The sequence below is a fragment of the Ahaetulla prasina genome, chromosome 4, assembly GCF_028640845.1.
Source record: "Ahaetulla prasina isolate Xishuangbanna chromosome 4, ASM2864084v1, whole genome shotgun sequence".
Lineage (NCBI taxonomy): Eukaryota > Metazoa > Chordata > Lepidosauria > Squamata > Colubridae > Ahaetulla > Ahaetulla prasina.
Window position 1 is genome coordinate 27,631,607 of NC_080542.1, and position 124,415 is coordinate 27,756,021.

At 39.2% G+C, this 124,415-nt stretch overlaps 5 protein-coding genes across 13 annotated transcripts; 2 read left to right on the top strand and 3 right to left on the bottom strand.

Moving 5' to 3' along the window:
- Positions 1-3,213: 3,213 nt before the first annotated feature.
- Positions 3,214-21,784, bottom strand: CLN3 (CLN3 lysosomal/endosomal transmembrane protein, battenin). The gene is made up of 16 exons (XM_058181559.1): positions 21,645-21,784; positions 21,420-21,504; positions 21,248-21,332; positions 19,883-19,985; positions 17,486-17,560; positions 16,750-16,829; positions 14,421-14,506; positions 13,303-13,375; positions 11,728-11,871; positions 9,333-9,463; positions 8,391-8,440; positions 6,698-6,766; positions 6,549-6,604; positions 5,783-5,876; positions 4,788-4,928; positions 3,214-3,912 (listed from the first exon to the last, which is right to left on the bottom strand). Exons 2-16 carry the CDS (start codon positions 21,466-21,468, stop codon positions 3,793-3,795), a joined length of 1,356 nt encoding a protein of 451 aa, XP_058037542.1. The 5' UTR covers positions 21,469-21,504; positions 21,645-21,784; the 3' UTR covers positions 3,214-3,792.
- Positions 21,785-21,810: 26 nt separating this feature from the next.
- Positions 21,811-34,513, top strand: APOBR (apolipoprotein B receptor). 8 transcript variants are annotated; one of them, XM_058181553.1, is made up of 9 exons: positions 21,811-22,061; positions 27,826-27,899; positions 28,351-28,569; positions 28,700-28,833; positions 28,973-29,027; positions 29,106-29,244; positions 31,002-32,629; positions 32,709-32,896; positions 32,989-34,513. In XM_058181553.1, exons 3-9 carry the CDS (start codon positions 28,525-28,527, stop codon positions 33,050-33,052), a joined length of 2,253 nt encoding a protein of 750 aa, XP_058037536.1. In that variant the 5' UTR covers positions 21,811-22,061; positions 27,826-27,899; positions 28,351-28,524; the 3' UTR covers positions 33,053-34,513. The 8 variants fall into 8 exon arrangements, with proteins under 8 accessions (XP_058037536.1, XP_058037534.1, XP_058037538.1 ...); XM_058181551.1 differs by having other exon boundaries at positions 28,380-28,569; XM_058181555.1 differs by having other exon boundaries at positions 21,811-22,046.
- A 1,319-nt stretch (positions 34,514-35,832) lies between these two features.
- On the bottom strand, positions 35,833-58,860 carry IL27 (interleukin 27). Of its 2 annotated transcripts, none has more exons than XM_058183537.1 (6): positions 57,351-58,860; positions 57,142-57,217; positions 44,646-44,848; positions 37,890-37,988; positions 36,637-36,801; positions 35,833-36,548 (listed from the first exon to the last, which is right to left on the bottom strand). In XM_058183537.1, the coding sequence occupies exons 2-6, from the start codon at positions 57,173-57,175 to the stop codon at positions 36,348-36,350; spliced, it is 702 nt and encodes a 233-aa protein (XP_058039520.1). In that variant the 5' UTR covers positions 57,176-57,217; positions 57,351-58,860; the 3' UTR covers positions 35,833-36,347. The 2 variants fall into 2 exon arrangements, with proteins under 2 accessions (XP_058039520.1, XP_058039521.1); XM_058183538.1 differs by lacking the exons at positions 57,142-57,217; positions 57,351-58,860 and adding exons at positions 47,207-47,313; positions 51,047-51,099.
- Positions 58,861-65,027: 6,167 nt separating this feature from the next.
- Positions 65,028-82,270, bottom strand: LOC131197672 (phosphatidylinositol transfer protein beta isoform-like). The gene is made up of 12 exons (XM_058182022.1): positions 82,160-82,270; positions 78,386-78,416; positions 78,008-78,153; positions 77,840-77,931; positions 76,384-76,391; positions 75,861-75,935; positions 73,353-73,436; positions 72,841-72,918; positions 70,969-71,079; positions 70,108-70,230; positions 69,023-69,104; positions 65,028-66,013 (listed from the first exon to the last, which is right to left on the bottom strand). Exons 1-11 carry the CDS (start codon positions 82,177-82,179, stop codon positions 69,057-69,059), a joined length of 816 nt encoding a protein of 271 aa, XP_058038005.1. The 5' UTR covers positions 82,180-82,270; the 3' UTR covers positions 65,028-66,013; positions 69,023-69,056.
- A 10,773-nt stretch (positions 82,271-93,043) lies between these two features.
- On the top strand, positions 93,044-115,735 carry LOC131197602 (sulfotransferase 1B1-like). Its single transcript, XM_058181861.1, has 7 exons — positions 93,044-93,387; positions 94,474-94,602; positions 94,701-94,798; positions 95,075-95,201; positions 101,458-101,552; positions 113,281-113,461; positions 115,524-115,735. The coding sequence occupies exons 1-7, from the start codon at positions 93,207-93,209 to the stop codon at positions 115,631-115,633; spliced, it is 921 nt and encodes a 306-aa protein (XP_058037844.1). The 5' UTR covers positions 93,044-93,206; the 3' UTR covers positions 115,634-115,735.
- The last annotated feature ends 8,680 nt before the right edge of the window (positions 115,736-124,415 follow it).

The window sequence follows — 124,415 nt, forward strand, 5'->3', positions numbered from 1 at the left end:
ATAGGACAATATGGAAAAGTGGCAGGATTGAAAATAAATAAAGACAAAACAAAGATACTAACAAAAAATACACTAACAAAACAAAAAGTTGAATTGGAATAACAATCAGAGATGCAGGTCACAAATAAGGTTAAATATTTGGGAATATATTTGACAGCAAGATGTAGTACACTTAAGAGAATAATTACAGTAAACTCAAACAACAGTTTGTGTCAGATTTGGCAAAATGGGAGAACCTACAATTATCCTTGATTGGAAGAATATTTATGATTAAAATGAATATATTGCCTAGAATTTTATATCTGTTCCAGACAATTCCAATTAGATTGGGGAAAGGGTATTTTGAAGAACTGAATAAAATAATGTTGAAATATATTTGGCAAGGTAAAAAAGCGAGAATAAAATTAAAATTACTGCAAGATGCGAGAATAAGAGGAGGCTTTGGTTTGCCCAATTGGGAACTATACTACCAAGCAGTAAGTTTGATGTGGATTAAGGAATGGATAACCTTAAAAAATAATAGAATATTGACTTTGGAAGGACATGATTCGTTATTAGGATGGCATGCTTTTTATGGTATGAGGAAGCTAAAACACAGGGGTATTTTAGAAGACATTTTATAAGAGAGGCCCTGTTATTAAACTGGGAAAGGATTAAGAAAAATCATTATTTAAAAATTCCAGTCTGGGTATCAGCTATTGAGGCATTCTCATATTCAATAAGATTTAGAAAGGAATGAATTGTTAGATACAGTGAATTGTTGAATGAAAAGGGTGAGCTAAAAACCATATAAGAACTAGAAACACAAGGTATAAAAATGAATTGGTTTTCATATTTGCAAATATACTCCAGATATGACAAAGACTCCATAACAGAAGGTTTTTACAACAATTTGATTAATTTAGATAAAATGTTAACAGGTACAGATGATAATCTAATTAGGAAACTATATGGATATTTATTAGAGGTTAAATTAGAAGAAGAACAAGTTAAAGAGACTATGATTGCTTGGGGGAAAAATTTTGGTCATGGGATTGACTTAGAAGCATGGCAAAAATTGTGGATGCAAAACTATATGATGACAATGTCAACTGCATATAAAGAGAATTTGTATAAGATGTTTTATAGATGGCACCTACCCCCGACAAGAATAACCAGAATGTTCAAGAATAAATCCGAAAAATGTTGGAAATGTCATCAGACATCTGGTTCATGTTATCATATGTGATGGACTTGTGTGGAAGTTAAAAGATACTGGACTAAAATCCACACATGGTTGGAAAAAATGATAAAAAGACATATATACTTTAAACCAGAAGTCTTTTTATTAGGGATAATACCAGAAACTTACAACAGAGAATTGAGATATTTGATTATGAATATAATAACAGCAGCTATTTAAGATTTGCTAAAAATTGGAAAAGTGAGAAAATACCATTGCAAGATGAAATTATTAAGAAAATAATGGAATGTGTAGAAATGAGTAAATTAACATTTGAAATTAGAGAACAGGAAGATAAACAATTCTATAAGGTATGGGATTTATTTTACCAATGGTTAGCAGGGAAAATATGCTAAAAAAGATTTGAGAGATTTTATAAGGAATGGATTTTTGAATAATACAATTGATTTAAGATGATGGAATAAATGATGTAATAAGATAAAATATTAATTTAGAAAGGAGAGAATGAACTACTATAGTCAATTAAAAGATGAATTGATTAAAATATTTGGATATAAACTAGATTGACAAAATGTAAGAATAGATAAATTAATGATATGTACATGTTGAAGTTGCACAAAAGATTTGTAATCAACCTACCGACACACTATATTGGATTGAAGATGTTTTTATGTTTGTTTGTATTAAAAAAATAAAAAAAATTCAAAAATAATAATAATAAATGGTTGAAGCTGGAACTCACTCTGTGCAATGTCTAATTTCCATCTTTGCACATTCAAATTAAAGACATTAAACGTAACAGTATAATTATATAGGCAAAATCAATAGCAAAATGGGGGTTGGGGGCAGGAATTCCAAACTTAGTGAACTATAGCATCAGTTAACAAATGATTCTAAATGTCAGGCACTTCTGCTCATTACAGGTAGCCCTTAATTATGACGACAATTAAATTCAAAATTTCTGTTGCTAAGCAAGATAGTTGTTAAATAAATTTTACCCCATTTTACAAGCTTCCTTGCTGTAGTTAAGTGAATCACTACAGTTGTTAAGTTAATAACATGGTTGTTATGTGAATCTGGCTTCCCCATTGACTTTGCTTGCCAGAAGGCTGCAAATGGCAATCTTATGACTCCAGGACACTGCAACAGTCTTGAGTCAATTTCCAAGCTTCCAAATTTTGATCACATGGCCATGGAGATGCTACAACAGTTGTATGTGTGAAAAATGGTCATAAATCACTTTTTTCAATGCTGTTGTAATTTTGAACAGTTGCTAAATGAATTGTTGTAATTCGAGGACTACCTGTAATGACATCAATCACCGCAATATTATTTCAAAATGTTCTGGGGAAACAGCCATGGGGAAATTTCATCAATCTCCATTGGTATAAGTCTTTTTGCTGTTGTTTTTAAATGATGGATGTTTGTCTATGTTTCCTATACGGTAGGGTCCCCAACCCCTGGGCTGCAGATCATCACCGGTCCATGGGCAGCCAGGAACCGGGCCACTCAAGCAAGCGAAGCCCCGTCCATGCACACACGGCATCCAAGCTGCGCACAAAACCACGCCTCCCGGGCCCAGAAAGAAACACCCCCCACAGAACTGTTCCCTGGCGCTCAAAAGGTTGGGGGGCACTACTGTAAAGTGACAACTACAAATCATAGCTAATTCTGAGAGTGGACAAAAGAACTGGGAAGCTGCTAACAAAGGAACCCTTACATTTTCTGGAAGCTAAATACTCTTTGGAGTGTATAAAGGGTGGTTATCTTAGAGAGAAACTTCAATGTCAGTTCTACCACAGTCTCTTGCAGAAAGGTGGACTGTATCTTTGAGAATTCAGTCATTCATGTTAGAAAAAATTAGCCCAATTCTATCCTTATTAATCATAAGAATCCAGCAACCAGTTGGAGAACAGTTTTATTTACTATTTAGCTGGCATTTTCTCTCTTGTAACTTCTGCCTATAATTCCAATCTCTATTTCCAATTTTTGTCTCAGTCATTCCAAATAATCACAAAAGTCCACAAATGTAAACTTACCAACTTTTATCGTACTCTGACATAGGATAATCATTTAGCAATACACACAGTTTTCCAAGGCCTGGCTTACTGATTAACTTCAGAAAGAAGCAGATCATACAATATTATCTTTTCCATGAGCATCTGATTTCTAACATATTCACTTATGAATAAAACATAGCATCTCTTTTCTCTCTCTCTTGAATCCAGTTATGTAGAGAGAAATCTTCTGAACTGTTTCCATTTCACTTTGTTCTCCATTAAAAGTATTATACCTTTGAGAACTCTTTAACATGATTCCATCCAACAGCTCTTTAACCCTGCTAAATCCTATACAATGTGAAGAGGAAAAAATACAATCTCAGCTGGTCTTATTAAAACCATCTAAGCTTCCAAATCAGAATGTTCAAAAAATTAAACCAAGCGGATAAATTCCTAGCAGCTTCTGATACTCCTTTTTTCTTGTGCTCGGAGGTCAGCCAATACTAATAACACCCAGGAGTTTCCCCTCCGTACAAATTGGTGCCAACCTACTGAAGAACAAAGGTATAGTATACCAAGACAACTGTTGATCCCTCTGGAAAACAGACTTCAAGGCAGGTGACAGAAATAGTTGTGGACAGGGATGGCAATGGCTCCCGAGAGTGAGATGCCCAAAGTATCAGCTATGCAAGCTACTCCCATGGCAAATTCTCGATGTTCCGGCTTGCTCTGCATTGAAGAAAAGAGGGGAGGATCATATTTCTTTGTCATGACACTAGATGTAGGTTTCTGATCTCTCTACAAAGTGTAATACACAGCTTTCTTCTGGCTCTTTTACATGTGGCACATTACTGTTCTTACATGGTATGATTGACTAGGGTTTAGCATAAGATGTGAACCAAGCCACTCTAGTTTATTTTTAACAAGCCGTGGTTTAGTCTATATGAAGCCAACCATAGATGCTAGTATTTTGTACAAGTGATTGCTGGAAGAATGAGATTCATTGAAAGTACTGAAACCGAAGTTGGATAACCAAATATCAAAGTCTTCAAAGAAATTAACTGTTCCTTCCAACTTGAGGATTGTCCCCTAGCTGAAATGCCTAGTTCTCCCCCATTTCCAAAATAAGTTACTTGTTTTATCCTATATGGGTCAAAGAGGACCATTGAGTTGTTTGCAGAGAAACCCTGCAAATTCTTATAATGATCCCATCTTTTATTCTAGGTGGGAGTAACCTTCTGGTCAAGAACAACAACTTATCATTCTTTGGCCAGCTGATGAAAAAGGCCCCTATCAAACAGACTAGATCTGGGAAGTTACTTTGATGGGTGGTTAATTGTAAAAGGCTGTATTTAGAGCCTGTGCTACAATTTTGATGTGTTTCCTACTTAAAATGGGGTGGAGTGATGTGGACACTCTCTGGCCAGTGTTAAGATATTATGGCCAGCAGGATGTCAAGGACTATGAAAAAAGGGCAATGCAATGTCATAGGATGTTTGTTTGTTCTACACATTTGAGCATGAGATGCTCTCCTCTATCCACCCAACCTATGATTGATCTTCCATCCTTCCAATTCCACCTCTTGCTTCTTCCCTCAAACTCACCTCTTCACTGACACAATGGAAAGTGTTCACATAGCCAGCTCCTCCCAGCAATCCCTCATACAGTATCAGCACGAAAACCACATAGATACTGGGTAAAAACATGTAGGTCACGGCAAACAGAAGAAACACCATATTCAGGCACTAGAGGAGAAAAGAAGAAAATTAGCCTAGTAAAACAGTAGCAATTTTCTGTAAACCAAATCATAGACAAGAAATAGATTACAGTGGCAGGTCAGAAATTATTTGAATAGAGCAGGGGTGTCAAACTCAAGGCCCATAGGGTGCTTAGACCTGGCTTGTGGGTCCACCCTGGAAACAGTGAGGGACCAGTCCATGGTGCCTCTGCCAGCGAAAATGGAGCTCGGAAGGGCAGTACCCGGCTCTCCTAAGCTCTGTTTTTCCTGGCAGAGGGTTGCAGGAGGCTGTCACAGCCGGAAATGAAGCTTGGGAGCCCATTTTCATTGACAGAATGCCCGGGCCGTCACAGGAGCCCTCAACAGGAGTGACATCGAATTGGCCACTCCTACCCTGGCCACACACATCCCAGCCTCCCCACCCACCCCCGGGTCAAACACAACCCTGATGCGGCCCTCAATGAAATTGAGTTCGACACCCCTGAAATAGAGGCTCGCTGGTTCTTTTTTGTTTTTAATCATTTTCCCAGATTTTTTTAAAATCAAATATCTTTCGCACATATTTGCAGTTTATGCCACTGATGAATCCCTCTTGGATGATTTTGACAGCTATTTAAGATGTTAATAGAATGTTGAATTGTTTACAGTGGTCAGATTTTGTTATTTTTATTTGTTTGTCTGAAGCAAACCACCTTGAGCCTATGAAAGTAGGCCGAATGTAAATAATTATAATACATAAATACAAAGCAAGTGGGAGGAGTGGAATAAACCTTATAATCAAGAGAGGACCTGTTTTAAGCAGAGGGGAAGAAATCATTACATGGAGAAGAAGGAGAAACATTGATGAGGGAATTTTTTTACCTGCAATATAGCCAGAAGCCATATCTTTCGGATCCGTATACAGCTGGCAGAGGAACGGGAAATAAAAACCCCTGCCTGATAGAGCATCTGATACCTGCAAAAAGGCAGTAAGAATTTAGCTCAAACCACAATATGGTTAAATTGTTACTGCTGTATATGAACATACTAATTGTAAATATTAAAAAATTATCTAGATGTAGCACAAGAGTTTTCACATCTATAGGTAGTCCTTGACTTGTGATCACAAGTGGGACCAGTTTCCGTTGCTAGGCAAAGCGATTGTTAAATGAGTTACACCAGATTTTACAAATGATTTTTGTCACAGCTGTTAAATGAAGAACTGCAGCTGTTAAGTGAATTACTCAGTTGTTAACCAAATCCAGCTTTCTTATTGACTTTGTCCGAAGCTGGCTGGGAAGGTTGTAATGGCAATCACGACTGATCATAAATATATGATGGTTGCCAAGTGCCGAAATTTTGATCCAGTGACCATAGTGATGCTACAATGGTTGTTAGGTGAAACGACTGTTTGTAACTTCCATAAGGTTGTCACTTCAAACAGTAACTAAATAAATGTTTATAAGTCTAGGATTACTGTATCTTTTTTCTAGCCTACCAACCTTCTCACTCAGCTAGTAATTCATTTTTTCTCTACGAAGTAACATCCAGATATGTTCATCAGTGTTGGATGAAGCTAATGGGGGTTACAGTCTAACATTTGGAAAGCACCAAGCAAGAGGTAGCCACTTATCACCTTCCCACTTACCAGCGATATTGTTCGGGATGATTTAAAGTTGTGTTTTGAAAATACAGCAATTCAAACTGGGAAAAAACAAGGCAGAGAGTCAATGTTAAAAAAGAGAAGCCAGAAAATGAACCAGCACACAGCACTAATAAAGGAATTAGTTTACTCACCAGACCCTGGTTGATGAAGTATTCAGCAAAATACACCACCGACAAGGGTATGAGGTATTTCAAAAGACCCTGAAAGAGACAAAGTGAACAAGTTCATTGTGTGAACAGCCAAATTGTTTAAGAAACTATCAGGCCCTTCTTCCTACAGGTAACACCATCATCTACCTAACCATAATTTGGAAATATCCTACTTTGTGAGAATATCTGCATATAAATAACATGCAGAACACAAGAACTGCTCCTGAAAATTCTTATAAATTAAAGCCAAAAAGTACAGGTAGTCCTCAACTTACAACCACAATTGAGCCTATAATTTCCATTGTTAAATTTGTCACTATGACCTTTCTTGCCACTGTTGTTAAGTGAATCACTGCAATTATTAAGCTAGTAACATAGTTGTTACGTGAACCTGGTCTTCTCACTGACGTTTCTTGTCAGAAGGTCACAAAAGGTGACCACCCCAAGGGCACTACAACTGTCATAAACATATATGCTAGTTGCAAACATTTGAATTCTGATCATATGACCAATGGGATGTTGCAACACTATGAAAATTGGGCATACCACTTTTTCAGTGCCATTGTAACTTTGGTCACTAAATGAATGGTTGTAAATCAAGGACTACCTATATCTTAAAATTACCAAATGATATGGATTATTTGAAGTTCCAGGGAGAATATACTCATATGTGATACAGACCATGGAGAAGGTTGGTGTGATGATGTATGAAATTGGTATAGCACCCAATTCTGGGTTAATAGAAACAGATGCAGTTCAGAGTTATAATCTGAGTAAAGAACATTATTTATTTTTGTCATAATCTAGGCCTTATGTGCATGAAGGTTACAATATACATGATGCACATGTAGAATGTTGCAGCCTATGTTATCACAGAAGGCAGCAACAATAAACTATAATAAAGCATCACAGCTTAAGTATTTTTGATGACAGAAATATGGGAAATTGTATAAATTAAAGGTATCATTGAAAAAACATGAGTTTGAAAGGCAAGAACTGTATTGATAGTTGATTTCCATTAGAAATTAATATACAATGATTTATATATTATCCACTTACTGTTCCCAAAATGTGTTTTGATCCAGTCTCTATTTATTATTAAACGTATACCTTTTTTTTTTTTGTTCAGGATTGAAAGGGGAATACATGGGGCTTTCTCTCCCCTTATTTTTCCTCACAGTAAGTTGAGCTGAGAGAAACAAGTGACCCAAATTCACTCAAGAAGTTTCCATGACAGAAAGTAAAATAAAGCTTGAGTCTTTCTACTCCTAGTCCAGCAGCAAGTAACATATCTGGGAAACATTTCTCTTTCAGGTTCACAGGCCTCCCTCTGTTTTTTTTTAATCCTCTTTTTTAAATTTAAGATACTTCTAGGCTTTTACTGCCAACTGCCCTACCTTATTCACTAATATTTACAAAATTTATTTAAGTAAAGTTGTTTCTTCTTGTCTTTTGCTGTCATGTTTTTAATCCATCTCTTTCCAGAGAAAATCTATTAAGAAAAAATTAAATAGCTACACAATATTCTTACAAGATATCCTCCTAAAACCACTACATGTATAAATTGTTCTCTAGGCACACTTAACATTGATCCCTATTTAGTCACCAACAGGAACATATTTATACTTGCACAGCTCAAAAAGTTCTTTCAATCTTCTCTGAGGAGAATTCTTACCTTGACCACCTGTTCTTTTTCCTGCAAGGTGAGCTGAGGTTTTTCTGTCACTGGAGGAGGGAGAGAGCAATTGAAATTATAAAGATGACATTGTGTTTTCCTCTGAGAAGTGTTCCAGAAACACACAAAGCTGTGTGGAAACACACAGCAGCCAAAGACCTGATGTTAACTGAGTTAGCATTGACTTACGATCGATAGCTTAGTGACTGAACTTCTGATAGATCTACTTGGGGCAGGGGAATTATGACCTGGATTTGAAGTTCTAATGTTCAAGGTCTTCAATGATGTGACCATATCTAGGGTGCTTGGCAACTAAGTTGTATTTACAGCTGCTTGAATCATCTTCAAAAACCATAATTTACTTCCAGTTTTCAGCAAAACTGCGCCCATCACAAACCAGTGATTTGCTTAATGACCATGTTTGCTTAACAACCAAACTGATTCACTTAATGACTGCTGCAAAAAAAGACCAGAAGATTGGGTTGGTCATGTGACCAACCCATTTTATGACCATCATAAGTTACAATTCTGATGGGCAGGCTCCATTATGGTCACAATTCGAGGAGTCCTTGTATTTAGTTTTATCTGGAACATTGGGAATTTAAGGAAAGTAATAGTTGCTCTAAACAACAAAGGTTTAGTACCTTCCCACCAATGTTGTGTCTTAAAACCTACAACTCCCCTTCCAAACATTGGGGGCACCGAGCAGGCTCTTCAAAAGAGGCTTCATAATGTAAATACATGCAGTCTGCCCATAATTAACAGAAAAGATGACAAGATTTGTGATCATTCCCATCTTTGGCCTGAGCAAACAGCATCACAGTGAAGGATACAGCAAAAGCATTTTTCAGAGAGAAAATTTTTAAAGAGAAAAACATACATTAATGGAACATGCTTTCCTCTTCTGAAGTCAGAGAAGTCATTCACACAAAAGTCACTTACTTTGAGGGAGTGTCAAACTGTTCCCGAGAAGAGGCTGTTGAATCACAGAAGAGGCACGTGGCGATTTTGGCTTGCAGACTCCCCAGCCACAGCGAGGGGCTTGAGGAGAGGGAGCCACCAGGAAGCAATAGCTATGGAGGTGGAGAAGCAGGGAGATGGTCATGAGCCATAGCAGGTTCCCGCCAGGTTGATGTTACAGTTATTATCTCCAAAATAAAGCATAGCTTGCTTCTGGCTAGCAAAAACACATTACTTTAAGATTTCATCAGATCTTATTGCTTATTGTTATTATTCTCACCAGCTCAAATAATGCGAAGGATCCTTTTTGTGACTAATTTCATATTTAAAAAACAAATGTTTAAAAACAAACTCTACCCAGTGCTTCTCCTCAAGGGCAATGGGAATTCCAGAAACATGAAATATAAATAAGAAAGAAAGAAAGAAAGAAAGAAAGAAAGAAAGAAAGAAAGAAAGAAAGAAAGAAAGAAAGAAAGAAAGAAAGAGGGAGGGAGGGATGGAAGGAGGGAGGAAGGAAAGAAGGAAAGAAGGAAGGAAGGAAGGAAGGAAGGAAGGAAGGAAGGAAAGAAAGAAAGAAAGAAAGAAAGAAAGAAAGGGGGAGGGAGGGAGGGAGGGAGAAAGGAAGGAAGGAAGGAAGGAAGGAAGGAAGGAAGGAAGGAAGGAAGGAAGGAAAGGAAAGCTTCAGTAGCAACAATAGAGAAGTTAAGGGAAGAATTTCTGGTTGATTCTTTGTTCCCTAAGTGCAGGTAAAATGCATTAATGTAATTATTTTACATTAATGTACATGTACCTTTGATGAAGGTATTTTTTTCTTTTTCTTTTATGTACACTGAGAGCACATGCACCAAAACAAATTCCTTGTGTGTCCAATCACACTTGGCCAATAAATTCTATTCTATTCTATTCTATTCTATTCTATTCTATTCTATTCTATTCTATTCTATTCTATTCTATTCTATTCTGCCCCTCTCCCCTTATTTTTCCTTGAAAATAGATGCCAGAGTAGAGGGCTGGCTGGGGAATTCTGAGAGTTGAAGTCCATGTATCTTCAAGTGGCCAAAATTGAGAAGCACTGATCTAAGAACTGCAACTCATACAAAATGTCCAATCCTCAATTATGGTGTGAAATATAAATTAGAAACTATCTAAAGTTCTACAATCTTAGGAACAGTGGGAACACACGTAGTTGAAAGGATGGAGAAGGACTGAAGAATATTCAAATGTAAAAAAAAAGAAAAGAAAATAGCATCTTCATAAATATAATGACTACTACCGGTATAAAGTGATGAAGCTTTTCTGTTTCTTCTTAAAATAACTTTCCTTTATAATAATTCAATTTTATGACAGATCCCAACCAATATATTCAACAATATAAAATTCAAATAGAATTAGATCACATAATCCAGAATAACACTGCAACTTTTGTTTCTATTTAATTACATCTCGCTCTTCCCTAAATTGTAGCATTGGATCTAATAAACATCCAAATAAAACTTTGCAACTTGCTGTGAGATTCTAGAACCTTGTTTGGCAAACAACAGCTAGCAAAAAGATAATTTCATTGACCAAGGATTTTGTAAGCTATAGAATATAACAAAGTGATATAAAAAGAAGCAAGATGAGCCAGTATTTTTATCACACTCTCCCCCATAAGGACACTAAGACTTGCAAGATTTTTGTCAGAGTTTCAAGGCAGTCTAGATCAAGAAATCCAAATTATGAACACTAAAACTAATTTTATTATAAGATTATAGTAACAGAATCTTGCAAGTCAGAATGTGCCTCTTCTACTCCTGCCTTTATGTTGTACAAAACTAGGGAGGATTAATTCTGAGACTATTCTCCAGTTACATTCCTGCTTGGGATTTAGATTTGATTTATCAGACGTTGTCTAGATAGTGACTCTTCCTCCTGTCTCTCAAGATTATTCTCACAGCCCATTACAGCTGCTGCCAAGTGTGACATGGGTGCCCATCCCTGTTTCAAAGGATTTTTTTGACTCTGGGTCCAAAGTACAGCACATTCATACATTTCATATGCAATCAATACCCTGCTTTATGCTCTCCAAGCCACCATCTTTCATTCCTTCCTTCATTCATTGCCTACCTTTATTATTTCCATAAATATTGTTTCCTATCCCTATTTTCCCCACAACAACAACCCTGTGAGGTGAATTGGGCTGAGAGAGAGTGGCTGGCCCAAAATCATGCAGTTGGGTTTTGGCTAAGATGAGACGAACTTAGTGTCTCCTGGCTTCTAGCCTGATGCCTTCACCACTAGACCAAACTAACTCTCAATTTGTCTTCTTTGTGTGTGTCGCCTCTCCTTTTTTGCATATTCATGAGGCTATTTTGCAGGCCCCATTTTTAGACCTCACCTGCCCACCATGATAACAGGAACAATGGTCATGAAGAGGAGAGTATCCTGCGGAGTCAGGCCTGCCTGTGTCAACCCGAGGTAGGAAAGGGCCCCGAACAAGCCAGCTCCACCTGTTCCAGATGACCAGGCAGACACCACAGCACTTGTGGGAAGACAAGCAAAGGAAACAACATGAGTGAGAGAGCTTTTGGTATACAACTTCCACATAATCACCTCCAATCTAACTGCAGTTCTTGTAAGCAAGAGAAATATGGGATTGTTTGGCATTAGACATCATTTTAAAATGATGCATATATGTACAGTACTTTTGAGATGCTCATGCTTTACTAAAGTAGTTTTTAAGTCAAAAATTGCTCAATATTTCTCATGAGCATATGTTGGTATTACCCAGGTGCTAGCCAATAAGAACTCTGTCTAATTCACATTTCTAAGCTCAACCTAACAAGGTTGGATACATACAGCTTATTTTTTCCAGAGAGAAATACACATCTTAAATCTGCTTTTCAACCAGATTACTGCTTAGTACAATTCATCTATCTTCTTTAAATCTTAACAGAGCCAGTATTAAGGCTAATAAAATGTCAGCTATTAACATGTATTTAATAGTCTCAGCAGTTCAGTTTAACATCGAAGCACATGTGAATCCAGTCACATTAATAATTACTGAGTTCTGGTGGCTGCAAAGCTTATTTAAAACTGTTCCTCCCACTTCCTTCCCACCAAATGTTTCTGGGCCCAATTAAACATAAAACTTTTTTCAAAAAGAAAAACTGAGATTGGGCAATGACCTCTGAACACAGCCTGCCCAGCCAGTTAGCAAGAATTACTTTGCTTGGTTCACTATATGTATTCTGGTCTGAATAATTATGTTTTTAAAAGGGGAAATAGTTTTGACTATATACAGTCTGTTCTGATGTTTTTATAAGCTATCCAAAAGGTACATATTTTGATGGCTGCTAGATATCTTTTCCTGCAATTTCTGAGTACCAAACCTGGATACTCATAAAGTTATATATAATCATATAAGCAAAGATCCATGAGATCAATTTTTAATAAAGGGTTTGAATCCCACAGAATAAAATCTAGTATCTGTGGAGTCTTAATACAGTAAAGCAAAATTAGTCAGATGGTACCACCTGATGGTCAGCATAACCAAAAACACCACACAGGATATACTGTGTTTATGTGTGTGAAGAGAGTTGTATCTATTTGCTAGGAGTGTGAAGTGAAGAGCTGCATTTTTGGGACCATTAACACTTTTCTTTTTCAGTTTTGTCAGTGCGAATATATGATTTGACTTTGGAATTCCAAATCCAGTTTCTGGCTTCACACTTGTTTGTTTTTTTTTTAGGAAGTTTCTTAATCATACAACAAGACTGGCTCTCATGACCATCATTTTATAGAGGTGGTACCCACGACAGTTTCTCAGATTTCAGTTGGATCTACGGGCCCAGAAAAGCTGGACATCCCAGCAACAAAGATTAATTTGTTAAGCAAGCAGGAGCCACACCTAACCCTTTTGTAAAGTGTCAGCCACCATCCAAATCCTGCAATTGCCCTTCTCGATGTTTACCTGTTGAAAAATGATGTGAGTGCCAGGAACGTTATTTCACCAAGACCAGATGATATACTGGCAAGCACAACACCTATAGCGGTGAGGAGAAGAAAGGAGACATCACATAGAAAGCAGATCAGGACTGGGCCTAGTTTCTTCTGTCAAAAATCTATCAGTTATATACTGTATGTTCATCTCTGTGCAAGTTTTACAACTTTAGAACTTTGGCAGAAATATTTAAAATATACATGCATTTTACTGAATATTTGTTTTGCCTTCCAGAAGGAATTCTTCTACTTGGAATTCCAGTCAGGTTTCCCTTTCTCTATTATACTCTGTTCTAGGGGTGAAATGCTCCCGGTTCGGAGTGGATTGCCCAATCTGGTAGCGATGGCGGCCGGTAGTTCGGAGAACTGGTAGCAAAAATCCCTGCCCCCCCCCCGCCCAACTGAGTCGCACAATCATCAGAGGGTTTTTTAAAAAACTTTTAAAAGCATTTTTTCTTCGGCCGAAAAAATGCTTTTAAAAGTAAAAAAGCCTCTGATAATTGCGTGGCTCAGCTGGGATCGTCAGAGCCTTTTAAAAGCATTTTTTAACAACCTCTGAAGCCTAAGAGGTTATAGAAAAAATGCTTTTAAAAGTTAAAAAAAAAAGTTGGCCACGCCCACCCAGTCACATTACCCACCAAGCCACGCCCACAGAACCGGTAGTAACAAATTTTACATTTCACCACTGCTCTGTTTCATATCCACATCCCTTTTTAAGAAATATTCAGCATTCTTTTGCCACTGATCATGCTTTAGTTTGATATTTTGGCTCCTTTAAAAATGTTATATAAATCTTATGATTTCTCCAACCATTTAATAACTTCTATTCTATTTTTTGCTTTGGATGGATAGCAAGTAATGACATGCTAAACCAGTCATGATAAACTACAATTCTGGCATATCAGGATAAGTAAATTAGGGTTATTGATGGATCAAAGCTAAGTCAGTTGCATTTGGTTATAAATATAGTCAAAAAGACTTCAGTGTTGAAAAAAAAATGGCTGAGCTGAATGGCAAACATACTTGTTTCCTCCAAAATTTGAATAATCATTCGTTTTAAGACTATACACATGTGAAAATGATACTCACCCAGGAGGCTTTGTGTTGTGCTGGTGGAGAAGGCCACTAATAAAAAGCTGCCCCAAGCTGAGGTGACACAAATGGCAACACGCAAGCTGTTGGAGGGAGGAGAGGAGAGTAGGAGAGAAGGAAGAAGGGAGGGAGGGTGGGAGGGAGAGAGTGAGAGAGAAAGAAAGAGAGAGAGAGAGAGAGAGAGAGAGAGAGAGAAAGAAAGAAAGAAAGAAAGAAAGAAAGAAAGAAAGAAAGAAAGAAAGAAAGAAAGAAAGAAAGAAAGAAAGATTAGAACAAACTACCAGGCAGTAAACAAAGGGACTGTTTCTTATGTGAAAGCATTTTCCTTTCTCCTTGGCTAAAATTTCCTAATTCCACTGATTTCTTATCTTGGTATGAACATACAGCTTTCTCCAATAGGAAAAAAGCACCTATAAGTGCATGTAAATGTAAAGACAAATGTAACCCCGGTACAAGCAAATCATACAATAGGTCAACATTTGTTGTGACCTAGGCCCAAATAGTTATTATCAAACACAATCAGTCCTAAACAAACATATTTTATTAGAACAGCTGAGAATTACTTCATTCTCAGCTTAGTCCAAATTAATTCCAAAACAAGTCCTTTGGAAAATCCTTAGGTCTTATCACAAACCTTTGTCTCCTTTGGCACCCTGCCAAAGGCTTTTCTTGGCAAAGCCCCACAAAGTTCAGAAACAAGAGACACCATTGCTTTCCTACAAAGAGTCCCAAAAGCCTTTGCTGCTCTTTTAAGCTTTATGGGAGGGGCCAATCATCTCCTGGTCTTATGCCTGAGTCGTCCTTTTTGTTTTAGCTGCTCTTGCCTTCTGGCAGCTCTTTGCATACATGCAAACAGGCTCCTCCTGTTCCTCTGCCTCTCTGTTGTCCACCTCTGGAGGCTCCGAAGTCCTCACATCGCTCCTAGATGGCCCTGGCGCCATCTCTGCCTCTAACACAGAGCCCCTGTCCGGGCCTTCCCCTGACTCCAGGACTGGCCCATTGTCCTCCCCAGCCTCCTAACTGTCCGACTCCGCTGCCAGCTCCGCAGGCTGCTGGTGGACCACAACATTATTCTCTAGAGCAGTGTTTCTCAAACTCAGTAAATTTAAGGTGCGTGGACTTCAGCTCCCAGAATTCCCAAGCTAATTTCTGATTGGAGAATTCCGGAAGTTGAAATCCAGACATCAAAAAGTTGCCAAGTTTGAGAAACACTGCAATAGATATTGACTTCCATGTATGCTGGGATATCTTTTTTCCTACTACCAGTAGATATGGCCAGGTCAGAAAACAGAGCCCAAGACATCGATGCTTTTTAATGCAAAATGTGACAAAATTGAACAGCTTTTCCCATACATCAAGAATATTTTTTTAATGTAAAGAAAGTTTCTGTTACCCTGTTTTCCCCAAACTAAGACATCCCCTGATAATAAGCCCAATCAGGCCTTTGAGCGCATGGCAATAAGGACAAGCGCTTATTTCAGGGTTCAAAAAAATCTAAGACAGGGTCTTATTTTTGGGGAAACATGGTAGGAGTTCAGGTATAATATTAAAACACTAGCTAGGAACCAGGAGATTGTGAGTTCTAGTCCCGCCTTAGGTATGAAAACCAGCTGGGTGACTTTGGGCCAGTCATTCTTTCTTAGCCCAACTCACTTCAGAGGGTTGTTGTTGTGTTGTGTGGAAAAAGAAAGGAAGAAGCCTTTGAGTTATTTATAAAAGTAATCACAGGATAAAAATAATCTAAGAAATAATAATATTTATTTATTTATTTATTTATTTTATTAATCAAACTTATATACCGCACCATCTCCCGTAGGACTCAGGGCGGTTCACAGGCATATTAAAACAATATAATAAATAAACATTAAGACCCAGTTAAAACTAAATATTATCATGGCCTGATCACTAAAACAATAGAAACCAATAAAAACCCCATTAAAATATGCTAAAACATTTTATCTTAGGCTAATCCCGCACGCTGAAATAATAGAGTCTTCAGTTCACGTCTGAAGGTCCGGAGGTCGGGTAGTTGTCGTAATCCTGGAGGAAGCTCATTCCACAGGGCTGGTGCCGCCACAGAGAAGGCCCTCCCCCTGGGGGCCGCCAACCTACATTGTTTGGTCGACAGCACCCTGAGGAGGCCCACTCTGTGGAGCGCACAGGTCTTTGGGAGGCAATCGGCGGCAGAAGGCGGTCTCGAAGGTATCCCGGTCCTAAGTCATGGAGCGCTTTAAAGGTGGTAACCAAGACCTTGAATTGCACCCGAAAGACTACCGGTAGCCATTTGCAATGATATGCTAATTATTTTAAACCAGTGCAAACTTACCCATATGGGAACAGGTGGATGCAAAAAGGAGCACTGAATTTGATGAAGAGAGTTGGCAAAATGTCTGCCAGCAGTACCGCCTATACAGGATGCAAAAAAAATAAATATTGTAGTTGGTATTGATGGGCTGTATGCTAAAATAGAGCCAGGTCATGATACACACTTGAAAGTAAATCAGGAAGACTATAATTGGAATGGAGTCTGTCTAGCAAGAACAAAGAATTCTTATCTACAGGAAATATGCATGTGTAAATCTTGTTACAATTCTGAGTAGTTAGAAAACTGATAAAAGTAACAACAGTTAGACAACTTGCAGGCCTCATCAAAAATTAGGAATACAGATGCCCTGCAGCCAATTATGTGTATTTGATAACTCCTGGAGCATTCATTAGCCAAGGTTTAGGAATAGGGACAGCTAGAGACCAATAGAACAAATTGTATAATTATTACTAAAATGTTTATTAGATGATATTTCTTATTATCTCGCCTTGTCTTGCCTTCTCTTTTTGTGAAAACGTATAAAGCTTTCTTAATCCTTTCTTAATCCTTGGTTCTTGGCATTTTGGCCAGGAGCCCTTTTCCTTGGAGTACCCCAATAAAAAGCAATCAGAAAACCTGCACCTCGTGTCTGGCGTCCATCATTGGCTTCGGCATCAGACCCGAATTGGGAACAACAATATCAAAACCTCAAAAGTACCTCGCTCCTTCCCCTGCCTGATCTGGCTTTTACACTTACCCCAGTTGAAATGATGTTGCAATCATACCGAGAAGTATTGGTGGTGGCATTTTCTGGAGGAGCACTCGGGGGAATCTGAGTGGAAAGCAAAAGATGGGAAGCGAAACTCAGGTGTGAGATCAGCAACCTGTATGGTGCTGCAGGCTGCGGTGACTGCGTGGTGTTTACTGAGCAAAGTTCCATGAAACCAGCAAATCTCTGATCAACACTCTAAAAACTCATTACATCTAACAGTCTCAAAAGGTCAACATGTGTTGTGGCCCGTCGGCTGCAAGCAGAGCTAGCTGCAGAGCAGAGGTGGGATTCACTTACCTTCCCTACTGGTTCGCAAATGTGAGTCCTCGTCTGCACGTGCATGGCCTTCCGTGCATGTGCAGTGCCCGCACACTATGTCCGGGCCTCCTGGAGTCGCCACTGTCGGTTTGCCCAAACCGGACAGAATCGGCTGAATCCCACCTCTGCTGCAGAGTCAGATGAGGAGGAGGTTGAGGGAGAGCCTGGGCCTGGAAGACTCTGATAAGAAAACATCATCAGAGGCAGAGCCAGGTGGAGAGGCAGCTTTTCTTGGCTTCGGGGCCTGAGCTGAGTGAGGGGGAGGAACAGATGGGACCCATCCCAGATGCGTGTATGGACAGAGAGGAAAGGAGAACAGAGGAAAGGAAAACAATAAGCCGGCTCTCAAGGAAAAGCAGACACAGACACTAGCCAGCCCCTCCCTGGCTAGGAAATAAAGAGTAGAGGTTTGGAAGTGGCCGGTTGTCACAGACAACTATTCATTTTTAGAATACAGCAAGCAATTTGGATTTCTAGGCCAGAACCAAGTTGTTGGGACTAATTAAGTTTGGGGTTTTTTTTGTTTATACACATGAATAAAAGACTATTCCTACCCTGTTTGAAAAAGTGGGTTGTGTTTACTCAAGAGTAAGAGGCCTATCATTACTTGCTGAGGCTGGGTCAGAACAACATGTTTAAATATGTGTATATAAATACAGGTAGTCCTTGACTTATAACAGTTCATTTAGTGACCATTCAAAGTTACAATGGCACTGAAAAAAGTGACTTATGACCATTTTTCATATTTACAAACTTTGCAGCATTCCCATGAGCATGTGATCAAAACTCTGATGCTTGGCAACTGGTCCATATTTATGACCACTGCAGTGTCCCAAGGTTATGCGACCACCTTTTATAACTTTCTGACAACTGGGTTACTAAATTAACCATCTGCAGTCATTAACTTAACAACTGTGGTAAGAAAAGTCATAAAATGGGACAAAACTCACTTAACAAATCTCACTTAACAACAGAAATTTTGGGTACAATTGTGGTCGTAAGTCGAGGACTATCTGTATGTACGGTACATGCATACATATACAGAGCAGGGGCCTCCAACCTTGGCAACTTTAAGCCTGGCGGACTTCAACACTCAGAAGCTTTGCTGACTGAGGAATTCTGGGAGTTGAAGTCTGCCAGGCTTAAAGTTGCCAAGATTGAAGGCCCCTGTACTAGAGTATCTAGGTACTGAAGTATGAAAAAAAAATGAGGGGGGGGGGGTTCCTCTGGATAATATCACTGGAAGCTCTGAATTATATCTTCCTGAATGTTGCATGAGCGAATTCTAAGAAGATACAGAATATAAAAAATGCCAATAGCCTCTCATCACCATCTTTCACATAGTGCCTCCACTCCGAGCTTGCTGTGATTATTACAGGTAATCCTCGACTTACCACTACAAGTAGGACCAGAATTTCTGTTGCTAAGCAAAGCAGTTATTAAGCATTTCATACCCAGTAAACCCCTGCAGTTGTTATGGAAATAGACTTTCCCCCAGTTTGTTTGTGGGAAGCCAGCTGGGAAGGTCAGAAACGACAATCATGTGACCCTGGCATGCTGCAACCCTCATAAATATATGCTGCATGCCTAAATTTTGATCATGTGAGTGTGGGAATATTGTGAAGATTGTAAGTGCAAGGACAGCTTTCACTTTTTTTTAGTGCCATTGTAACTTTCAATGGTCGCTAAACAAATGGTTGAAAGTCAAGGACTTATTGACTCAGATAATCAATGTCAAATGACTCTCTGCTAAAACATTCCTGCCAAATTCAACAAAAATATATTTTCTACCTCATAGATAGTTAATTTAATAAAATGAACTGCAGCTTCTCAATCTCTGGCTATTGGCTCAACTGGTTGAAACTAATGGGAGAAAAAGTGCACAGATAAGCAATCCTGCTTCATTTCACATTTGTATACTTCCTTGTTCTTTCATATGATTTTTTTCCCTTGTACTTATTTTCTACATATTTATTTCTTCCAGTAACTGACATTTTCTCTTAACGTGTTCCTTATTCTGCTTTTACACAAATATACACACAGTCTTCTTCCTTGCACACTCACCGGTCCTGTCCCATTATGCACTGGCACTTTCTGATGGCTGAGGATGTCATGAGCTGCACTCAGCATCACTACATAAGCAAAATTGTTGCAGAGACCAAGCAGCCTGTATAAGGAGACAATTTAGGAAACATGGAGGTTACCAAACATATTCATACATCAGTGTTTGGGTTCCTAAAATGTGTTAAACTATAGATACTTAGTTTTGGTTTACTGAATTGTACGATCTCAAATATTGTGGGTACTGCAGTATTTTTTAACTTCAGCAACTTTAAATTGTGTAGATTTCAGTTCCCAGAATTCCCCAGTCAGCATGGTTGGCTGGGGAATTCTGGGAGCTGAAGTCCACTTATCTTAAAGTTGCTGAGGTTGAGAAATGCTGCATTACTTTATAAGCTTGGTTGCAATAGATCCAATCAATAGTGGCTTTTTAAAGTACTAAATGAACTATGCTTTCCCATAGTGTGAACCATATCACTGTTATCAGTTTGTTCATTTTTTGTTTGTTCATTTTTTATTGTATTATAGATTTTTTAAATTGTAATTACTGGCCCCTCTTTCTTTCACAACAGAGCTCAGATGCCTGTAAGCAGGGTTCGAACACTGATTAGACCCAGATCAGTTTAGCTATGTTTGTTGCATCACTGGTTTTTTCAGACTATATAAAACACTATCACCACATTCAAAATTTCCCAAAGCTCTGATGAATGCAACGTAATGCATGTGACTAGTTGTACAATGTGCGCTGCAAACAAATAGGAGGATGACCCAGTCTGATTGGAAGAGGATGCATAAAAATATCAAGTTTGTAGAAAAGATACTCAGAAAATATAAATATATAATATAATATAATATAATATAATATAATATAATATAATATAATATAATATAATATAATATAATATAATATAATATAATATAATATAATATAATATAATATAATATAATATAAATATAAAATATAAGGGGCGTGCATAAGAGCACAAAAGTGCCTACTGTTCCTGTCCTATTGTTCCCTTCATTATATCAAATTAATATAGTTGATGCATATTTTTTTACATACATACATACATACATACATACATACATACATATATATATGTATATCTTCTTCAAGATATGTTGTTTTATCTGTGATAATTGTTTGTGTATACTGTTGTGACAAAAAGAAATAAAAAAAATAAAAAATAAAAAAATAAATGTGGACCCAAGGCAGAAGTGCATAAGCTGATGTGCTACAACATGAAAAAGAAGCTAGTTTTCACACAATAAAGATGAAAGAGGTACTATGGGTAGTAACAACTGAAGGGATGATACTGAACATCCTGAATCTCCTTGAACCAAAGAAGCAGGGGTAAAGAAATTCACCAGAAGCCTGTATAGTTTCTCAGCTGGCTGTAGACATCCAGGGTGGCTTCGGGCTCTTCGGAGGGAGCCACATTTTCATTTTCCTCTGTTATGGGGAGAGAACAAACACATCTGTCAGAACTGAGGAGACATGTTGGGGGGGGGGGAAATCTGAACATAAGAACAGACTCACCCTCAGAATCACCCGAGGCTTCCTGCCATCTAACCCCAGGGTGCCCCATGGCAGGAGGCAGAAATCAGGGCACCAGAGCGATCACCTACAATTAAAAAGAGGAAGGAAGAGGAGGAGCGTGAACACAACAACTAATTTTAGGACTTTCAGGGATGCACTGAGAGGCTCCTTCTGGCTTGGCCACCCAGACCCGTTTATCCCTCTGGCTAAAGCTGCGCCGGCTACCTTTAAGAAAAAGTTTCGGTTAGACTTCTCTGCAAATCTGGAGGGCAGAAGATAGGAAAAACTGAAACCGCAGTCACAGGCACGGCAACCCTCCTGCAGCTCCTACTTCCTGGTTTGCTACCACTTCCTCCTGCCACGCAACGTCCTCAGCTGGGCTTTGCAGTTAATGGAGAAGCCGAGAGCGCGCACGGGAGGGCCAGGCAAAGCCGGTTGCGCGCTCCGGTAGCCGTAGGATGGCTGCACTGGAGACACCCCGCGAAACTCCCGGTAGTGTTGTTTAAAAGTGGGGGTCTGCTATCCAGGAATTCCTGCAGATGTTGATGCTTTTAAACAAGTTTCCCCGAGCCTTACATGCCGCATGCCTGCTTATTCACCCTAAAAGATGCGTGGCGGTGAAAGGATGTGAGTTTCCTCAATGTAGGTTTTCGCTATAGTTGTTTTTTTTTGGGGGGGGAGGGGGCTTTCAAAGTGGTGAAGGGCGGGGGGAGGTGTAAAAGTATGGAAACCTGATTTGCAATACAAATCAATCTTTATGGAATTGCTATAAAACCTCAAATGCACACTGAAACAGTAGCTTCTCTCTGGTGTAGTGAGTATAATGTATTATATTATGGAAAGTCTGAGTTAAGTTCCACTCAGCCTGAAACTTACTGGCCAATTTGGGATTTTTAGATCAGAGTCATGCAAGCCACTAAGGTATTCCCTCTGACACTCTGGAAGTGAAAGTTGGTCTTACAGGAAGTAGGATAGGAAGAATATTGACACTTTTGAACTTGGCTGCTGGAGAAGACTCCTGAGAACAGAAAGCCAGAAAACAAATGCATCATCAAATAAATCAACTCAGAATTCTCACTCATGGCACAAATGATCGGGCTCAAGTTATCTTATTTTGGACACATCAAGCAAAGATCAAGCTCTCTGGAAAAGGCTCTAGTGCTGGGAAAGGTTGATGGAAAGAGAAAAAGAGGACAATCAGCAAGCTAGATGGATTCAATGATGGTGGTCTTTTGGAAGATTTGAAAGATTGTCATGGATAAAATCTATCTATGTGGTTGCTACGAGTTGAAAATGACTTGACGGCACATAATCCATCACATGCTTTTAGGAGAAACACAGGATAAAAATGCAGTCCATAAGATCCAATCTAGGTTGAAGTAACCTGTTCAAGAAAAAATCTTTGCGATGTTATTGTAAACAAGGTCTCACATCAGTTTAAGGTGAAACTGAGAGCCGCATCAGTTTTAATAAACAATGACTCAACTATAATATCCACAAACAATAGGATAATTAATAAACAGTGATGGCTGTATGTGCATAAATAGGAGTAACATTTTTTGTAAAAGAGGCTTACCAGCCTTCCCAATACTGAAGTGGAAATTGTACTCTAACCATTTCCAGTTGCCCAGTAGACATGCTTTTAAGTATCCTGGAATTAATTAGGAATATTCAAATTCCCAGGGTGTTCATGTAGGTATGTTTCTACCATGTGTTTTTCTAAATTGTTGTCATATTTAATGTTTTTAACCCTATCTTAGTTGCCCAGAGCCACATGGCAAGTAGGAAGCTATATAAACTGAAAAATATAGTACTTTCTCATTCTTTTCACAATATAATTGGTATTACTTGGTGGTTTTTGAACTGAGATCAGCCTTATAGTCTACCAACCACTCTTGGTACTTTTCCAGAGGTCAATTAAACAACACACGTATGCCAGAAAAAATCCACTGGCTTGCCAATGAACTCAGAATAATGCATTCCATAAAAGTTTAGCCATTCTTCTTGTAACTTACTCAACTTGGAAACCATTTCTTCTTCTTTCTCAATAATTGTGTACTATTCCACCCAATAATAAAACACTGTTTTGGGACCAGCTCTGGATCTGATCTTACAATGTCATTGTCTCGAACTGAGTCAATCTATTTCTGTCTCTTTTCATTTACAAGAAACCACAAGTACCTTGGAATTTTATTGTGAATCACTGCAGTTCTGCAAATCCAGTATGTTGGCAGGAATTTGTACTTCTCTCTCCCCACCCACCCCTCAGAAATTCATTCTGTTCCTGGAGTTTGTATCTTCTGTATTCAATGTTCAGAATTTTTCCACCACTATCCCCAATCTATATGAAGGTCCTAATCCAATGCCTAGAGGTGGTTGGGGTCTGAATGGGAAGGAACAACTCAACCCTTCTATGGATATAGAATTCTTTATTGGCTAAGTGTGATTAGACACACAAGGAATTTGTCTCTGGTGCATAAGCTCATAGTGATAGATCATTATCATAGTCATTGTAAAAATACATTCATCATAAAACATTAGATACAACACTTAGTGATAGTCATGGATACTAAATAAGCCATCGACATAAATCATACTAGGATACTAAGTTTTTGTTGTTGTTAGTTGCAGTTGTGTCCGACCCATTGTGACCCCATGGACAACGTTCCTTCAGGCCTTCCTTCCTGTATTATCTTCTGGAGTCCATTTAAGCTCACACCTACTGCTTCAGTGACTCTATCCAGCCACCTCATTCTCTGCCGTCCCCTTCTTCTTTTGCCCTCAATCTTTCCCAGCACTAGGCTCTTTTCCAGTGAGTCCTTCCTTCTCATTACGTGGCCAAAGTATTTGAGTTTCATCTTCAGGATCTGGCCTTCTAAAGAGCAGTCAGGGTTGATCTCCTCTAGGACTGACCTGTTTGATTGCCTTGCAGTCCAAGGGACTCACAGGAATCTTCTCCAGCACCATAGTTCTTACTTAGGATACTAAGTAAACAATATAAATCATAAGATACAAGCAACAAAGTTATAGTCATAAGAAGATAAGGAGATAGAGAATAGGGAAGATGAGACAAATGGTGGTAATACTGTCTTTCTAGATAGTTTGACAGTTTTGTGGGAATTAGTTGTTTAGCAGAGTGATGGCATGGGTGGGGGATGGAATTGTCCTTGTGTTTAGTTGTTCTGATGTGCAGTGCCCTTTAGCATCGTTTTGAGGGTAAAAGTTGAAACAGTTTATGTCCATAAACAGTTTATGTGAGGGGTCTGTAGATATTTTCACATCCCTCTTTCTGGCTCATGCAGTATACAGGTCCTCAATGGAAGGCAGATTGGTAGCAATTGTTTTTTCTGCAGTTCTAATTATCTGTTGAAGTCTGTGTTTGTCTCGGGGTGAAATCTAAAAATTTTCCCTATCGGTTCTGTGGGCATGGTTTAATTGGTGGGCGTGGCTTGGTTGTCAGATGACTGGGTGGGCATGGCCAATAATAATAAATAATAAAAATAATAAACAAAGTATATAAAACAATAAGAGGTACCAAAACCAACTTTCACATTTTACACACACACAACACAACTGACTCACACACAATGTAAAAGCAGCTACACTTCACCCAAAATGGCCCCTGCAACATTCAGAACCTCACACACCACAAAAAGCTCAGGACCCAGATTGTTGGGGGGGCAATAAGTTGACTTTGTAAAAATATACAAATAGAATGAGACTATTGCCTTATACACTGTAAGCCGCCCTGAGTCTTCGGAGAAGGGCGGGGTATAAATGTAAACAAAAACAAAACAAAAACAAAAAAACAAACCAACTTTCACACTTTATACACACACAATACAACACAACTGACTCAGACACACACACACACATACACACACAATGCCACATACAGCTTTGTGAGATTTTATGTGTTTGTGTAGTAAGAGTGAAACACTACACAAACACACCAAATCTCAGAAAGCTGCACAAATATTTTATTTTATTTATATGTTTTAGATCAGGGGTCTCCAACCTTAGTAACTTTAAGGTTTGTGGACTTCAATTCCCAGAGTTCCTCAGCCAGCAAAGCAAGCAAATTGAGTTGCTGACTGAAATGGATTTCAGGCAGGCAGATTCAGTTGCTAGCTGATGCAATTGATGTAAAGCTTGGCTTTCTCAGCGGAAAGGAACAGTATAAGGTAAGTGCTTCATCGCAGCCCAGAACCCCTTAAAAGGAGTTTTCTACAAGCTCTTCAGCTGAAGAGCTTGTAGAAAACATGTTTTTTAAGGTTCTGGTGACGAGGAACTCAGCTGGGATCACCAGAGGAGCCTTTTAAAACCTTTTTTTTACAACCTCTTCGGCTGAAGAGGTTGTTTAAAAAAAACACTTTTAAAGGGTTCTGACGATCTCAGCTGAGCCGCAGGATCCTCAAAGGCTTTTTTTTTTACTTTTAAAGGCATGTTTTCAGCTGAAGAAAAACTGCTTTTAAAAGTAAAACAAAAACAAAAACCTCTGATGATGGTGTGGCCCAGCAGAGGCAGTGGGCGGGGCCAGGGATTTTTGCTACCAGTTCTCTGAACCACCCGCCACCATTGCTACCGGATCAGGCGAGCCGGTCCTAACTGGGGGCATTTCGCCCCTGGTTTGTCTTGATTGGTTGCAATGCCAAACCAGATAGTTACAGAGGTACAGATGAAAGACTCAATAATTCCTCTGTAGAATTATATCAGAAGCTCCATGGGCAGTTTGAGCTTTCTGAGTTGGCGCAGAAAGAACATTCTTTGTTGTGCTTTTTTGATGATGTATTTGATGTTAGCTGTCCATTTTAAGTCTTGAGATATGATAGAACCTAGAAACTTGAAGGTCTCTACTGTTGCTACTGTGTTGTCTAGTATTGTGAGTGATGGCAGTGTAGGAGGGCTTCTTCTAAAATCTACTATCATTTCTACAGTTTTAATTGTGTACAGTTCAAGATAGTTCCGGTTGCATCACAAGGCTAGTTGTTCAATCTCCTGTCTGTATGCAGATTCATCGTTGTCTCGAATGAGACCAGTCACTGTTGTATCATCTACAAACTTCAGTACTTTAACAGAGGGATCTTTTAAGATGCAATCATTGGTATATAGAGAGAAGAGAAGTGGAGAGAACACACAGCCCTGGTGGGGGGCTGTGCTAATTATACAGGTATCTGATGTGATTCTGCCTAGTTTCACCTGCTTCTTCCTGTCTGTTAGAAAGCTTATGATCTACTTACAAGTGTGGTCATATATGGATTATCTGGATCTGGAGACTTTCTGGCTTTATACCAAATAAAGAAGTCGCATGTCCCATTTGGGATTGGTCTGGTGTGTAATTTGGGAATTGTTGTGAACTGCCCACTCTGCTCAAATAGCAGATGGCATCTGCTATTTGGCGTTTGCACAGATTCATTTTGTACACCGATTGTGCCTGTCATTGGACTGGGAGGCCATGCTTACAGTCACTCAGGTTTTAGTCACTTCTTATGTGGACCATTGCAACGGAGCCCACATGACCCTAACTTTGAAGATCACTTGGAAGTTGTAGCTTGTTTAGAGTGCACTAGCACAAACAGCTATGATCATTTCACATTATACCCAGGTAGCATCTCTGCTTTTTGACCTCTGCTGGTTGCCATTAGTTTCCAGATGCAATTCAAAATGCTGGTTCTTACCTATAAAATTGCTTGTGGCATATGGTCTGGTTATTTGAGAGTCCATCTGTGATATCTGGCAATCCTATAGAATTGGATAGAGTTGGCATACTTTAGGTATTATTGATTAAAACAGTAATACCTGATGGGACTGAGGAAAATGTCTTCTCTATCCTGGTGTCTGGAACATCTCCCCAAAAATTTGTGTGGCCCCTATCTTGATTTTGTTTAAGCAAGCTTTGAAGACCTGGCACTTCTCTCTGTCCCTGGAATAAGCAGGGTGATGGGTCCTTTTTAGGAGAATATGGGGAAAGGGGAGTTATGTATCTATTGCTCTCTGAGCTGTCAATCTTTTTGTTGTTGATGATGGTAGTGATAATAATGTTTCGTATTTAATAGTGTATTGACACTGACACCATTGTGGAATTGGGTGGCTTAACACATATGACAAATAAATCAAAAAAACTAGTGGCCATAGTAAGATGCAATGATAGAACTACTGGAAAAAGCAACAGGTTACACAATCGCTAATACAATAGCTTTACTTTCACAAGTTATTGGGGTAATATTATCTGTGGGGACAAGGCAAGGGGTAGAATGACGAAAGCAACATTGTGATGTCATATAATGCAAAGAGTCCCATTCCATTTCTAAGCATAGCATGATCACTCAATTGCCAATGCATACAAGTAAAAACTGTGTCTATGGGACACCGTTCATCAAATTTTACTTAATTTTCTTTTTGCAAGGAGATGTTTTGTTATTTCAAGATCAGTGACACCTGAGATGTATGATTGGAGATGTTCTTCCCATTCCCCACTATGTATGTATATGTTCTCATTGTTTTAAAGTCAAAAGTAAAGACAATTGTAAGGGCTTTGACTACTTCATATCAAACATATTTCATATATGTTAATAAAACTAAAAATTAATTAATCATCAGTTCAACTCTGATCACTGATAATTTGCTACTAGTCTTTTCTCTGGTTGAAAATAAAACATGGTGTATTTTGTTTTAGCCAGAGGTTTATTACCAGGTTTATCCCAGCCAGTATAAGGGAGAGTTGTCATTAAGTTTCAGAGGGGAGAAAAGGAAGAAATAAGTAAAATTGTTTCAATCATCTATTTGTGGGAGATTTTGAAGAAGGTTTGAATAATATAGTTACAACTTTATGGAAATTATTTATAGATATTATTTCATTTCCTCTAGTTTGAGGTTGATTTTGACAATGCTTGATAGTGAGTGATCGTTCACACGCTTCTTGTTTCTGTAGGATATGGTGTGCTTTTATTTCTTTCACAGTTATGCAAAGCCAGGACAAACTATGGCAAACTACAAGGCAAAGGAAGAAAAGGATGTGGTCAAATACTTTAGTGACGTTTACTTCCCTCTCTGAGGAGAAGGGGAAGCCACTCTGTATCTTCTCACCAGCTACCCCAGCAGCATAATGGAGTATCTTCGATCATTCTTTGGGAGTCTGCAGCAGGCTTTGGTTAGTGGAACCCTGTCATCTCTCAGGCTTCGGAGGGATCCAAAACCTCTGGCTTATCTTAAGGGGGTTTTCCGGCTTCCTGTACTAGAAGTTCATGTTCAGTGTTTCTTTCTCTTCACCCCATTTTCAGGATTTTGTTTCCTCGTTCACTACTTACCTTTTTGGAAATGAACCTCATCCAGGAGCAGAAGACGCTGGAAGTGAAAGGGAGATGAAGAACTGCAGAAGCCACCATGATTCTGAAGTGGAGACAACATACTCTGGGTAAAAAGAATCTGATGTGGAATAATTGTTTCTGTTGGAGTTTGTCTAGTAGCTCTGAGGTGCAGTGACCTCTGGAATAGAATGATCTCTGACCTGCAATTGGATTTATTTCCCCTTCCCCTCCTGTCTTCTTCTGCAGGGATGTTTCTCCAAGGGAGCAATTGAAGGTCACTGAAGGTCCTTTCCCAGCTGAGGTAGGTGTTGGTTAAGAGGAGGTGGAAAAAAATCCTTCTGTGCTCCACCTTTCCTTCAACAAAGTCCTTTCTTTTCAGATAACTCCACTCAGTCAGGAGATCCAAGGAACATCAGAAATTGCAGTTACTGGTGATCAGGCAATGGAATCCTTTCTCAGATCTTCTAAATTTCCCAACAGATGTGAGGGACAGGAAGAATCTGGACAAAAGTTCTCAGGTGACTGAAACTTCTGGAATGTTGATGATGCTATATTGTGAGGAATGGAAGATTCCCACAACAGGAAATCTTCTGCTGATTTTTTTTTCGCTAGTAGATTTTCATTATTCTTTCCCTATGGACTTTACAACAGCATAGATGGTAATATTAAATTAAACTAGCATCTGTCTTTCTCCATGGAAAAAACTATGTCAGACAAAAACATAATATTTCTGAAAGACACAAAGTGAAGTAATTACATTTAAAGAAATTGGAAGATTATACATTTTAAAATATTTGAAAAATTAACATAACTAAAAGATAATATAATGAAAAGTTGTATTAAAATACCTCTTAACACTTTTAAATTATGAGGCGACACGGGCAAAGACATGGTATTAACAGAAATGGCCAATGTTTTCCTACAGTTTTTCTTCAGTGTTTACAAATGTGTTCAAAAGGCTGTTGAACTTGAAAGATTGTCTTACTAATGTGGATTGTAAAACAAACTTGCACAATCCCCAGAGTTGTATACTCCTATTTCCTGTCCTTATGTGTGTGTGTGTGTATAGGAAGTTGTTTTTCAGTTGTGAGTTTTGCACATGAACCAAAATATATCTGCTTTTATTGGCAAATCCCTGTGACTTGAATAAAGGGCCAAATGCTTTTAGACTAGTTTGTTATTCTATTTTATCTTTGCATAATTTAATAGAAGTGGAGGATCTAGATTTCATAGTTTTTGCTTGTAATCAGTTTTTCATGTTGTTTTTCTGCCATCATTTTCTGAGCACTCTCACATACAATCCATTAAAGAGGAAAGGATTAAACAACATAATGGTGTTTCTTCACAGATAATAATAGGATCTGGGAGTATACTCTTTCTTAAGCATTACATTTATCTTAATTTATATTTTTCTCAGAGCTCAGGACACCAGAAATGAAGGTTCCCTCTCATCATTACACAAAAACTGGGAGATGGATTAGGTTAAGATTTTTAAAAAATCTGAGGGAGCCATAGGGCCAAGTAAGGGCTTGAATTTGAATTTCCATTCCTAGGTCCAAATTCTTCACCATTATGTCATTGATTCTCAGGCTATATGATTCAGTTTACACTGAAGAATGCTGAAAATTATATATGTATAATTATATTGGCCAATGTATATGTATGTGCATGTATGCCTGTTTACGTGATAACAGTTATGTTGTTACTGTACTGACAGAGATTTGTCTTTAAATGGTCCTCTGTAATTTCAGGTTATCTTGTGATTTGACAAAAAAATTGTCAATTGTTTTCTCTCTCAGCTGTGTATTTTTTTAAATGAATGTATTAGCTTGCTTGAAAGGAGTAAAACAGGGTTGTTGTTTTTTTGTTTATAGCAAGAAAAACACTGAGAGAGATTATTTCTACCCTTGGTTGTTATTCTCTGTGGTATGCTGTTCTTGAATTGGCTTTTGACTTTCATAATTTTCAGCTAACATGGCTTTTTATTATGCTAACTGTGAATAATGTTAAATGCTAACACATGGCTGCAAAAGGCTGGGAAAGGCTAATATGAAGCAACTGTCCTGTTTTTTTAAATGCCCAGAGATAGAAGTAAATTTATTCTATGCTCTGCTTAATTAGGACAGTATTTATTGATCATACTAAATCAAAATATTAAAACTATGGATAAAAGGAGCAGAGTCCCAGTCGCAGAAAGCTGCTTTAAATTCTTGGATGATCATTCTTGGGGAGAAACCCAACATCAATTATATTCTTTCTTATTTTTGCCTCACAGTATCTTCTGTATGCCTCAGTGATACCCCCGAACTAGAATCAACAACACCTATGATTGACATCATCCAACAGGCACCCTTGGAGGCACCAACCATGACTGGGAGATTCTATCAAAGAAAATCAGAAGAATCTGCTTTGGTGGAAGTTGCACAGGAAGACATGATAGAAGAGTTGGCAAATGCAGTTTGTAGTCAATATTGTAGTCAATTGAAGCCAGATGAAACTTTGCCAGAAAGAAGAGAACTTGGGCAAGTGGAAGAGGCAGGAGAGACAGAGATGAGTCAGGAAGTAGAACAAGACAGAAATCTATTAGCTGAAGGGATTGAGCAAGGAGAACCAAATTGGACAGCATCTGTAGAACAAGAAAGAGGGCCTGAAGTGGCAGGATGGACTGGTGAGATTGTCCAAGGTAGTATGGAAGAGAGGGCTAAGATTATGGATAATCAACAATTAGAGGTTGAGAAAGAGCAGGAAGAAGGAAAGATGGATGACAGAGTGCAGGGAGAGATAAATACAGCAGCACTAACCCAGGCAGAGGATAAGATGCTTGAAAAGGAAAGAACGGTTGGAAAAAGTCAGCTGTGGGATGAAGAAGCAGAAAAAATTGCAGAAGATCAGGAGAAAGAGTTGGAAAATATGTTGTGGAATGAGGGAAATCAGCAAAAGCTCCTAGACTTGACACAGGATAGAGAGGAAAAGCAGAGAGGACAAGAAGATACAACCTGGAGTAGGGGGACCCAGCAAGATAGATTGGAGGAGATGGCTAAGATGGCAAGAGATCAGCAGTTAAATGTTGAAAAGGAACAGGCAGAAGATACAAGACTGGATGGGAATGAACAGGTAAAAACAAGTGTGATAGCAGAAACTGAAGGAGACCAGGTGAAGATGCTAGAAGAGAAAGGGAAAGGTGAGAGAAGCTGGAATGTGGAAGAATGTTTAGGAGGAACTGAAGAGGGGGAGGAGAGAAAGCTGGATGAAAAGGAAAGAGGACTAGAGGGAGTCACTTGGACAGATAAATTTCAGTATGATGCACTAAATGTTACAATAGTGAAGACCCAGGGTTTAGAATCTGGGGAGGAACAGAGAGAAGGCACAGAGCTGGATACAGCTGGATACCAGATAATGAAAGAAATGGTAACAAAGAACAAAGAAATTCAGCAACCACTACTGGACAAAGTAGAGATGGAAACAAGCCAGAAGAAGGCACCAGAAGGGGAAGAAAAGGAGAGATATTTATACTGGGAGCCCAAAGAAACTGAGATTATGATAGAACAGAAAAGGGGGGCACCAGAATTGGAAAAGGGGGAAAATTTTAATCAGGGAGATTTACCTGAGAAAGGAAAGACAGAAGAAAATCTGAAGCAGGAAGTAGAGGAATCTGTGAAAAATGAGATACACTTTACAGGGGAAAATCAGGAACAGCCAATAAGAGAAGAATGGTATGAAAGTAACCAGGAAGAACAGCCTGAGATATTGGTAGGTACTTGTGGTCTTAGTGTAGAAATGATGGAAGTGGCTGAGACTACATCAGACCAGTCAAATCAACTGGGAGAGACCACAAAGAATCTGGTGTATCCGACCTCTCTTGATGCAGATCTCCTGGCTGGACCCAGAGCTTTCCCACATGATGTAAGCATAATTACAAAGGAAAGTGGAGCCTGAAAGTAATCAGGAGGGTGAAGTAATCATATCCATCTCTATTCTGTAGGTCGCAACACTGGATAGCAGTGTCCAGAAGGAGCGGGTGTTGCTACGTCGTAAGAGTTCCATTCGACGAGCACCCAGCTTGAAGAAACCAAAACCATCAGCAGAGGCTCCAACAGAAGAGACGAAGATGGCTGAAGATGCTCCATCTTTATTGGAAGTACCAAAGAGACAAAATCCAAGACTGTCTGGGTAAATCTCACCAATACATAAATTGAATAGTAGATATCAGTGTTGTTGCCTTGAATTTTGTCTTAATCTACCAATTTATTTTGCTTTCCCAGGTTTGGGCCTATGCACCCCAATATGATGGCTGAACTTCAGATGCGCCTGCAAAAGCCAAAGTGACTTGAGGTTCCAAGAGCTTTATCAAGCAATGAACTTGCATGTTTTTGGCTCTATCCTGGATCAAGGCATCCTAACCAATAATTTTGAAAGCAATGGAGGCACCATCTCTATCTTCTCTAAAACCTGAATAAATTAGATCTCCATTCTAAATTAAATGGTTAATGAGGAAACATTGTGTACCATATGAATGAAAATCTGAGAAGTATCGCTAAAATATCTCAGCAGATCTGATATTTTTATCTCTTCATCTGAAATGGGGAACTCCAGTATAGCTTTCATTCTATTCATATCATAATTTGGAAAAGCAAAGTAATTAGGTGGAAACTACCTAATAATTTTGGAAGGTTATCTTTAGATTCCATTATATGGTATGGAGTCTATCCTCACCATGCATCAATTTAAACTATATTTTACAAGAATTCAGTGAAACTGAAACATGTCTGAAAAGATTACTGTATACATTGAATCCAAGAAGTATGTGCTAATTAATGGTAAGAATTGAGCTATTACGATAGTATGTGGGAAAGAGCTTAAAAGATAGGCCAAGAGATACTGCCATGGTAACAGTCAGATAAGAGACAGCAGAGCTGGACAGTAGGCAGGGCAAGAGGCTCAAAAGGGACCATCCCTAGTTTCTTGGGCTATAAAGGAAACAGGAGAGGTGTATTTTCAAATTTATAAGATTCTGTCAATGTAGCTTTACAGTGACATACAATTAGCTCATCTGGTTGTGATTCATATCTGGTTTACCCCGCAAGGCCAACAGCAATAGGCCAACAGAGGAGAACTGGCAGCAGATGGTATATCCTGTATTTAATCTTTACCCCATCTGTCAGAGTTTTCCCATATTGCCCCTCCCATCACAGTCTTTTTCCCTACACAGATTAGGATTTAAGCAGAAGATTGAAAAGATAACAAATATTTCATTGATCTGTATTTTTACTTCCAGGAGAACATAGAGATGCTTGTAGGATTTTCTCCCAGCAAGTTTTCACCCAAATAACTTGGTCTTGGCCTAAGCTTGAATGTAATGCACTTTTGTCGAAAAGGCTTCAGTTGAGATAACTACTTTGGTTTGTCTTGCAATCATTTATTTCTCAAGTGTGAAAATGCTGTTCTCAGGCCAATGGCTACAGGACCACTTTCCTGCACCCAGTTGAAGATATTTTTACCTTTTCAGACTTGGGAATGATGGTTTTATTTTTACTGTAGTTATTTTATTCAACTTTAATTGCTACTTTTAATTTTTTTTCTTTTTTCCCCACCACAGTATTTTTACTTTTAATTGGTTTAATAATAAGATGAATTCTTAATATTTAAGTTTAGTCGTTTTATTATCTATTATATTATTGCAACACAGTAAATGTAAATACAATAATGTATTATTATTGCAATAAAATAAAGCTTTGGCAGTCAACTGCCTTTGAACTCTTAAATAAATCAGCAAAATGCAGTTGTCAAACCATTTGCATGAAATCTTATCAGTAATTCCTCACAAGGAAATAATTAATGAGTTGTTTGTCATTTGCATGAAATAAACCCTGGGGGGGGGAAAATTCTGCTGCATCACTATGACATCTTCAAATTTACAACTCATACTTGATGGAGCATAAAGCAATATTGTACTTAACTGTTCCAATGTTAGAGTTGGTTTTTTTCTTTTAAGTGAGCAATAGCCCATGGTAGTTTTCAGATGAGTGTCCAATTCATTCATCCATTCTTGTGTGGTGGTTATTTTGGAGGTGGGATCAGCTTGGCATTTACTGACCACTTCAGGATGGTGAAGGCAGTATCTGTATCCTATGACCAGTGGGTTGTCCCCGGTTCGGACCGGTTCTTGCAAACCAGTAGTAAACCCGGGGGAAGACTCCACCCACCAACCCTGATGTCATTGAAAACACGAGCGAAGAGAGTGCACATGTGTGATTCCACTGCAAACCAGTAGTAAAAATAAGTACAACCCACCCCTGCTTATGACCCTGTACAGTATCTTCCAGAAGTGTTCTGGTTTGGGCAATAGGAAAGTCCAGCTCTTTCAAACTGTACTATTCCTCTTTAGCATCCACCTCTTTAATCTAGAGATGGATGAATTTTCAGGTTGGAGGAGGTGTTGGCACCTTCCTGGGGATCTGGGAAGAAACTCAGGATGGTTTTGAAGGAATTGTCTTTTCCTTTTTATCTGAGAATTTATTGGAAATTTTTCAATTGAGGTTTACTAATTAGAGAGTTGCTATTTAATTTCCTATCCCAACATTGAATCTAGCATCTTATTTAAAGGCAAGGCTAATAATGAAATGCTTTTTGAACATTTCTATAAAGTCATAGGTAATAAACCTTATAAGTATCGATCTCAGCACTAGAAGGACAAAGTCTACTGATTATGGATAAGAACTTATCATATTTTCTTGTACCAGGGAGTTCTGAGATAGGAAAGATAAAACCTGAAAAAAAGGGGCCAAGATTGAGGCCTTGGGAAAAGGAGTAGAGTTTCACAATGGAATTGGGGCCAAACAGGAACCCACCAGGTGAATTCAGCAAGCAACAGGAAATTTCCTTTTGCTGGTGAATATGAGTTAAATAGATATAATACAATGTTGAATACTACTTAAATATATTGGTATTGGATTTTAGTTTGAATACAGACTAATTGAGTAATCGATTATATGAAATGACAAACTCTTTTGATCAGCTACCACCAGTACCACCAATAAATCAGGCAATCAAATTTAACTAAAATAATACTTTTATTAACAAAAATGTAAAAGTATGAAATGACCAGTTCAAGCTTAGAAAAGGCAGCATCACTTAAAACATATATTTTATACCAGATACATATTTACTCAATCTGTTTTAGAAAATTAAAGAATAGTTTCTCCATAATCCATTGGGTTTATATATTATATATCTTTCTGTAGATACCCTCAAGATTCTCTGGCCCATTTGAGTAAGTAGCCATTAAAAAAACTAGATAAAGTATAAAAATCCATATTTTTATGGATAAACACAATATTTAAAATTCACTGCAAACTAGCTGGCAATTCTTTCTGACCTTTGAAAAAAAAACTTTTACATTGTCATGAGAAAGTGCATTCACTAAACAATTGCTTATGTGAACTTGGCAAAACACTTAACAAATAAGTTAAAATAATAAAATATTTAGAAAAAAATAAATAGATATATAAATTAGATATTTTAGATAATTTACAGAACAGCATGAACATTGAGATACCAGGATTCCAGCATTACTTAGTTGTTTGGAATAAGGTGATGGAGTTTAAAACAAGAAATGTTAAGATTAAAATATCTTGGAAGGTGAAGCCACTTTGGGCACGCTCAACCTGAGCATCAAAAAATCTCGTGCGACCCGAACCAGGAAGCTTTCAAGAGAACGAAGGACAATATATACTTCTTGGCGGTTCCTCCACTGACTGCGGTACTGAAGGATCTGAGGAGTTGATATAGGCTGGATATCAGATGATAGCCCCCAAAGTGTAATCTATAAGAAAAATGAAAGCTGAATAACACAGCCAAAACCAAAGAACACCTTTCCCTCATCTGTGCTCCCCGAAAAAATGGTAAGCTACCTGGTAATCCACTTGATGACCAAGATCTCGGAGGTTAACATCGATATCTTCAAACTGAGAGGAGAATTTGGAATTTTCTTTGATTGCTTCAAAGTTCCTCAGCTGATGTACTAACTTGTGATAAAATGAAACGGTCTTGGCTATCTGCAACAGGCGTCTCGCATCCTGGAGAAATGTTAGAACGGACACAAAACAAAGTCAACCGCTGAGGTGTTCAAGCATTATTGTCAAAAATAGTCAGCTCTGAAAAATGTTAGGGAAATGATTCTGCTCCCTGCCATCCATCTCAACAAACGTATAAAGAATTGGAGACGGGAGTAACTTCACTCTAGGAAGAAAATGTTACTTGTGATAGTTTACCATATTTTGGCTGAAAACGGCTTGCGTAGTTCTATATCTATATTGCCTGGTGAAACTTATCAGACAATTTACTAAGTATTTTTGATCCAAAAAAAATTTCATTCCAAGCAAAACTAGTCAGAATAACAGAATACAGAATAACAAAGTTGGAAGGGACCTTGGCGGTCTTCTAGTCCAACCCCTTGTTCAAGCATTCCTATACCATTTCAAACAAATAGTTGCCCAATCCTTTCTTAAAAACCTTTTCGTTTTTAAAGTTCTCTGTAAGGGTTACTTCGCATTCTTTGCACCATAAGCAAATTACAATTGTTGTATCCTTTGTGGAGACTGGGTTTGATACAAAAACAGGTTAAATTATATACAGTATATTGGTGAATAGGTACTGCCTTCTTTCCAGCTGTTAAGTATCCTGTTTTCCTACCTAATTGAATCCATTATTTCCGGCTTTCAGCCATCAAGTTGCCTTATTAAAAGGTTCTGATATGAACTTGTTCCTTTTCCTGTAGATAGTGGTGGATAATCACCAATAAGAGAGGAACTTTGCAGTGATACTTCAGTTGCTTTCATTCAAATGCCTTGTACCAAATTTGGCACTTTGACAGCATGTTAAAAACTGATGTGCTCTGACTTTTGAAAGATGAGATCTATCATATCTACACTTCAAAAATCCACAGGGCTATTAGATGGTGACAGAGATATTGAAAATTAATTCATTGTTGGATAGCCATCATTTTTGTAGCCCAAATAGACAAGCTTAGTCTGGGCTCAACCTGGTGTATTTTGTGATTGGTGCTTGTAATAAATGCTACTCTTTCTTTTATTGGCTTTCTGGAGAACTTTGAGAATTTTACTGCATAGTACAAAATGCAGGTGTAATATATATAAATTCTTACCGAAAGAGAGATCCATGTGTGAAAATCAAGGCTGGTTGAGGGAAGGCGCCCCAAGTGAGAAATAAGAGGAACCTCAACTCCAGGTAAACGCTCCAAAAGCTGGAAAAAGAGAGTGAGTATTTTCAACCAACCTTGTAGTAGAACATTAAGAAGCATATATTACTTGAGTAGAGAATGGTATGATTATTGAGGAACTTAGAACTATCACTCCAAGAATGTTGAACCAGAATATCTCCTTTTTGCTGCTGGATTCCTGAGGGAAGTGGGATAAAATGCAGAGGGCCAAGATTCCAAGAGATCTCCAACAGTTAACCCAGAGGAGAGATTTTGAGTGATAAGGATATGTGATACTAAAGCTCTTTGTCTTTAGTCAAGTATATTTTCCAAGAGTATCGGTTTAAATACAGGTAGTCCTCTAACCATAATGAAGCCTTTATAGTTGCAAGTTATGAGGATCGTAAAAAGTGGTTGTAAAGCTAACACTGGGGTGGTAAAACCAGATACAGATTCTGGTTTTCAACAAAAACATCATACAATACAGGCACATGACTTCAGGATGTTGTAAATAGCTATAAATGCAGGCTGGTTGGTGAACACCCAAAATTTAGACATGTGGAGTCTGGATAATTAAATTTTTAATCTGGGTCATAAACAGCTTTTTTTCAGATCTGTCATAATCGCAAACGATTGCTTAGTGATCGGTCGTAATTCAAAAACTACCTGTAACAGTAGCGGCTACAGATATTTACAGTAAATCCTGGATAGAAGGAAAAGCACTGTTTTATGAACAGTAAACTTTTTTTGTAATTCAGTGCCAAAAAAACACCAAATTTGAGTTGTTGTTTCCCAGTCTCATTTATTGAGCCTCTCTGCATTATCCTACATTCCACATTACTAACTCCCAATTCCTAATTTCACACTACCAATCAGAAAAGTTCCAGATTTGGAAAAAGATTTGATGGAGGCAGCAACAAAAAAACAACTCAAAATGTAAGTTTCTCTACCATTCCTTTAAGATGCTGATACACATTATGGATTGGTTCTGTCTGATTTTAACAAAATCTTCTGTGGTAAGATTACCTGGGAGACACTTTGTGAAGATTTGACCCCAAAATGGAAAATACAGATAGTCCTTGACTTATGATCATAATTGAGCCCAAAATTTTTATTGCTGAGCAAGATAGTTGTTAAGTGAGTTTTGCCCCATTTTGCCACCTTTTTCCCCACAGTTGTTAAGTAAATCAGTGCAGTTTTTAAATTTTAAATTAGTAAATGAATCTGGCTTCTCCATTGACTTTATCACAAGGTCACAAAAGGTGATCACATGACCTGGAGACACTGCGCCCTCTTAAATGTATGCCAGTTGCAAAGTGTCCTAATTTTGATCACATGACCAGTGGGATTTTGCAACCATCAAGTGTAAAAAATGGTCATGTCACTTTTTTTTGCTGCTGTTGTAACTTCAAATGATTATTAAGTGAATGATTGTAAGTTGAGGACTATTGTTTTCTTTTCCCCCCATAGATGCTCATCCAAATTTTAAATTCTTCAGAAATTTTGCTTGCAAGCCCTTTGCCAAAGGAGGCAAGACAGAAAAGTATTAGTGAAAACACAGGTCGATTACTTTACATAAGTAAAGTAACCCATTATGTACATTATGGGTACATAATGTAACCCAAGTGCTCTTTCTCAGCAGAGTTAAAAGTACCAGCTGAATGAACTATAAAAATTTAGAAAGTCAAGGAATGCTGATGAGGAGAAAAGATATACAGATGAGGTAAGGAGATCCTCAAGAAAGTAACTCCTTGGGAATAATTATGTTCATGACATAACTGCTCCTTTGGTATTTCAAACCCTCATTATCTTTGTAGTTTTGCTCTAGTATAGCATTTCTCAGTGATAGTGTCTTTAAGTTGTGTGGACTTTGATTCCTAGAATTCCCCAATCATTCCCTGGGGACAAGCCCTGGAAATGATGAATGCCTTGAAAAACATAGTCTGACAGAGAAGGGATATGAATGCATAGATAGAAAATGAAGAAATCTTGTACAAGAAAAAGAAGCACACGTGTAATGTTCCTTCACAAAATTACATCAGCGGCCTCTAGGGGCCAAAGGATCAGTTGTTCAATTTTAGAATAGAATAGAATAGAATAGAATAGAATAGAATAGAATAGAATAGAATAGAATAGAATTCTTTATTGACCAAGTATGATTGGACACACAAGGAATTTGTCTTTGGTGCATATGTTCTCAGTGTACATAAAAAGATAAGATACACTTGTCAAGAATCACAGGGCACATTACCTAGTGACAGTCATACAGTACAATAAGCAATTAAATCATACTAGGAAACAATATCAATATAAATCGGAAGGATACAAGCAACAGTTACAGTCATGCAGTCACAAATGGGAGGAAATGGGTGACAAGAAGGATGAGAAGACCAATGCAGCCTAATGTGAATAGTTTGACAGTGTTGAGAAAATTATTTGTTTAGCAAAGTGATGGCATTCGGGGGGAAACTGTTCTTGTATCTAGTTTTCTTGGTGTACAGTGCTCTATAGCGTCATTGGTAGGAGTTGAAACAATTTATGTGGGATGTGAGCGATCTGTAAATATTTCACTTGTAGACTTTAGTTCAGCATTCAATACCATCATATCGGACATTCTTCTAACTAAACTAAATCAGCTAGCGGTACCTGAACACACTTGTAAGTTAACAGTAACAGAGTTGGAGTGGATTACAAGCTTCCTAACAGACAGGAAGCAACAGGTGAAGCTAAGCAAAATCACATCAGATATCTGTATAATTAGCACAGGGCTCCCCCAAGGATGTGTGCTTTCTCCACATCTTTTTATATATCAATGACTGCATCTCAAACAGCCCATCTGTTAAGCTACTGTAGTTTGGAGATGATACAACATCAATTGGTCTCATTCGAGACAATGATGAATCCTGATATATGAAGTAATATATTTAAAACGTCTGTTTAGTTCAGTGAGGGTGGAAATTTTGTTAAGTTTCTCCACTTATTCTCCACATGTCCACATATGCTTTATGTATGTACAGCCAGTTCTTTGGTCTCCCCTCAGCCATGGAAGATCTTTGAATGAGCCTGAGTCATTCTATCTCAGCCCACCTCACAAGGTTGTTATTGTGGGGAAAAGAGGAGGAGGGAGTGTGGAATATGACACTTCGAACCCCTTTACAAAGTGTGGAATATGAATCAAATAAGCCAAAAGCTGCACATTGTGCATGAGGATGAGCAACGAGAGAACTAAGACTGAGGCCTCTTTACATCACAGTGGCTTGTAAAAGGGAGCCACTAGGTCTGTGATGGCAAACGTATGGCACGGGTGCCACAGGTGGCATGCGGAGCCATATCTGTGGGCACGCGAGCGTTGTCGTAGCTCAGCCCCAGCGTGCATGTGCACAACAGCCAGCTGATTTTCGGACCTTCCAGGCCCACCAGAAGTCAGGAAATGGGCCGCTTGTGGCCTTCAGAGGGCCTCGGGGGGGTGGGGGGGTGGCCATTTGTGCCCTCCTAGAAAGCCTCTGGAGCCTGGGGAGAATGAAAAATGGGCCTACCAGGCCTACTGGGCCCACCGGGCCATTGCATGCCAAAAGTGGGGGGAGCTCAGGGGAGTCACGCACGCATGCTCTGGGGGCGGGGGGCATTGAATTATGGATGTGGGCTCGCGCATGCGTGACACACACACACCCCGTGCTCCCCCCACTTTTGACACGCAATAGCAAAAAGGTTAGCCATCACTGCACTAGGTCATCATCATCATCATCTTGGGGCCTTCTTGGAAACTAGCTTTCTTTCTTTCTTTCTTTCTTTCTTTCTTTCTTTCTTTCTTTCTTTCTTTTTCTCTCTCTCTCCTTCCTTCCTTCCTTCCTTCCTTCCTTCCTTCAAAATTTGTATTTTCCTATTTATATTTTTACTGTCCCTGTAATTTTTCTCTTGGCGGTTCATCTATCTCTGATTTAAATTGCCCTATATTTTTCTTTTTCCAACCACTGAATATTTCTTCATATAACTGTGACTTCCATTTTCCCTTATTTTTTAAAAATAAGGGAATCTCCCCATAGAGAAATATGGACTGATTTTCTTAGTAATGTATCTCAACCCTACTGAGCCAGGTGGTGGCATAAATTTTATTTGCTTTTTACAGGTAGTCCTCAACTTGCTATCAGTTCCTTAATGACCATTTGAAGTTACCATAGATTTGAAGTTCTGACCATCCCCCTCTCTTGCCCATAATCACAGGACTGCACTAGTGCTTCGCAACTGGCTGGCATTTACAACCATTTGCCATTTTACCACAGTTTTACCAAAGGGCAGCATTTACTTCTTGGCTTGCTTAATGACCATGACATTTGCCTAACAACCACCACAATTAAACTGGTAGTGTGTGCAGGATTGAATGCAATACTCCACATAAGGCCTGACCAAGGCAGAGTAAGCAGAATAATTATATATTGATGGCAAAAATTATTCCTGAATTGCATATTAAGGCATAAGGCAGAGTTAGAGCATTTAGTTTTGGCATGGGAGTGAGGTGGGGGAGGCAGGCTCTGAGAGAAGGGATTTGAGAGCACCGACCTCTTTCCTGGGCATGCCGCCTTCCTTCTGACCAAATCACCAACTTCTGCTTGCCATATAAAGGATGAAAACAACCATTATTCCATCCTTACTGACATGTATTGATTTATATATGTTTATTTATTTTTCACATTTATGTTTGGCTAGACAATAAAATCAAACTAAGTAAAATACTTTTGATACAACCCAGGAGTGAAATCTAAAAATTTTCCCAACCAGCTCTGTGGGCGTGGCTTAATTGGTGGACGTGGCTTGGTGGTCAGATGACTGGGTGGGTGTGACCAATAACAATAAATAATAAAAATAATAAACAAAGTATAAAAAACAATGAGGTACCAAAAACCAACTTTCACACTTTACACACATACAAAACAATACAACACAACTGACTCACACATAATGTAAAAGCAGCTGCACTTCACCCAAAATGGCTCCTGCAACAAACAGGAACCTCATACTTTATACACACACAACACAACACAACTGACTCACACACAATGTAAAAGCAGCTGCACTTCACCCAAAATGGCCCCTGAAACAAGCAGGAACCTCACACAGCCACAAAAAGCTCATAAATCAACTTTCACACTTTACAGACACATAACACAATACAACACAACTGATTCACACACACACACAAAATGCCACATACAGTTTTGTGAGATTTTGTGTGTTTGTGTAGTTAGAGTGAAACACTAATAAACACACCAAATCTCAGCTGCACAAATATTTTATTTTATTATTTTATTTTATTTATATGTTTTAGATCAGGGGTCTCCAACCTTAGTAACTTTAAGGTTTGTGGACTTCAATTCCCAGAGTTCCTCAGCCAACAAAGCAGGCAGATTCAGTTGCTCCCTGAGGAAATGGATTTCAGGCAGGCAGATTCAGTTGCTAGCTGACGCAACTGATGTAAATCATGGCTTTGCAAGCCCAAATGGAGCAGCAATAAGGCAAGTGGGGAGTGGGCGATTGGGTGGGCATGGGTGGAGACTGTTGTAAGAGGTTGTTAAAAATGATTTTAAAAGCCTGTGATCATGAGGCAACTCATCGCCAGAGGAAAAAAAGATTTTAAAAGCTCCTCTGATGATCCCAGCTGAAGTTCTCTCATAGCAGCCCAGAACGTCTTAAAATAATTGTTTTCGGCTGAAGAGCTTGTAGAAAACATGTTTTTTAAGGTTCTGGTGATGAGGAACTCAGCTGGGATCGCCAGAGGAGCCTTTTAAAACCTCGACTGAAGAGGTTGTTAAAAAAAAAAGAATTTAAAGGGTTCTGACGATCCCAGCTGAGCCGCGGGATCATCAAAGGCTTTTTTTTTTTTTTACTTTTAAAGGATGTTTTCGGCTGAAGAAAAACTGCTTTTAAAAGTTAAAAAAAAAAAAACACCTCTGATGATGGTGCGACTCAACAGGGGCAGGGGATGGGGCCAGGGATTTTTGCTACCGGTTCTCTGAACCACTAGCCGCCACCATTACCAGATTGGGCAAGCCAGTCTGAACCAGGAGTATTTCACCCTTGATACAACCTCTGTAAAATAGTAAAATACCAGCAAACCCAATATGTTACTATGAATTATCAAAAGAAAGTAAAGACAGCATGATAAAATCAGAGGAAGTCTCTTCAAAACAATTCCCTCTTTAAGAGGCTTCCAACATATATGACAAAGACAGGATATAATTTCTACTGGAAGCTTGTTCCATAGCATAGACGTTGTCACAGAAAAGCAAAAATGTCTTGCTTCCGTTTCCCAATGTGGCATTTTCTAATAAAATTCACGGGAGTAGGCATCCTACAAGATACACAAGTGTCAAACTATAAAATGGTTTATAGGTTAAAACAAATATCTTGAAGTATGCTCAGAAACTGATAACAACCAATGCAGGTCCACAAAATCAATGTTATATACTCCCAAGAACAGGAGTAAACACACAGGACCAATTGTAGTTTACAAATAGCTTTTAAGGGCAGCCCCAAATAGAGTATATTACTGTAGTCTTAGAAACAATGATGATTGGTTAATAAATTGGACATAAAAAAGAGAATGGAGGAACTAACTCGAAAGTAGGAGCTGCCTTCTCCTTGGAGTATCTTTTAATTCAACTCTGCTAACTTACGATCTTTCAGAAGACAGAGTAGTAGACTTACGTAGTATCTTGTAAGATCCTTTGTTTTGTGAAGAAGTTGTCGCGTGAGTTTTAAGCTCATGCTAAATTCTTTCTGCAGATCCAGCTTCTTTTCAGGGATGGTCTCAAGCCCAGATCCCTTCTCCTCTTGGAGTCCAATTGAAGGGGCAGCAAGAAGGATGTCAAACTTGAGAAGAACTTGGAGGAGGAGGAGGAGAACTGCACCTAGAAAGAAGATTGAGACAGAGAGAAAGTTAGAGACAAACATTTAATGGGAAAGTCAGAAAATTGGATGCTAGTGTATTTAAGCCAGAATGGTGTATTTATAAAACACAGGTGTTATTCTCGTTGTGAGAAAAATAGATACACATTCACATCCTATGTTTTGAACATCTATGTTTTTCTGCATAGATAAACCTGTTTACATGTTTACCATGCGTGTATATTGAAGCAATGGGGGACAAAAATATAAAAAATAGGAGGACCCCCATAAATCATTCAATCCACAATCTAAAATGAGCTGATTCATCTTCCATTGAGAAATGAGTTTTTCCCATAAAATTCCTGCTACAGCATCTCAGGAACAATATGTTTATCCCAGATCTGATTTGCAGATTTGTCACCTCATCATTCATACAGGGGAAATCCATTTGAGGGGAATTTTATTTTACATAGATGCTTCCGAGACCTTTTCAGTTATGTTGAAGTTTCAGTTAATTTCTTAAAAACCGTAACTGAGATATTAATAGGCTGTGTGCCTCAAAGCAAAGCTGAGAATCTGCTAGGAAAATCGATGGAACTATGAAAGGTGTAATCCAACGTTGAGATCGTAGCGACAATAGCCACAATGAAAACATTAGTTTAGCCTTTCCCAACGTGCTGATCAAAACATATGCCTGACTACATCTTTTTAGCCTCAGCTAGAATAAGCATGTTGGGAGTTTTAATCTGAGGCAGTTTAGGAAACTTTTGGATTACAGCAGTGGACACAAGTAGGTCCTTGATCAAGTGTTCAGTCCTCTCTGAATCTGATGCTCATGCTTTATTCTTTTCAGAAGGAAATGGGAAGCCTACACCTCAATCATTCAATCAGTTACAGCACTCAGATGATTATTTTGTAGAAGTCTCTCTAGCATATGATAGAAAATTCAAATGTTCTTTCCTTTTCTGAAGGTAAACAATATACAGTAATAAAGCTGACACCAGCCAAAGCATAGAAAAACTCAAAGAAATAGTGCAAGATTGAAGATATGGAGAGACGTGATCCATCGGCAAGAATGGGATTCGACTGAAGGGATATAATCATCATCACCAGTACAGTAAGAAAGTAAATATTCTTGAACAGGTATCTATTATTATGTAGATCCTCTTTTTGCTCCACCAAAACTCAATTGTGCACATATAGACTGCTGATAACCTCCAGTCCAGACTTGCAATATCATCAGAGCAGGTTTTGAATAAAGACATCTGTTTCACATTTTGAAGTAGGTGGAGTAGTACATGTTATCAACTAAACAGACATCTCCTGTAACACCATTATGTCCAAAGGCTGAGATTATCTACCTATTCAACTTTGGTATTGGAGAAGACTCCTGAGAATACTGTAGACTGCCAAGAAAATCAATGGATCATCAAACAAGTCAACCCAGAGTTCTCTTTCAGGACTCAAATGAAATCACAAACGAAATCACAGAATTATCTATTGCAATGTCCTTCCTGTTAAAGACTACTTCAGCTTCAATAGCAATAATACAAGAGCAAACAATAGATTCAAACTTAATGTTAGCTGCTTCAATCTTGATTGCAGAAAATATGACTTTTGTAACAGAGTTGTTAATGCTTGGAATAAACTATCTGACTCTGTGGTCTCTTCTCAAACTCCCAAAAGCTTCAACCAAAAACTGTCTGTTATTGACCTCATCCCATTCCTAAAAGGACTATAAAGGGCGTGCATAAGTGCACAAAAGTGCCTACCGTTCCTGTCCTATTTGTTTCCTTTCAATATGTGTGCTTGTATATAATGTTGTGACAAAAATAAATAAATAAAAAAAATGACAAAGCTCAATTTATCCTAGTTCAGATACATTATGGGGAGACTCAGCTCTCTGGAGAAGACTTTAAAACTGGAAATGGTAGAAGGAAAGAGATGACCAGATGACCAAGGATGACCAGCAGCAAGGTAGATGAATTCAGGCATTGAGGACACCATTGAAGGAGCAGGTTAGGGATAGATCATGATGAACAAAATCTATTTTTGTGGTTGTTAAGAGTCAAAAAACAATGTGATGGCACATAATTAATCAACCAAGTAATCCAGGATATTTCAGAGTTGAAATCTGTGTCTCATTAAGCTTGAAATGCATATTGGAAGTTATACGTCAGGTTATGCCAAGCTACGTCCTTTAAAATGTAACATAAAACTGCAATCTTAGGTGCTCTACACTCTTTTCAGCTAAGGTGATCCTGGTGATACCTCTTCTTGTCATTGACTCAGACAAACTGGCCTCCGTGGCAAGGAACACAAACAAATATCTTTTCACATAAGAACAACAGGCAAAAAGCAGTTTTTCTTTCTTATCTTACCGCTTGGACGCATCCTGAGGCTTTCCACTTCGTGGGGGGATCTCTCTTCGCCTGTTTGAGAAGTCTAATCCTGCAGCCCATTCTGGAGGCCTTTTGAAGGACACCGGCTTTCATTTTCGGGGACACAAAATGTCCAAGATTACACTGCGTTTTGGTTATTTGGTTTCTGGGGCTCCCCTCCTGTTATTCTTACTAGAGTTTCAGGCGGAAGAGTAACGTATTGGAAGAGCAATTTTTTTTTTTTAAGTTCCTCTTTTTTTTCTCCGAGGAAAAAGGAAATACGGCCTTGGTCACGTGAATAAGGGCCCCCTTATCCTTCAGATTCCTTTCTTTCTCTCTCTCAACATGGACTTTTCTAAAACCACCTATGTATTTCAGTTTTGCTCTCTGTTTGCTCCCTCCTTTCTAACAAAGTATTTTAGTAAAAAGTGCTATGATTCCTAGATCAAGTTTCCCCAAAGCAAGTTTTCCATGCCATGCTAAGCTTTCTGCCACAGATCCTTTATATTTCTGGCTAAAATTAACAAAGGCACCACACATCTTACTAAAATTAGAATAGAATTCTAATTCTTGAGTTGGAAGGGACCTTGGAGGTCTTCTAGTCCAGCCCCCTGTTTAGGCAGGAAACCCTATACCATTTCAGACAAATGGTTGTCCAATCTCTTTTTCAAAACTTCCAGTGTTGGAGTGATTAATTGTTCTAACTGTCAGGAAATTTCTCCTTAATTCTAGGTTGCTTCTCTCCTTCATTAGTTTCCATCTATTGCTTATTAGCAGACCTAAAATTATTAAGTAGCATGTTAACATTGAAAGAGATCTTGAACGTCATCTCCCTGGACTACAAACACCTACACCATCTTAATATATTGGCCTCTCATCTCAATTGATGTTTTTTAAACAAAGGAGGCAAAAAACAGGTAGTCCTTGACTTACAACAGTTCGTTTAGTGGCTTTTCGAAGTTACAACACTACTGAAAAAAGTGAGTTATGACCATTTTTCCCACTTACAACTGTTGCAGCCTTCCAATGGTTATGTGATCAAAAACAAGGCGCTTGACAACTGGCTCATGTTTAGGCTGGTTACAGTGTCCTGGGATCATGTGATCTCCTTTTGCGACCTTCTGACAAGCAAAGTCAATGGGGAAGCAAGATTCACTTAACAACCTTGTTACTAACTTTAACAATTGCAGTGATTCACTTACAACTGTGCCAAGGAAGGTCATAAAATGGAGCAAAATGTGTCATTTAGCAACAGAAATTCTAGGCTCAATGGTGATAGTAAGTCGAAGATTATCTATATTCTTTTAAATGCTTATTTGTACTACAAATAACTAATACAGTATTTCAACTGAATGGAATTGTTTGTTTTCGATAGGGTTGGTCTTTAATTCTTCATCCTTCGAAAATGTTATAAAAGACATAATTGGGATATTAGGAAAAATAGAATATTGCCTGTAGCAAAGCACCAAAGTCAGAATGATGACACACTGTGATTAAGTCATTGTGCAGTTGTCATCATTTACTCCTTTTTGCCGATGCCTCTTAGCTTTCATCTTAGCCAAAAAATTATGAAAACTTCCAGCTTGTTCTTTTCTGTTTGCAACTGATTCTAGCTAGTTGTAAAATTAATATTATTGTACAATAGTTTGCACATTCTTTTTTTTAAACAAATTTTTATTGATTTTTGAGTTTCCCACCCCCTACACACATACATGATTTATGAACAGAGTATTGGCCATATCATATCTTATACAATTCAATATATTCAAATATATTTTACTTAATTACAGTTTTTGCCAAAATGTTCTTTTTTCATAGTTTTTATTCATTTCCTAATATTTCCTTGCTCTTTAATTAAGCCACATCTTCTTTCGCCCTCAAGTTCTAATTTCTCCATTTTTATTGTTCATTCTATTTCATTCTTTTTTTTTAACTAGTTCAATTTTTATCCTAATATATTCAAATATATTTGGGGTTGCTTTTCTTCCATTTCATCTTTTGCTTTTCACAGCAATCCTTTCTTCTCCTCTCACTCCTTTCCCTCCCTCCTTTCTTCCTCCCTCCTTTTTTCTCTCCTCTCCTACTCCTTCTCTCCTTCCCCTTCCTTTCTTCCCTCCACCCTACTTCCTCCCTATCTAGCCTTCTCTCCTACTCTTATTTCCCCTACCTTTCCTCCTCTCCTCTTCCCTTTCTTCTTTCTCTTTGTCTCCTTCTCCCTTTCCATCTCTCTCCTCCTTCTTAGCTCTCTCCATTGCTGTATTTATTTTCATATCAATATTTCTGGTGTCCAGACAACCCCAATTTTCTCATTTATTATGCATTTTTCTCAAACCTCCCCCCTTATATTTTAATTATTAACATTGTCTTTATCATACAATCAATTAATACAACTTTCCACCTCTTATTTTCTTAAAGTTTTTGTTCACAATTCAATACTTATTATTTTCTTCCAATAGTGTACATCATTTACTAGCATTTCAATTTTATTCCCTTTTACATCTTAATTTCAATCATTTTCACTTATAAACCATACTATCTTTCACATTTCATCTGCTGAATTTTCCATTCTTTTATATATTTAAAATTTATTTCCTTACCATCCATTTTAATTCTCTCTCATTCCATGCATTCTCAGACACAAACAGAAAAAAAACATATATCCCATTATATCTTCCACATTTAATTTACTTTTCCTCCTACTCTCTCTTTTTTTATTTTCCTTCATTCATTTCAACCTTTTTTACTACCTTTTTAGAATAATCCATATATTTCATCTAATTTCCATTATTCCAGAAAAAAAGAAAAGAAAGTAAATTTCTACCACTATTTTAGTTTCTTTTCTACTATTCATTTTTCTCCTTCTTTTAACCATTTTCTTTTATTTTCTCCCAGATCTCATCTCTTAATATTTTTCTTTCTTTCTCTCATTCTTTTATCTTCTTCTTTCTCCCTTTCTTGCATCCTCTTTTCTACCTTTCTCTAACTTTTACTCTTTTAATTTCCCCCTTCATTTTTTTCTTCTTTTCTTTTTTCCCTTTCTTTTTTAAAATATCTTTCCCCCTCTCCATTTTTATTCTTTCCCTATCAATCTCAATATGATCATCTGTATTATCCTCACTCATTTCTTTTTCAGCATTATATTTTTGTTCTTCTTGTTCTCTCGCAATTTCATCATTTCTTTTTTTTTTATTTTTAAGCCACAGTTCTGCTTGTTTGTTCCCATTAAAGGACTCTCGCACCATTTGAAGCATCTCCCATAATTCCTCCCAATTCTCCATGTTTTCGATATGATGAGAAAAACTTTTTAGATTTATTTATCTTAACTTATATATAGTCCAAATTCAAGTCCAAAATATTATCTCTCTTCCCCCCCCCCCACTTTTTTTTCTGTTTCCAAATGCAAGCCAGTTCCAGTTCCAGATTTTCCAGTTCTTACCACAGCGGTTCAAACAAGAGTCCTTTGATGTCCTTTTCCTCTTAGACTAAACAATGCAATGCTGTTTTTTTTCTCCTTCTTCTCCAGCAATGATTCTCTCTAATCCATGACTGTTGGCAACAAAATGTCACTCGCTAATCACAAAAGCAGTTTCTTTTTCTTCCTCTATTAAATCCTTTTCTTAGTAGCAAATGCTTCCTCTCAATCTTCTTCTCCCTTTAATATTTATATTTTCTTCCAACACCAATTTTAAATCCAGTTGGAAAGTTGTTTCTTTTAGGGCTTTTGCTTGTAAACCCTCTTTACTGTTTACTTCCTCTTATTTTAAGTTTCCGCATGCCAATTAGCCACTAACTTCAAGCTGGAAATTTTTTGAGCCTTAAAAGCTTTTTTCTTCTTCTTACCTGTGAGTTGGCCAATCGCTCGCCCAGTAACAATACTCTGTTCTGATCTCACCTCCTGCTCAATCTTCTTGTGTGGCCATCCCAACTTTGGCAGCTCTAATGGCTGCCTTTCCTGTCATTGGGTCGAAGGCTAAATGCCAGTGCTGCAGGGAATTTGCAACTTCCCTGTTCACGCCGGCTGATGCCTTCTTTCTTCGCTATCCCTCCAGGACAGTTATGGTTCATTGAGAACCCCCAGAATGGCAGGAATTTTGGCATTCACCCCAGAGTCCCAGAATACATTGTCCCATCGTGACACTGACCACGCCCCCTCTTGTTTGCACATTCTATTAAGTCTCCCTTTTTGGTATTGGAATGCAGACTGGTTTCTGCCAATCTGTTGGCCATGTATGTTATTGTCCAGATTTGCCAAGAGAGATTGGTTAGAAAGTTTACTGATTCTTCACTGTTGCTTATGATTTTTTGGTGGTATTCCATCAATTTCTGTTGCCTTCTATGTTGTTAATGACCAGAGTACTGATTCAACTTTTCTAGAAATAGAGACTCTGTAAACAGGAAATATCTTCTGAGATAACTTGGATGTTGTCATCTCTATTGAACAATATTTCAGTATATTTCTTCCACCTTCCTTTGATCTCCTTTGAATCTTTTGACAGAATTAGTACCCGTCCCTTAGCATCCTTTAGTTTAGCATGTCAATTGGAGATTTGCTAGTGAAACTGACTTGAACACAACTAGAGCACAACTGCCAAGGCAGAACAAGGACAGGATGGGTTTATTTTTGCTTCCTGACAGAAATTATTGGTCATGAGATGAATTTTTTAATGTGACATTTCAGGAAGAATTATATCGGTGAAGAAAGCCTGACTAAAATTACTCTACAGATAAGCAACCAGATTCTTTAATCTACTGATTGCCAATCACCAAAGACCTTTCTTTTAGTTTCTCCTGATCATGGACAGTTCAGTCCAATCCCATGTTCCATGAAGGATTCTAGTTTAAACCATGCAGAATCTGCCTTCTTGCAGATTAGACTTTGTGCCCTGTACAATTTGATTTTGTGACCTGTACAGTGGAGAACAAGTCCTTTCAGATGGGTAGATGGATGGATGAAAGGTACAAAATAGATGAACAGTACAACAAGCAGGAGGTAACCATCTCTTTTATAGGAAACAAAAGTACTAGAATGCTACAGTATCATAATTTTTCCCAGTGTTTAGGAACTGTGCATTGTACTCATTATATAAACACAATTGATATTTCACTACATTGCTTGCCATGTAAACATAAATTGAATTTGAAATTATCTTTAATATAACATCTTATCTACACACAGAAACCTATTACAAAAGAATGTGTAGATCTTCTCCCATGTGACCCTATGTGGAGGAAGGGTAGGATTAAACGGTATATTATGTATTGTTTATTAATAGACTTGTCTTAGCTATGCAAAAATTTAGAGATGGTTATCTCAGTAGAATGATCTTTGTGTTTCATGATGATTCAGCCCAGAGCTGAAACTGGAACTGGGTTTCCCACTTACAACCCAAAACCTCTAGTTGCTATTGTAGATGAATAAATGATCACGACAAACCTACCAAGAAAGTTAGAAGCAGAATGCTGACTTAGAGAAATTTCTACAGATCATTTCAGGAACCTACTACTAAAAATAATGTTTACAAGAATTATGACGTGAAACCATGAGTTAAATTAGTTCAGTAGTAAAAGGCTCCCACAGAGGAAATGTCCTATTGCATCTCTTCATGGTTTTTTTTTAAATAACAGATGTTCGTACATGAAAGTAGATGAGTTGGGCTCAGTGTGGATTTAGTTGTTAGAGGTCTGCAGCATGAATTTTTCAGAAGGATCAGTACACATGAGAAAAAATGTTAATTTCCCCCCTCCCCTTTGGCTAAAGTCTCAATAAAGGCTCTCCTTCTGAAGACATTTATCACAGAAATACTAATAGCAATTGAAGGTCTAGTTTTGATCAGGATCGTATCCCAGCCAGCATAACCAATGATTCAATATAATATACCAAATCTGGCTAGAAAAGGCTGTCCTAAACATATCAGCACGGCCAACTGCTATTAATGTCAAGTAAATCTTGATTTGACCTTTAATAAAGCAAAAAAAAATCCTGCTTATAAAATCTCCCCTGTGAATCTATGATTCAAGAGATTCACGTGGTCATGAAACTCCCTTATATTTATGTCATGAAGGAAGATTTCAACCTAATTTTCAGTTTCTCTTCAGACTCAAACTGTCAGCTTAGTCATGATTTCAAATGACCCATCAAAACATTTTTATTTATTTATTTTATTTATTTAATTTTGTCATAACAATATACACAAGCATCACACAAAAAGATTATATAATATATGAACATATATATGAGGAGAAACAAGGAAGTATAAGCATATATATATATATATATATATATATATATATATATATATATATATATATATATATATATATATATATATATATATATGGAAAGAAACAATAGGACAGGAATGGTAGGCACGTTTGTGCTCTTACACATGCCCCTTAGAGTCCTCTTAGGAATGGGGTGAGGTCAACAGTGGATAGATTTTGGTTAAAGCTTTTGGAATTATGAGAAGAGACCACAGAGTCAGGTAATGTATTCCAAGCACAGATAATTCTGTTACAGAAGTCATGTTTTCGCAATCCAAATTGGAGCGGTTGACATTAAGTTTAAATCTATTGGTAGCTCTGGTATTATTGCAGTTGAAACTGAAGTAGTCTTTAGTTTCACTGAGCTGCAACTATTACTTTCCAAAGGAGAACTGTATTACCATTGTATACATGAGAAATACTTGTTCATTTTCAATCATATCTTAGTTCAAATTTTTTGATTGGGCATCATCCAGAATCTTTGGCATGGGGAGTATAAAAATGTCATAAATAAAGAAGCAATACCCCTCCCAGCTTCACCCATTCTGACTACCACTTTTAAAAACAAAGCCAGATCATTCCAGAAGAATGGACCACTGACGCAAAGCCCTGGAGCTGAAAAATAATATGAATCAGATAGTAATCTACCATATCAATGAATTAAATATGAATCAGTCTGCACCTGAGAGATCAATCAATATCTATACCAGTGTCATCCTTGAGCTCATTTCTTTGAAATCACTTTTCCAATAAATACAAATGTCTGGAATCGGCTCCCTAAACTGAAAGGTCTTTCTGAATGCTATTATAATTGATTTACTTAAGCCATGGTCTTTTTCCTGGACTGACCTTCCTTTTCTATCTAGTATGGTTTCCACTTGTTGTTCCTTGCATATCTTGAACTTATTGTTTGTATAACTTGCTCCTTTTATTTTACAGCCCAAGTCTAATATTTAAAAGAAGATATTGCAACATATCAAATATAAAAACACATAAATTACGGATAGGGAAAACATGAAGCAACCAATAGTGTAAGGAAAGCACTGAGTGATCTCTGAAAACCAAGGCTATTCTTAAATATTTAGCAGCCTAATTGGAGATGCAGCCTAATTACAGCTGAGTAAGAAAATTAAGGGTGAAATAAGGAATCCAGGTTATATCGTTTAAAAATTTGGATTGGATAGCTTCTGATCTAAAAGCATTTTTAGAAATATATCATGGGCATAAATAACTGACCTCAGAAATTTACCTTGAATAATTTGATAGCCGTTCCTATATAGTTATTACTGTGTTGACAGGCATATGAAATAATGGTGAAGGATGCTTTTTGGACTATTACAATGTGATTCTTTGCTTGATTGATCCAGTGATGATGTATATGCCTAAATACTTAAAGGTGATGACTTGCTCAATAGGTATATTGTTAATCTAGATAATCAGGGATGTGAAAAGCTACCTGGAAAAATAGTAAGATTGTTATTTTACATCAGCAATTTCCAAACTTTTCGGTTTTGCAGACTGGTAGGGTGGGAGGGAAGAGGGGATGGTTTTGCATGCACATGTGCTAGCCCACCGCTTCTGCAGTATGGTTCTGAATGGGATGCTGCCCATGCGTTGGGGACCCCTGTTTTAGGGTAATTGATCTTACCACATTCTCTAGGTCAATAGGAAGATAATGCTTTAAAGTATCTAGATAACTCAGTGCAGCCAGCTCAACAGAGCCAGGTCACCGCTGCCAAATTGCCTCTGCCAACTTACTACACCAAATCATTGGAAGGCAACTCAATTCACTGCAGGGGCAACTTGCTACAGGCAGTCAGAAGGAGAGCAGGGCAGGCAAGCAGATGGGCTTGCAAACAGGTGGGCAGAGCACAGAGCAGCGCCAGTGGCCAGGGGCTTCCCACTGGAGGGAGAGCTGAGTGGATAGCCGGGTGAGTGAGCAAGTGGGTAGAGCTCAGAGCAGTGATGGCAGTGGGGGTGTGAAAATGAGATGCCCCCCCACCCCCAGCTTCTGCTGCTTCCTCTGCTGCCTGCCTTACACACTGCTGCCACCCCCACTTTGCCCACCTGGTTGCTTGCCTGTCTGTCCGTCGTGCTCTCCCTCTGGCTGCCCATGGAAGTTGTTCCCACAATGAAATGGCTGTGTTGAGTTATCTTGCAACCACTTGGCAGCAGTGAATTGGCAGAGCCAAGTTGGCTGTGCCGAACTGGCCATCCTGAGTTGTCCCATCCTGTCTACCCAGATCCATCTGTGTTATGGAGAGAACAGCTGCACCATCAGGATAGAGAAGGATGGGAACTATGAGCATTGACCAAGAATAGGAAGTTTTGACAAAAACTTCAACCATATTATGTCAAACAATTATTTGCTAGACTGCAGCTTTCTTTTGGGATAGAGACAGGCTTAGTGAGATCTCCTTTATAATTTATTTATTTATTATTATTTTGAAAAAACTCACTGTAACCCATCTACACTAAAGGGGGATTATGTGGAATATAATTATATGTACAAATTTCACTAGACAACTTCATCCTTTCCTTCCCTTCTGCAGTACTGACTTTCACTTCCTCCAAATACCCAAATAGTGAACAAATGTACAGGTGTTTACCACAGCTGTGAATCTCCCAAAGGTGCTTTTTCATGAGGCAACTGAACGTTTTGTTTTTTCTTCTAAGACTTTTTTACTTCTCATCCAAGAAGCTTCTTCAGCTCTGATTAGATCGTGGGGAATGGAAAGATTTATACTCCTTGCAGACAGCTGGTCATCTGCATTCTTTTATAGTCACTGGAGCCACCTGGAGGTTTAGCTGTGTCTTTAGGGTCACCTCAATAGTGCAAATGGTATGGAAGAAGCTTCTTGGATGAGAAGCGAAACTTCTTCAAAAAAACAAGCTGCTTCTTGAAAAAGCATCTTTGGGACAACCGTGATCTGGATGACTGAGAATCTCCATAGACAAGCTGCGAATCACATTTTAAATTTTCAGCACTATAATTATAGAACCACAAAAGGTTTCTTGTGATTATGTTCTTTGGTAAGTTGTAAAAATATAATATGAGGAATTCTTTGTTTTCCAACAGGGACATTTACAATGGCAAGATTCATAAGAACAGTTAAGGCACATTAAGGTATAATGGAATTATCCTAAGAGAATAATGATTTAGACATGGGTTGCTTGGCATTCTCTCGCAGCTCAGTCTGTAACACACCCATGCATTCAAAGATTTATGTTTCTGTTCTTTCTCCCTATGAGATTCTTCCAGCTGAGAGAAAAACAAGCAGAATGATTACTCTGCACATTTCAAGGAAGATTATTCTGAAAGCCACCTAAAGTGAACTAAAACAATTTAGAAAAAGGTACTGCAACAGTTTCATAAAATGCAAAGTCTTCATCCAATTATTTATTTTCTTTACAGATCAACCTGCGTATTACAAGAATATTCAGTTTAACTGAAGGAAAAACTTGGGAAAATCTTTTTTTTTTTTTAAATCTTATTACCCAGTTATTCCTGATAACATTGTATCACATCAGTGTCTTGGTTGGAGGCTTCCTTATTTTCTACTAATTACATAAAACATATAAGTAACATTTAGAATGAGTTCTAAGAGTGAGATGGGCATATCTAAATTTGACAAATAAAATAAAATAATAATAAATAATAACTTATTACTTACTATTCTGTGTGCACTGTGGTACAGACACCTTCATATTTTTAATAATGCTTTTTTTTGGCACCGATGGCTAAGGCATCTTCCAGCATACAGAAGAAAAGATAAAAGGTATAATCCATCCATAACACAATTAATTGAGGGTTCAAAATTTTCCTGTATTCTCAGAACACCCAGCACCTCAAGTACGATACTAAGAAATTCAATAATCTTACCGTGGACCTTGGCACAAGCCCCAAAATACCAGTCTTAGTTTCTCTTTCTTTCTCTCTCTCTATATCCTTGGACCTCTGACTTCTGGTTTGTCAGACAGTTCCAGTTTCCAGAAGTCTCCATGTATTTTTTGCTGACGGATGCTCATTGATAAAATGTTGTATCATGTTTTTATGCGATTTTTCATCCCAAGCAAGTGCATTTCCCTTTCTGTCGCTGTAATGGGAGTGCTCTTTGATCATTTTCTGTCTTCGGATTTTCAATGAAGGTGGAGCCAAAGTGCATGTTTACATAACCTAATGTAGGTTTTATTCAAATGGTCCAACCTGGCTGCAGTAACCGATGCCCTGATTCCATCATATTTGTACTCTTATAATGGGACTCTACACCCAGAACTTTCAACTTTTGTAAAGAGTAGCAAGCAAACTGCTCATTGCATCCATATCACGTTGGTCTACAGGAGTCCTTGTTTAGTAACTCCCTTGGACAGTGACCATTTGCAGTTGCAATGATGTTGAAAAGTAGCCTTGTGACTTGAGGCCTTCATTTGCGACCTTCTCAAATCTATAAAGCAAAGAAAAGTTGAAGTAAGATCATAAGAACAGTTGCAATCCTGTGATTTTTTTACTTAGCAACCACTCCATTTAATGAATGCTAATCCCAATTGTGGTCACTAAATGAGAACTATCTATATTATGGAACCTCTTGCTCTGCACACAGCACCTTTGTTGCTGTGTGCAATTCAGTAATTGATTTTGACATTTAAAACCACTTAATTTTTAAAGCTTAGGATCTGGCTATCAAAGGGACTAAAGGTAAAAGTTCCCCTCGCACATATGTGCTAGTCGTTCCTAACTCTAGGGGGTGGTGTTCATCTCCGTTTCAAAGCTGAAGAGCCAGCACTGTCCAAAGATATCTCCGTGGTTATGTGGCTAGCATGACTAAATACCAAAGGCGCTCGGAATGCTGTTACCTTCCCATCAAAGGTGGTCCTTATTCTTTTACTTGCATTTTTTAGGTTGGCAGAAGCTGGGACAAGAAATGGGAGCTCACCCCATTACGCAACACCAGGGATTCAAACCACTGAACTGCTGACCTTTCGATTGACAAGCACAGTGTCTTAGCCATTGAGCCTCCGTGTCCCTAATCAAAGGGACTACTTATGTCATTAAAAATAGGAGAAATTATTAAGTTTTACAGGAAAGCTCTTCAAGGAAATTGCCCAGGACTACCTGGGTAGTTTCCAGATGTGGGGACTTCAACTCCCAGAATTCTCACCAATAGGAAATTCTAGGAGCTAGAGATCATATATCAGGTGTGGTGCACAGTAGGGAAACCCTACCCTAGGGCTACCATACTCTCAGCTGCAAAATCTGGATAACCTGTATGTTGGTGATGGTGAACCTTCCCGTTCTCGCGTGCTGGTCCACTTGCCAGAAGCGGCACACGAAACCATCCCATGCCAAATACGTGGCCTCGCCAGCTCCCATTACGTTCCTGTGCTCAAATGCACGCCAGTCAGCTGGCTGTTGCGCACATGGTGCTGGCGACCCCAGAAGTGTGGCGGTCCATCGCGCATGCACGAGCTGCCAACCTGGAAGGCCAGGTGCCGGCTCACGCGTGTGCAATAGACCGCCATACTTCCGGAGTCACCAGCACTGTGTGCGCAATGGTCAGCTTACCGGCGCACATTTGAGCACAGGAACGTGACGGAAACCGGCGAGGCTGCGCATTCGGCATGGGATGGTTTTGCATGCCACTTCTGGCATATATGCCATAAGTTCGCCAACACGGCTGTAGGTGATCATAAAATGTTAATATTCTGGTATCCCTTTGCTACCATCCAGGGGTATTCCAGAATGTTGGAAATAAAATATAGTAGCCTTAATATTAGCACTTGCAGATTATAAATTAACAAATTAAGGAAGAAAGGACTTTTTCTCGCAAAATGTATCTCCTTCAGAGCTTCAATTGCCTTCCAACCTACAGTATGTGCTTGGAATTCAAATAAAAAGTTTCATATAACTTGGACTTTCAAATTATCTTGAGTGTTTTATTGCTGCTTTTATGAATTTATGATGGCTATGTAGCCACGTTCGTAATGCATTAGTTATTTTATTTTTAGGTCTAGATGCTGCCCTCCAGCAAGGATATTAGATGGTGCACATAATGTTCCTTCTCTGGCATTTTCCCCATAGCTACAAGTTTGTAACATTCACTGGGTTGGGAATGAATGACTGGCCCAGTTACTCAGTTCAGTCACTAAAGGCAGTTTTGAACTTGGTTCTCCTCTTGCTTAGAGATTAAACATAGTTGGTAATGATGAAGGGCAGATGAATACTATACAATACATGGGGAAATCACAGATTATCACAGTTTCAGAAGACAGGTTGTTGCGTTGATTGTGAATTTCCCCTTTTTTTTCAATTAATGAAAATAAAGGTGCGCAGAATTTCAGACATCAGCATGGATGCCTACAAATGCTGGCAGCTTTGTAATCTGAAATGCAAAATATCAATGCAGTTAGGTCACTTCAGAAATGATAACTAATGCCCCTCCAAATATTTATCTCATAACGTTTAATCAGCATGTCTCAGTTCCCACACTATTGTGTTAAGTTGGCTGAGTTTCCATCCAACAGACTTTAAGGGCTCCATGTTGGGAAGCAAGGAGATCAAATCTATTCAACACAAAGAAATCTGACAGTGGATTTTCACATCAGATGAGTCTGCCACATTCCTGGAATTTTACAGAAAGTCCAGTTGATACCATTTTTTCTCTGTTCCTAACCACAATGATGCCAAAATAATAGAACTTGCTTTGTGACATTACAGTACAAATTCTACTCTTTCATAATTGCATTGTAATGTATGCAAGCACAACACAGTGTGTGTGGTGATTGTGCATGTTTCATCATTCCTCACCCCACTAGCACATATGCTGCTAGACATGTTCAGCAATAGACCTGTAAAACTGCTACAAAGCAGGTGACTGTAAATAATGTTGTGTACGCATTCACAAAACTAAAAGGTCATATGAAGTTCCATTATTAATTATACTGCATAAGCCACTTACCCGTGGTTAATTTAAATGTGTTAGAAAATTAAGTAATTTTCTGAGTTTGTAAGACGCATTGAATCATAAACCACATGGAGTAGATTTGCACAACACACTGATCGAATGTGGTTCAGCATGTTTAGCAACAGAACCACAGAGTTACAATAAAGGTTTAAAACCAAATAAAATACAAATTACACATTGAACCTAGCCCTGGTTGAGGGTAGGATTCAATGCCGGCTGCATGCAAAGCAACAAGTTAGACAAAAATTGGTACATTTCCTACTGCTTTGTCAAAATTTAATCAAGCCAATGGGCACCTAGAAATGATATTTTTTTTAAAAAAATTAATGACTTAGCTGCATTTTCACAACCAGCCCCTCTACACCCGATAGCAATTAATGTGTTTTTGACAAATAGATACCTCAGATAAATAAACAACACTATCTCATACATATTCTACCAATGGAGGGATTGGTACCAATGACTTCCTGGAAATTCTAGCATCATAGTTTCTGGAGAAAGCCCAGCTGATAAGAATCAGAAAGCAGATGCAAAACCAAAATAGTTATACCCGCTGAAAGGGAACTTTGATACTGTGGTACAGAGACCAAAGATACCATATTTCTCAGTGAATATATCATGCAAGGTATGAAGGACCGGGAGAACTGAGGGGATTTTAATTAAGTAATCCAATGGAAAATCCCAAAAACAGACAGCAGAAACCAAAGGCAGCTTCTGTTGCTGTTTAAGTATTACTGATTCATGGGTAACATTAGCTCAGCTCATCCTTGAGTGATTCTCTGCTCTTTATTCTATCATACTGTATCAGTGGTGGGTTTCTACCAGTTTGCATCAGTTCGGGTGAACCGATAGTGGCTGTGGCGGGAGGCTCCTTCCACCTGCCTGGACGTCATCAGACGCTTCGTGCATGCGCAGAAGCACCGTGCGCGCTCACAGTTCTGAATCGGTAGCTAAGGTAAGTGGAACCCACTACTGTACTCTATGTCATTCCCACCCGCTCAACTTTCAGCATCCAGGAGGTAGCTGCCCTAATTTTTTATTTTTTTAAAAAAATAGGTTTGCTTTACAACAGGTGTTCTCTGCCCCTAGTTGTGACTGCCTCTGGGGAAACAGGTAGGTTAAAGGTGAAATACACTCAAGCCACTATGCATGAAGCCAGTTCCCCTGACATCTTTTTGTTGTTGTAGTAGTTGTTTTACAAGCAGAAAAAGAGAAAGTAAAACCTGCAGCAATCATTAACCCATTTCCTAGAGCAGCCTGGGTTTCTCAGCAGGAGTGGGAAGACCCCCTACAACTCCACCCACAGTTTACTGTCAACTGAGCTTGGAGTGGGAATTGAATGGTTTGGGTTCTCCCTAGTAATTCTAATGTAGTGGATGCAAGCCTCAAGCAGGGGATTTTTTTTTTCTAAAGGAATTCAAGCTTTTAAAAATTGCACAATACAGTACAGCATTTGGAAGAGGGGCGCAGTCAGCTAGCAGGCTTCCAGTTCTGCAAACCTTAGTGGAAAGATTTAATCAGTAGGCTACGATGGGGGAAGAGTATTGTGGCTGAATTTGATCCCAGCCAGTGGAACAGGAACAAGACCTAACAATTCGGCTAAGGTTTGCACCTTTCAGCTGAATGGATGAAGGGTATTTAAAAACCAGGCAGCCCAAGTACCATTTAAATAGAAGCCAACGTAATTAAATTGCAGGCATTACATAGAAGAGACAGTATCTGTAATGCTGTCACTGGAAAGATGAGGTGGAGTTTAGGGCAATATAGATTTAGTGGAGAAAAATAATATATCAGGGTAAAGCAAGGCAAAGATTTATATCTGTATATACCCATCAGGCTATTTCCTTCAAGCAATATTACAGTGCAGAAAAGAAGTTTGTAGAAATAAGCCAAAGAAACTAAAGGTGTGAAGTAAGGAATCAAAACTGCAATTAAATCTCATGTATACTTATACCATTCCCCGTTTCATTTTATCACCTCAAATCCTCGTTTCTTTGTGTATACCTCTTTGTGTATATCTTGACTTTTCTTCTTTAAACTTACCTCCTTTTGAAAAACTAATAAATGCTGCCAAATTTCTAGCTTCTTTTCCAAGAGAATCTATTCTCTTCAACTTAAAATGGCAGACTGTGTTCTCACCTTCCTCCGCTGAAGCCATATAATGTTTTCATGAGGGTTACAAAGTAGTGTGTTTGTTATTATGAACCGTTGCATTTAACTCATTTGTAAACAAAATTAATAGGCTTTACAGCATAAGTACAGGTTGTAAGTCGATGTTCCTAACCCAGGCATTGCCTATACCCCTCTACCAACTTTGTTGCATTTATTCATTTCATAATAACCTGAACAGCAAAAAATTGTTCTGTACGGCCCTTGCCTAGCATAAGGGCACATTCAGGGGTGAAATCCTCCCGGTTCGGACCAGATCACTTGATCCAGTAGCGATGGCGGCGGGTGGTTTGGAGAACCGGTAGCAAAAACCCCTGCCCGCCCCCACATGCCCAGCTGAGCTGTGCGATCATCAGGGTTTTTTTTTACTATTAAAAGCACTTTTTCTTCGGCTGAAAAAATGCTTTTAAAAGTAAAAAAAAGCCTCTGATGATCGCGGAGCTCAACTGGGATCGTCTGAACCTTTTAAAAGCATTTTTTCAGCCAAAGAGGTTGTAAAAAAAAATACTTTTAAAAGGCTCCTCTGGCGATCCCAGCTGAGTTGACTTATCTTCATAGACTTTTAAATGCATTTTTTTTACAGCCTCTTCGGCCAAAGAGGTTGTAGAAAAAATGCTTTTAAAAGTTAAAAAGTTAAAAAAAAAAAAACTGGCACGTCCACCCAATCACATTAACACCCCCCCCGCCAAGCCACGCCCACAGAACCAATAGTAACAAATTTTACATTTCACCCCTGGCTACATTGCATAAGCATTATATATAGCCAAGTACAATATCACTTTCCCACGGCAATCTAGTAACTAAGGAATAGAAACACACACGCAAAATACAGCCTATGGCCAGGATAGTGCAGTGGACAGAATGCAGCATTGTTGGAAAACTCTGCCCACAAATTTCTATCTGGAGTTCGATCCTGACGGGGCTCAAGGCTGACTCAGACTTCCAAACTCGATAAAATGGGGACCCAGGTTTTTGGGGGCAATATGCTGACAGAGGAAGTGATATAAAGACATGCTGAAAACCTCTCTAAAGTCCCTGGATATTGACACCACCTCTTGGGAAACCCTGGCACAAGTTCGATCAACATGGTGCACGTTGATCCACCAAGGCCTGCCAGACAGTTGAAGACAGAAGAACAACCATAGCACAACAGAAATGAGCACTCCGCAAAGCCAGAGCTGCAAATGCTGGAATAGTGGTGCCCACACATCTGCCCAACATGTGGCAGAACATTCTGTGCCTATATAGGCCTTACCAGCCACCTGCAGACACACAGCGGACAGCCCACAACCCATTAGATGTCAAGGTCCTCTTCGAAAATGATGGATGAACATCATCATCAAGTAACAACAGGAGATGGTTTAGCTTGGGATTTGCTCCATATATACAGAATAACTCGACTTGCCAAGGCATGGTTTTCACAATCGTTCCCATTTCAAGAGAAGCATGGATTACCACCAGCAAACAATCAAGCTGAAGTAATACCCTAATCAATATAAACAAGGAACAAACTCCACACTGATCCACATTGTTAATGTTACCTAATTGGGTAGTGAAACATCTGCAAGCAAACCTCTGGGCCTCTGGTGGCTCAGACTGCTAAGACAGTCTATTATTAACACAGCTGCTTGCAATTACTGCAAGTTCAAGTCCCACCAGGCCCAAGATTGACTCAGCCTTCCATCCTTTATAAGGTAGGTAAAATGAGGACCCAGATTGTTGGGGGCAATAAGTTGACTTTGTATATAATATACAAATGGATGAAGACTATTGCTTAACATAGTGTAAGCCGCCCTGAGTCTTCAGAGAAGGGCGGGATATAAATGCAAAATTAAAACAAACAAACAAAAAAAAACAACTAAGCTCAGAGACCACCAAGGACTTCATCATTGAGGATGGTTTTAAGCCCCCGTGAGGAATTAGAAAACTTGTAGAGAAGAGCTAAATTTGTTTTAGCAGTATGCCAATGTTTGTAATTATAAAGTTACTGAGTTAATCACCCAGATGGTCTTTAATTGGACAGCACAAATTAAATCAGATTATCACAGAGCATGAATACCATTGGTGTAGCTTTGTCTTTCAATTTCTTGCAATCATGCTTTTCAAACCTCACTTCTTTGGAATCATTGCCCAGGGAACAACTAAAAAAGCATCTGGGCAGTTCTGCTCTCTGCCTCGTTTTCCAAGTAAAAAACCGAATTCCTATCATCTAGGGTATGAAGCCAACACACCAGAGAAGCACACATTTACAAGTGGGGTCTTCTGTAGAAAGTCTATAATAATCTGAGGTGCAAAAAAGTAAGGTTTGAAATTGCATTACATGTTTCATTTTGATCTTCAGTGCACTGAGAGAACACAAATTACAAAAAAGACTGAAATAATATGCAGCAGTCAATGACTCTCACCCAATGTAAGAATTAAACAAAAACTCAAGTTTCAAGTTTATTTACTGTTTTACTTTTTAAAAAAAGATTTTCAGTGTTTTCCTTTTTAAAAAAAATACTGTTGCAGATCCTTGAACTACAGCCCAGGGCCTCCAAGTCTGTTTCTTTCCCCTTGATCCCCAGAAGGCTTGAAATGCTTCTAAGCACCTCTTCCCCAAATGGAAAATTATTTGCGTTCCCAGCTTCACTGGAACAGGAGGGGAAGGTGAGGGGAAGCAAGGAAAAAGACCCTGAATTAAAGAGAAAGTCCCAGTGCTACTTCAAAGCAGAAAAATATAGCAGGAAACTGTCCCACCAAATATTGATGATGCAGTTTATGCCATGTCTGAAAATCAGGTCAAATGGGAGATATATTTCTGCCTGTAACTGGCCCGGCCTAGTGACATGTTTGACTCCAACATGTAGCATGCATAGGAAAACTCCTGGAGCGGAAACTTCATTTTACCCTCCACAGCTTTAGAAGCTGAATGGTTTCAAAAAGGGAGAAAGTTTTCATGGGCGGATTAAAACTCCACTGTGAAAGAGAAACTAACTATATTCCTAACTTTAAATTTCCTCCCTCCCAATTAAAACCCTTTTTTTGTTTTCCCACTTCCTATAAATTCCCCACCCACCCGCTGAAGTATGATTCTAAAGAATATTCAGATTAATGTTATTAATATTCATGCATTGCTGACTCTGCAGTGTGAAAAAGGAGATGCCCCCAGCCCCTGAAGGGTCCTTGGCCCCTTTGATATCCCATTCATGCAGTAAGGACACTATTAATCCATGATCAGTAAGTAATATGCAGCAATTTCATGAGGCTTCCCAGGTTGGTAAAATCAGGGACAGCTTGGAATATCTTAGGACCAAGTAGATGGAATGAAAGGAAGAGCTCATCTCCCCCTTCCTAGTTCATGAGAGGGAGGAAGAGGGAGAAGACAAAGTCCCAAAAGGATAAATCCAATCTCAGGTCAGAACCGGCACTGCATCTAGAGAGAAAAGAGACAGGGAAAAATGAGCAAAATGTAATATTTTCTCTAAGGACAAAACTTGAGTCTAAACCTGAACAGGCTTAGTGAAATTCAGCTTTCTTTGACTCACACTTTGCATAAACAAATAGGGATATTCAACCAGGCCTTGCGTGGCAACTGCTTATGTGCCTTGCTTTCTATTTTTGGATGCTTGAATGGTGTATTCAAAACTCCACACATATGAAACAAAAGACAGGCAGCCTGCGGCCTGTGGAATCTACCTGTCAGCGTTCCAGAAAACCCCCTCCCCAAGTAAAAACTTGAAGCAGGCATCTTTCAAAGTTCTTTTATTAGGATAGGTAAACTGGCACATCTGGGAAAATCCAAATCTGAGAGATCCGAGTTTTCCCTCAGTAAATCAAAACTCCAAAACCAACCCCTAACTTCTCTGCTGATCACATGTTCCAATCGCCAACCGTCCCATATCGAGACATCATTCCAACCACTCTTTCTCCAGATGCAGGATCAGCCTGACCTTGACCAGCAGGAAGAATGTTATTGTGTCTAATGGCCCACTCTACTAAATCCCCCTCCCCCCTCCTACTTTCCCACACAGGAGAAAGTGGCAGCAGGGAAGTACGGCCTAGTATGGCTTCCAAAGCTGACACTACCCCTGTTTTAACTAGAAAAGTATTTCTTGACCTTGGCAACTTTAAGATATATGGACATCAACTCAAGAATTCCCCAGTCAGCATGCTTAAAGTCAGAATGGGACAACTTGGTGCAGGCCAATTCGCCATGAGACAAATGTGGGATAACTTGCTGTGGGACAATTCAACAATTTGAGTATTTAAAACAATTAAAAAATTATTTTAATTTTTGTCATTCACGTTTCATTTTGTCCTTCCTCTTGCACCTCTCTTTCTTTAATGATTCTATTCCATCATTTCTTTGATAGTAGTGTAATTCTTGTCCTGCAGTGAGTTGACCAAGACAAGTTGACCATGATGAGTTCCCTGTAGTGAATTGGCCATGCCAAGTTGTCCTAGACTCGTTTAAAGTTGCCATGGTTGAGGAACACTGAATTAATCAGAGCCAACTATGAAATAATTGAATTCAAGGAAAAGACCTTGTTGGCATCCCTATTATAGGAATTAAATACTGCTTTCAAAATATACACATTGAGCAAAATTCCAGCTATGGCCTTTTATTTTAAATTAAGAATATTTTTCTTGCTTTCGTTAAACAAGCTAAAAACCTTTGCTCCTCTATTACAGTTATCAGGGTGTCCTCTTCAATCCTAATGTAACTTCTGCCTAGTTTAGATTTATCTGTAAGATATGTGGTCTTAGCTGACGAAGATGAAGACAATGGAAGGTGTGTATTAATGAGTACAAACTATTCCTGATTACCAAACACTATTTTTTTCTCAATTTCACTTGAATGAAAGAACTACTTTAAAAATCTGAGGCCTTCCTTTGAGTCTTTGACTAGCTAAAGAGCCCTACTGGCACAGTGGTTAGAATGCAGTACTGCAGGTTAATTCTGCCCACAGTCTGGAGTTCAAACTTGATAGGGCTCAAGGTTGACTCATCCTTCCATCCTTCCGAGGTTGGTAAAATGAACTCCCAGATTGTTAGGGGCAATATGCTAACTCTGTAAACTGCTTAGAGCAGGGGTATCAAACTCACAGCCCATGGGCCGGATGCATCATATGCATGATACCGCCATGACAATGCGAGTTTGACACCCCTGGGTTAGAGAGTGCTGTAAAGCACTATGAAGCAGTATATAAGTGCTATTGTTATTGCTAACATATAGTAAGTCCCCAAAGTAAGGATTTTTTAACCTTACCACTGTGGAAGAGGCCCAAACTTGTTCTTTTGGGACACCAGGCTATAATCTTCAAAGGGGATCTTTCAATCAAAATGTCTGCCATTCTACTTTTTTAAAGCAGATTGCTTATGGCCAGCTTGCTTATTGCATCTGTGCTTATATTCTATGTTTTAAAGTGGAATTTATAGTACAAATTAATTTAGCATTCTTTAAAAAACATTCTATGTGCTGTTTCTGTTTTATAATTACAAAATTGCAATTTAGACATACAAATGAAGTTTAAGATAAATGCTAACTGAAAGATTTAAACCAGCTTTCCTCCATCGGATGCTGTTCAGATGTTTCAGATTACAAGTCATAGGCTGGCCAAGAACAAAGGGAATTTGAACTGAAAGATACCAAACTGAGGAAGTTACATTTACGCTTTGTTGATTAAAAAATATAGCTAGTGTGAATCTGCAAAGCCTATTTGAATTTATAGCTCTAATCATAAGAAGGTTTCAAAAGTAATGAAATGTAAATTATGAAGTGGCCTTAAAATATCCCTACTAATTTTAGCTTTATATGATCATCTCTCAGAAAAATGATATATATATTGACCACATCTGCACAGCCAGATCTCTGTTAAATAAGATGTGACAAATTTTTTCCTGTGCATGCAGCCCTCTCACAATTGATTCAAGTAAGCCAGGAAATCAATAATTAGCTCTAATTTCCTGTTTAACCCCAGCCAAATTTTAAATCATGAATTAATATCCTAGCTTGCACTAAAGCAGACATATTGTTTTGTTTTGTGCCTTTGAGTAAGCGTTGACTCCTGGTGACTGCCTGGATAAGTACCTGCAGTTATCTTGGCAAGGTTTTAAGAAGTGTTTGCCATTGTTTTCTTTTTGGGGGCTAGAGAGAATGACTGGCTCAGGGTCACCCAGCTGGCTTTGTGCCCTAGGTGGAAGTAGAACTGACAGTCTCTTGGTTTCTAGCCTGATGCCTTAACAACCACACGAAAATGGCTTCTATGGCTAATTATAGTCTTCTTTTTTCAGTTTACTTGCACTATAGTGGCAGGAGCAAAGGAGCTGTGTGTGGCAAACATCTTGCATTTCTATTGCATTAAGCTGAGACATGAGCTTTTGAATAAACTCCCTACATTTTTTCCAGCATGCTATTTATTCCACTCTTGTTTTTTCCAACCTTGTCGTTTCTTCCTCTAGGCAGTAGGGGGCACTCATTCATCCCCGACAGTCATGCCTCTCACTGTGCCCTTCTGGCGGATCTGCAATAGAATACAGAATTTCTGTTGAATGGCTTTCTTGCAAGAATAATTTCCTAAACGGTCTGGCCCACTTCGATTTCTCCTAGCCTTGATTCCACTTGTGAAGTCAAAACAATTTTGTCTTTCATAGCAGTAATCAAGTAATCAACTGAATTAAAATGTATTTACATATTTCCATATTTTAATCATAGATGGCTGTTTATGAATATACAGTGAAACAGACAAACATGTAGAACAGTGTTTTTCAATCTTGGCAATTTGGGCTTCAACTTCCAGAATTCTCCAACCAGCATGGCTAGCTAGGGAATTCTGGGAGTTGAAGTCCTCATATATCTTCAAGTTGCCAAGGTTGAGAAACACTACTGCAAAAGCAAGACACTACCTCTCCTTTTTAATTTTAATTAATTGGTATCAAAAGCACAAAATAACAATATGGGGAATAACTGGGCCAATTTTTAAAAATCTATTTGAAAAGATTTTTGATGGAGGGGGTTGAAATCTTTCCAACTTGAAATAGATGATTTAAGTCCTTCTCAATATAGTATCACTAAAAACTGGTGGTTTTGCTGCTGTTACTATACTTGCTCTTAGCCTGAAAGCTGAGAACTAATGTTTTAAATACTAATTCCAGCAACAATATCTTGGAGAAAAAGTATAGCAGACACAAAAAGGATGGGAAGAGATTGCATATGGAGTACATATACCACTTCCATATTATAGATTATTGATGTAACCTTACTACAAAGAAAAAGGTCTTTTTTTAAAAAAAAACCTTTATTATTTGCACTCTTTTAGAATAAAACATGATTTTGAAGGAAAAAAAGTGCGTGCTTCATTTTTAGCTAGGATGCTTCGTTATATAAAATATCCTTATATTTCCTTCTATAGATGAATAAAGGTTTTGTCTCTTATTTTAGCAGAGATTTTCCTTGGGGAAAGAAAGCTACTCTGCTATCCCATCCAGTACATACTCTGCTCCCAAACTAGTAACTATCCTTAGTACCTCATCAAGCTCTTTCTGAGTCTCGTCCTCCATCCGCCTGATGTCAGCCATGCTTAAATCCACCCACTTATCCAACCAGCAAAACAGCTGCCTATGGAAGTTGGTAAAGAGGCGTCTTTCTTGCTGTCCAAGAGGAAAGAGAAGCTTTTAAGAAACTGAGATCCTGAGAATACAAGATGGCCCAAATTGGGAACCAAAATAAGTTTTCTAAGCCTTTAGATATCAAGTCACAGAATAAATCTAGGCTAGGTTCTTCAGACAGAAAAGCAAGACTGGCAGCCATTTTGAACCACAGATATTCCTCAATTTATGACCAGCAATTGAGCCCAAAATTTTTGCTGCTAAGCAAGACAGTTGCTAAGTGAGTTTTGACCCCTTTTACAATCTTTCTTGCCACAGTTGTTAAGTGAATCACTGCAGTCGTTAAATTAGTAACACAGTTAAGTGAATCTGGCTTCCCCATTGACTTTGCTTTTCAGAAGATTGCAAAAGGAGACCACACTGGGTAGTGCCATAAATACATGCCATCTGCCAAGGGTCTGAATGTTTATCGTGTGACCATGGAAACACTGCAATAGTTGTACATGTGAAAAACGATCATGTCACTTTTTTTAGTGTCATAACTTTGAACAGTCACTAAATCAATGCTTTGTAAGTCAAGGACTACTTATAGTTAATTCTATGCTTCTCCTGAGAAAATGGACTGAGAGTCAACCTCTCTACCTTATTATGCCATAAAAAGTGATATCAGCTGGATGTTACTGGTGGGAGAAGGGCTTTCCCCCTCAAACAGAGGTTTGGATTCCACTTCTGTTCAAACCAGCAAATTTTCTCGAACCGGAACAAGCAACTTGAACTCACCTTTTGGATAAACTTTTCCACCCTTCCCTGAAGGCCCCACCAGCGGAACTTCACAGTCACAAGTTTGTAGGCACACATGTGGGGACAATCTTCATTATTGGCTAGTTCCCGCTAACAGGAACAAAAAAAGGGTGGGGTGGGGGAAGAGAAAATAAAATCAGAAGAATTATGGCAGGCCCAGGCTGCACTATTTCATCCAAGCCAAGACCATGTGTGACCTTTCGGATGGCATGCCTGAAGTCACACTCCTCCAAATGACTCCTCCAAATGGACGGGCCAGAACACAAATGAAATTCAATTTCACAGATTTGGCTGGTAATTAAATACGGTTACAGGTAATCCTCGCTTAGTGGCCACAATCAGGGCTGGCCACTCCACTGCTAAGCAGAAAATCACCTGATTACAAAAGACTCTGAATGTCACTTCCTAGTTATAAAGCAAACCACCAGTCATTGAGACAACAAATGACCACAATGTGATTATATTCTGCATTCGCTCTGCCTGTCAGACGCTTGCTGTGAAGCACATAAATGGCAATCATGTGACTACACAATGCTCTGATGGTTGTAAACGCATCTCAGTTGTGAAGCACCTAAATGGCAATCATGTGAGCGTAGGACACCGAGAGGGTCTTGAGTGTGAGATTTGGTCACAAAGCCAGTTTTTTAAAAACATCATCATAACTCTAGTGGTTACTAAACGAGGCAGTCAGCAAGCAAGGGCTACCTGTACCATCATTGCAATCATGTATGGGATATTCCTTTTGACACAGGAAAGCATGCAGAGAACATGGAATTTGTGGACTGGGAAAGGAAGGAGGTCTTAGATGGAACATGCAGCACCATCTGAACTCAATTGCCTTTCCCATTAAAGCAAGATATGGGGGGGATTTTTCTGAATTTTTTTCCTCAATAATTCTTGGCTGGCCCGGCCCCATTTTGAACTCATGCTGGTTTCTCCCACATATCAAATTTGGCCCAGTTCTGTTTAGAGAGTTTTCTGATGACAGATGGGTAGACATAAATTACAAGCCACTTTACATAATTTCCCATTTCCATCATTCTGATGAATTGGAAAGAATTTATTTTAAAAATCATAATATCACTCAAGGCTTGGAGAGGACATACTGTAGGTCTTTCCCACAATCATCCTGGAAATTTAAAATTATGTTTCTCTTGGGTGAAACACCTGAGAGGAACTTGAGGGGGGGGGGAGCAGAAAGAGCAGTTAACAGTAAATTAAAATTTCCCACATGAATTTTTCTTATCCAGTTTGCATTGCTCGACAAATAATATACTTGGGGAAAAAACTTTATTCTTTCAGACAACCCTTCAAGCAAAGAAAAGCAAGATTACTTTTCTTTAAGGGGTTCGTGTTAGGCTGAGAAAGCAGTGGCTGGTCTGGGACCCTCAGTTGTATTTTAAGGACAAGGCAATCAATCTAGATCTTCACGCTATTAATCTGTCATCTCCACCCCGATGCTTTCCAGATGTAGGCTGGTGATGATGGGAGTTGAACAGCAACATTTTCAGAGAGTGTCAACTTGTGAAAGCTAGTCTGGCAGAGCATCAGGTGAATTCTGTGGCATAACAACACCTCTAAAATGTATGAGGCAACTTAAGCAGCCCAGTGGGACAGCACAGTGTGAACAAGTCTTACAGAAAAAAGCAGCACTGATCTCCTATTTTGGATGAGAAACAACCTGATAACCACAAACTCTTGTTTGGTCAAATCAAATTAGGGGGGACTCTAATGAGGTTGCTTCCCATCAAGCCTCTCTTGGAATCTAGAATGCCTGAAAGCTGGGGAGAGGAGGGAAGAGGGCAGGCAATGTACTTCTTTGTTTCCTTCTTTTTGTGGGGTAGATATTACCTTCCAGTCAGGGCCGAGAGGGCCTCTGCTCGTCTTCAGAGATTTGAAAAGAGCTGGATCTTCATCTGGTTTGTAATCCTGAAAGAGAAGAGAGTTGAGAAAAGGTGGCAGCATGCAGGACAGAAATCCTAGCAAACGGTGATGAGAAGAAGAATCCGAATATCTATTATTTTTTCTCCATTCAGTAGATAAGAAAAAATTTAAAAAGTAGTCAGAACAAGTCAGCACATCTCCTGCTACAGTTGAACGGAAAAAAACTAGCTATAGAGGAAGGTTGAAAAAAGGCAGTGTTTAACATCTAAAAGCTAGTGAAAAGCAAAAGAGACTGAGAATGACACCAGAACTTTAGCAAGCAGTTAGTGGAACTGATACAAGTGGTCATCACTCTTGCCACCAGAAATGAATTATCTGTAGCCCCAGTCCTCTTTTCATGACCCAGCATTGCTCTGCCTTCATCTCAGGTCACCCATCATGCCAACTGCCAAAGGACAGCCCAGATAATATCTTCTTACATCATCTGATACTTGTGTCCGATCACCAATGTCTATGTGAACAACTTCCACATCTTTCCAAGTATCTGCATCCAGCCCATGGACCTGCAAAGGAAAAATTGCAATTTCAGAAGTTTCTAACAATATCAAATTATTCTGGATAGCTTCTAATTATATTTTATACATACTGTACTGATGATATTTTAGACAGTGACTGAGTTCACACCTCATAATAAAGCAAGGCAACTTTTACAGACTGGCTTTTGAGAAGGCGGCTTAGAATTGCATTCTAAAAAGAAGTGAGTGGGACTCAGGCTGTTTCTGCTGACTGCCGACTGCCTGCAGTTTGATCCTGACCGACTCAAGGTTGACTCAGACTTCCATCCTTTCTAGGTGGGTAAAATGGGGACCCAGATTGTTGGGGGCAATATGCTGACTCTGTAAACCACTTAGGGCTGTAAAGCACTATGAAGTGGTATATAAGTCTAAGTGCTATTGCTATTGAATTTTAATTATAATTAAAATATGATTACTCTCTATTCATTAATTGAAAAGTTTAAGAAATCATCATATTTTAAATGAAAAATGTAATAAATTCCCATAATTTACAGTTTAATAAGGTCTAGATATGGATCACCCTGTGGCCACTTACGAAGCACCAACAAATTATTTTGGTGGGTTTTTGTTCAAGTAAATGGCTATATATAGATCAGATAATCATGGTTTCGGAACACCCAACCAATTTGAAACTATGTTTTTATTGGCTCACTGATTGTAAAATAGTATAATATGATGTGTGAACAGGGCAAGTTTCATGTTTTTTTTATTCAATCAGTTTGCTATAAGGCCTTTTCTATGCATCTAACCAAGACATAGTTATGTAAGTCAACAGTTGTTTTTTAAAAGGAAAAAAACTTGGCATTACCTTGGAAATTTTAAATGAACCATGGAATTTTTGCTTTTCTAAAAGACTGGCTTATATCTCTGGCTTCTTTAACAAAAGAAATATGACTAGCATGTAGGAATGCAGCCAGAATCTAAAATTGCTGCCAGTTTTCTTTTAATCTGTTGGGATCCCCAGGGACTTTTCTCTAGCTGCCTTCCTTTAAGGAACAGGTGGGTGGCATATGGGAATGCTATCTTCTTGGATACTTCAATCAACTTCTGGAATATTTTGTCCAATACTTTTTCCAATTTTTTTTCTACGACACATTGTCATCAAGCTTTTGCATTTGCTTGGACTTTTAAATAATTGATACTTTGAATGCTTTCCTATTTAGGTTTTGCATTACTTTCTTTTGTACATTGCCCTGTAGAATCTTGTTTCATTGGGCTACTTTGTACATCATGATTAAACATAATTCTTTTGATTCAGAGCTCCTGCATCAAGCAAGCTCTTGCTCCAGCTTTGCTTTTTTTTAAAAATCTCTTTACTCTAAGTGCTTTATTCCCTATTAAATGTGTCACACGCTGCATGAAAATCTCACCGTTGACCCCCTGCCTAGACAACACAAACCAATTCTGGAGAGGTAGATTTATTTCTGGAAAACCAGAGTCACTCCATAAATAATCAAATCAGTCTTTTCCAGAAATCTCAAAGAGAAAACTGGCACGTTTTATGCCTCAAACGTTGAGTTTAACACATCCCTATTATAATAACCCACAGTTTAACCGTAATTAAAGTGGACTTGTTAAATAAAGTAGACTTGTTAAATGTTAAATAGAAACCTTAATGGCTGGATTTGAACAATATGGCAAGGAAATAAAGCACAGCTTAATTTCCCATGTCACAGTAAGCCACAATAAGCACATAATCTCAACAATTCAAAACCTCTCTACATAATTAGCCAGACGTGAAAATAATTGCTGATAGGGATACGTAAAGCTGAATTCCCTGAACTGCAATGACTCAACTGTTCCAAAGGTTTTCTGGAAGCTAACAGTACAACCCAGAACTAGTCTGTGGTGTTCTGAATGTTCCCTAATTACCGATTAACCACAATTATATTTCTGGGTAATAAAACTTGAGTCCAGCAATGCAAGTTCTAATTGCCTATACAAGTAGTCCTTGACATTACAACTACAACTGAGCCCCCAATTTCTATTGCTAAGCAAGACAGAGTGAGTATTGCTCCATTTTACGACCTTTCTTGTCCAAGTTGTTAAATGAATCACTGCAATTGTTAAAGTTAGTAACATGGTCGTTTAGTGAATCTGGCTTCCTCATTGACCTTGCTTGTCAAAAGGTTGCAAAAAGTAATCACATAACCCGGGACATTACAACCATCATAAACTGCTATAAGTTGCCAAATGTCCAAAGTTTGATCATATAACCATAGGGATGCTGCAACGGTTGTAAGTGCGAAAAATGGTCATAAGTCACTTTTTTTAGTGACTCTATGACTTTGAACAGTCACTAAACAAATGGTTCTAAGCCGAGGGCTGTTTGTAAAGAACAGAAATCGGTAGGATTTAGGCACCTCAATTCTTTGGACAAACAATCTGTTAGATTTGCAGGCTTCCACTTACATTGTCTTGTTCACCTAAATCCGGTTTGTGCCATGTTTCAATTTTGACAAAGAAATCATCCTTCATGTATTCGTTCTATCGAAGAGAAAAAAGCAAACAAGGTTACAAGAATTCTTGGTGCTGACAATAGAACCTGCAAGCACTAAAGGCCATATAGCACTTGTCAGGGATGTTACCTTGAAGTCCTCTGAGTCAATTAGTACAACTATGAATTGACTGTAACAATTCAATTCATAGAATAAATGATAAACCCCATAGGAAAGTATTAGAGCAGCCCATTGGGAACTGGGCTATGCAAGGGGCAATGAGCACATGAAGCTCCATTTGGCCAAACAGTGAGAGTGCATGTGAAATTGTCCTCTCTCCCACTCACCCACCCTGCTGCCAGCAGTTTGAAAGGTTGGAGATGGCTGTATTAAGAGGAAACAAATGTGCTCACAAGGCTAGGGACGTTTTGTGAATGGGAAGGAATAACCAGGGAAAATGCCCCCTCCTAAAACTACTCATTTCAGAAGTCACTTACCGTAATAACTGCAGTAGACGAGGCCAAAATAAGGGAAAAGACAAAAAGCATATTAGTGTGGCAAAGCAAAACAGAAAATCTTGCTAAATTACATCTTACTATTCTGCCCCAACAATAAAAGTACAGTAATAACGATGCATGACTCAAACTGTTATTCTAGAATCCAGCACCCAATAGGCAGGATGCATCAGAGCCAAGAAAGTCAAAATGGAGAATGTTTTTGTGTCTAAGCATTGCATTTAACTTTTTGGGGAGGGCTTAGGGCCCAGTGGCCTGAAGGATGATGCCAAGAGAACAGGCTATATGATTCAGATCCTGGATTTTCCATTTTTCTCCTGGGTTACAGAATACAGTTTGGGCACTTTTTTTCCTTTTTTAAAAACTATGCTAAAACTTTTATTATGGATTTCATTCATGTTGTTGATTTCTTTTTTTTTTTTTTGGAAAGTACATCTGAAAAAGGCCACAGGTTGTCAATCCAAGGTATTTAGAATTAGCAGGCTCATGTTCATGTGATGCTAACAATGTAGAAAGTAAATCAGAGAATACAACAGGAATGATCATATGCCCTTCTAAATGCTCCATTGACCAAATGCTCTGACCAATTTTGTAGATCTTTGGTATTTTCAGATTACACGCATCAATAATAATAATAATAAATGGAGATCTGTTGGCAAATTATGTCAAGCTTCATCCCCCGAGCAAGCAATGTTATGGTGAATGGGTCCTCCCTGAGTCCTCTACCAAGATACTGCCTATTAGGGAATGTACAGGTAGTCCTCAATTTACAACAGTTCATTTAGTGACCATTCGAAGTTACAACAGTACTGAAAAAAGTCACTTACAACCATTTTTCACACTTCTGACTGTTGAAGCAACCTCCTGGTCATGTGGTTTATATTTGAATGCTTGAGAATTGACTCACATTTATGACGGTTGGAATATCCTGGGATCATGTGATCATCTGCAACCTTCTGACAACCAAAATCAATGGGAAAACCAGATTCACTTAATTACTGTGCTACTAATTTAACAAAACAATTACCGTGTTTTCCCAAAAATAAGACCCTATCTTATATTTTTTTGAACCCCGAAATAAGCGCTTGGCCTTATTGCCATGCGCTCAAAAGCCCGATTGGGCTTATTCTCAGGGTAGTAACTGTGTTACTAGTTTAACAACTTGCCACATTTGCCACTTAACAAAAGTGGCAAAAAAAAGGTCATAAAATGGGGCAGAAGTCATTTAAAAAATTTCTCACTTAACAACGTAAATTTTGGGCTCAGTTGTGGTTGTAAGTTGAAGACTACCTGTATACCCAAAATAAAATTGCCTTATTCAATGAAATCTGGAAGTCTGGATGTTTATGTGAATTACAGAGCTTGAAAGAAACCATGCTGGTCAATAATTATTTCTGCCAATATTAAAGATGGCTCTTTCCCCCTCCTTCAGGCTTACCCGTCCGACAATATGGATAGGCATTCCAGGCTCTTTCATGGACAACAAGGGACCCCTCTGGGGCAAACATCTTGATGAATCCTGGAACTTTGCTGCGAGAGAAAGAAGCAAGGGAAGGCCTCAGACCCAGCATCATCATCACCTGTCCACACCCAGGATGGTTCTTACCTCTGAAGGTGGTAGATCTTATGGGTGTACTGCCCCTGCTCCCCCTCGTGCTGGTAGGGTTCATTTTTCAGCACCTCGATTCCTTCACCGCCACCGGTGTTATTCTTACTAGCCTCAGCTACGGAAAATAATTGTCCCACTTGGTACTGAAGATGACAAAAAGACACCGGGGGAGGGGAGGGTTTTTTAAAAATTCTGTTTCTCCCCACCCCCGAGGAAAAGGAAAGAATACTGATATCTATTCATGAGTGGAAGGCAAAGCAAGCCAGAATGTAGCTAATTCTGGACCATTTTACAGGAGCCCAACGGTACCCACAATCTCTATCAGTGGGGCCAAGAAGGTTATGGACTTCCCTCAGCGCAAGGATTATAACTCACCTCTTCTACAGAGCAAGGTAGTACTACCCGGCTGGATTTTTGTTGTTGTTGTTGTTGCAGGGGAGGAAAAGAAAGAGAAGGAAAATAGTTAGATTTTTCAAATTTTCAGTCTCTCCCACCACTACTTTTTACAACATAAAAAGAGTACAGAATATATTCACACAAATACAATATTTAGGTAGAATAGAACCAGGAGTTTGAGCCTGATGGGCTCAAAATTCATCGGTAAAATGAGGGCCCAGATATTGGAGGTAACATGCCGACTCTGTAAACTGCTTAGAGAGTGCTATAAAGCACTATGAAGCGGGATCTAAGTTTAAGTCCCATTGCTATATTTTGCCAACAAATCGGCTGTGATCGCTTAGAACAGAGGTCTCCAACCTTAATAATTTTAAGGCTTGTGGACTTCAACTCCCAGAGTTCCTCAGCCAGCAAAGCTGAGATGAAATTCTGGGAGTTGAAGTCCACGAACCTTAAAGTTACTAAGTTACTAAGGTTGGAGACCCCTGGCTTAGAAAATATACTGAATTATTGGAGCTACGAAGGATTCTCCACAAGTCTGCTTACCACACCAGATGGAACACATTAGATTTTCATTCTTAGTTTGTTTCCTAGATCTCCCAAGAAAGAAAAACTTTAAAGGAACATGATCCTTTTGATTTGTCTGCAACAAATATTCCATTAATCACTAGAATATTTATTCTCATTTTTTCTGCCTAAAGAGACCTGAGATAAGGACCTTTCAAATCTTTTTGCTTCAGCCACAGAATTTTACAGTCCATACAAAATCTTTCCACCTTTTCTTATCATTAACTCCCTTTTAACCCCACTCCCTTTTTTGTATTAAAATGTCATGAGGAAAATATTAAATTGCTACATAGAAATAGTTAAGTACAATTTTGATTGCTAGCACTAGACGCTATCCATCTGGAAACATTTTAAAGGATGTGACTATGTTCAATGGATAAAATCCATAACTATATTAAGTTACAAAGCAATTTATATTGGATCCTGCAGTTTAATTAATGGACGTTATTATTGAACATTGCTTCCCATTAAAAAAATCTCAAAGCAATTATATAGAGAGCACAATTGCTTTCTATTATACTCTGAGCAGGAGGCTTATTTGCAGAATTATCATAAACTAAGCTGGTCAGCAGTCACTTCTCTATGCTTATCAGATTTGCAAGGCCATCTAACTGCCAAGTGACTGAAGGAAGAGGACAAAAAAAAGGTTACAAATACCAAATAACAATAAAATAACAGAAATAATAAATTATCCCCATTTTACTTCCACATGAGCTAACTTGTTGCCCCAAGGTTTTTTTTTAATAGTACTAAATAATACACTTGTTTGGGGTTTTGAGAGGAAAAATGACTAGATATTTGTGGACCAGAAATTGTGCCTCCTTTTGCAAAGGTAACATATTAGTGCCTAAGAAGCACAACAGATCACTGAAAATTTTGCAATTTGAGGCATGCATGTTTAAATATTTATTACGTGTATTAAGGCCACCCAACTCAAAAAGAGAGTCTGGGCAGCTTGCAAAATATCAAATATAGACCAAAAACAAAGTTAAAAACGATGCAGACAAGATAGCAATAATAACATTTAGAAAACACATCAAAAGTCCACAAGCAAGCTAAGCTCCTAATTTAGCAATCCACATTACCAACCAGGCAGGAACAAAGGTATAACCAAAAAAGGTTTTAGCCTTTATGAGCCCACAGAATAAATGAAAAATCTCCCAGTCCAATCTGAATCCTAGTGGTTTCATAACTATTTTCATGTGTATTTCTTGGACATGATAAAAAGATGGGTGCTAGCGCATTATTCTGAGATTTCTTTTTTAATTATCTAATCTATCACAAAATAGTTTCCTGTTGGCTCTCCCATGCACTAGCCTGAGTCAACTGAAAGCAATACAAATATATTCCTGTAATTAACTATATTCAGAACATTTTGTTTTTTCCATAGAGATGACCATGACAGCAGTTCCTACAATCAACATAAGATTATGGAGTGAATGTTGAAGGTTATTGTCATGTCAACTAGAGCAAGGACTTTTCTCTTAATTTTTTTCTCTCTCAGGATCCTTTCCACTTTTAAAAATGATAGGGGACAGCGAAAGAGGTTCTGTTTGTTTGGATTATATTTATCAATATTTATTATATTAAAAATTAAAATTGACATATTTGCTGGCACTATTGCTTCTCATAATTGATTGATGGGATTTTAATTTGTATTTTTTAACATAGGGTGGCAATAATTTTGATTTTGCAGAGCCCTGAGAGGATCTAGAGGATCTCCCCACGGGTTCTTGAACCACATGTTGAGAAACCCTGATCAAGAGGCATGCATATATCATTATCCAGAATAGTACATAACATTTCAGACTAAGATCACAGTCTGCTTAACCATAGTCTACTGACTAATGTACAATTTTCTGAATCCGCATAAAATGCTAAATCAAATCATGGTTTATAAACAATGGCTGAGCTCATGCAATACTAAATCAAAACCAATACACCTAAATTAATAAACTGTTTGTAAATCACACTTCACTGTACATGTCTGTTAAGTGAAATGTGCAATATATCCACCCTGGCTGAGAACGGTGAAGAATATTAGCTATTATAAAAACAGGGGTCAGAAATTATTGCTCAAATCTCATTAAATTAGACTACAACTTCTATAAATCTCCAACCAATATAGCCAGTAACTGATTTGATGGGATACAATTCAACATCATCTAGAAGTCACGAGTTGATAATTTCTATTGTAAAATACAACTGAATACATATTATTCAGAACCAAAACCATCGAATGGAATGGGACAAATGCCAGGACTTCAATCTTCCTTGTATAAAATCCTCTGGGATTCTATTGCTTGATTAAGATGAAACAGAAAAGTAGAGTTTCATTCTTGTTATCTCAAACACCTTTTTTTCTTAAGATTTCCTACTATTATCTGTCCTAACATGTTAGCAAAGAAAAATCTGTTGCAAAATTCCCCCAATACTGTCTAAGCATGATTTGCGGTGACACTTTGCATTTGCAAATGTCTGGGTTTATTCTAATTAAGTTCCGTTAAATCTATTCCTAAAATACAGCAGTTTGTAGATTGAAAAAAGGCAGCCAAGAAACTATTGTGAAACTCGCTGGCGACCTCTCCTATATTTCTTACTGAAGATTAGTAAAAAAATATTGATGTTGGGAGGGCGGTAATTAAGAAGAAAATATCTTCTCTGGAAAGAAGGAATGAGTCAGATCTAAGTGGCAGACAACCGGCTGTGTGGCAGTGTGTGTTTATTCTTAGTCTCCTCAACTGGATGCCATCTGTGAGCAGGAAAGAAGAACTGGAGGAATTGTGGTGCTTTCAGAAGTTGTGAGACACAAGAGGCACTCTGGCTGGGAATAAAGAAGTTTTAATCCAACCCTTCAGTTGAGGCTGTTCAGAAAACAGGGGGGAAAAAGTGCTACTTTGAACTCAAAGTAGCCAAAGAGCCCATCGTATCCAAATGTCAGATCTAAATTAAGGTTGGTAATATTTTCACAGCATCCAAAATACAATATAAAATAGTTCTGGACCATGTAACCGTTAGATGCTACATAAAACAGTCAAATAAAGACCGGGGGGGAGGGGTAATCGTGTACAGCGGCTCCTGCGACCCTCAGTTACCTACTCCCTTTTTATGAGCCACTCCCACCTTCCCATTGACCCTTCCCCCCCCCGCGCACCCCTCGCCCACCCCTGCCCCTCCAGTACTTACAACTCTTTAATGAGCACCATCCCTCACACCCTTCCAGCGCCTCGCACGCCCAAAGCACCGTTCCTTCTCTTCCTGGTTCTCCCCTCCCCGGCCATTGACGCTATTTCCGCCCTCACTCCAGCCGCCACTTGCCCAAACCAGCCCCTTACGACGCCATTTCCGCCCTCAATCAGGCTTCTTTTTTCCGCCAGAAGCCGATGAATCAATGAATGGGTTGCCGCTTGAGGGAGATGTGGAACGGGGGTGGGTGGGTCTTCCTGTCGGACGTATAAATTGCCTCTTGATTGACAGGGCGGCGAATTCCGGGAAACGAGTACAATAAGCCCACCTTTCGAGGAGTGCTGGGTGGAAAAGTATTGCTGGGGCGTGTGAAGATTTCACCCTGAAATAGGAAAACAGCAAACTCCGCTGCTTTTATGTCTAGGAAGATATGGCTTTTAGGAAACACTGAGCCACGTAGTAAAATGTAAAAAAGATGTGGAGACTCTAGACAAAGTGCAGAGAAGAGCAGCAAAGACGATTAGACGACTGCAGGCTAAAACCTATAAAGAACACTTACAGGAATTGGGTACGGCTAGTTTAATGAAAAGAAGGACTGGGGTGACATGATAGCAGTGTTCCAATATTTTAGTGTTTGTCACAAAGAAGAGGTGAATTAAACTATTCTCTAAAGCAGAGGTCTCCAACCTTGGCAACTTTAAGAATAGAATAGAATAAAATAGAATAGAATTTTTTATTGGCCAAATGTGATTGGACACACAAGGAATTTGTCTTGGTGCATGTGCTCTCAGTGTACATAAAAGAAAAGATACATTCATCAAGGTACAACATTTACAACACAATTGATGGTCAATATATTTAAGACTTGTGGACTTCAACTCCCAGGAAGTTGAAGGAACTTCAGCTCCCAGGAAGTTGAAGGAAGTCTGGGAGTTGAAGTCCACAAGTCTTAAAGTTGCCAAAGTTGGAGACCCTTGCTCTAAAGCATCTGAAGGCAGGACAAGAAGGAATGGATGGAAACTAATCAAGGAGGGAAGCAACCTAGAACTAGAATAGAATAGAATAGAATAGAATAGAATAGAATAGAATAGAATAGAATAGAATAGAATAGAATAGAATAGAATTTATTGGCCAAGTGTGATTGGACACACAAGGAATTTGTTTTGGTGCATATGCTCTCAGTGTACAACCTAGAACTAAGGATAGTATTTCCTGATAGAACAATTAATCAGTGGAATGACTTGCCTCCAAAAGTTGTGGATGTTCCCAACACTGAAAGCTTTAAAGAATAGAATAGAATAGAATAGAATAGAATAGAATAGAATAGAATAGAATAGAATAGAATAGAATTTTTATTGGCCAAGTGTGATTGGACACACAGTGTTGGGAGCATCTAAGAAGAAAGAAGAAATTGGACGAAAGAAAGAAAGAAAAGAGATTAGACAACCATTTGTCTGAAATGATTTAGTTTTATGCTTGAGGAGGGGGTTGGACTAGAAGACCTCCAAGATCCCTTCCAACTCTGTTGTTCTGTTCTGTTGTCTTTGTTCCAAGTTAGATCATGGTAGCCTCAGGATGTATTGAATGCTCATGTTCATAATCCCTTGATGGCTTGGTCCTCCTCCCCTTTGAGCCCCATAACAAGGCAAAGTAATGCGTCTGTGTTCATTATTGCTTAATGTATCACTGAATACCTGTTTGATCACTTTTAATTGTGCTTTGTTTCCTTGGTTTAGTACTTTGTGTGATCCAACCTTCAGGTGAATAAATATATCAGTGTACTATATAAGCAGGAAAAATGGGTTGATTTATTAATCAGATTAAGAGTGTTGAGTGAGGACAATCAATAACTGTTGATATTTGAACCTTTTCTGGTTATAATCTACTCAGTCCAGAGTGGTAACTCTGATTCTCCTCCAAGGTCAGTGCTGGGAGTGACACCCTAGTTAGAATTGGCTCTTACCTCGCCAGCCTGTGCTCTAAAAAGCCCTTAGTGCTCTTTGTGACATTCTCAAGGAGGCAAGAGGCTTGAACATGCCATATTTTTGAGTGCCATACTTAAACCTGGGGGAGCCTGTATCTTTCCAGGTCTTGGATCACATCTCCCATCCATGGGATTTGGAATCCAATATTGGTTCCCTCTTTATTTTTTAGATCAGGAGTTTCAAACTTTTCCAAGCTATGGAATGTTTTTAAAAATATCCAAGAATCCCTGATTGAGGAGCAAGTGTCATCTGATAAGTTAACACACTTTCAGACATACATCAGTGACTATAGGGGGAAAAAACAGGGTTTTTTCAACTTAGTCCCTTGCAGAATTTTTCCCCTTTTGTTGTCATGGAATCTAATTCAGCTCTTCAAGACGGACTGAACTAGGAGACCAAAGTTGTGAATGTTAATACTATTTTTATTATACAGTTACAGTAATGGAATCTTGCAAGTCTGAATGTATTTTTCCCCCTCCCTTCCTTCGAGAGTAATATAGATGATCTTATCTGAGACATTTTCTCAAAGTACATTTCAGTCCCGGACTCAAAATATCTTTTGTCTGATTGTTGTCTTAGTTGCAACTCTTCCTCCTGTTCTTTGAGGTTACTTTTGCAGCCTATTACATCTCTTCAAGTCCTTGCAGAGCCCTAAACTTCTGCAGAACCATTTGACAAATATTTAGATTGCAGAGCCCCACTGAGGTGTTCTGTAACAAGTCTACAAATAAGCCATAAGCTTTTTCAATTACCATATTTTTCGGACTATAAGAAACACAGGTGTATAGGAAGCACCAAGATTTTGAAGGGGTAAGCAAGGGGGAAAAATGTTTTTGCCCTCCCCGGTTCCCAGGAGCACTTTGCAGGCCTCCCAAACCCTTTTCTTGTCCTGTTTTTTCAAAAAACGGGCCTGTTTTTTGCAAAAACGGGACACATGGGGCAGGGCTTCAGGAGGCCAAAAATGGCTGTATTCAGTGTATAAGATGCACTGACATTTCCACCCTCTTTTGAGGGGGGGGGGAGTGCGTCTTATACTTCGAAAAGTACAGTAACAACAAAAAGGCACTATGTTAGATAAACAAATGCTCCAGATGAGAAGATCTCTATCTAATAATTAAATTGATCCAACATCTAATCATAATTTACATTTACATTTAAAATGAAAAAACAAAAACAGTCAAGAGGTTAACCCAAACTATTCTTTAAATTCTTCCACAAATGGCTTCCAGACTCTTATAAAGCTGTCTAACCGGTACGTTCTCACAGAGAGGGACTCCTCAGGGTGCGGTCAGCCAAACAATGTCGACTGGCGGCCCCCAGGGGGAGGGCCTTCTCTGTGGGGGCTCCTACCCTGTGGAACGAACTTCCCCCTGGACTTCGACAACTATCTGACCTTAGGACCTTTCGCTGCGAACTTAAAACCTATTTATTCCGCCTTGCTGGACTGGCTTGATTTTTAAAATTTTTAATTTGATTTTATGGGTTTGAAATTTCTGTCAATTTTATAGGGCGTTATTACATTTTAAATTTGGCCATTTGAATAAGTTTTTTAAGGGTTGTTTTTTAGTATTGTATGTATTGTTTCTTTTGTATTTTATTTTGGCTGTTCACCGCCCTGAGTCCTTCGGGAGAAGGGCGGCATACAAATTAAAATATTATTATTATATTATAATATTATAAAAATATTATTATTATAATCAATTATCTCTAAACAAAGCAGTTAGTTTTGCCATCTCTGCTAATTCAGTCAAAATCCATTCTTCAACAGTGGGCATCTCTTTTCCTTTCCAGTCCTTAGCAAGTACAATCCTCAGAGTGGTTATTTTCATTCACATTTTCATCCAATGCTTTGCCTGCAAGTTCTGCTTCCCTATTGTAGCTCAATATTTTACTGATGAGGAGTTGGAAATAGGGTTGGAACATAGTGCTCATAGGAAGAAAAGAGGATGATGCAGAGTTAGCAAAAAGAGTGGGAAACCTTTTAAAAAGCTTTCAAAAGTAATTTAAAATCAGAGACACTGGGGAGGTGGGTGGGGGGAAGTAATGGAATAATGGAGGCTTTGGCTGATAGTAAAGATGCTAGAAGAACTAACACAGCTTGTGGCTATTGAAAGTAAACCATAGTCTCTTGCTTTCTATTTGGAAGAAGGTTGGCTGGCAAACTCAGATGGATTGAGCACTTTCTACTAATGAGAATTTATGGGTGCTGGATGAGATCAGGGCAATCATGGGGAAGAAAGGTGCTGAAAGGTAAAGGCATTATGGGAATCCTACATTGGCATCAGGGCTTGGCTGGGGTTGCAGAACAGCAGAACAAACATGATCAAAAGTTTCTCTGCCAAAGGTTTCTCTATCAACCCAGTCACCTGTTATCTCTTCAGCCTGGGAATGGAAAATAAAATAACAACTAATTTCATAATTCTTTTCCATAGATCTAGAATGGTGAATAGTATAGAACTACTCATTAGGGACTTTGAGGGAGATGCATAAATGTTAGGATACACCTTTATTAGGTTTACATCATATGGTATTAAGAGATGCTTACTTGCAATGTTTTTGAGAATAAATACAAATCTGAAAAAAATGTGTAAATGCATGCAGATAATCCTTGCTTAGTTACAATAATTGGGACCAGAGTTTTCATTGTTAAATGATGTGGTTGTAAAGCACAATGCCACATCACCATGCTGTTTAGCAACAACAATTCTGGCAGTCTCCAGCTATCATTGTTAAATGAGATCCTCCCGTGATCATGACTTCTGACTTCCTACTGGCTTCCCCATTGACTTTGTTTGTGGGAAACCACCAGCAGATCATGTCACCATGGGACACTGTGACAGTTGGAAATACTGGCTGTTAGATGAGTAATTGAGGAGGCAGAGACAAGAAAGTGACAACAGCTCTTTTTTTTAGAGTGAGACTTCAGCAAGGGGTACCGGACAAAGGTGCCCCTTTTATCCTTACCTGGCTGAGTCACCAGCCAATTAGATTTGAATGTTTTCCCACCGGATGTTTCCCCCAATAGGATTGTACATAACACTCTTCCCCTCCCAGAAGGCACTTTGCCTTTTTATGCATTTTTATTTGCATGTGTAATCGTGCAAGTAGGCAGGGTGTTCCTTGCACCTACTTGAACTGCGCAGCTCAGTTTTGGCGGGGAAAGCATGCTGATCAGAGGTGCTTTCAGTTTCTCCCAGATCTTCCATTGAGGCCTTTGTTTTTGGATTATTTGTTGTTGGTTCTTCGTTCCTTTGTGGATTACTGGCTGTTTGGTTGTCGATGGGAATTGCTGGTGGACCCGAGCAGCGCTGGATACCAAAGTCTTCAGGTAAATTCTCCGGTTTCTTCGGGCTTGAGTTAGCTGTTGGAAGGATTGTAATGTAGTTAGGGCCTGGCTTTTGTGGTGTTTGGATTGCTCGTTTGTGGAGTTAGTCTATATGTTTCCTCTCGATTCTGCCAATGCCCATGTCAACGGTGTAGGACTTGGGTCCGGTTACCCCTGTCACTCTGCCAGCCACCCATGTGGGGCCTTCGGCGAAGTTTTTTGCGAAGACAGGTGCCCCTATTTGAAAACCCCTTGTGCCTTCCCCTTCCCCCCGGTAATCGACAGGGGAGTAATTGCGGTTGAGGTGGTCTAACGTGCACCTGTTTCCAACCCATTAGGAGTTCAGCTAGGCTTAGGCCCATGCCTGCACAGGATGTCCCGTGCTGGGCTGTTAAAAAAATGTCGATCTGCTCTTGCCAGTCCCCCGGGCCAAGCCACGCTAATGCCTCCTTGGTGGACCGCACAAATCTCTCTGCCAAACCATTCATGGCCGGGTGGTATGGGGCCGAGAGGGCATGGCGGATCCCTAATTCTGCTAGGTAGCCCTCAAAAAGGATCGCTGTGAATTGGGGCCCATTATCTGACACTAAGGTGTCCGGTAGTCCATGGGTGGCAAATAATCTCCGGAGCACCTTAATTATGGTGTCAGCCATGGTCGACCTCATTAGGATGACTTCGGAAAAGGCATCAACAATAATTAGAAACGTTTGGCCATGAAACGGCCCTGCAAGATCAATGTGTATTTGGGACCAGGGGCCACGGGGACAGTCCCATTCCCGCACTGGGGATGTGGGAGGGTTGGGTCTGGATTCCTGGCATTTATGGCATTGTGCTATCCAGTTCTCTATATCAGCGTCCATTTTTGGCCACCATACATAGCTCCTGGCTAGACCCTTCATTCGAATGATACTTGGGTGGCCGTTGTGAAGCATTTCCAAAACTCTCACATGTAAACAAAATGGCACTACAACGCGGTCTCCCCATAAAAGACATCCCCCTTGTGCCGCTAGCTCATTTTTCCTTGTTTCGAATTGTTTGAATTCTCCCGCCACTCGTTCTTTGGGCCAACCCCTCTGCACCCAGCCCACGACAGTCTTGATAGTAATGTCTCACCATGATGCCCTAGCCACCTCCACCTACGTTAGAGGGCCTGAGCTTAACGAGTCAAAGAGCAGGGCTGGTCGCCCCGGGGTTGGGTCCTCCACCAACTTTGGAAGTGGGCACCTGCTTAGAACATCAGCATGGCTTAAGTCTTTGCTGGGGCGGTGGGCTAAGGTGTAATTGTAGGCTGCTAAGATTATTGCCCATCTTGTCAACCTCGGTGACATGGTGATGGGTGGTGGTCGGTCCCCAGCCAACAGTCCTAGAAGGGGGCGGTGGTCAGTAATGAGTTCAAATTTCCTCCTGAATAGGTATTCGTGAAATTTTTTGATCCCAGCGACTGCAGCTAGGGCTTCCATGTCCAGTTGGCTGTAGTTCTGCTCGGCACTGGACAGGGTGCGGGAGAAATAGGCAATTGGTGCTTTGTAACCATTGGGCAGTCAGTGGCTTAAGACAGCGCCCACTCCGAAAGGGGATGCATCGCAAACAAGGATCAGGGGGAGGGAGTGGTTGTATTGGATCAAGAGACTATCTTCCGTCAGTAGTCTCTTGACCCTTGCGAACGCTGTGCTTTCTTCTTTGTCCCAGACCCAGGGTGTGTTTTTTGCTAATAGTCTATGGAACGGCTCCGCTATGGTGGCCTTTTGTTTGAGGAAGATTGCATAAAAGTTTAGGAAGCCCAAGAATGCTTGCAGTTCATTTTTGAGAGGTGGGTGCCTCCCGGATTGCCTTGACCTTGGACTCAGTGGGGTAGATGCCGGCTTGATCTATTCGGTAGCCTAGGAATTCAACGGATGGGACCCCGATTTGGCATTTCCCAAGTTTAGTTGCAGTCCTGCGTTTCTGAAGATCGTCAGGACCTCTCGCAACCTGTCCTTCAGCTGCTGATGGTTTGCAGCTGACACTAGGACATCGTCGAAATAGGGAACCACCCTGGAGATTCCTTGTAGGAGTCTTTCCATTAGATTCTGGAAGAGTCCAGGGGCGATGCTGAACCCAATTGTAGTTGGGTGCACTTAAAGGCGCCTCAGTGTGTGACAATGGTTTGCGCCTCTGCTGTGGAATCGTCTACAGGCAATTGTTGATATGCCTGGGCCAGGTCCAATTTTGCAAAAAATTTTCTCGGCCCTAGGGAATGCAGTAGGTGCTGCACTATCGGCACCAGATAGGCGCTCTTCTGCAGGACCTTATTTAGGGTCGCTTTGTAGTCCGTGCAGATGCGGATGGACCCATTGGGTTTGATGGGGGTTACTATGGGGGTCTCCCATCTGGTGTGGTCAATGGGAACGAGGATCCCTTGCTGGACTAGTTTGTCCAGCTCTTTATTTTTGGCTTTAGCGCGAATGGAACCCGCCTGGCTTTTAGCCTTATCAAGGCAGTCCCAGGGTCAAGATTAAAGATGATGGGGGTCCCCATGTACTTGCCCAGAGTTCCGGCGAAGACGTCCTGGAATTCTTGTAGGAGATCATCTTTCAGGCTATTGCGGTTAGTGCGAATCTCCCTGATTCCATAGAGACCCATGTCCAGGGCTCGGATCCAGTCCCAGCCCAGGAGGCTTGGGACTTTTCCTCGAACGATTGTGACCGGTAGCTTCTCTCGGTAGGGTCCGTCGTTGACGGTAACTGTTGCAATGCCTTCCACGGGGATTTGGTTTCCTTGGCAATCCCGCACTTGGAATCATTGGGGCTCCAGCTGGCTTTTCCAGATGTGAGGAAGGGACGCTTGGACAATGCTCCAGGATAGAATTGTGTTGGATAATCCTGTGTCGATCTCCATCTCGATTTGCCGCCCATCGATGTCAACCATTGTGAACTTTTTGTTCTTGGGGTTTGTTTTGGCTTGGCTAATTCAGACTAGGTTTAAATTCACGCCCTTTTTGTAGTGGCCATTTTGGTCGCGCCTGCGTGAAGGTGGTGGCTGGCTGGTTGGCCTCCATGCCATGCGGTCTTTCTGGAGGGAAGGTTGACTCGCCCTGCAAACTCGAGCCAAATGCCCCTTTTTGTCACAGCGGCGGCAAATGGCATCTCAGAAGCGGCAGTTGTTCTTGTTGTGGTCCCCTCCGCAGCTGGAACATTTCCCTCCACCATCGCGGCGGGACTGATACGTCTGGAAAACCGCCTCTTCTTCAATCTCCTCGCTCTTGTTCTCTTCTTGGGCGATTGCTTGGTGAATAGGTGCCGACTCAGATGGGGTGTCGGCCATGCCTAGTCGATGTAGCATCTCAGTGGCTTTGCTGGATAGTTCATGTGCCTTGGCTTCATCTATCACGATCTGCCATGTTAGACTGGATCTGGAGATCAATTGTCTTTGCAGTGAGACATCCCAGACCCTGCATATTAGTTGTTCAAGCATCATCCAGGTGGTCCCAGTAATCACATTGGGTCGCCGCTCTCCGCAGGGCAGCAATGTATTCGCAAATTGTCTCGCCTTCTTGCTGAACCTGCTGGTGGCGTTCGTATTGTTGGGTGAACTTAGACAGTGTCAGAGCATAGTGAGCCCGGAGTGTTTCCTTAAGTGTGTGCCAGGGCACGTTCTGCACCGGGGTCGGGTCTGATAGAGCTTCCACCACATCGAACACAGCCGGCCCACAGTGATGTAGGCTTTTTTACGATTATCCGGCAGTTCTTGGAAGTCGTTGGCTTTAAGGAAACAATCAAATTGTGCCATATACGATTCCCACTTTTTGTTGGCAGGTTCGAAGGAAGCAGGTGCATTATACGCGGCAACCATCCTGTAGATTCGGTGCATCAGCTTTTGGAAGGGATGGCCAGGCTGGATCTCCTTTCGACGTGGTCCCTCTGTTGACTCAATTCGTTCAGCCTGTTCGTGCCAACCTCAGTATCCCACCTTCGTCGCCAATGTTAGATGGGTAATTGAGGAGGCAGAGACAAGCAAGTGACAACAGCTCTTTTTATTAGAGTGAGACTTCAGCAAGGGGTACCGGACAAAGGTGCCCCTTTTATCCTTACCTGGCTGAGTCACCAGCCAATTAGAATTGAATGTTTTCCCACCGGATGTTTCCCCCAATAGGATTGTATATAACACTGGCCAGTTGCTGAGTGTCTGGATGGCAATCACATGATCATAGGAGCACTGGAATGGTAGGAACTTCAAGGACTGGTCATAACTACCGGTCATCCAGCACTGCACAAAGTTTGAAGGTTGCTGAATGAATGGTCATTAAATGAGGACCATGTGTAAAGCGATGTGCGGCTGACTTAGAAAAGAATGCAAAAGAATTAGTAAGACTTGTAACTTGCAATGTACATACATTGCTGATTTCAAGTTTCACTAATTAACTGTTTTGCATTTTTCTCTAGGCCTACAATTCAGAAGCATGTCATACCTCAATCAGATCCTAAGAATTGTATATGTGTATATCTCTTGTTGACATAGAATATATAGGACCTGGCTGCTGCTAGAAGCCCATCACTGATACCTATCCTTTTATGGGTTAATCCGTGTTTAACAACTGCTTTATTTAGCAACTGCTCACAGTTGTAACGGTTATGAAAAAGTAATTTTCTGACTAATCCCTTGTATTTATTACTTTCACAGGTCTATAAAGCAAAGGAAAGCTGATGTAAGATCATAAGCATAGTCGCATTCACACTTATTGACCAAGTTGCCAGTCCCAGTTGTGACTGCTAAACAAGAATTACCCGCAGTTTTCATTCTGCACTATGTGGAAGTTGTCATAACAACTAGAGCCACAAACTGGGACTTGTTCAAGTACTAGTGCTGTACCTGCTTCCTCTAAGGGTGTCTTCCCTCTTGTGGAGCTTGTTGACTGAAAATATTGGCCTTGTGACATTCAGTACCTTCCACAAGGATGGTACGCCTAAAAGGGTAGAATTGGAAGAAAGCTATTGGGATTCTTGCGGGTTGCTGACCTGTCTCTGGTTCTTCATCCATATAAATCAGAATGTTTACATAATAGACTTTGTTCTATTTTACAATAGAGGCCACCATTTCCCTGCTGGACTGTATATTGTTTTCAATGTCAGTAACAAGCTGGAAGACATGCCTTCTGTGACTAATATGCAAAAAAAAAACATCTTTGTGGGAGACTCATCTTGAAATGAGAGTTCTGTGGGAGCTTAGAACTAATGCTTTGTTTATTAGGAGGCTGGCTCCAGGAGTTCTCTACCCCTGGAAACAAAATTTGTGGGGTGTGTGTGTGTGTGTGTGTGTGTATGTGTGTGTTGCTTCCATATGTTAGGTATCTGTCAATTAAAAAGGTGTGTTTAAAAAAAAACACCTAGAGGATTCATAATGTGTGTAATCTGAAGCCCTTATAAGATCCTGTAACAGGCCAATTGCTCAGTAAAAGACTTCATGAAAACACCCAGAGATTAAATACTCAGAAGTCCAGCCTCTCTGGGCGTTTCCATGTCCTGACGCTCTAGTTGCTTAGTAAACAATGGGTTGGGCTCATTGAAATAACAAAATGCAAAGAATTTCGTAGTGCTGAACTCTCCTGAGGCAATACTAATGAGAAGAGAGCAGAAGGAGATAAAAGGGCTGCGCAGCAAACGGTGCCTACAGTCAGGAGGGAGCGAGGGCAGCTTTCCTCTGAGAGAATAACTTCAGACTTAGAGAAGAATTACACAACTTTCAATCCTGAAAAGGCATCATGGCTAAAAAGGAGGACTACAATGATCTTTTACATAAGAATTCACATCTCTTTTATAGATATCCGCTGACACTGGTCCATGGAATCCCCCTGATGGAACCTATTGCAAATCAATGGGATCCCATTGAAAACTTCCAGGCAAGACCAGATGACTTGATCATTTCAACTTATCCTAAATCAGGTGAGATGAAGTAGATGTAGTAGAGGGAAAGTAGAAGTAGTAGAGGGAAAGTAGCAAGAACAAAAGCCAGGATAATAAAGAGAAGAGTTGAGCACTGATGGCACAAAAATGTAACAAGCCAATCACTCTGTTCAGATGTGACAAACAGGTCTAAAAATTGGGACATACGGCATGTGCTGAAAAATAGAGTAATGCATTGTAGATTTTTCATGAGCACTTCCAGGATTAAGTAGATTTCCCACAAGAGAGTCTTGTTTTGATAATGCTGGAATTGCACACTAGGATAAACTAGAGCCAACTATTCTGGCACTTGAGTTTCATAAATCAGTGCTGATATGGATTAAATATCATATGATGCTTCTCAAAGATGTAAAACCAGTCATTTTATAGAAATAGAACACAGGTTTGATTTTTTTAAAAAAAGTCTGTTCTCAAGGTTTTGCTTTTCAACACATTAATTGTCTCAGAAGTGAAAAGGTTAAAGGTTGTCAATAGGAAACTGTATCCGTAAGTGGCTTGCTTGTTAATTTGTGCACTAGTATTTCAAAATGCATGAAACAGGAATGGGGAAATACAGAATTGTGAAAATCATGAGACATTTTTCTATCCTATATTCTCTAAGCTTCTCTAGATGACCTCAGATGCAATGAATGCTTCCATTCAGGAAACTCCATTCTTCATTCTTCTTTTTCCATTTCTACTCTCCAACAAAATATATCCTGTTTGCAAGAGCATGCTAAGTCCTCACTGGGCTGTTTGGTTTCCTCCCCCTCCCACAACATTTACTATATGATCTTTTTCCAAAAACTATTTTTATTTTAAGAAATCTTGGGTTCCCCCCTAATTCCCCTGATACTTTTTTGTTATGTGCAGGTGGTGCTGTTTTAATTCACATGAAATTGAATATTTATTTCTGCTGCTACATGCAATAGTGCATTTGATGAATGATTAATATTAATATTGCACCATTTATACAATTTAATATATTGGCAGTATATAAGGGGGTGGGTCCACTGTAGTGGAGGGGGGGGAGTTTTACTGTCATCAAGCGATTGTCCAAATTCTTTCTGTCCTTTGGGCTTTTAGGTACCACATGGATGCAAGAAATCGTGGATCTAGTATTGAACAAAGATGATTTGGAAAAGGCAAACAGGGCCCCCATACACGTGCGGATCCCGTTTTTAGAAATCTGCTCTCCACCTCCTATGCCTTCTGGTAAGGCCAGATAGCATTGATATCTTGATATCCAGTCCTACATCTTAAATATATGGAGTGTTAGACCGATGTAATCTTCTACTCTTCTTCTACCTCAGGAGTTGATAAATTGGTAAATGCTCCATCTCCTCGTGTGATCAAGACCCACCTCCCCTACCAGCTTGTCCCTAAAAGCTTTTGGGAAAATAACTGCAAAGTAAGTTCATTTATTTTATTTTATTTATTTATTATTCAAATTTTTATACCGCCCTATCTCCCGAAGGACTCAGGGCGGTTTACAGCCTTATAAAAACATAAAAAACATAAGAATAAATAGTTAAAACAACATTTTAAAAAACTTATTACATTAGGCCAAATTTAAAAATATCGATTAAAATAATACAAAATTGAAGACTCCCTTGTATCTTTGTCCCACTCTTCAACCCTAATCTACGGTGACATGCATACAATTCTCTTTTCTATCCCATTACAGATGATCTACGTTGCTCGGAATGCCAAGGATAATCTGGTATCTTATTACTTCTTTGACCAGATGAATTTAACTCAGCCAGATCCAGGGACCTGGGAAGAATATGTTACAAAATTCATGGAAGGCAAAGGTGTGTTGAAACCAGTGGCCAGCCTGTAGCCAAAGCGTTCATCAGAATTCAGAGACAATAGCTCAAACCACAGCGAAATGCCAAAAACAATTTTTAGAGTAAATATTAAAAAGTATCAGAGATACACCACATCCATTCAGCTTGCCAGGAACCATCCATCAAAATGACATCCCTGAGCTGGAATTGTGTATCTTTCTAGGTCTTTAGAGTTGCACCACAATTCAGAATCTGGGGACTGGGGTTTGCTTCCTTTTTATATTTTTCTTAAGGGACATTGAGTGCACACATAAATATCTTAAATAAGGCATCCTCTCCAGCAGACAATATCTGAGGATGGTCTGATGATTGATTTGGTCAATATATTGGGGAGTCCAACAGCTGAATCTTTGCTGAGAATATTTTTAGGGAAAGTATTTCTGCTATCTACCCGCTTAGCTCCCTTCCTTAGCAGGTGTTAGATCAGAGAATTTGGTTTGTCCTGTTTATCTTAATTAATTAAGCAATACAGTATAGATTTAAAAGCAAAGGTGATTTATAGTACCATGAGGCAATCTCCAGAGCTTGCTCAGCAACTCTGAAATGTAGCTGTGAGGAATTGGCAATATCAACTTGGCTAAGCTACAAGAACTTGCAATAGCTTATTGGAAAATCGATCTTATGTTTGCTGAAGGCCAAAAGTGGATCACACCATTAGCTCCTTGCCAGTCTTGTGAGATCCCACCACCAAAATTTTGTTTTCGGACACAGGTTTTTCATGGGCAGTTTATTCTTACTTATGTCCTGGAGATAAATAAAGATAATACCAGAATTCTGATTTTGGAGGCAGAGAATTGTAATGTTAGACCAGTGAACTTTGCTTTGTATAGAACTCTTCTTGAATATCTACTTGGAAAATAAGAAATGCTTTTCTTTTCATGTCTAGTGCAGCATCTTTTTCCATGTTGATCTTGTAGTCTGTGATTTTTAAAATCCATTTTTGGACCAGTCTCAGTCTTGTCTGGCCAAATTTGCTCCTCTTTTAAATAGTCTAACTACAGAGTTCAGTTTAGTTTATTGTCATTGCACCTCATACAATGAAATTAAATGCCATCTTCAGTGTATATTATAACTATAAAAATAAAACACAAACACACATCCTTCACATTCTATTCAATTGAATTGAATACCCAATATTGCATTAATATTGTACTATGCAGTAGAATTCAATATAGTTACTGCCCTAGGATAGAAACTGTTTTTCAGCCTATTTGCCCTTGTTTGTATTATCCTGTATCATCTGCCAGATGGTAATAATTCAAAAAAAGGGTGCCCAGGATGAGATGCATCTTTAAGAATGTTTTGAACTTTCTTAAGGCAGCGGGAGCTATAAAGCTCTTCCAAGGTGGGGAGAGGGCAATCAATGATCCTCTGGGCAATGATGTTAACCCTCTGGAGTGCTGTCCTATCTGCCCCTGTGCAATTGGCAAATCATACATAGATGCAGTAAGTTAAAATACTCTCTATGGTGCAGCAGTAGAAAGTCACCAGCAATTTTTCATTCAGGTGTTGTTTCCTGAGAAGTCTCAGGTAGTATAATCTCTGCTGAGCCCTTTTGACCAGTGCTGCAATGTGAGTGCCCCAGATCAGGTCCTCTTATATGATAACACCCAGAAACTTAAAACTGGCCACTTGCTTCACTCGGTCTCCATTGATAAGAAAGGGCAGGATGTCTGATCTATTCCTTCTATAGTCCACTATAAGCTCCTTGGTCTTATTGGGGTTAAGGACCAAGTTATTGTCTCCACACCACGAAAGCAACCAGTTCACCTCATCTCGATAGGCACATAAGTCCCACCATTGTTGTATCATCTGCAAATTTAGTAATAGTATTACTAGCTGTGAGTGGGAATGCACATAAAGAATATAGGAATTCAACACGCAAACCTTTAGTGAGCCAGTATTAAGAATAAGGGCTGAAGAGATATGATTACCTAATCTGACCCTCTGAGAGTGGCCAGACAGGAAATCCATAATCCAATTATAGAGGCAGACAATCTTAAAAAGGTTTCTTATAATTAATTCCAAAATCCTATTTCAAATTCATCTGGACCCTCAATCCATTTGTAACTTTATAAAAGCAAAGTTCCAATCAACCTTCTGCTGTTTATTCCCCCCCCCCCAAAATTATTGAAGTCCTTAAACTTGCATTTAAAACTTCTTTTACTAACAATTGAAGAAAATTCACCCAGAACTGTAAAATACTGATAGCTGAAAATCAGTCAACAAGTGATTTTGAAAGTAACCGGAAAAGGAAGTACACAAAGTTGGTGTTTTTTAAAAAAGCACTGATCGTAGTTTGAGAAAGGTGGCTATTTTCTTTCTGTGGGCAATCCACTTCCAATACCTTGCCATGAAAAATGCAAGAGATTTCTAGGCAGTCATGTGAAAAAACTGACTCAAAGGCTGCCAAAAAAATCAAAAAGAAAAAGAAACCTACCCTTCAGAAGTTTCTTAATTGTCATCCACACCCTTTTTTTTCATAAACTGATTTTCTCTCATCTGTTTCCTGCTATGTTATCTACCCTTTAAGTCACTGGGTTTAATTTTATTTGCTAAAAAATTGGCAATGCCAACTGTTATCAAGGGATTTGATGTCTCTATAAACCTTTCAGGAGTAACTTTTGTATGACTTTCAGGTTACATTGTGTACCTAATTTTAATTGTTCAAAATAAGGAAACTCCATCCTAAACTAGCTTTTTTTTACTGCAATACCAGTATCCAATATTTTTTTAAATTGGAGACCACCTTATATAACCAGGAGGGCATTGGACTCTTGTTCCAATTATTGACCCTTGTTCCAATTATGTTTGAAGTTCCAGAGAAAAAAGAATGTGTCTCAGTCCATTCCGGAGATATGAAATCTGCAACCCCAAATTCAACCAATTTAACCTGCTTATAAATAATCTTTTTTTATTTCTGCAAAACACTGATCCATATATCAGTCAAATGGTCTATGCTACTTAAGTCACTAAAAACAGCCAAGGTTGAAAATAACCAAGCTTAGCATGGTGTATAAATACAATTTCTAGGCTTGTATGAAAACTATCTTAGGTGCAGAGATGATGCGCTTACAATAGTCTTTTCCCATCTATAATTATTTAAAGAAAGACTTCTATTCTGTTTTGTATCTGGTTTCTCTTTCCACTTGTCTTAAAATCTGGTTTCTGTTAGGGAATAGTTCAAATGTTGGTTGAAGGAGAAAATGTTTGCAAAAGTTATAGTTTTAGGCAGAAGGGTTTCAATTAGGGTTGTAAGAGCAGATCGATCCATTATACACACAGAAAAACTTTCAGTTGCATAAGAAGCATGTTTATTTTCATTTTTAAATGTAAGTAACTTTTAGAAATTACTGTTCTCGTCATCCATTCCATGCTTCCTCTCTGATGATGCTATTTAGTTAAAATATGTGCAGGTAAGCTTGATTAATATATATATATATATATATATATATATATATATATATATATATATATATATATATATATATATATATATCAGTTGGGTTTCTCCGTGGAAAATTGGAAGTGTCTTGGCGACGTTTGATGAAGTCTCATTCGTCATCTTCAGGCTTCAGCTTTTGTACTTCTGGGAGCAATGTGTGATCGCAGCTAAAAGGAAGAAACAGCTGCGATCACACATTGCTCCCAGAAGCACGAAGCTGAAGCCTGAAGATGACGAATGAGACTTCGTCAAACGCCGCCAAGACACTTCCAATTTTACACGGGAGAAAACCCAACAACCAAAGACCTATATATATATATATATATATATATATATATATATATATATATATATATATATATATATATAAAATAATAATAATAATAAATATATATATATTTTACAAAAAATTGGCAATGCCAACTGTTATCAAGGGATTTGATGTCTCTATAAACCTTTCAGGAGTAACTTTTGTATGACTTTCAGGTTACATTGTGTACCTAATTTTAATTGTTCAAAATAAGGAAACTCCATCCTAAACTAGCTTTTTTTTACTGCAATACCAGTATCCAATATTTTTTTAAATTGGAGACCACCTTATATAACCAGGAGGGCATTGGACTCTTGTTCCAATTATTGACCCTTGTTCCAATTATGTTTGAAGTTCCAGAGAAAAAAGAATGTGTCTCAGTCCATTCCGGAGATATGAAATCTGCAACCCCAAATTCAACCAATTTAACCTGCTTATAAATAATCTTTTTTTATTTCTGCAAAACACTGATCCATATATCAGTCAAATGGTCTATGCTACTTAAGTCACTAAAAACAGCCAAGGTTGAAAATAACCAAGCTTAGCATGGTGTATAAATACAATTTCTAGGCTTGTATGAAAACTATCTTAGGTGCAGAGATGATGCGCTTACAATAGTCTTTTCCCATCTATAATTATTTAAAGAAAGACTTCTATTCTGTTTTGTATCTGGTTTCTCTTTCCACTTGTCTTAAAATCTGGTTTCTGTTAGGGAATAGTTCAAATGTTGGTTGAAGGAGAAAATGTTTGCAAAAGTTATAGTTTTAGGCAGAAGGGTTTCAATTAGGGTTGTAAGAGCAGATCGATCCATTATACACACAGAAAAACTTTCAGTTGCATAAGAAGCATGTTTATTTTTCATTTTTTAAATGTAAGTAACTTTTAGAAATTACTGTTCTCGTCATCCATTCCATGCTTCCTCTCTGATGATGCTATTTAGTTAAAATATGTGCAGGTAAGCTTGATTAATATATATATATATATATATATATATATATATATATATATATATATATATATATATATATATATATATCTTTTGGTTGGGTTTCTCCGTGTAAAATTGGAAGTGTCTTGGCGGCGTTTGATGAAGTCTCATTCGTCATCTTCAGGCTTCAGCTTTGTACTTCTGGGAGCAATGTGTGATCGCAGCTAAAAGGAAGAAACAGCTGCGATCACACATTGCTCCCAGGAGCACGAAGCTGAAGCCTGGAGATGACGAATGAGACTTCGTCGAAACGTCGCCAAGACACTTCCAATTTTACACGGGAGAAAACCCGAACAACCAAAGACCTATATATATATATATATATATATATATATATATATATATATATATATATATATATATAAAATAAATAATAATAATAAATATATATATATTTTACAAAAGTGTATATTCACCTATGCGGATTTAATTAATAGAATGATAAATGAATTAAGACTCCAGTATTATATGTATAGCAAATAGAGGGGTATTTTTTGTGTGTGATGGCCTACATTACCATTTGGATAATCTTTCAGGGATTAATGTCAGCTGAAAATGGGAAGAGTAAAAGCCATATAGACACCTCTCTTTCATATTCATTTATGCCCAATTTACATTCTCTGCCACTTGTAATCGCTCACCCATTGAGGCAGTCCTCAACTTACAACCATTCATTTAGTGACCGTTCCAAGTTGCAGCACTGAAAAAAGAGACGTGACTAGTTTTCACACTTTCAACAGCATCCCCATGGTCACGTGCTCAAAATTTGAGTGCTTGGCAACTGGCATGTTTTTATGGGATAGCAACAGCAACGGCAATAGCATTAGCCTTAGACTTACATAGTCTACTGCCTCGTAGCCCTTTATAGGACTCTCTGTAATAATTTTAGCTGGCTTGCAATAAGCAAAGTCAATGGGAAAAGCAAGATTTGCTTAACGACCGCATGATTCACTTACCAACTGCAGTAATTTTGTTTAACAACTGTGCCAAAAAAAGGTCATAAAATTCCCTTAACAAATGCCTTCTTAACAACAAAAATTTAGGGCTCAATTGTGATCAAAAACTACCTGTGTTTCCTTACTTCCACTCTTCTGTTCAGTCATGCTCCTTTCTGAAGTACCTTCCTGTTGTTTTATGTAAGTCTGTCATCCTTTTGTTCTTTTTCATGCCTTCCATTCCTCCCATAGAAATACATTTTATAAATATACCCCAACACATATTGTAAAGTATTCTCCTTTCATTTTTACTTTATGTCTACTCCTTCCAACTCAAAGCCTAATTCCCATTGTTTTCCCAATTTCTTTTCTTCTTCGTTTTGCCACATTTGCTTTGAAAACCTTATTGGGATATAAATGCCATTAATCCTTGTGAGATTGACAGGTAAGTGACTATATATTATTGCACTGCTATTGGTCAATTGATTTCATTAAATAAATGACGCTCCTTGTTCTTTTTTTCACCTTACTTTGTGACTTAGTTGCCTGGGGATCTTGGTATGATCACGTGCGACGTTATTGGGATGAGAAAGATAATCATCGTATTCTCTACGTCTTCTATGAAGACATGAAAAAAGTAAGTTCCAAGTAGTGGAGAAACCGAAAAGAGGAGGAAGTTCCAAGTGGTGGAGAAATCTTTGAAGTGTTGTACAATTTTAGGGATTAAGCAAAGATCTGAATCACAGTTTCTTAATAGTATCAGTAGATTATTGCTTTCATGTCCTGGTTAAGGGGTTTCAGAGGTACAGCATTTCATTGACTGCTGTGGAAAACAGAACATTGTGCTAATCAGTAGCCTGATGCCAGGGATTTTGCCATCCCTCAAACAATGCCTATAGCATCTCACAATCTTTATACACACTTACACCAGTGAAATCTCATGAAGCATCTCTACCTCATAGTTTGGGCCAGAATGAAAACTTTCCAATAAGGACGTTTAAATCTTTAAATCCATAATGTTTTCATAGTAAAGATTATGAAATGTTACATTCTTTTTATAAACAGTATTTTTTTTAAAAAAAGATTGTAATTATAACAGTAAAACTTTAACAGTAAAAATCGTTGTGATTGGGAAAAATGAAAAATGAAATGCAGAAGGTGTCGAAAAGGATGAAAAATAGAATAGAATAGAATAGAATAGAATAGAATAGAATAGAATAGAATAGAATAGAACAGAATTTTTTATTGGCCAAGTGTGATTGGACACACAAGGAATTTGTCTTGGTGAATATGCTCTCAGTGTACATAAAAGAAAAGATACGTTCATCAAGGCACAACATTTACAACACAATTGATGGTCAATATATCAATATAAATCATAAGGATTGTCAGCAACAAAGTTACAGTCATACAGTCATAAGTGGAAAGAGATTGGTGATGGGAACTATGAGAAGATTAATAGTAGTGCAGATTTAGTAAGTAGTTTGACAGTGTTGAGGGAATTATTTGTTTAGCAGAATGATGGCCTTCGGGAAAAAACTGTTCTTGTGTCTAGTTGTTCTGGTGTGCAGTGCTCTATAGCGTCGTTTTGAGGGTAGGAGTTGAAACAGTTTATGTCCTGGATTTGAGGGATCTGTAAATATTTTCACGGCCCTCTTCTTGATTCGTGCAGTATACAGATCCTCAATGGAAGAAATAGAAAAGAAATAAGAATAAGAATATAGTAAAGAAAATAAATATATAAAGAAATTACTTCCCACCTTTATCACAGGTATAAAAAGTATAAACAAGTATAAAGAAATTTAATAACTTATCTTCTTTTGAAGTAAAACAAATTATTTCTGTATCCCATCTCTTATCTTATTAACAAATCCATAAAGTATCATCATTTCAATCCTGATTTCAGCAAAAGTGAGCCAGTTTAGTCTCATGGTTAAGACACCAGGCTAAAAACTAGGAGTCTGTGAATTCTAGTCCTGCCTAGCCATGAAAGCTGACTGGGTGACTTTGGACAAATCACTTTCTCTCAGATGTCAGGCTAAGGTGACAAGCTGTCTGGTCAATTCCTGTTGCAACCAAATGGATCAACTCTCTGTTGAATGGGGAAAAAAAACAAACAGAACTTGCATTTATGGGAAAATGCCAGCAATAAAAAATAAGTAAGTAAGAAAGGAAGTAAATAAATAAATATCTATTTTAACTTTGATCACATCAGTCTTAATATTCCTTCCTTTTACTTCTAACAACCTTAATCTTTAGTCCCCTCAAATAATTTTGTAGAATTTGATTTCTTTTCAATTTTTATTTGTTCCTTCTCACAAGTTTCTTCAAAACTTTAACAAGCCTCTTCTGTAATTGCAAACTAGCAAAATTATCCAGGTCATTCTCTTGGCTAGTTACTTGTGTATCATATTAATTATTTATTAAGACATCAACTGTTGAAAGTCCAGTTGCCTCTTGAAAAAAAGTACCTTTGGGACAACCATGACCTGGATGACTGAGAATCTTCATAAAAAAGCACCCCAAATTGTTTTTCTTTTCTTTTCTTTTTTGGAATCAAGTTTTATTGATTTTTTTCTTTTACACACACACACACACACACACACACACACACACACACACACACACACACACACATTTTATGAACAGAGTATTGATCATATCTTATACAACTTATCATATCCAAATTTACTTTACATAGTTACAATTTTTGCCAAAATATTCTTTTTCCCTACTTTTTTATCTTATCTTAATACTTCTATATTTATTATATAAACAGCATCACCATCTGCCCTCAAATCCTAGTTTTTTAACATTATTTCAATTAGTTATCTTATCCATTATTAACCATATATATACTCTCTTTCAACTTGCATATTAATTTATTCTTCATCCTAATAAATTTAAGCATGCTCGGGGTTGCCTTTCTACCATTTCATCTCCCTTATTTTACAACAATTCTTCTTCTTTTCCTTTCTTTCCCTTCCCTCCCTTCTTCTATCCTTTTCTACTTTCTTCTTTCCTCCTCTTGTACTCCTTCTCTACTTCCCCTTCCTTTCCCCGCTCCTCCTTCTGTCCTCTCTTTCTAACCCTCTCTCCTACTCTTGTTTCTCCTCCCTTTCTTCCTCTCCTTTTCCCTTTCTTCTATTCCTCTCTCTCCTTATAATAATATAATATAATATAATATAATATAATATAATATAATATAATATAATATAATATAATATAATATAATATAATATATTATAATATAATATAATATAATATAATATAATATAATATAATATAATATAATATAATATAATATAATATAATATAATATAATATAATATCAGAGTTGGAAGGGAGTTTGGAGGTCTTCTAGTCCAACCCCCTGCCCAGGCAGGAAGCCCTACACCATTTCAGACAAATGGTTATCCAACATTTTCTTAAAAATTTCCAGTGTTGGAGCATTCACAACTTCTGCAGGCAAGTTGTTCCACTTATTGATTGTTCTAACTGTCAGGAAATTTCTAAGTTGCTTCTCTCCTTGATTAGTTTCCACCCATTACTTCTTGTTGTACCCTCAGGTGCTTTGGGGAATAGCTTGACTCCCTCTTCTTTGTAGCAACCCTGAGATATTGGAATACTGCTATCATGTCTCCCCTAGTCCTTCTTTTCATTAAACTAGACATACTGAGTTCCTGCAACCGTTCTTCATATGTTTTAGCCTCCAGTCCCCTAGTCTTTTTACCTTTGATTTGGCTAATTGCTCATCCTGTAAAAATACTCCATTCAAACATCACTCCTGCACAAATCTTAGTCCAGTTGTCCCAGCTTAGAGTGGTCATTTTAATGGCCGCCACCCCCACTGGCGGATAAAAGAGCTGCCTGCGACCCTTCGAGGAACTTGCCTGTTCCTCTTGGTCTTCTGAGGCACCTCTCTTTCTTCACTGTCCCTCCAAGACAGTTCCATCCGAATGTTGTGTCTTGCCCGCTCTCACAGCAGCCGGGGCCTTCTTATCTGCTCCCGAACACGGAGGAATGTATGCCTCGCGGCCCCAGTCCTGGCTCCATGCCCAGACAAGCTGAAGAGGAGGGGGCACCTCCCGGTCCCAGCCCTGGCTCCATGCCCAAGCAGGCTGCAGAGGAGAGAGCACCCCCCGGCCCCAGCCCTGGCTCCATGCCCAGGCAAACGGAGCAGCTAGACCCCTCCCCCTCCTCCACAGCATGTGAGCCTGAGGAAGGTTTATTTCCAACAGCTGCTGATTGGAGTGACCCTCGCATCAGAAGACTGGATAGGCGGAGGCAACAGAAGGAAGGGAGGGGCAGGCCTTAATGAGTGCTGAGTCATGGAGCCACACCCCATGGCCTATATAAAGGATCTGCTTTCTGGCAGTCTCTGAGTCAGGCAAAGTCGAACTTATCTTGCTGAAGTCACTTTCTGGTCTCCGCCTGCTCTGAGGACTTTGCTAGGACTTTGGGCAGAGCTGCAGAGGCAAGCCTGATTCGGATTTCCCTGACCCGGCCGTCAGCGGAGGAGTGGGACACGACACTGAAGACCTCCAGACAGCGGTTTGTCTGGCTGGATTTTCACAAAGCTCGTCGGAGCTTCGCTATTTTCCAGCCAGTCTCATCATAATGCTTCCGGTTTCTCCCCCCCCCCCCAAATTGTTTTCAATTGGCTTGTCCATCATACCTAAAACAAAAACTGCAGGTTTCATTAATATTAATATAGTTTGAAAGAAAACTTTAATAAAATGGTGTATTGTTGGTACTTGACCTCAGATAGACTAGCAAAAATATGTAAAGGGATTTTGAATAAGTGCTGGAAATGTCCATTTTATCATATGTGGTCGTCTTGCAATTATTTATTAATTTATTTATTGTTTAAATTTCTATACCACCCTTCTCCCAAAGGACTCAGGGCGGTTTACAGCCGAAGTAAAACAATTAATACAAAAATTAAAAACCAGTTTAAAAGGAAAATTTAAAATTGGCTGAACACTTAAAACCAATAAAAACCCCTTATTAAAACCCCATTAGGCCAGTCCTGCGCGATGGAACAGAAATGTTTTCAGCTCGCATCGGAAGGTCCGAAGATCAGGGAGTTGGCGGATACCTGGTGGTAGCTCGTTCCAGAGGGTTGGTGCCCCCACAGAGAAGACCCTCCCCCTGGGTGTCACCAGCCGACATTGTCTGGCTGACGGCACCCTGAGGAGACCCTCCCTATGGGAGCGCACTGGTCGATGGGAGATTGCCGGTAGCAGCAGGCTGTCCCGTAAGTAACCCGGTCCTATACCATGGAGCTCTTTAAAGGTGGTAACTAACACCTTGAATTGCACTCGAAAGACCACCGGAAGCCAGTGCAGCCTGCGCAGGAGAGGTGTTATATAGGAGCAACGAGTCGCTCCCTCTATCACCCACGCGGCCGCATTCTGAACCAGTTGGAGTCTTCGGGTGCTCTTCAAGGAGAGCCCCATGTAGAGGCCATTGCAGTAGTCCAGACGGGAAGTGACGAGGGCGTGAGTGACTGTGCATAAGGAATCCCGGTATAAGAAGGGACGCAACTGGCGTATCAGGCGGACCTGATAGAAAGCTCCTCTGGCGACGGCCATCATATGCTCTTCCAACGACAGCTGTGCATCCAGAAGGACGCCCAGATTGTGGACCCTCTCTGTGGGGGCCAATGACTCGTCCCCCACAGACAGCGATGGCCTCAGCTGATTATACCGGGACGCCGGCATCCACAGCCACTTGGTCTTGGCGGGGTTGAGTCGGAGCCTGTTTTTCCCCATCCAGACCCGCACGGCCTCCAGACACCGGGACATCACTTCAACGGCTTCGCTGGGATGGTTAGTGGTGGAAATGTACAGCTGCGTATCCTCAGCGTACAGATGACACCGCACCCCAAAACCATGGATGATCTCACTCAGCGGCTTCATATAGATGTTGAACAGGAGAGGCGAGAGAACCAACCCCTGAGGCACCCCACACAAGAGGCCCCTCGCGGTCGATCTCTGCCCTCCTGCCAACACCGTCTGCGACTGGTCAGAGAGGAAGGAGGAGAACCACCGAAAAATGGTGCCCCCCACTCCTAACCCCTCCAGCTGCTGCAGCAAGATACCATGGTCGATGATATCAAAAGCCACTGAGAGATCTAATAGGACCAGGGCAGAGGAACAACCCCTGTCCCGGGCCCTCCAGAGATCATCCACCAACGCCACCAGGCCGGAAGTCGGACTGGAACAGGTCCAGATAGACAGTTTCATCCAGGTACTGAGGGAGCTGATGCGCTACCACACTCTCAACAACCTTTGCCACAAAACGAAGGTTGGAGACTGGACGGTAGTTCGATAAAACAGCTGGATCCAGGGAGGGCTTCTTGAGGAGGTATCTCACCACAGCCTCTTTCAAGGCTGTAGGGAAGACACCCTCCCTCAGAGAAGCGTTAACAATTCCCTGGAGCCAGCCTTGTGTAACCTCCTGTACCAGCCAGGAGGGACATGGGTCCAACTTGTAGTTGCATTCAGCCTTATGTGAAAATTATGTGAATTATGTGAAAACATACTGGATAAATAAATAAAGCAATAAATAAAGCAATGACAATGCAAATATATTTAAGATACAAAAAAATATTCTTTTACGTTCTTGAAATTGCACTTAAAATTTCTTTTGCTAAGGACTGAAAGAAACTCACCCAGTGCTATCAAATATGTCAATCCTAAGGTTCCTAATAGCTGAAAAGCAGTTAAAAGTTAGCATTATTCCAGTATTTGAGAGGTTGCTACAAAGAGAAGGGGTTCAACTTATTTACCAGAGTACTTGAAGGCAAGACAAGAAAAAATGGATGGAAACTAATCAAGGAGAGAAGCAATTTAGAATTAAGGAGAAACTTCCTAACAGTAAGGACAATTAACCAGTGGAACAGCTTGTCTTCAGAAGTTGTAGGTGCTTCAACACTGGAGGTTTTTAAGAAGAGTCTGGACAGTCTGAAATGGTTTATCCTTTAGGGTCTTTAAACTTTTTAAACATTTAAACTGAACAGTGGGGACAGAGAATTAATTGATACAGAAAATTTCTGTCCCCAGCAATCCAAAATTAATAGGGTTATCAGTGCACATAACATAGATGTCTGTGTGGGTAAGATTATCAGCCCTGCTATCAAGCAAAACCAAATATTTAATAGTGAGTGCCATACCATATGCACTAGTCAAACAGGTGGCAAGAAAGTAGGGGCAGTCAGGCACAGCACAGGTTATGTAGACAGTAACACTAGGTCAATCCAAATGGACTCAAATGTCTATACACCAATGCACAGAGTATGAGGAATAAACAGGGTGAATAAGAATTTCAAGTAAATGAGGGCAGATATGATATTGTTGCCATTACGGAAACTTGGTGGGATGAAACCGACAAATGGAACATACAGCTGGATATAAATTATTTAAAAGAAATAGACCAAATAAAAGAGGAGGTGGAGTTGCACTATATATAAGAAATAACTACATCTCTACAGAAATAAAGGACAACAATGATGAAAATTATCTTGAATGCATTTGGGTCAATATTAAAGGGGGGTGGAAATGATATTGCCATAGGTCTATACTATAGGCCACCCAACCAAACAGAGGAAGTAGATGAACTTTTTGCTAGTCAGCTAACTAAGGTATGTAGGAAGCACATCACAGTAGTAATGGGGGATTTTAACTACCCTGACATCAACTGGGAGACAAACTCTGCACCCAGTGGAAGATTCTAACAAACCTAGCAGATAACTTCGTTTCCCAAAAAGTAGAGAAGGGAACAAGGGGATCAGCCATATTGGACTTAATTCTCACTAACAGAGATGAAATGATAGAAGGTGTTGAAGCTACAGGAACCTTGGGGGCAAGTGATCATGCAATATTGGAATTCAACATTATGCAAACACAAGTAGTAGAACAAGTCAAACTAGAGTCTTGGACTTTAAGAGAACTAATTTCAATAAACTTAGAGAGAGCTTGAGAAGGATTCCATGGATGAGAATCCTCAAGGGAAAACAACTCAAGAAGCTTGGGAAATTTTGAAAAGTGAGATTATAAAAGCCCAGTCTAGCACAATACCAATGAAGAAGAAAAATAATAAATCTCAAAAGAAACCAGCATGGATGCATAAAGAACTATCTGACAAATTGAAAGACAAAAGGGACAAGTATAAAAAGGAAAGAGGGGCAAATAACTAAGGTAGAATATCAGCAAATAGCCAGAGCCTGTAAAGTTGAAGTGAAGAAAGCTAAGGCTCACAACAAACAAAGGCTAGTGACGAAAGTAAAAAATAACAAAAAAAGCTTCTTCCAACATGTTAAAAACAAGAAAAAAGTCAAGGAAACAATTGGCCCATTGCTGGGAGAAAGTGGCAAGAAGGTGACAAGCAACAGGGAGAAAGCAGATCGACTTAACTCATTTTTTGCATCTGTCTTTACACAAAAGGAAAAAACAATCCAACCTATCAAAAACAGGACCACAGAAACAGATTAGGAACACAAGTTAAAATAGGGGAAAAAATGATAAGTGAACACCTGTCTACCCTAGACGAGTTCAAAGCACCAGGACCGGATGGATTACACCCCAAGGTTCTGAAGGAACTGGCAGATGTGATCTCAGAACCACTGAACTATATCTTTCAAAGATCCTGGAACACAGGGGAACTGCCAGAGGACTGGAAAAGAGCTGATGTAGTTCCCATCTTCAAAAAAGGGGAAAAAAACAGATCCAGGAAACTACAGACCTATCAGCCTGACCTCAATATCAGGGAAGATTCTGGAAAAGATAATCAAGCAACGAATCATTGAACACCTAAAAGCAAACAAAGTGATAACCAAAAGCCAACATGGGTTTGTCAAAAACAGATCATGCCAGACTAATCTCATTGCATTCTTTGACAAAATGACAAAATTAGTGGACCAGAAGAATGCTGTCGATATAATTTACTTGGACTTCAGTAAAGCATTTAATAGAATAGACCATAACCTACTACTAGATAAAATAGAAAAATGTGGGTTAGACAGCATCACCACCAGATGCATTCGTAACTGGCTGACCAACCACACTCAACGTGTAGTCCTCAATGGAACTATATCCACGTAAAGGGAATGCAGCGGAGTACCCAAGTGGAGTTGTGCAAGTCATTGATGAAGATGTTGAAGAGTACTAGGCCTAAAACAGTACTCTTCAACATCTTCATCAATGACTTGGACAAGGGGATAGATGGGGAACTCATTAAATTTGCAGATGACACCAAGTTGGCAGGAATAGCCAACACACCAGAAGATAGGCTTAAGATGCAGAAGGATCTTGACAGACTTGAACATTGGGTGCTATCTAACAAAATGAAATTCAACAGTGAAAAAAGTAAGGTTCTACATTTAGGCAAAAAAAAGAAAGAAAGAAAATGCACAGGTACCGTATATGTGGTACCTTGCTCAATAGTAGTAACTGTGAGCGGGATCTTGGAGTCCAGTGGACAACCATTTAGATATGAGCCAGCAGTATGCAGCAGCTGCCAAAAAAGCCAACACAGTTCTGGGTTGCATAAACAGAGGGATAGGATCAAGATCACATGAAGTGTTAATACCACTTTATAATGCCTTGGTAAGGCCACACTTGGAACACTGCATTCAGTTTTGGTCGCCATGATGTAAAAAAGATGTTGAGACTCTAGAAAGAATGCAGAGAAGAGCAACAAAGATGATTAGGGGACTGGAGACTAAAACATATGAAGAACGGTTGCAGGAACTGGGTATGTCTAGTTTAATGAAAAGAAGGACTAGGGGAGACATGATAACAGTGTTCCAATATCTCAGGGGGTGCCACAAAGAAGAGGGAGTCAAGCTATTTTCCAAAGCACCTGAAGGCAGGACAAGAAGCAATGGGTAGAAACTAATCAAGGAGAGAAGCAACTTAGAACTAAGGAGAAATTTCCTGACAGAACAATCAATAAGTGGAACAACTTGCCTGCAGAAGTTGTGAATGCTCCAATACTGGAAATTTTTAAGAAAACGTTGGATAGTCATTTGTCTGAAATGGTGTAGGGTTTCCTGCCTGGGCAGGGGGTTGGACTGGGCAGGGGGTTGGACTGTTATGTTTTGTTATGTTATGTTATGTTATGTTATGTTATGTTACGTTACGTTACGTTACGTTACGTTACGTTATGTCATGTCTCCTGCTTAAGCAGGGGGTTAGGCTAGAAGATCTCCAAGGTCCCTTCCAGCGCTATTCTAACTGATCCCAAAAGTATGATTAGAAAAGGAAATATGTGAACCCAGTGTCCTTTCAAAAGTGCTGACTAAGAGAACATGGCTTTTCTCTTGTCTCCCAGAGTTCTAACCAGACTCAAACATCTCAAACATACCTTTGAAATCTAGGATCTATAATTTTTTTCTCCAGTAGAAATTTTTTTTAGAGTTTTTTAAGAGAAGTCTCCTATACTCCAAATGTGTGGCCTGTGCATGGTCTTTTGGATGCCAGCAGCCACGAGAATGAGACTCAGTTCCAACAATTATTTCTTTACAGTACTAGTTAAAATGGAGAGCTTACTCATTATTGAACACTCTTTACCATTTCAATCAATACCTCTCTCCATCTGTGACTTGTCAGCCAGGCTAATTTTGGATTTATTTTTAAATTAGGATAGCTCTATATTCAGAAATAGCCTGATCACTCACAAATGTGGAGTACTTCTGCACTTGTGAACTGTTAGGCAACTTCAGAAGGTTGAGCACTATCCCAAGTATCCGACCTACAAACATCCTACTCTGGTTCTTCAACTCCCCCTACCCCTAGCCTCATTCCTAATTAAGTCAGTGAATGGTGGCCACTTTTTTGCCAAATGGCACTTGGTGGGAAAGAATTGAAGCCAAAGAAATTCACCAATTACTGTCCTCTGTTTGTCCTACATTAAAATAGCAGCAATTCTAGTTTTGTTACAGTAATGCAACAGCAAACATTGTGCCTGAATATTTTTCTGAGTTGACTTAAGGACTAATGAATTGCAGTCTGTCTGGAGGTTTCAAGATTACTTTATAGCATTAGGTAACTAATTTTCTGCCTGGATCTCTTGTAAATAGAAGAATTCCAGAAAAACCTGCAGCTTTCACAGCAGTTGTAGACAAAATAATGTGTAAATAGGGAGATATTATTTAGACATAAAGAATGACTAAAAAGATCAAGTTATTATTTTTACCCTGTTATAGATATGTTGAAATATTTTGGGGTGAATCATGGTACACTAAAGTTACTGGAAATGTTTTTGAAATCTGTTCTTTCTGATTGGAAGATAATATGCTGAGTGGCTTTGCATAATTGAATTTAACTTTGTTTTAGTAACAGGAGAAAAGGGGTGGGAGGAACTCAGGAATGTCTTTGCTTTAGAGGAGTGTAAACATAGGTACATCTGATAAACATATTGCTTGGTTCACACATTGCACAAAGCCGAGCTTTGTAAAGCCATGATTTATTGAATGAATCCCAGTTCTGAGGATTCAGTCAATTGACCAGTTTGGTGGTCTAGAGGTGAAGCTGCTTGCCTCCCACTCAGAAGGTTGAAAGTTCAATCCTAGGCAGAAACAAATGTTTCTTTCTCAGGATGCAAAGAGAAAATATCTGCTGTGAACTCCAGGTACATACTTAACCATAATTAAATTAATTAAATTAATTAATTAAATTAACCATAATTAATTAAAACAATCATATTACAGATTGCTTTCGACTTAACAACTGTAACGTAGCCTGCCCATCACGGTTGTAAATCATGATGTTTATAAAATAGGCTGGTCACATGACCAATCTGATTTTACAACTTTTTTTGAGGCTGTCATTAAGTGAATGCCACAATTATTTAAGCAAACCAGTGGATTGCTATGGATATGGTTTTGCTGAAAACTGGAAGTAAATGCAAAACCCTCATAAAACATAGTCATGTGACCACAGGATGCTATCAGTGGACATAAATATAGACTGGTTGCTGAATGCTCAAAATTCAGTCACATGACTTTGTCCCTTGTCTTTTTATTAGTCCATTCCTTCTCTTTCCCAGTCTCCATATCTTTTCAAAGTGCACATTTATAATAAGAAAATGCTCATTTCGCATTGAAGTTGTTCTCACACATCTGAAATCAAGTGTTGCTTCTTCCAAGTTAGTGTCCAGACAATTGTGAGATACTAGGAGAACAAAATAGGTAAAATAGATTCAAAGGTCATCTGATTTGACTTTTGGAGGTAAAACTATGTCTCCATCATTTTCTGCATCCTCTCACCAATCTGTTCAGTATCTAACAGCATGCAATGAATTAACTTTAAATTGCTCACATTGTGGCGTTTTCCCCATCCATGCCTATCTTCTGCCAGGATTTAGCCCATGAAGTCCACCGTGTAAAAGATTTCCTGCAGGTCGACTTGTCTGAAGACATTGTTCAGAAGATAGTGCATAAGGCAACATTTGAAATCATGAAGGAGAACCCCATGGCAAATTATGAAACCGTACCCAGTACCATCTTTGACAAGTCAAAAAGCTCCTTCATGAGGAAAGGTAAGATCAAGAACCCAAAAATGATGTTCTTTTATTTGTAGAATGACTTTCCTTAAAATAGGAAGAAAAACAGGCAATTTAAACTAGTTCTAAATTAGGAACCTTTATATCTGGAATAAGCAATGTTTTGGTGACCGTTGACACTGAAGTTTTGTGTGAAGGTTAAGGGCTATAGAATGGATGAAAATCCAGTCAGACATGGAGATGTGACTGCAATTCCTTGTTTTCCCTGAATTTGAAGGAAGGAAATAGAGTGGGAAGGGCTACATTCATTCAGTATTACTATGTTTTACTGCCTTAATATAACATGAAACAGTGTCAGTGATTTAGGAACTATGATTTAGGCAGGGGTGAAATGTAAAATTTGTTACTACTGGTTCTGTGGGAGTGGCTTGGTGGCAGGGGTAATGCGACTGGGTGGGCCAACTTTTTTTTTTTTACTTTTAAAAGCCTTTTTTGTAAAAAAAATGCTCTTAAAAGCCTGTGATGATCAGGCAACTCAGCTGGGATTGCCAGAGGAAAAAAAGCTTTTAAACATTTCTGACGATCCCAGCTGAGTTGCCTGATCGCCAGAACCTTTTAAAAGCATTTTTTAACAACCTCTTTGGCTGGAGAGGTTGTAGAAAAAATGCTTTTAAAGGGTTCTGACAATCTCAGCTGAGCCATGATCATTAGAGGCTTTTTTTTTCACTTTTAAAAGCATTTTTTCGGCCAAAGAAAAAATGCTTTTAAAAGTAAAAAAAAAAACACCTCTGATGATCGCGCAGCTCAACTGGGGGGGGGGCAGCGATTTTTGCTACCGGTTTTCCAAACTGCCACCTTCGCTACCGGATCAGGGTCCCTGAATTTAGGTATTTGCTGGAGGCTTCAGGAAACAGATTTGGGACAGTAAATTATCCACCTACTTTGATGTCAAATCCTATAGAGTTTTCTTAACCATGGTTCAACCTTTATAGCATCTAGCCTTTGGCGAGTGTGTGTGTATGTGTGTGTGTGTATGTGTAGCTGCCATCCCATTTTTGTTGGAGGCACTGTTTCAGGCTGGGGTCTCCAACCTTGGCAACTCTAAGCCTGGCGGACTTCAACTCCCAGAATTCCCCAGCCAGCAGCTGGCTGGGGAATTCTGGGAGTTGAAGTCCGTCAGGCTTAAAGTTGCCAAGGTTGGAGACTCCTGGTTTAAGACACTTCTGAGTTAAAAGGATTAGCTGGTGACATCACCATTGCCTGAGGAATGCCCATATGAGCTCCTTTCATAGTCCCATCAAAGAGCTGAAGCAAAAGACGGGAGCTCACTCTGCCATGCAGCAGCACTTAGGTCTCGAATGTGGGCTTGCTAATCTCCAAACCAGCTTCTTAACCATGTGAGCAACTGCACTCCAGATGTGTCAAGCTCTCCAGAGGACTTGATTTGGGCTGCCATCCTGTTAAACTTTTTTTGGGAGTAAGTTGTACTTGTGAATGAATATGCAGAGGAAGTCTAATGCTGACCCAGAAGAGCAAGTGAAATTAACTATGACACAAATGCTATACACAAACCAAAGCATATACGGAAAACCATTCAGGCATCATGTCTATGGAGATTCTCAGTCATCCATGTCATAGTTGTCCCAAAGGTGCTTTTTCAAAAGGCAACTGGAAAAGCCAGTTGCCTTTTGAAAAAACATCTTTGGGACATTTAGAAATCATTTGATGTATATGAGAGATGTTCCAGAATTTGTTTTGCTTTTTGTTTTTTTGTTTTTTTTAATTTTGGGAAGAAACAGAACCAGCCAGGGTAACTTCATTTCTGGTCCTACTACAAAGGAAAAAAGGAAATGTAGAAGGTGCAGAAAAAGTCTTCTGGAAAACATACCTACCATTGGATCAATCCTGATTTTTCTTCTGTCTTCTTTAGAGAATGCTGGAGAGAAAAGACACCTGCCTTTTATAAAAGTACATGGGTGGTGAGCTCAGATCTTAGGAAATAATATGGTGGAATGGAATTTGCAGATGTAACCTAAGGCTTTTCTTAATCCTGAAATTCCTCCTAAGTTTTTTTTATATTGTTATTGCATTTCCTCAGGTCAAGTTGGTGATTGGAAGAATTATTTCACGGTGGCTCAAAGGGAGGTATTTGACGCACATTACCAGCAGAAGATGAAAGGGACAAGTTTACATTTCCAGGAAGAATGACAGACTCAGGAAATTATCTACTCTGGGACTTGATCAAATAGTAAAATACAGTCCCTTGCAGTACACTATTGTTGCAATAAATGAGTTTGCTATTAAAAAGGAGGATACAGTGCACATATCAATATGGGGGGAAATAGGTTCTGCAATGGTTGAATGATTGAGGGAAAAGACCACATTTTCTAGAAGAGAGAGTATAAAAGCTAGAAATAAAAATGTTGAGAGTCTAGAAAGAGTGCAGAGAAGAGCAACAAAGATGATTAGGAGACTGGTGGCTAAAATATGTAAAGAATGGTTTCTGGAATTGGATATCTCTAATTTAATGAAAAGAAGGACTAGGGCAGTGATGGCTAACCTTTTCCGGGCCAAGTGCCCAAAGCGTGCAAATCCCCAAAATGCAATGTGCACGTGGCTCCTGTGCATGCGCCCTGCCCTTGCACATACGCCTCTTCGCATGTGCCCTGCCCAAGCGTGTGCAGCCCCCGCGTGTGCCCACTCTCCACGCATGCGTGGCAGAGACCTGAACACCAGCTGGCTGGCGGGAGGTGCACGTGCATGCACGGCAGAGCTGAAGTGGGGTGACCACTCACATTCCCACAGAGAAGGTGCTGGGTGCTGCCGCTGGCACATGTGTCATAGGTTCACCATCACAGAACTAGGGGGTGACATGATAGCAGTGTTCCAATATCTCAGGGTGTGCCACAAAGAAGAGGGAGTCAGGCTGTTTTCCAAAGCACCTGAGGGTAGAACAAGAAGCAATGGGTGGAAACTAATCAAGGAGAGAAGCAACTTAGAACTAAGGAGAAATTTCCTGACAGTTAGTTAGAACTATCAATAAGTGGAACAACTTGCCTCCAAAAGTTGTGGATGCTCCAACACTGAAAGTTTTTAAGAAGAGATTAGACAACTATTTGTCTGAAATGGTATAGGGTGTCTTGCCTAAGTAGGGGGTTGGACTAGAAGACCTCCAAGCTCCCTTCCAACTCTGTTATTTGGTAATTCTGTTAAAGAGGATTATTCCTGCATTCAGTGAGGAATTGTGGAAGAGTCAAAATCTGCAAGACTGCAGGCACAAAATCAAGCGCTGCCCTTTTTGTAGACGCCACACACTGAAAGGGACAAGACTTCGATTGTGACCCCAAAATTGTGAGGGTACTGCCCAGGGAGTCCTTGACTATAAGTAACAAGCATTCAGTTAGCAATTGTTCAAAGTTATAGTGCCCATGACATATGACCACTGCAACATCTCAATGGTCATGTGATCAAAATTCAGGCAGTTGGCAGTTGGTAGATATTTATGGTAGTTGCAGCAACCTGACATCGTATGATTGCTATTTCCAACTGTCCCAGCTGACTTCCAACAAGCAGTCAATGGAGGAAGGTTAACAACTGTATGATTCACTTAACAAACACATGTTTCACTTAAAAACCATACGAAAAAGGTGGTAAAAGTGGGGATGACTCATTTAATAACCAACTTGTTTAGCAATGGAAAATCCAGTCCCAATTCTATCATAAGGCTAGGACTCTGTAAAAAAAAAACCTTGCCCACTTTTTTGTAGATTTTGATATTGCCATAAATCTCATACACCACAATCTATACTCGTTTACCCCAGTCTATATTGCATCCTTAGGCCAGGGGAAAGAAAAGACATACAAGTATTTATCCTTCATGCCAGCAGTGTAAGTGCCTTAGGAAACTTGGTGACATAGTAAGACTGTCCATTTTTTTCAACATTTTCTTCTTCTGATACGAGCTGCAAATATATCACCCAATATAATTAATTTCGAAATTGTGCACAACCTCACTTGCTGATATGATCAATCTGCTATGAAATGCACAAGAAGAGCAGAGCCTACTTTTCTCCTGATTATTTAGCAAAGTGGTAAAAAAAGGGGTCGAGTAAAATCTCATTTAACGTGTTCCAGGTGCAATAGTTACTTCTCCATTGCACATTGCACAGAAATGGCAATTGAAGAGAACTTGGCAACATCTTCTTGGAGATCTCAGATAAGGTGTTGGCTAAAGAGAGAGCATTTCCTTCTCATATAATTGTAAATTATTGGAGATATTCTGTCAGATCATCAAGAAATATATTAAAAAGATGCTCATAAAAGAAACAGATTCTATTTTTTCCCAGTGGACAAGTGTAAATTCACTATCTTATAGGAACATTTCATTTTTTTGCCTAAAATGTTGAATACAGAATAACAGAGTTGGAAGGGAGCTTGGAGGTCTTCTAGCCCAACCTCCTGCTCAGACAGGAGACCCGAGATCATTCCAGACAAATGGATGTCCAATGTCTTCTTTAAAACTTCCATGATGGAGCACCCAGAACTCCTGGAAGCAAGCCATTTCACTCATTAATTTTTCTCACTGACCAAATCTTTTTGCCAAAAAGTTTTTGTGTATCAGACAGGTTCTCCAAAGCACCTGAAGGCAGAACAAGAAGTAATGGATGGAAACTAATTAACAAGAGAACTATTCTAGAACTAAGGAGAAACTTCCTAACAGTTTGAATAATTAATCGGTGGAACTGCTTGCCTCCAGAAGTTGTGGGTGCTCCAACACTGGAGGTTTTTAAGAAGAGATTGGACACCACTTGTTTGAAATGGTATAGGATTTCCTGCTTGAGCAGAGGGTTGGACTAGAAGACCTCCAAGGTCCCTTCCAATTTTATTATTCTGTTATTTACGTGAATATTGCATAGGTATATCATGAAGAATACATTTGAAGCATTCTAATTGTGATGGAATGAAGTTATTCCAAAAACTCATAAACACCATTCTGCTATCACAAAAAGTAATAGTTTTCACTCTATTGACCTTTGGGCCTCAAGACTTCCCCGAAATATCATGATTATGTTTACTAAAACAGGGGTTTTAGCTTTGCTGGCTGAGGGACTCTGGGAGTTGAAGCCCACAAGTCTTAAAGGGACCAAGGTTGGAGACCCCTGTACTAAAATGTATTTAGTATGCTCCTATTTATAGTTAGCCTAACTAATCCACCCAAAGTTGCCTGATAAAGAGATGGGCGACATACAAATTTAACAAATAAATAATACCATCTTTAAATTTTCTGTGCAAACTCATCTGAAAAGTTTCTGGGTCCATAGTTTCTATTGAAAAGAGAAAAAAATTAGTTGCTTTCTTAAGCAGAGAGATCATCTCCTAGATCCATTGATAGTTTTAGTATCTATCAGTTGAAGGTATTTAAATATGTTGGTATTTCCTTGACAGTTTGGAAAAACACAAACAGCTATCACTGCCTGGAGCCATAAATTCTCAAATATTATTCTGCACTACATCACTTCCAATGTTAGCAATTAGGATCCAGTTGCAATAAAAACAAAGTGAAGATAAATGGTGTTTGGGTGGCTATTATTATGATTTAAGTTCTTAGTCAGGTATAAGTTCTCCGATGTGTATCTTACATATTTTCCTAAGATGAAACCTGATATAATTTCTTTAGAGACTCACATGACTTTGCAGCCATAAGTTAGGTTTTTAGTGGCACTTCCTCACTTCTTTGACTTTACTAGAAATGACTTTATAAATTATTAAGTGCTGAATTTCCTGGCAAAGCTTGCTTCGATCCATTAATTCAGTACTTATTTTTTGCTTTAAATAAACATTTAAACATTTGCAGATTAACATTTAAACCGTTGCATCATGTCTCCCCAGTCTGGTAGATTACTTATTAACCTGTACTCAGCCTACTGGAAATTGTCCCATATCTTTTACGAGTATCTTTATATCTAAACATTGGGAAAGGCAGATTTCACGAAAAGGTCCATAGTGCAAGCATTTGGGTTATTGGGTTTCTTGCAGTATAAATCATCACAAGTTACAAAATTATATCCATGAGCTTGGTGTGGGTCCCACAGATGTCATGGGCTCCACTAGATATTTGGTTGCCCAGGCTTCTGTTGCTAGTATTGTCCTCAGGTCAAGTTGGAAAAAGTGGACAATCAGTTAGAACACAAGTCTCCAACGATGGCAACTTTAAAATTTTTGGACTTCAATTTCCAGAATTCCTCGGCCAGCCATGCCACAAATCTTAACATTGCCAACTCTGGAGACCCCTGACTTAGATCTTGAAAACAGCTAAGAATGGGAAGCATCTTGAATATATTGGTGGTGAGGGGACAGGGTGTTGGTTCTGATGATGGAAGAGACGGACACAGCTATTTCAGTAACAACAGTTCTTTATTAGTAGACCAGTACAACCCAACAGAGTGCTAGTCTGGCAGTGTCCTTTATATAGAGGGCTGCCAGACAGCTTAACCAATGAGATTCAAGTATTTTAACCCCTTTTTGGAAGACCTGAGTGAAAACCATAGCACACTCCTTATATGGTACATATCAGAGGGTATTTGCAATGAATGCAGTAAATGGCAAACATCATCTGTTCTTCTATTTTCTAACCATTGGGTGGTCCATACCAGCGATAGGACAGGCTGAAAGGGCAGATCAGTTCTTTGTAATTTATCAATAGACTCAAATCTATCTTCTGTTCACTGTTCTGTCCAGGGTGGCCAATACATCCCATAATCTGAATATTTAATGAAAAGTTTATTTTCCAGAATTTTTTGTCTGAGATTCAGTGAAAAAGAAACCAAATAGAAAGTCATAGTCTACTTGGTTGAACAAGTGGTAGAGGCTTGAACGTATCGTAGAAGATCAGAAGTTTTTTCAGAATTGCTGAAAGAGAAGTTGTAGATGAACTTTGTGCTTGATTATTTGAGGCAGTGGCCTGACCTTCCACTCCCAAGGAAAGTTCACCTCTGTACCTTTCATAAAATCCACAATAAAAAAATAACTGTCCTTTTACCTATGTCCAATAAAACAAGCCAGTAAGCAAGAAGTGTGAACTCTACCGGCATTTCAATATTATTTATGTTGTTACTACACTTAATTACAAGGGAATGTTTGTGAAATGGAATCAATAGATTTATTCTATCAGGATGGGGAAAGACAAGGACTGGCCTTAAATCATTTTGAACATTCTCATCATACTTTGTTCAAGGCAGCCTTCCTCAACATGGTGCCCTTCCAGTGGCAGGATTCAGCTGGTTCACACCGGTTTGGCAGAACCCAATACCTAATTTTTTGTTGAGTTTGGCAAAACGGTTCTGAAATGGACAGATTGGCATTCATTCAGGTGCCCGCAATCCCTTGCTTGCCGCAATCTGGTTTTGCAGTAAGCAAGGGGGTAGGAGGCACGTGAATGCAGTTTGACGTCTCAAATAACCTTTACTTTAATTCAAACTGTAATAACTCAGGTCTTTAATCTGGCTTTTGTAACTGCAGCTCAGACAAGTGTTTTATAGAGATAGGGTAGCATTTACCAGATTCTGCTCCTGCTTGTTTACAGAGTTATGCGCACATGGACTGTTCAATTTCAGAAGATAGCTAAGGGTTCGCTTTCTTGATTGCTTCTCTAAATAACATTTTTTATCTGCAAGTAGGAAAAACAGCAGAGCCAGTTAGGGGAGTTTGAATCCAAGCCCTTTGTTTCTTTTCGTGCTGATTTCCCAAATGGAGTTTTTAATATTGTGGAGAAGAAACAAACGACGTTACAATTTTGCTCCATTTGGAAGTGGTACAGCCCACTTTATAACTTTTTTTTTTTTTTTGACACGTCACTGAACTGCATGTTTGGCATTTTTTAATCAGGCAAAGCTGATAGGTCCTCCCTCCCCTTGGATTGTGTGGCCACCTTTACCGTTTTGTAGAACGTCAGCACCTACCTCCCAGGAGAATGAGATATTTTGGGAAATATTAAAAAGGCAGAATATTATATTTCTCTAAAGGAGAAATGGAGAAATATGCTCTGACAGAAATCAGACTCGGTCTTTCTTAATAGCTCCCAAACAGAAACTGAGGAGGCCAGATTTTAGAAATGCAGATTTGATAATCCATTCAAGACAGGATATTTTGAAACTCCTTGCAACAAAGCTATGGGGAAATAATGGGCTAAAAAACATCAATTATCGTAGGTCAGGGGTCTGCAAACTTAGCTCTTTTAAGACTTGTGGACTTCAACTCCCAGAGTTCCTCAGCCAGCTCAGTAGACCCCTGTTCTAGGTAGATGAATACTTGTCCACTGAATGCATAGGATAACAGCTTCTATTATAACTATAAAACAAAAAAGGGGAATAAATGGAACTGACAGTGTGTACAAGTAGTCATAATAACAGAATAACAGAGTTGGAAGGGACCTTGGATGCCTTCTAGTCCAACCCTCTGCTCAGGCAGGAAGCCATATAGTATTTCAGACAAATAGTTGTTCTATCTCTTCTTAAAAACTTCCAGTGTTGGAGCATCCACAACTTCTGGAGGCAAGTTGTTCCACTGATTAATTGTTCTCACTGTCAGGAAATTTATCCTTAGTTCTAGGTTGCTTCTGTCCTTGATTACTTTCCATCCATTGCTTCTTGTTCTGTTTTCAGGTGCTTTAGAGATAGGTCCTCGACTCATGACCATAACTGGGACCAAAATTTTTGTTGCTAAGCAAGGCGATTGTTAAGAGGCACACCCGATTTTATATTTTTGTGCCACAGTTATTAAATGAATCACTGCAGTTGTTAATTAAATCATGTGGACCAGGGGTGAAATATAAAATTTATTACTACAAGTTCTGTGGCTCGGTGTGTGTGTGGGATAATGTGTCTGGGTGGGCCTGGCCAACTTTTTTTTTTTTTTTACTTGTAAAAGCATTTTTTCTACAACCTTTTCGGCTGAAGAGGTTGTAAAAAATGCTTTTAAAAGCCTCTGATGATCAGGCAACTCAGCTGGGCTCACAAGAGGAGCATTTTAAAAGCATTTTTTACACCTCTTCGGCCAAAGAGGTTGTAGAAAAAAATGCTTTTAAAGAGTTCTGATGATCCCAGCTGAGCCGCATGATCATCAGAGGCTTTTTTTTTTTACTTTTAAAGCATTTTTCTACAACCTCTTCGGCTGAAGAGGTTGTAAAATGCTTTTAAAAGCCTCTGATGATCAGGCAACTCAGCTGGGCTCACAAGAGGAGCATTTTAAAAGCATTTTTTACACCTCTTCGGCCAAAGAGGTTGTAGAAAAAATGCTTTTAAAGAGTTCTGATGATCCCAGCTGAGCCGCATGATCATCAGAGGCTTTTTTTTTTTACTTTTAAAAGCATTTTTTCAGCCGAAGATGATTGCACTGCTCAGCTGGGCATGGCCCCCCCCAGGGATTTTTGCTACCAGTTCTCTGAACCATTCGCCACCATCACTACTGAATCGGGCAATCCTGTCCGAACTAAGAGCATTTCACCCCTGATGTGGACATTAAGTGAATTCATCTTCCTCTATTGACTTTGCTTGCCAGAAGCTTTCAGGTAAGGTCACAAATGGCAATCACATGACTCTGGAACACTGCAATCACCATAATACATGCTAATTGCCAAGAACTCAAATTTTGATTACATGACTATGGGAACAGGATTTTCTATTTTATGAGGCACCCCACTCTTATCCCACGGAGCAATTATCTCAGTATCAGGTCTTAAGAGACAGATAAACCTATACAACAACTCATCTGTTAAAAAAATAACTATAAGTCACAACATTTTGGTTAGATTCCTATCAGACAATGGCAGAAAAGGACGAATAGGCAAAGCTAAAGGATTTAACCAAACCCTAAATATATTTAAATATATCTTATACTTATTAGCATCATCAGTGAACCAGGCAAGATAGTAGATTTGCAAGTGGAAAGAGAGCATTAAAGCTCAGCATTTCATAATTAGGATGTTCATGCTAGTCAACAGATTCTAGGATATGATATCCAAAGTGTAAAAGATGTAAAAAAAAAAATGTTGCTGGAATTGCGTATGTCTAATTTAATGAAAAGAAGGACTGGGGGTGGAGGCAAGTTCGCCGAACTGGTAAAGATGGCTGGCTGGCCATGCCTCCGAACCGGTCCTCCGATCACCGCTTGTTCATTGCTGCCATGTTCTTCGCGCACACACATCCCATTGCCTTCCAAGTCCAATGGGATGCACATGCACGAAGAACATGGTGGCAATGGCAGCAGCTTTTTCCACCGGTACTTTTCAGCGGCCTGCGGAGAAAGCAGCTTGCAAAGAAACTTTTTCGGAGGCTGCTTTGCTAGCTGCTTTCCAGCAGCAGCAGCTGGCTGCAGGCTGCTGAAAACTCCAGTCAGCTTGCCTTCTGGACTCTGGACCAGCGGCCCTGGAAGATAAACAGGCCAGTGGCTGAGCGGGGGAGGGAGAACTGGCAGAGGGGTGATACCAGCGGCGGATGGACCGATGCGCGTGGGGAGGGAGGGAAGCTCATGGAAGATCACAGCACCAGAGCTCTTTCCCTGCCTTTCCTCAAGCCAGCCTGGCCTGCGAGGGAAGGGCATGGGAGATCGCAGTAACAGAGCCGCAGTGCCGTTGAACCAGATGCCCTTCGGCATCAGGCAGGCTCGACCCTTATTTCAGGACCGCTATTTCTCTCAGAGCTGCCCTGAAGCAGCTTTTCTGGTTTGGAGAGCGGCGGAGCTTATAGACTTCGCCCGTCCCTGTGGCTTCCACCTTTCCCTGCTGCGGACCAGTCTTAGTGAAAGGCTTCCTCAGTGTAAACACGCTTTTCTGTCCCATAGTGCAGAGGTGGGTTTCAGCAGGTTCTGACCAGTTCTGGAGAACCGGTAGTGGAAATTTTGACTAATTCAGAGAACCGGTAGTAAAAATTCTGACTGGCTCTGCCCCCATCTATTTTCTGCCTCCCAAGTTCCAGCCGATTGGGAGGAAATGGGG

What these genes read in the sequence shown, in the direction of transcription:
- CLN3 (XM_058181559.1), bottom strand. Translation starts at nt 21,468, where the DNA reads ATGGGGCACCCTGGGGTTAGATGGCAGGAAGCCTCGGGTGATTCTGAG. An exon ending in TGCATAATGGGACAGGACCG is followed by an intron (nt 17,561 to 19,882) that starts GTGAGTGTGCAA and finishes CTTTCCACTCAG; the next exon opens with ATTCCCCCGAGTGCTCCTCC. An exon ending in CAGTTTGACACTCCCTCAAA is followed by an intron (nt 8,441 to 9,332) that starts GTAAGTGACTTT and finishes TCCCTCCTCCAG; the next exon opens with TGACAGAAAAACCTCAGCTC.
- APOBR (XM_058181553.1), top strand. Translation starts at nt 28,525, where the DNA reads ATGGAGTATCTTCGATCATTCTTTGGGAGTCTGCAGCAGGCTTTG. An exon ending in GTGGAGACAACATACTCTGG is followed by an intron (nt 28,834 to 28,972) that starts GTAAAAAGAATC and finishes CTTCTTCTGCAG; the next exon opens with GGATGTTTCTCCAAGGGAGC. An exon ending in AAGGTCCTTTCCCAGCTGAG is followed by an intron (nt 29,028 to 29,105) that starts GTAGGTGTTGGT and finishes CTTTCTTTTCAG; the next exon opens with ATAACTCCACTCAGTCAGGA.
- IL27 (XM_058183537.1), bottom strand. Translation starts at nt 57,175, where the DNA reads ATGAAGGTGTCTGTACCACAGTGCACACAGAATA. An exon ending in ACCACAGTGCACACAGAATA is followed by an intron (nt 44,849 to 57,141) that starts GTAAGTAATAAG and finishes TCTTCTTTCTAG; the next exon opens with GTGCAGTTCTCCTCCTCCTC. An exon ending in ACACATGGATCTCTCTTTCG is followed by an intron (nt 36,802 to 37,889) that starts GTAAGAATTTAT and finishes ACATTTCTCCAG; the next exon opens with GATGCGAGACGCCTGTTGCA.
- LOC131197672 (XM_058182022.1), bottom strand. Translation starts at nt 82,179, where the DNA reads ATGGTGCTCATTAAAGAGTT. An exon ending in ATGGTGCTCATTAAAGAGTT is followed by an intron (nt 78,417 to 82,159) that starts GTAAGTACTGGA and finishes ACAAAAATCCAG; the next exon opens with CCGGGTAGTACTACCTTGCT. An exon ending in CTCTCGGCCCTGACTGGAAG is followed by an intron (nt 71,080 to 72,840) that starts GTAATATCTACC and finishes TGTTCCTGTTAG; the next exon opens with CGGGAACTAGCCAATAATGA.
- LOC131197602 (XM_058181861.1), top strand. Translation starts at nt 93,207, where the DNA reads ATGGCTAAAAAGGAGGACTACAATGATCTTTTACATAAGAATTCACAT. An exon ending in TCCACCTCCTATGCCTTCTG is followed by an intron (nt 94,603 to 94,700) that starts GTAAGGCCAGAT and finishes CTTCTACCTCAG; the next exon opens with GAGTTGATAAATTGGTAAAT. An exon ending in TCTATGAAGACATGAAAAAA is followed by an intron (nt 101,553 to 113,280) that starts GTAAGTTCCAAG and finishes ATCTTCTGCCAG; the next exon opens with GATTTAGCCCATGAAGTCCA.